General features: G+C 31.1%; 2 protein-coding genes across 2 annotated transcripts; one reads left to right on the forward strand and one right to left on the reverse strand.

Annotated features, from left to right (window-relative positions):
• Nucleotides 1–12,801: 12,801 nt before the first annotated feature.
• Nucleotides 12,802–76,459, reverse strand: LOC141910510 (transmembrane and coiled-coil domain-containing protein 3-like). The gene is made up of 11 exons (XM_074801201.1): nt 76,238–76,459; nt 73,091–73,355; nt 72,816–72,910; nt 72,539–72,727; nt 72,279–72,407; nt 61,357–61,449; nt 61,026–61,206; nt 60,748–60,932; nt 46,248–46,275; nt 39,645–39,781; nt 12,802–12,990 (listed from the first exon to the last, which is right to left on the reverse strand). Exons 1-11 carry the CDS (start codon nt 76,457–76,459, stop codon nt 12,802–12,804), a joined length of 1,713 nt encoding a protein of 570 aa, XP_074657302.1.
• Nucleotides 76,460–114,120: 37,661 nt separating this feature from the next.
• Nucleotides 114,121–114,757, forward strand: LOC141910511 (uncharacterized). Its single transcript, XM_074801202.1, has 2 exons — nt 114,121–114,415; nt 114,477–114,757. The coding sequence occupies exons 1-2, from the start codon at nt 114,121–114,123 to the stop codon at nt 114,755–114,757; spliced, it is 576 nt and encodes a 191-aa protein (XP_074657303.1).
• The last annotated feature ends 29,422 nt before the right edge of the window (nt 114,758–144,179 follow it).

The following is a 144,179-nucleotide window of genomic DNA, read 5'->3' on the forward strand; positions in this document are numbered from 1 at the left end:
ATTATTAGAACCTGCACTACGGCTATTCAACTCTCTATAAATCATTCGTCGCAGACCCTCAAATACCGTGTACATTATCACTCAAATTGCCTAAATATGTCTGGTGTCGTCGCTATATTATACTACTTATTAAAACAATTATTACACCAATATAATTAATATATATATATATATATATATATATATATATATATATATATATATATATATATATATATATATATATATATATATATATATATATATATATATATATATATATATATATACCTATCATTCTAAAAGCTCACGTTTTTAGCGTTTAGTGGTTTGGAAGAACATTCATCACAAAGTCTATATTTCGAATAACAGACCAGGTTCAGTTTCCTTCGTTTGACATTCGGAGGAATATTCCTCCCAAGGTCAATTTTCACAATAGCGGTCCTCTTAATTGGTGACACTCAAAGAACGCGCGGCTCAGATTTCTATTGTGCGCCTATCGCGCGCTGCGCGTGAATCACTTAGGTAATCTTTTCTGTAAATGTGAAGACCTCGGGGGCATTATGTTTTCTAAAGCCCAATGTTATCCCAAATTCCGGACTGTTAATAGGTTGATTTTACGGCAGAGTCGACATGTTTCAACAATTTTTAACTGTTCACTTATGAATAGTTGAGGACTTATGAACTAAAAATTAGTAAAATTTTTGATACATTTTGAGAAAGTCACAAAACATTTGAGACTGCGTTTATTTTCTTTTGTTAAACATAAATCTTTATAACGCATGAATAAATCATAATCATCTAATGAAAAAACTGTTTCTGGTCCAATCGTTATAGTTGATTTTTTAATCAAATATCTTCCAACATTATCGACAACATAATTGTTATTATTACCAGTTACTTTTATATCAGCTGATAAATGAATACTATTTGGAACATAAAAAGTATTTTGTGTTAATCGAGGAATTCTAACATATAAAGTTTATATAAGAAGGATTATGAGTAATGATATGATGAGATCTTTCTGCTTTAATTGCATTAGATATTCTAGAATTCTTAGAAGGATTTATATAATTCCCACTCATTTATTAAGAAATAAAATTACTTATTTATTTTTTATCATATTCACTAATCCAAAAGTAATAGCACTAACAACTGTAATTAAAAATAAAATAATATGTTCAGCAGCAAAGTTAATAATGCTTCCTGCAGATTTCAATATAAAACCAACAATTAATGCTATTATTCCGGGTAATGCTGCAGGAGATTTTTTAGATAATTCCTTTAGATATTTTGCTAATTTTTTTAAACCATCTTTAACTTAATCTTGTATAGAATTATTGACTTGGTGGTTTAGGATTTGGTGTAGATTTTAATGAGTTTGAAATAGCTAAACCTATTGTTGTAAATAACATAGTTACAGCTGTTAGAATTGAAAGAATTGTGATACTTTCTAACTTAAATAATAACTTTATTCTATCTTTTAATGATATATCAGAATTTGGTTTTATTAACAAATCTTTAAAAATAACTTTTAATCTATTAATATTATAATCATATGATTTTGATAATAATTTCATTTCTTCTTTCTGAAATTCTATGTTATATTCTAAATCATCAATTTCTTTTTCTAAATATGCATTTCTTTTTTTAAATTCAATTTCTTCAATAACTTCATTATATCTTTCTAATTTCAATTGTTCTATTTCTTTAATTTTATCAGTTTTTTCTTTTTTCAAAGTTCTAATTTTAAAATCTCTTTTACTTTTTTCATGCGCAAATTTATCAGCTTCATTTCTTATACTAATAATTTCTCCAATTGCTTTATCAGAAAATATATTTAAATCTTTTAATTGTTGTTCTGTTGTATCTATTAATCCATTCGGTAAAAGTTTTCAGTTTGAACTTCGGTTAATTTAAGTTCACTGGTTTTTGAATTAATAAATTCTTTAGGAATTGTTTCTGGTTCTAAATTTTCATTAATTATCTTCAAAAAATCATCATTTCTTCGAATAAATTCTTTTCTATTTAGAGTTATCGCTTGTTCTGTAACATCAGTTATAACATCATTATTGATTTTATTAATTCTAGATTGTTCAAGTTTAATTAAAGTTGGTTTTGTTATTATTTTATCAAGACTTTTATTAGAAGATATCTTAAAATAATAGTCATCTTTCAAATGCCAATTGTAATCACCATTTAAATATTTCAAATCTTTTACTAAATAATTCACACCTTTATTTATTAGTTATATTGAATCCAGATTTTTTAATATTGGTTTAAATTTTTCAGTTATTTCTTCATATTCTAATTCTTTTTTTTATCAAATCTGGATTTTCATTTTCACTGTCCAATCTTGAACGTGCTTTATTAACATATTCATTAGTATCAGGTCTTGCTAAATTAGAATTATATGCTGTTTCATTATCGTTACAAAAACTTGTTTCACTAAAATCAGGTTGTGGTTCATCAGTTATACCGGGTTCATCAAAAGTATCCATTCCAATATCTTCTCCACCTTCTACTTCCATTTATACAATAAAAAATTAAAATTTAAAGTATAATATTCCTCCTATTACAATTCCTAAGTTATAGCTAATTTAGTATTTTCATGTGATTTATTATCATTATTACTTTTAATTATTTCATGTTGATTAATATCAGTTTTTATATTTTCTGTAGTATCATAATCAGGTTTAGAATCATTATTTAATTTAATATTCTTTGTTTTAGTTTCCGTTGATAGAATATGCTTTTTAATTTTTTCACCTTCCATTAGTTTTGGAGCAGTGATAATCTTTTTATTTATATCATTTAATCCAAACTTATTATTTATTGTAGCAGTTTTAATTAGATTATCGTAACCAATTATATTTTCCATTTTTAATATTAGATCATCAGAAATAATTAATAAATTAGGACCTATTCAATAATTTAATCTAATATGTGATTTATGTAAATAATATTGATATTTTACTATATTTTCTGGAATCGATCTATTTTTATCATTATGAATAGAATCTTCAAATAATACCTGAATTGTTTTTGTGTATCAAATGCCTTTTCCTTTTACCATTACTAACTAACTCAATATCATTTCTATTTCTAATATATTTACAAGTCTTACCATAGAATGCATTATTCATTAGTTTGAAGAAATCTTTCTCAAAATCAGTTTTAGCTTCAGTTCTCTGTTTGGTGTTAAAAATCTATATATTTTTCTAACCACTTAGATTGACTGAATGAAATATATCTATGTACTTTTTTTAGAACCATTCCTTGTTTTAGATAAAACTTTAACATTCTATAATGTACTACATAATTATATCTATCTTCTTGAGTTACCATTAACTTTTCTGTATGAATATGATTTTCGGGTTTAATTCTTTTTTGATAATTTGATAATTCTTCATGAGTTACAGTTTTATGTTCTGGACAGTATGCTAGATTTCTAGATTTAAATTTAATATGTTCAGGATATTCCAAGTCTACAACAAAAAAGTAACCAGTATCTGTATCATCTGCAATATCTAGGATTCTTTTCTTCCAATCAAATTTATCATTATTTTCACGTTGTAAAACTTCAGTTAATTCAAATACTCCATAAGGTTGTGGTTCCATCATTGCCCAACCATACAAATTATTTGCATCTATATATAATAACTTATATCTAGGGTTATCATTTACATTGAAATATCTATCACCTAATACACCTGAAACTCCTCCTCTTATAGATTTTTCAAATAATATTAATTGATCTATATTTGTTAACAAATCCATTTTTATACATGTAAATTTTAATCCACAATCCCATGTTAAACCTGGACTTGAATAACAATGACATGGATCTATATTAAAATATTTTAGGTTTACATCTCTAAACCTTTCGAATATATCGGTTAATAATAATACATCTGATTTTAAATATAAATCTACTAATTGCCCATGATTTTTCATTCCAAAATGATTCCAAATATTCAATGTTCTATTATATACTTCATCTTTAACATATTCTTATCTTAATTCATCATAGAATTGTTCTTTTAATAATTCAGTTATATTAAAATCATTATGTGATTTATAAAATGAATATGGAATTGCGCCTTTATATCTCATTAATTGAAAATCATCATTATTTGGGTAGTGTTGCTTTAATATTTTTAATTCATCATCAACTAATGATTTTGATAAGTTATCTAATGAACTATTTAAAAATCTATATGAATCTATAAATCTTAGGCAACCAAATTGGAATGATACATAATTCTCAGATGTTTTAGCTAACATTCTAAATTTATAAGTTGGTATTTTATCTTTTGATCTATTTGAATCTAATCTTTCTATTTCATTATTGATTTCTTCTATTTTATGGCATAACTGTTTGATGAATAAATGTGCACCATATCCTGATAGATTATGAAATATAACTGGTACAAAGTTAATTTTCTTAGCTTGTGAGTTACAATTCTCATGTGCAGCGCCTCTAAACTTTCCATTCAAATGATCATGGTCTCTTACTTTTTTATCTCTAAAATTAAATATCTTTTCACAATAATAACATTTATCTGCAAACTCAAATGCTTCGTTATCTTCTTCTGTCATTATAATTTCTATATTTGTATTCAATAATTTACTAAATCTTATTTCATATTCAATAAATAAGTCACAAAAATGATTGATAACATTTTCATTTCTATAATCATAATATTCACTTTCAATTAGTTCTGGATAATCAGATTTAATATATAACCCGAAAGCAGCAGCTGATTGATGAAATTTTTTAATTGTATTTGTTTTTGGTGGTTCATCTGAAAAATCATTTTCATTAGAATTTAATTTCTTTCTTTTATAATATATTTCTTTTCTATCTTTATCAGTTAATTCTTTATTTAATGATTCAAAATCTCCATATATAACAAATGGAACTTTATTTTTGTAATCATATTTTTTGAATTCTAATATTTTATCCTTTTCATTTGGTAAAACTAATTCACAATAATCATGATTTTCACATAATTGTTTATGATTTAATAATGCACCTTCAGTTCTGAATTTATGTAAACATTTTCTACATAGATATATTTTATTATCAAAATCATTTTCTGATTTAAAAAATAAATCAATTCTTTTAATCCACATGTAATGATTCTCATAATATAATATATCTATAACATCGTTTGAATCATAATCTTTTGATAGATATAAAGGTTCTAATGTATAATGTTTTATATTGTTACCTTTTGTATTTGGTAATTTTATTAAATCAAATACATTTATCTTTATATTATTATCTCTTTCTATTTTTGGGATGTTTTTAATTATAACAGGATACTTATCTATCTTATAATTATTTTCAAATGGTTTATAATGAGTTAATCTAAAACTATGTGTAATATCTTCTGTTGGATGTAAGCAACTTATAATTGTAACTTATAATTGTCCATAGAAAACATTTATCATCTTCATTTTGTACATTTATTACAACATTAGTTTTAAATGGTAGTTTAATATAACTCGATGCTTCAATATCTGGTTCTTTATAATATGATACATTATTTTCATCAATTGGTTTTGATTTATTTAACTTATTATATTTTGTGTTATACACATGTAAAGTCATAAATATTATTTCATCGAATATTAAACCTGATCCTTCAAAATATTTATCTTCTATTTTAGTTTTTACTTCATTATAACATTTATCTTATTTATCATCTATATGTTGTTTATATATAATATGTTGTGAATGAGAATTTATTTTATATATTGGTTTATCTTCAGATTTTATAAACTTTACTTTAACTGATATACTAATTTTAGGGTATTCAACATCTATTATTATTTTTATTATTTCTTTCATATTTTCTAAATGTTTTTTATTTTCTTCTAATGTTTTTCCTTTATGAAACTCGATAGCTGCTGGGCTTTCCTTTATGAAACTCGATAGCTGCTGCTATCACTTTCAAATGCTTCGGTTATCTCTATATCTATTTTATTATCTAATGAATTAATATAATTTCTTACATCTTCCATGTATGGTCTTTTATTGTTTAATTTATTTTTTATGCTTTAATATAATTTCTTACATCTTCCATGTATGGTCTTTTATTGTTTAATTTATTTTTTATGCTTTTAATTGTCTTCTGTTTCTTATCATTATCTTTATCAAAATAATCTTCACCTAAAATATCATTATTCATATTTCTAATATGACTTTTAGATTTTAAATGTTCTTTATAATATCTTTTATCACTGAATGATTGATTACATGTATCACATTTGTATGTTTCTATTTCATTCTTTAATTCATCTAATTTAGTTTCTAATATATCATCTTTATATTCTAGTTTCAATTTATTCTCTGAATGTGTTTTAGTTTTATTGTGTCTTGATTTTTGGGATTTATCTATATTGATATTACATGTTGGGCAGTAGTACTTATTTGTTTCCATTTTAATACTAATTTTTTTTTTTGAATTGATTTTAGAAGTTCAATGATTTATATGTGTATTATTTCAATCACACTTTACTAACACTTTTAATGTTTAAAAATCTAACTCATACAAATATAAATATTGAAATAATGTTTAAAATATATATATATATATATATATCTATTCTATAAGAGCTTACACTTTTATATTGAATAATCTGTAAATTTAAATGTTATTCATGTATATGATTATTTTAAGAGTAATAGGGGTTTAGTTGTTCTAGGTTAAAGGTTGAATGGTTGTTATCTTAATTCTACTTGAATTAGTCGCGCACACTCCTAATTCAAGTAGAAATTATTATTATTTCACATTTGGAAAATTTCTCGACCGTTCGACCTTTGATCTAGAACAACTAAACCCCTATTACTAACGATAACATGACCTTCAAGTGAATATGAAGTTGACTCAATTTCTAAAGAAAGCAACGTATCTTCTCGTGAGTTTCTTACATCGTTGTCACCGGGTGAGATATACGCTGCGCATATGAATAAGTCTTTATCTAATTTAAACTTGCGGTGATCGAGTTTAATCCATATAAAATCACGGTTTGTTGCTGGGATAATATTAATGCCGCATGCTTGCTCAGTCCAATACAATATAAGGATGCCTCCAGAATTTCTTTTCGCTCGAGGGGCTTTTTTTCTTGTATGGTGTATATGCTTAAACTCTGACGGTATCGGTAATACGCTATTGCGATTACCCCAAGTTTCCGTTAATATAATAATGTCATTATTTTTAACGATTTTATCCACAATCGGTAGTTCTAGTTTGCATATACGTGTTTTATTTGAGCGTATATGAAGCCCATTTATATTCAAATGGGTTATTCGTAGTTTTTTACTGACGCGACTAGTTTCCTAATGAGCACCGGAGGTGCCTGTGCGCGGGTTAAGATTAATGGTCGTCTCCTTAACATTGGTCGTATCCTTATCAGTCGTCTCGATTATCTGTGTGTCACTGCTATTCGATAAGTTCTTTTCTGGATTAGTATATTTATTTCCGTCGCCATCGTATGGTTTGCCATCGATAAATAGTCAACCTTCCCAGTTAAAGAAGGCTTTGTGACCGTTCTTAATTGCTTGCCGTTTTATTGGTATTTTCTCTCGAATCTTTGAGGCCGTTTCCGGGCAATAGTCTTCACTTATTGATATGGTCGAGTTCTTAAGTTTATATGCGTTTCGTCGCACACGCTCTCTATCGGGGATATGCGTGAATCTAGCAATTATTCCACGCGGGCCGAGTTTGCCTGTTTTGCGATTAATTCTATGTACACGCTCGAATTTAATTTCATCCGGTTTTTCTACCTCCAAAGTTTCTTTAAATTGTTTTACGGATTGTTTCCTCACAATTTTCTCGCTAGTCAGTGTTATGCTCCGGAACCCCGTAGAAAATAAAATTATCACGTCTGTCATAATTTTCTAGCTTGTTAAGTCTTTCAAATCTTTTTTTAGATTGGTCGTGGATGTCCGAGATTATCTGTTTTGATTGAAGCATGTTTCTCCTTATCTCATCATTCTCTAAGCGAGTGTTCGTGATAGTGTTTTTTGTTGCTGTGAGGTCGCTCTCTACACGGGTTACACGAGTCGTTAGTTCGTTCAGTGAAGCTGATATGTTTGTTCTCTATCCAGACATTCTACTTTACGGTCTACGCTAGGGAGAATATTCACTTTATCAAGCACATCTTTAAGCATAGATTCCAATTTGCCACATCCTTCACACACCGATATTGCTGGTTGAGCCCGGGAAATACGACCGGATTCGATATCTAGGTATTCTAGAGTTTTCCGGTTCATGGTGCTGTGTGTACAGAAACTAAAAGTGGTTGGGTTAGGTCTACGCTTAGTTTAGCGGGGATGGAGACGTCGATTTTTAAGGCGCATTCAACGAGATCAGCATTCACGAGTGCAATGTATAAAAGTGGAGTGCCAGTGGATGACATATTTAAGAAAGTAGGTTGGAGGAATGCTGGAACTTTTGGAAAGTTTAATAATAAAGATCTTGTGTCAACAGATTAAGGGGAAAAATATATAAATTTGTAATATCTTTGAATTTGAAAATAATGAAGTGGTTTACATTATTTCTTTTAGTTGGGCTTTGAATACTATCATGCTTTAAGGTCTCATGTTATCCGAAGTGACCTAGTTTGACGATTCGATAGAATTATTAAATTAAACGAGACTTACCTGTAAGTCGAAGTTTGATTGAGATTCTATCGAATCGTCATTCGGGAACGGAGAGATAACTTACAGGTAAGTCTTGTTTAATTTAATAATTAAACTTTGATCTTCAGTAACATCTACAAACTCTAATTTCGTTCTAACTCTATAAATCTTTTTATTTGTTTTATGTCTAATAATATTTTTTAATTTTTTCCATCCATTTCTTGTCCAAACATCCATTAATCCATTTATTTGGATTAACTCTTTTTTTACCATATAAAATTTAAGATTTATTTTGTTTTGGAATTATTTCTGAAATAATTCTTCTTATTAATATTTGATTATTATATTTTAGTAATATTGGAGGATCAGCTGTTGAAGAATCTAAATATAATATTTCAATATGTTTTTCCCCAAAAAGTGGTTCTAAAACATTATAATAAAAATCATACATTAATAATCTTGATACTTCTTAAACAGTTGAACCAATGAATATAGGTTTATTCAATTTCATTGACGTTCTTTTTAATTTTAATGCTGTTAAATAATCTTAAAATCTTTTATTCCCTTAGTGTCTAGGACTTGATTGTAAATGTCTCAATCGTTCAGAATTATTTACTTATTCAATATCATTTCTATTTCTAATATTTTCACATGTTTTTCCATAAAAACTATTATTCATTAATTTGAAGAAATCTTTTTCAAAATCTGTTTTAGATATTGTTCTCTGTTGAGTATTAAAATCTATATATTTTTCTGACCACTTCGATTGATTAAATTCAATATAACGATGTACTTACTTTAATTTCATTCCTTGTTTTAGATAAAATTTCTACATTCTATAATGAACAATGTAATTGTATTTATTATTTTGAGTAAGTACTAATTTTTTTGTAAAAACATGCTCTTTCGGTTTTATTTTTTTCTGGTAATCACTGAAATAACTATCATCTACGGCTAAATGTTCTGGGCAATAAGGTAAGTTTCTTGTTTTAAACTTTATATTTTCAGGATGTTCTAAATCAACAACAAAGAAATAACCAATTGGTGCGTCATCTTTTAAACTCATAATTGCGCTTTCCCAATTAGTTTTATCATCATTTTCAACTTCTGTTAATATAAAATTTTTATATGGTTGGAGTTGCATCATTGCCCATCCATTAGCGTCACCATATAATAATTAATATTCATCATTTGCTTTAAAATACCTATCTTCCATAACACCTCTAATTCCACCTCTAATTGATTTTTTAAATAAGAAAACCATGTCTGGTTCTTTTAACATTTTTTATGACCTGCACTGACCAATGTTGCCAATTGGCTTCATCCCCAAATTTGGGAAATAATTATCCAAATTTGAAAAATTTCACATAATCATGATATTTGAACCTATATAAACTCCCAGTGAAAGTGGAATAATTTTAGCAGCATATTTTCATCTGGTGACACAAAAAAGGTTAAAATGATTCCAAATATGTAATGTTCTGTTAAAAACTTCATCTTTCGCATACTCCTCATACACTCATAGCCTGATGAATAATGAAATAATATTGGTACGAAATTAACTTTTTTAGCTTGTAAATTACAATCTTCATGAGCAGCTCCACGATATTTTGAATTTAAATGATCATGATCTCTAAGTTATTTATCAAATGAATTAAAACGTTTTTCACAATAACAACAATGAGTTGCATAATTGAAATCAATTTCATCTTCTTTTGTCATAGCTATTCTTTTATTTTTGTTTAATAATTGTGCAAAATCACTTTCAATTCCATAAGCAGCAGCTCTTTGATGAACTTTTAAATTGTATTTATGATTGGTGGGTCTTGAATTGTGTCTTCATTTAATTCATTTCCTTTGTCCATTGATTTCAAAAATTGCTTTTTGTTATATATTTCCTTTCCATCTCGATCAGTTAATTCTTTATTCAACGATTCAAAATCCCCATAAATTACAAATGGAACAATATTTTTTAAATTTATGATTAGTAAATTTCAACTTACAATCTTTTTTTGTTGGCATTATTAATTTGCAAAAATCTTTATTATCAAATAATTCTTTATGTTTAAGAAACGCATTTTCTGTTATTAATTTAGATGAACATTTTCTACATACATAAATTTTATTATGATGATCACTTTCTGTTCTAAAGAATGAATCAATTTGTTTTAACCACATATAATGTTCATTTTCATCATTTTTATAATACAATAAATCTATAACATTTTCATCGTCATAATATTCTGTTAAATATGAAGCTTCTAATGTATAATCTTAAATATTTTCACCTTTTGTCTCTGGTAATTGCATTAATTCGAATACATTTATTTTTTTAAATTATTAACTTTTTCTATTTAGGAATCATCTTTATAGTTACTGGATATTGATCAATTTTATATAATGTTTCGTATTTCCGATAATCAGTTATTCTATAAACATGTTCTTCTGTGGGGTGTAAGCAACTAATAATTGCCCACAGAAAACATTTGTTGTCTTCATTTTGAACATTTATAATTGCTTTTGATAAAAATGGTAACTTAATATAACTTGATGCTTTCATATCCTTTTCTGTTGTAAAGTTTGAATCATTCTTAAACATTTTATTACTTTTTGATGTTTTATTTCTTTTTGTGTTATAAACATTTAAACCTAAAAATATAATTTCACTCACTGTTAAACCAGAACCCTCAAAATAAATTTCTTCGATATGACGTTTAAATTCATTAAATATTTTTCTAATTTCTCTTTTATTTGTGTTTTTGAAATTATTTCATCAGAGTGTGTTTGAATATTATACCCCATTTTTACTTCTGATTTTACAAAACTTACTTTCCCAGAGATACTAATTTTTTGATATTCTACATCTGTTACCAAATCTAGTATTCTTTCCATGATTTCAATAAATTCACTATAATCTTCTATTGTTGCTCCTTTAAAAAATCTAAATATGCTGCAGGACCAATTTTACTATGGAATGTTTCTAAAATTTCAATTGTATCTTTTATTTCTAGTGAATCAATATAATTTCTAACATTTTCCATATAAGGTTTATCTAAAATAGATTTAGTTTTTGAAGCTGGTTTTTTACTTGTTGAGGTTTATCATCAAAATATTCTGTTCCTAAAATATTTGTATTTAAATTTTGTTTGTGTTTTTGTGATTCGAGATGTCTTTTATAATTCCTTTTTACTATAAATTCATTACAAACTCCACATTTTATGAAGGTGATGTGGTCCTCTAGCCTGAACCCCTGATATTTCAATTACTGCAGTACACACTTCGGTCGGTACAAGAGAAGTACTCATTAAGATATGTGAAGGATACAGGAGTTCTTTATGTTCTTTATGTTCTTTAGGCTTATCTATGTTATTATTACATATTAAGACAAGGAGTATTATGATAATAAAATACATTCATTTTCTATATGGAAAATATAGTTTATTATTTTTTGTTCAAAAGTTCAGGGTCTGGACATTTTTAGTATTTGGTTTGGTAGGGCTAATCTATAAGGTTCACGTAAGCGTGGTTGTGAACCGTTTTGGAGGATAATTTGAGAGAGCCTATTTTATCAGTCTTTGTGTGCGTTATACTCACGAGCGTAGGTTGTACCATATTTATGCATTCCGGTTTCAAAATTCAAGAAAGCCGCTTTATAAGCAGCGTTTGTGTTCACGTTATGTAATTAATTGCTTGCACGGCGGACATTCTATCATCATCCTATTTTTAGAGTAGTAGTCTCGTTTCGTGAAGCGTAAAGCACATGTATTTTCAAACTCTTCCGTTGATGATTATAATAAAGTTGGATTGTGAGTCTCAGTAGATAGTACAGTAACGAAATTAGGTCATTTTCTGGGAATGAGGCGTTTTCCGATTCGGTGTTTTTCATTAGGCGTTTTCCGAGTACCGCGGACTGAGCATACTAGCTTGGAATTTTGGGAATGTTGGGAAATGAAAGTCTGAGGTTTTGGCTTAGAAAGTGAGATACTGAGCTAGAATATGGTTGAGAAAGGAAAGAGTTTAGGGACCAGGAACAATAAAGCGAGATCACGAAAGATAGAAACTTTCGTGTGTCAGATGTAGTGTGGAAGATTGGATGAATCCAGAAGAAGTGGTCCAAATACAGAAACAGCTAGATATCCTATCACAAGCTGGATGGAATGGAATTTTCATTCCAAAACAAAATCATCAGATCGTTTTAACTCACCTATCGAACAGAAGAATATACACCCAAGGAAATCCCGTATCGGTTCAATCTGGTGTTCGATTTGTTTTGTGATTGCACTTCCCTGGGCGCTAATGACTACACCAGCCAGAAAACAACCGAGTTCCATAGATATTCCTAACCAATCAGTCAACTAAATGAGAAAAGTAATGGACAAGCTAGACGGTTTCAAAGATTACACTAAACGCTCGACCTTATATCAATTTTAATACAAAATGCACCGATGGATGATCACGGTACCCGATCACGAGAACTGTCATGAGAATCCAGTACTACATTAAATACTTTATATTTAGTACTTGCATTATGTCATATCGCGGAACGACGGAATCGCGGAATTTTCTAATGCTTGAAATAACAGATATATTCCAATCAATATGTGTTAGGATATATACTTATTAAGTGTAAATTGTAAAAATAATTTATTGCTCGGGATGCGAGAAGCAATAGCGTCGTTTTTGTTAGCAAAAGGTTTCAACATTGATGATGTGGTATTTGAACCGTGACTGCGCAGCATACACTTTATGCGACTAATATCTATTTCATCTCGACTTGCAAGCGCATCAGAGTCCTAGCTCAGTCAGTTCTACATAGAACCTGATAAAAGACTTATCATTTTGACTAGAAAGGACTGGCAGTTGACCCAATACATCGTTTTCAATCAATTTTACAATATGCAGAAGGATTGCACAAAGTCTAGGTTGAAAGGGGTTGAATCCAAGGAAGTGACTCCGTGATTTAAAAGTTTAACAGTATGTGTCCATGCCTCATACCAAACTTCAGTTGGTAGACATGAAGAAATATTGTTACATTTTCAGATAACGGAGTCTCTTTTCTCTCATGAGCAACTTTCAATGCACAATTATTTCGCAATTTTTGCACTCCTTCATTACAGTGAATAATGCATCGATAAACGATACCAGAGGTCGAGAGGTCGAGCTCACTCTCCCTCTCAACCTCTGATATGAAACAATATATAATATTACTGAACTAAACTAAACTGAATTAAAGATGAGTCATCACATTGTGCATGTTATAATGTGAGTAATTAAAAAATGGCATTTTCAGATCAGAGGTCGACCCATCCCCACTCATCACAACTTTTATATCTTTTTTTCCTTATAAATGGGAGAGAGAAAAGTATTCTTAGTGTCAATTAATAACAAAATAAAACCAGCAAAAAACAACATGAAATACAAAAATTAGCCGATGTTACAAAAGAAATGGAGCATAGAATATATAAATTACATGGTGAAAAAATATACGCAAATTTGAGTTATTGTAATGTTAGTATAACACGAGAATTTAAAGTATTTTTACCTGATAAATGGGTTTCATTAAATAAAGTTGAATTAAAAGATTTAGAAGGTTACAAAATAATTTATCAAGAAAAAAATGAAGATAGTCATCATGATTTAGAAATTGTTGAATAAATATTTAAAAAAAAACAAAACATAAAAAAGTAAAAATAACAAAAACAATAAGATAATTAAAATTTATTTTTTACTTTTAAAATAAAAATCAAGAATCCGAAATGACTTATCTGGACAATTGAATTGCTCCGCATAGATAGGCAAAAGTAGTGAGATATTTAATTAGTTATAAATAGAAATATCATAAAATAAGATTATTTTTTTGCTTTTTTTCTAGAATATTAATCTATTTTCTTTATAGTGAATTTTTGCATTTCTGTAGCTTTTTCATTTTTAACAGGAGTAATTTCAGAGTTATCAACAACATAAATTTTATTCGATTTTCATACCAATTATAACCAATAAAAATGAGTACAATTACAAATCAAGTTGAATAATATAGATATTTATTAAACAATTTAGAAGGAGTAGAAAAAAGATTATTTTCATCTTTATTAACATTTTCATTATCTATTTTTTCTTTTATAGCTTTTCGAAATTCTTTTGATTTAATTCCTAATTGCAAAGACCATTCAATTTGTTTCTGAGTTCTCGTTTTTTTCTTCACAGTTAATACTTTCACTTCTTCCACTTCGCTCATTTATTATAGAAAATTTTCTATTATCATTGTTTGAAAATGTTCTAACTCCAGTTGATAATAATAAATCATAAATCATAAATCGGCCTAATTGAAATGATACATATCAGATCCATTTATTTAATTCAGTCATAACTAAACAATAATTGAAATCAAATCGGACTATAATTAATTTTCATCTACAATTGGTAGCATGTTATTACATAATTTAGAATAACCTTTTACTACATTTTCTGATATCGCGTCATCAATTCTAGCTATTCTTGCAGTTTCATCAATTCTAAAAATAATTTAATAATTTTACCTGATTTCATTATATCTAATTCATTATAAGTTAAATTTTACCAATAAAATGTTTACATTTCCCAGATGCAATTAATATTTCTGATTGATGTTTGCAATGAAGATAATATTCAAAATTATTAGTTGTTGTAATATCGCTTAGAGCACCATTATCTGGAGTTAATTTTGTTTCTGTTATTCCTAAATCATCCAAAGTTTTTCAATTGGAACATCACTATTTTTAGTGTTTTCTGTTTCTTCACAGAAAATCCTATTGAGATTCGCGTGATTATTAGGGTTTCTGCTGCTTTCGCAGAATCCCTATTATAATTGTACTGATTATTAATAATAGTATAATTATTATTATCATTATTATTATTATTATTATGGTCTCTGCTGCTTTTGCAGAAATCCTATCGTAATAGCAGTGATTATTATCATTATTATTATTATTATTATTTTTATTATTGTTATTATATTCCTTTTTACTTTGGATCGTATTGAAAGGATATAAGTAATCGATATATGTTGTTTTATACCAGCGGTCGAAAGGTCGAGCAATGACCTCGCAATGACCTCGATTGGGGGGCGTCGTCTCTACGAGCAAATGTGATTGGCTGTTTTTGGGATATACGGGGAATTCCGGTGCTACTAAAATAATTATGGGAAAGCCATTAATGGCGAACGTTTCATTGGACTTGGTGCCATATATGTGCGAATTTCAAATGCTCATTGGTGAGAATATAATTCTTTCACATATCGCCATAGGTATTGTTTCATTTTAATACCCGGTGATTGTGTTGATTGAGATTGAAGTGAAGCGAACGTTCACTACAGTTAGTGCGTGGGATCGCTAACATTAGACTGTTGCACACCCAAACACATGCAATACAAACTACTATATTGTACTATACTATACTACTATATATTTGATCGGTATGTACTGTAGGAAATATAGAGTATTGATAAATGGTTGAAGCCCGCGACCAAATGAAATGATATATTTAGGGTTTTCTATTTCTTCACAGAAAACCCTATTGAGATTCGCGTGATTAATATTACGGTTTCTGCTGCCTCAGAACCCTATTGGATTCCTGTTAATTATTATTTTAACATATTTTCCACTGAGTTTCGTCACATAAAAATCATCTTCTATTAGATTTGACTACTAACAACTTTGAAACGAAATGTTAAACTCTGATAATAATATAACAGTCTCTTTCTGCGCGTGGTTTCTATGGGTGTACTGTGCTTCCTATTTTAAACTTGAAGTTACTTAAAGATTGCACCGGTGAAATAGCAATCATTAATCATGGCGCGCATACTGGCACGAATCTGAAAGTTTGTGACGTCATTTCATAAATAAATAAAGAAGGAAGGCTCCAAGAATATCTAAATCACAGGTTACTGTAAATAACTGGGGTTCGACCATTTACAAGTTAAAAATGTACTTCCTTGTTTGTGAAGTAAGTTTATTCATACTGTTATTAAAAGCAGTTCCTTATAAACATTCTATAATATAGTTTTGTTCGTGGATATCAATACTTCGAAAAATCAACAGCGGTTTATTAATTCATTGTACCGGTACGCGTTTTCTTAATTGAATTGAATTTGTCCGCTCCAAAAGGCGGGTCATACTAATTAGCATCAGAAAATGTCAGCGTCGGTGATACCTTGTTATCGTCGATATTAAACGGTCTAAAGTCAGTTTATATATCACATACATTACAAAATGGAGGACCCTTGTACATACACATCGCATCGTGATGCAGCGGCGATGGTAACGTCATAGAAGAACAAAGTCAGTTGAAAATACCTACCCACTGCACCGATAAAAATGATTGCTAGCCAGAGACCAGTGACAGTCAGTAATGAGGAGTGATGGTACCGTTCGTGATTATGTTTTTATAATGGTTATTGGACGTCAATTTCATATGTGAATTGTAGTCCCCATCTGATCGCTTGACTTGTCAGACTGACTTTTCACTCATCTACTAATAGTAACACTATAAGGCCTTCCCTCCTGCATAGTTTACCCCATAGGCCAAATTTGTGCTTTGGGCCAAATTCGGTTTTCTTATCTAGTCGACTTTTCTTCGGAACAAATAATAACCGAATATGCGCTTAAACTGTCACTAGGGAATGGTAAAAACACCATAGCTTCGTTCTTCTCGATGTTATTTCCCCCAAACCCGGCACATTAGTACTTTGCGCGTAGTAGCACATGCGCGTAGTAGCACATGTGGGTCAACATATCCATGTTGTGAGTTGACCCCTAGGTGGCACTCTTCAAAAAAATGGAATGTAACGAACTGATTTCGGGTGAAATTTTTGCTCGCATCCCTGAACGACATTCTATCCAGAAAGGCAGAAACCCGTTATCGCTGCTTGCAGCTATATTTATTTTTCTTTTTCCCTTTTCAACACAGTTTTTGTTAAAAGTTAAGGGCTTCCTTACCTTACCGCTGTTGCCGAAACAATCCGTATGATATCCTTCAGCTCACTTCAATCTCCAGATACTGCATGGGTATTTTGCTAAATCCACGTTATTAAGGCACTGTCGAGCCGTAAACATCGGAAATTTGGCCCCGTTCAATTAGTAGCCATGTTGTGTTTTCTTCCAACATTTCTCTCTTCTTTTTGAGGAAGAGCTATCGAATTATTCCCTCTCTTCTCCACAATCAATTTCAAAGTCAATTCTTTGAATTTATTGCTCGATCAGCGGGTCCGAGTCAAAGAGTTCACTAGCCCAGCGTTCGCGAGTCCGACAGGTTTACGGGCATTCGTTTGTTACCTCTTTTATATTATTGATTTCTTGTTATTCCGGTTATTTCATTTAAGTATATTGCTGATCAGTTCATGTATGTAACCAAAAGCGTCAATAAATAAATTTTGAATTGATCAAGTTCAAATCAAGGTCGTTGAGTCGCGGGGTGGCTACTAGAATTACGGCAAAAGGCATCAGACCACAATTAGGTTAGTAGCTCGAAGATGCGTAGGGCCGGACCCCAAAAATAGTACCTAGAGTGAAGAAGAGGTCCCCTATAAATGTTGCCATAATTTCTGCAAATGGGATAGGTAACGAATTTCGGTTATATGTATGAAATCCATTGATCCTGAGAGACAGCTTGATGATGAAATAAGGGATTCCCTGGACTTTTTTTGCTTGGAGTAAGGGTACCAAACACGGTGGGGGATTCCCTTAGATATTTGGCTCGGATGTACTGGCATACCTGTACTGGGATACCCCTCCTTTCTAAAGGTTTGATTATTTCAAAAGTTAGGTTGGGTATGTGGGGGCGAAAACCACTTCAATGCGTAGCTAAGATGCTGGCCTATGAGCCATAAGCAGGATTTCCCCTGAATTTACGCGCTTATATATGAACTAAACTCTCGAATTTCTTGTTTTTACTATAGGATATAGAAGATTTTGGAATAGTGGTCTGAGCTCTGACAGCCAATACAGCCAAAATAACAAATTTTGAAGTTTTGATGAAATTTCACAAATAATTTTTATCTTATACATCTTTTGCACATATAAGTCGTCTTGAGGCATTCATTGAGACCTAATTCGCTGATTTTAATCAGTTTCATGGTAGGATTTGGTAATATTTTTGCTTGTAGAAGGCTAGAATCGCAGATTTCGGTCAATTTTTAGGCATGAACCGTAAGATATTTTCTTGTAGGAGGCTTGGTCTAGGCTCATAAATTTATTTCATAAAGGCCATCCTTGCCCATGCAGAATAATCACATTAATTCAGCTTTCTTTGATTAAGTTATCTAGTTTGGCTGACTTTTTGGTGCCAGATACTGTCAGGAATTTAAGGGGTAGGGGAAATGCATATTTTCGTTGAAACCATGGCAACCGAAAGGACATTGTCAGAGGCCAGTTGTGATATTTTTCCTAACTAGTACTGGTGACAACTACGCTTGGTATATAAAATTCGTCCCGGCCGAAGGCCTGTGGACGCAGTAGGGTGCATTCGAATTAGGCCTTCAGCGCAAGAAAACGCCAAATCTAAAGGTTTCAGCCAATTCGATGATGAAAATGGCATTTTTTTTCAAAAAATGCTTAAAGATTGTGTTTCTGATTTTTATCCATAGCCATATATTTATATCCATCAGTGAAAAAAATCTATCAAGTATTCAGAAAATGTTGTATAATTGTTTTATTCATATTTTGAAATGAATGTTTGACTTAGATGTTATTGATAGAAAACTTGGATTTTGTCGCATACGCGCGATTTGTGCATTAGCATGTATTTCCATGTGTAATTGGCCGAGGGCTATTGTATTGCGTTGTATAACTAGGGTGTCTCCACTCTTTCTAAAACTGTACAAAAACTAATGCTATTCTTAAGTTTGGGTACTAGTCAGGCATCAGACCACAATTAGGATAGTAGCTCGAAGATGCGTAGGGCCGGACCCCAAAAATAGTACCTAGAGTGAAGAAGAGGTCCCCTATAAATGTTGCCATAATTTCTGCAAATGGGATAGGTAACGAATTTCGGTTATATGTATGAAATCCATTGATCCTGAGAGACAGCTTGATGATGAAATAAGGGATTCCCTGGACTTTTTTTGCTTGGAGTAAGGGTACCAAACACGGTGGGGGATTCCCTTAGATATTTTGCTCGGATGTACTGGCATACCTGTACTGGGATACCTCTCCTTTCTAAAGGTTTGATTATTTCAAAAGTTAGGTTGGGTATGTGGGGCGAAAACCACTTCAATGCGTAGCTAAGATGCTGGCTTATGAGCCATAAGCAGGATTTCCCCTGAATTTACGCGCTTATATATGAACTAAACTCTCGAATTTCTTGTTTTTACTATAGGATATAGAAGATTTTGGAATAGTGGTCTGAGCTCAAAAACCGTAATGTTTCCAATGTCTCCGTTTTTAACGCATGCGCATTAGTGAGTGTTGGCGAAATTCTCTAATTCCAGAAATCGGTTGAGTGTGCAGGCGTCACTACATATCAGAACTTTCAAAACTGGGTCATGTCAGGACGCATAATGAATGTGTGTTTTGATGACTCCAATGTTTCCGTTTCTATTAGATTCGAATCCCACAATAAATAATTAAGGCCTGTGGACGCAGTAGGGTGCATTCGAATTAGGCCTTCAGCGCAAGAAAACGCCAAATCTAAAGGTTTCAGCCAATTCGATGATGAAAATGGCATTTTTTTCAAAAAATGCTTAAAGATTGTGTTTCTGATTTTTATCCATAGCCATATATTTATATCCATCAGTGAAAAAAATCTATCAAGTATTCAGAAAATGTTGTATAATTGTTTTATTCATATTTTGAAATGAATGTTTGACTTAGATGTTATTGATAGAAAACTTGGATTTTGTCGCATACGCGCGATTTGTGCATTAGCATGTATTTCCATGTGTAATTGGCCGAGGGCTATTGTATTGCGTTGTATAACTAGGGTGTCTCCACTCTTTCTAAAACTGTACAAAAACTAATGCTATTCTTAAGTTTGGGTACTAGTCAGGCATCAGACCACAATTAGGATAGTAGCTCGAAGATGCGTAGGGCCGGACCCCAAAAATAGTACCTAGAGTGAAGAAGAGGTCCCCTATAAATGTTGCCATAATTTCTGCAAATGGGATAGGTAACGAATTTCGGTTATATGTATGAAATCCATTGATCCAGAGAGACAGCTTGATGATGAAATAAGGGATTCCCTGGACTTTTTTTGCTTGGAGTAAGGGTACCAAACACGGTGGGGGATTCCCTTAGATATTTGGCTCGGATGTACTGGCATACCTGTACTGGGATACCTCTCCTTTCTAAAGGTTTGATTATTTCAAAAGTTAGGTTGGGTATGTGGGGCGAAAACCACTTCAATGCGTAGCTAAGATGCTGGCCTATGAGCCATAAGCAGGATTTCCCCTGAATTTACGCGCTTATATATGAACTAAACTCTCGAATTTCTTGTTTTTACTATAGGATATAGAAGATTTTGGAATAGTGGTCTGAGCTCAAAAACCGTAATGTTTCCAATGTCTCCGTTTTTAACGCATGCGCATTAGTGAGTGTTGGCGAAATTCTCTAATTCCAGAAATCGGTTGAGTGCGCAGGCGTCACTACATATCAGAACTTTCAAAACTGGGTCATGTCAGGACGCATAATGAATGTGTGTTTTGATGACTCCAATGTTTCCGTTTCTATTAGATTCGAATCCCACAATAAATAATTATCTTATTTCATCTTATTTCAATTCGATTTGAACATTGATGACCCGAGTGTCACTCGTTTATTTTTGCGGCGCTACCAGATTCGAGCCCCGAAAAATACTGAACTTATTTCATTTCAATTTGAACTTTGATGACTCCAGTGTCGCTGATTTATTTTATACGACGCTATCACGTTCATATCCCGAAAATGCTGATCTCGAAATGGTAACCATTATGAACTTTGGTGCACTTTCTATGGTGATCCCAATGTCACTGTTTATCTATTTGGACAATGCTTTTAATTGTATTAACATATAATACGCAAGCATATGATACGAGATTATTTAGACATCACGATCCCGCTGCTAAGTTCGCGCTGGTTCATTTCAAGCGACTACCGTACTGTGACATGACCCAGTTTTGAAACATGTAAACACTGTCATGACGCCTGCGCACTGTACTGATTTCTCGACTTAGACTTTTTCAACACTTACTAAGCCTAATGCGCATGCGTTAAAAAACGGAGACATTGGAAACATTACGGTTTTTGCAGAATTACGTTCGTCTCAGAGAGAAAACAAACGACAGAAAAGTATCAGGTGATTACCGATAGCCTACTACGGAACACACAGTTGACAAACAGTGTTAGGCCTGTGCCGGTTGGTGCGTACTGGGACTAAAATATACTGTTTGGTCAGTTGGTTCGGTTGTGAAGTGTGGAAGCTAAGAAAGCCTACCGGTATTTATTTGTCTATAGGCATGTTACTGTTAGGCCCTATATAGTAGCCAACACTATTTTAAGTACGAAGTTGCTACCCTTACGTGACTGTACGGTGATCTCCACAGGTTAACCTTACGTGAATCCCTACTAACGCCGTACGTCAGTTCCTAGTAGCCAATACCATTTTAAGTACGAAATTGTTACCCGTACGTGACTGTACGGTGATTTCCACAGGTTAACCGTACGTGAGTTCCCTACAAACGCCGTACGTGAGTTCCTATAATCTGCAAACGCGCGTGCGTAAATGAATAGAGTTTGGGTTAGGTGAGGCTAGGCTATTTGTAAATCAAATTTCATCTAACCTGCAGTTACGTTCTGTGTGGCACAGTGGGTAAATCACTGGACTACTACTGGATTTTTTTTTTCGTTTGGTTTCGAATCCCAATATTGCATGTCTGAGTGTCAACCTACTCACATATGGCTAACCTGTAGTAATCGCCGTACAGTCACGTAACAACAGCGTTTTAAGTATTAAGTGAGTGCGACAAGCCTACCATGCCTATGTGCTACAAACACAACTTTTTCCCCTCTCGTCAGCCCTACAGTGATGTTACTAATAACTGGTGCCATTATAACATGGATAGGATTTGGTCAGGACTAGCCTAAAGTCTAATTCAGTCTATGTACTAATTCACTCGATAGGCCTATTTTAAGCCCACTTGGGACTTTAGGCCCAGCGGGCTATTGCGTTCACTTTTCGTCCGTCGTCCGTCCGTCCGTAGACGGCATCCAGTTATTTTGGGAAGTTTTGAAGACGCTTCAATGTAATGTCCTGATATTTGGGTTACACATGTATCTACTCTAGACACATCTTCAGCCCAAAAACTGGCCCTGTCAGAATCAAGATGGTCAACTGGCAGCCATTGTTGTTCACCAAAATCAACACTTTTTACACATTTTTGAACTTTTTGAGGGAAATTTTGAAGACGCTTTGATCAATTACCTTGATCTTTTGGATGTATGTGAATCCCCCCAGGGCCCATGAGCATAACAAAAATTGGGTCGATCGGAAATAAGATGACCGTCCTTTGACCTTTTTAGTGCCCAAAACGTCAATTTTGGCCCGAATTCTGAGTGCTGTAGCTCCCTACTGGTTTGCCATTTCTCATTGCAATTTGTGATGGGTATTCTTTGAAAAGGGATGTTTTATACCTGAGACAGGTATTTTTGATCAGCCAATTATGACGCAATTGGCGGCCATCTTGGTGTCATAAGCACTCATTCGTAGGTTGGAAAAAGTTTTTCCACATTATATTGTTGATATTTAAGCGTATTTTCTTACCACAATCAATTGGAAAGTTGTAGCTCATGACATGGTTTGTGATTGTGGTTAGTTTGAAGGTCATTGTTTTTGTATATGGCCACCAGGGGGCGTTGAATAATACAATATCTTAGTATTTCTATATTATATTCATATCAATGCATATTTTGTAACCACAATCAATTGCAAAGTTGTTGCTCATGACATCATCTATGATTGTGGCAAGTTCTAAGGCCAATAGTTATTATATATGGTCACCAGGGGACGTTGAATAGTAGAATAACTTAGTATTTCCTTATTACATTGGTACCTAGGCATATTTTGTTACCATGATCAATTACAAAGTTATAGTTCGTGACGTGTTCTATGATTATGGTGAATTTCAAGGTCAGGGGGTTTTGAATATGGTCACCAGGGGGCGTTGAATATTGAAATTGTTAGATTGTTGAGCATTCGGAACCACTTCCCAAGTGGGCATGGTGTCCCTGGACCCCTAGTTAAAACAATACAGTGAAGTATTCACACGCAGAAAGGCCAATTGATTTGAGCCATGTGATTAAATTTGGCCAGGCCTTCTCTGACCTGCTGACATTAATAGCCAAACCTAGATCCAAAACGTTCATATGGTCACGGCTTGTATACCAGAAATCATTGTAGGCCTGTACATTCTTCTGTCCGTAGGTTTGGTATACCGATTTCTCCATTCTTGACTGATAAGTGTACGGTACAGCTGTACGCTTTAGGCCTATACAATTGTTCCAATGGGATTAGGGCCTATTGATTGGGCTTATTATTTCCTGCTTTAGAATACTGAAATAAGCCTAAAGTTCATTCAAATATCCAACATCGGTGAAATTTTGATTACTGTATACATGTACTGTAGGTTTTCGTGTTGTATGAATATTTTGCAGTTCAAATGGGTATGATGCTGATTTCATTGTCAAACGCATGAAGTTAGATGGACAGTCAACGCCAAGATATCTATCTTCGACCGAAGTTGCACCATAGAAGATCTGATTCTTTCAACTCAAGCAAAGTGATTTAACACGATCGACATAACACTGGAATAGGTTTGCAGTTACTAAACGGTTCATTTCATTTAGTCCTATGTACTTTTTTTAGCCAATTTGAATTTGATTGTAATTGAAACTCTGGAACTGTTAACAAAAGACAAGTTCAAAAAACACAAGTTATGCCTGATTCTCATGTTCAAATTTAATTCAAATTCAAATTTATTTTATTACATCATATTTACAAAGCATATCATTGGTTCATACAGTAATAAAAATTAGGAAAGAACAAATATTATTACAGAATTTTCAAAAAGGCAATGAATTTCTATAACTAAATGAACATTATTTTTCTAATAACTCAGATCAAGAGTGACTCTCCCGTTTATTAGGAAATACGCGCAACTAGTGGAATAGGTTTGATTTACACACATGTTGTAGGTATCAATTGTTTATCACTATAGAATTTGTAATCCATAAAAGCCAAAATCAACATCAGCCGGAAACACAGACAAAATCAATTCGTAATTTATTGATTGAATGTACACTACAATAAATGTATTTATTCAAATATTTCAATAAAAACATTAACTTCTTAAATCTATTCTAAATCATAATACGTTCTTATCTGTAAATTCATTCAATCTATCGACTCAGCAGGTGCTTAAGATGAGTTCTTAATAGGACAGATCCATTTTTAAGCATGGTGATAATACAGTATCGTGATGTTTGAATGCCAAAATAAATGCGTGGTCAAATAAATTCATATTTGTTGATTGTACGTACGCATATGTTCGGTTTCAAAGCTGAATCATATTTGACGTTAACGCAGTGTTTGCATATTAGGTTCGAATCTGTCAATGCATTTTATTTTATGTATCGGTATTTCAATTTACTACAATTCCCATCATTTTGAAATGGCTTTGCAGAAAACCCGTCATCGCTGCTTAGCAGCTATATTTCTATATTAGTTTTACTAATGAATATCATAGTGGCTTGTGCCTAATGTCAATAAGCAGCGAATGGTTGCCGCTTCTCTGAGTTAATCTCGCACGAAAGATTTAAACTCGATTAGAGCCGCTGAAAACGTATTTCTTTGCAGCCAATAGTTTACGCATACATGTTCTAAATGCTCTATATCAGAGCCTATTCTGAAGCATGGACTCTGAATTCGTTCAAAAGGCCGAGACTTAATTATGAGAGTTTTTTATACAATGAGTAATTAAGTGGTGGGATTACAATGGGAGAGATCATTTCATCAGCCACATCGTTGCCCCAGGGAGTTAGTTATATTCGTTATAGCCAAAATACCTTGACCATGGACTCTAAAACGTTTTAATGTCTAAATCATTTTAGAGTCCATGACTTGACAGAATATAGAAGTTTGCCCAGAAAATGTTATGCATGTTCCAACAAAAAGCAACCAATAAAGACTTATATTATTAGCATTTAAATGAAGAGCCGAGTAGTACTTTTAAAGGTTAACTATTTATTTCGACGCACGACTCACGAGCTTTCGCTACTAAAGTATAGACGCTTCATCAGGTGAATGAGTGAATTATTAGAATTGTCGTTGAAAGTACTAAATTAGCTATAACTTGTATAAGAAGTGTAATAGGAGGAATATTATATTTTAAATTTTAATTTTCATATGATATAAATGGATGTAGAAGGTGGAGAAGCTTGTGAAATGGGAGAAATGGGAAATAATAATGAAGGATTTATACCTGATGAACCACAACCTGATTTTAATGAAACTAATATTGATAATGATAATGCATCATCATATAATTCTAATTTAGCAAGACCTGATACTAATGATTTCGTTATCAATGCACGTTCAAAAATAAATACTGAAAATGAAGTACCAGAAATAACAGGAAAAGAATATGAATATGATGAATTAATTGAAAAATTTAAATCAATATTTAGAAAATCTGGAATTGATTTTAATGATGAAGGCGCCAACCTTTTAGCGCAAGATCTAAAACATTTAGATGGTGAATTTTATTATCGTTTGAAAAATGATTATTATATTAAGATTACTTATAGAAAAAGAGAATCAACTTTGCTTAGGGCAGAACCATCTAGAACTAAAAGAATAAGTAAAAGCAATGAAATAGAAAATGTTACACAAGAAGAAAGAAATGAAAATATTGTAGTATTCAAATATAGTATTTTTAAATTATTTGAAACACTTACTAAATATTCAGAACTAAACCCAAACCCAGAAACAACCCCTGAACAGAACATAACTTCCAAAACTAGTAAACTTAAATCAAATAAAGTTCCAATTGAAAATCTTTCACCAAATGGATTACTTGACGCAACAGATCAAGAATTAGAAGATTTAAATATATTTTCTGATAAAGCAATTAGAGAAATTATTAGTATAAGACTTGCATCTGATAAAATTGCGCATGATAAAAGTATAAGAGAATTTAAAATTAGAACTTTAGAAAAAGATAGAACTGATACAATTAAAAAAATAGAACAATTAATATTAGATAGAGATAATAAAGTTATTAAAAATTAAAAAATGAAAAAAAGAATGCATATTTAGAAAAAGAAAAAGATGATTTAGAATATAACATAGAATTACAGAAAGAAGATATTAAATTATTATTAAAATCATATGACTATAATATTAATAGATTAAAAGTTATTTTTAAAGATTTGTTGATAAAACCAAATTCTGAAATATCATTCAAAGATAGAATAAAATTATTATTCAAGTTAGAAGGTAAAAGAATTCTTTCAATTCTAACAGCTGTAACTATGTTATTTACAACAATTGGTTTAGCTATTTCAAATTTATTAAGATCTACGCCTACACCCAATAAACCGGATAAACGTTCAAATAATAATAATTCTATACAAGATAAAGTTAAGGATGGTTTGAAAAAATGAGCAAAATATATATGGGAACTATCTAAAAATCTGCTGCATTCATTAAATTTATCATCATACCCTTTATATTTCAAGAATACTTTTTCCTTTAAGAGTTTTTGTTTTCAATTTTGTATTCTATATCATCTGGATTTGGTACAAGTGGTGATTCTTGTTCATAAAAATAACCTAATATTTCTTCATCTTTTAAATCTTCTAATTTATAAACAAAAGGTTTTGTTAATATCATTTTTTTAATCTTAAAAATTTCTTCAGTAAAATTTGGAGTATAACCTTTATAAAATGTTTTTCTACATTTAGATATTCTTACATGTTGTCCTATTTTATATTTAGGTTCTCCGAAATTATGTGCAACAAACGCACCATAGAAATTATTCCAAACTAGTTCTGAATCATCTTCTTTTCTAGCTTGTATAGGTTTCATACCGATACTTGAATGTTTAGAATTGTTATAACCTTTCACTAAATCATCTAATACATCGATATATTTATATGTTTCATTAGCAGTAAAATATTTCCCCTTTCTAGTTTTCAATGTTTTATTAAATCTTTCTATAATAGATGCTTTTTATCTGAGTGTGTTGAAAAATATACTACATCGTTATCAGATAATAATTTTTTAAAATGTTTAATATAGAATTCTTTACATTCAACAAATTGTATCTTACCTGGAATAGCTTCTTTAAATATTAACTTAAACGCATTAAGAACTTCTATACCTGTTTTATTTTTGATTGGTATAATCCATGCGTATCAGCTGAATATATCTATAACATTCAATATCCAGAAATCTCCTTTGTTGTGTTCTTCTAAGTTGTTCATGTTAATTAAATCTGCTTGCCATTGTTGATCAATATATGAAACCATAACTTTTCTTTTTAAATGATTTTTATCCATTTTCTTATGGAATTGATATGTAGGTTGGTTTTGTAACCATAATCTTACTTCACTATATTTTATATTTTCTTAATCAGATTTAATTTTATCCCATAATTCTGAAACGCTAGAATATGATACTTCACTCTCTGGGTTATAATATAAATCTCTTAGATATTGTTCTTTTTTTCATCTTATTCTAATCCATCAATAATAATCTTGGTTTATTTTCAATGACTTTATCATTTGACTTTCTGGTATAATAGGTTTATCATTATCATCATCTTTATTATTATTATTAAATTTAGATTTATACTTAGACTTATATATTACACCAGAGAATATAATTACTGTGATTAACCCAATTGTAATATATAAGTAATTATTTTTCCAGTATTAGAAGAATTAGATGGATAATCATTCGAATTAATAACAGATAATTTTTGTGATTCATTTATATTCAGTTAATTTCTTTTTCTTAGCTCTTTTTAACTCAGAAGATCTTTTTCCCAACTACCGTGTCTATTTAATTTCTTTTCAGATCTAGGCTTCTTCTGAATATCATCACTCATTTATTTTAGTTAACTTTGGTTCTGATTTAAGATCTGTTTCGATATCTGTTTCGATATTATCACATTTTTTATCTTTATATACTATAGGTTTAATGTTAGAAAATGTTATTACACCAGTAGAAATTAATGTCATTATTCCGCCTAATTGGAATGAAGCGTATCCAACCCATTTTTGTAATTCTGTCATAACTAAGTAATCATTTTTTAAATCACTATATAGTTTATTTTCATCATCAATTGGTATTACTCGCTTACATAACTTAGAGTAACATTTAACTTTTCCATCACTTATAGAATCGTTTATTCGAGCTAATCTAGCTTCTTCATATATTTTGAAATATCTTATTACTTTATCTGGTTTCATATCTAATTCTTGAAAAGCGATAATTCTATTTAGGAATTCGTTACATTTTCCACTGGCAATTAATAATTCTAGATGATGCTTACATGTTAAATAGTATTTATAATCAAGGTTATTATTTTGAATACAATTAGTAACAACTTTATCATTATTATCTGTAATACCTAAATCTTCAATTGTCTTTTCAATATCAATACTATTTTTACTCGATTTCTTTGACATTTATTTTCGCGAAAAAAGCGAAAAAAATATTATAAAATGGTACTAGTAACTCTTTAGTTAATACTAGCTTAGTTAAGTTTAAGAATTTCTATTCGAAGTTAAAGAATTTTTTTTCAAATCTTGTCAAAATCTATTTAATCTCTTTTTGAAAAGAAATAATAGATTTTGAATAAAAATATAATAGAAATAATGGCTAGTTAAAGATATGTAATTTTTAATATATTTTATTTGAATTAGGATTTAATACCCCACTACTTTTGTCTATCTATAGGAGCAGTTACAATAACTGTCCAGATAAGTCATTTCGGATCCTCGATAACAAATCCACAAAATATTCTTTAACCACTCAATAAAGATTCAACATATTTTTCATTATTTGGATCAAAATTCAATAATTCAATTAATGTCTTTGCTTTATCTAACAGTTCCAAATATAACTGTAAATCTAGTTCATCTCCTTTCCTAATATTTTCCTTCTTGTGGAAATATTTACCACAATTATTTATATTCATTTTTTCATTGAACTGATATATAATCCAGGATTTGAGAAATTCATCTGAGCAATCCAATAAATTAGATAGTGTAACTGAATGTTTATCTTTACTGAATAAATGTGATAATCTAGACCGTAAACATTGTTTCAATTTAAAATTAAAATCTGTTCGGCGCCATTCTTTTTGATAATTTTTATTCAGTTCTTTATAATATTCTCTTTTATTTGCTTGATATTGCTTAATCTTATCTTTGCGTGTTTCAGTATTATTTCTATAATTTTGTTTGTCACTTAGTTTACTACATGTTTTACAATAACTTTGCTTACCATCTTTCTGAGATTTTTGACGCCTTATAAAACGTTACCATCATGAAACCTAAACAATGCTAACCATTCAGCGTCATTTTACAAACGACAACCGTAAATCGATGTGCAAAACGTCACAGGTTTATGTGTACTCATACAAGCTATTTGGCAAAATATTATTGATAAAGATGTAGAATGGCTCCCTGTGATTATATAATGACCTCTATTTGAACGTCGGAATGTTATATTGCATTGAATATCATGAGAAGACGTATTGTAATAGTAAAGGATGTATGATTATATCAGGAGCGGCAGGCATAAATAGAAATGATAAGTAAATCGGATTATTCGGTTAAATGGCGGATGTATACACGATTTGGAAGTCTGATATAAAAGTCAGACAGACCCTGTCATGGGGATGCTAGTGGAATGACGAAGCTATTTACGATCTGAGTAGGGCCGGCGTGAATTTCATCGGCGGCTACAAGCGGTCTATATAAAAACGTGTAAACATATAATTTCAATATTCAAATGTTTTAGAAAATATGTTCGATATTAGGGGTATGCAGGTTTCATGAGATTAGCAATTTATAATAGCATAGCTGTCATATACGGCTCCGCGTCCACTGATGGCATGTGTATAAGGTGACAATTCAATTCAATACTTTATTGATCCTTATTACATTGAAATTCCGGGATAAAATTCCCAAATTCAATAAAGTTACAAATTTTAAACTAAGAAAATACAAAATACGAGACACACGGGTAATTCATACAGAATAACATGAATAAGTTATTTAAATGACAATGTCTACTTCAACCCAGACTCAAGTCTAGGATATCGAGTGACAGCCAAACCGGGCCCCGGGACCGGGCCGGCTGGCTACACGATATGCTCGAAGTCATGATGAAGCAGACATCAGAAGAGCTCTTTCTTCAACCATGAAGGCAATGAAGTTGCCGACCAGCTTAGAGGCAAAAGTGAATCGAAGTCGGTCACAAGTTGACAACTTTTTTTTTAATTGAACAGTCGAAGACTGTATCATCTACCGAATCGCCAAATCTCATAATTCCCCAAATTTCTTAAAACTTCGATTTCACATTAGCTTATCCCAGAAATTCTACAGTTTTTTCGCAGGCGTCAAATAATTTATTAAAGTTAATTTTCTTGTTTGATTATAATATTCTGAAAATGATTTATCTAACTCACATTTTGAACATTTCATATGGTGAATATCTATAGTTTTTGACCGTTTATTCTCCATTTATAATATATATTTTTACTAAAATTTGATTAACATGTTAGAATCCTGTTCATAATCTCCTTCTCTTTTGACTCTTCTCTTTTAAATCTTAAGTATTCATCTAAATTACAACCATAAGCGACTGTGTGTGTACCATCATCCAGAATATATCTTTTATCATCAAATGGGTTCAAACTTATCTTCTCTATCTCTTCAATAAACATTTCACGATCTTCTGATCTTAGACATTTCATCTTATGTTTTCTAACATCTTCATTGAATATACAATTGATGTTATCTTTGAAATGAATATTCTTTTCTACTACACTTTTGGTAATTCCTTTCAATTTCTTTGATTCATGAGTTTTAGTTTTATAACTATACATTTTAGATCTAATACCTATAAATTCAATCATTTCTTCACCTCCTAATTCATCCTCAAATTTACCAGGAACTTTTTTATTTTCAGTATTATATAATTCATGATCTTTAGGATAATTACTAAAATCAAAATGATGTTTTAATGTTTTTAAATCATCTGTTATGTTATTAGTTTTTATCTTTAATATGTAACTGTCAGTATCAAAATATAAGATTTCTATATGCTTTTCTCCAAAATGAGGTTGTAATACGTTATCGTAAAATTCATACATAATAATTTTGATATTTCTAAAACTGTTGCTCCAACATAAATTGGTTTATTAAATTTCATAGAAGTTCTTCTCATTTTAACTGCAGCTAAATTTTCATCAAATATTCTGTTACCAATAATATTAGGATATGTTTGTAAATGCCTAATTCTTTTACCATTGCTAACTAACTCAATATCATTTTATTTCTTATATTTTCACAAGTCTTACCATAGAATGCATTATTCATTAACTTGAAGAAATCTTTTTCGAAATTCGTTTTAGCTTTAGTTCTCTGTTTGGTGTTAAAATCTATATATTTTTCTAACCATTTAGATTGACTAAATGAAATATATCTATGTACTTTTTTAAGAATCATTCCTTGATTCAAATAGAATTTTAAAATTCTATAATGTACTACATGATTATATTTATCTTCCTGAGTTACCATTAACTTTTCTGTATGAATATGATTTTCAGGTTTAATTCTTTTTTGATAATTTGATAATTCTTCATGTGTTGCAGTTTTATGTTCGGGACAGTATGCTAGATTTCTAGATTTAAATTTTTTATCTTCAGGATATTCCAAGTCTACAACAAAGAAGTAACCAGTCTCTGAATCATCTGCAATATCTAGAATTATTTTCTTCCAATCAAATTTATCAACATTTTCGTGCTGTAAAATTTTAGTTATTTCAAATACGCAATAAGGTTGAGGTTCCATCATTGCCCAACCATATAGATTATTTGCATCTATATATAATAACTTATATCCAGGGTTATCATTTACACTGAAATATATATCACCTAATACACCTGAAACTCCTCCTCTTATAGATTTTTCAAATAATAATAAATAATCTATATTTGTTAACAAATCCATTTTTATATCCGTAAATTTAATCCACAATCCCAAGTTTAAACCTTGACTAGAATAACAATGGCATGGATCAATATTGAAATATTTTAGATTTACATCTCTAAACCTTTCAAATATATCAGTCAATAATAATACATCTGATTTTAGATATATTTCTACCAATTGTCCATGATTTTTCATTCCAAAATGATTCCAAATATTCAGTGTTCTATTATAGACTTCATCTTTAACATATTCATTTTTAAATTCATCATAGAATTGTTCTTTTAATAATTCAGTTATATTGAAATCGTTATGCGATTTATAAAATGAATATGGAATTGCTCCCATATATCTCATTAATTGAAAATCATCATTATTTGGATAGTGTTGCTTTAATATTTTAAATTCATCATCAACTAATGATTTTGATAAATTATCTAATGAACTGCTTAAAAATCTATATGAATCTATAAATCTTAGACACCAAAATTGGAAAGATATATAATTCTCAGATGTTTTAGCTAACATCTTAAATTTATGAGTTGGAATTTTATCTTTTGATCTATTTGAATTTAATCTTTCTATTTCATTATTGATTTCTTCTATTTCATGACATAACTGTTTGATGAATAAATGAGCATCATACCCTGATAAATTATGAAATATAACTGCAACAAAATTGATTTTCTTAGCTTGTAAGTTACAATTCTCATGCGCTGCGCCTCTAAACTTTCCATTCAAATGATCATGGACTCTAACTTTTTTATCTTTATAATTAAAAAGTTTTTCGCAATAATAACATTTATCAGCAAACTCAAATTCTTCTTTATCTTCTTCTGTCATAATTATTTCTTTATTTTCATTTAACTTTTCATTAAATTTTATTTCATACTCAATTAATAAGTCACAAAAATGATTGATAACATTTTCATTTCTATAATTATAATATTCACTTTCAATTAGTTTTGGATAATCAGATTTTATATATAATCCAAAAGCTGCAGCACTTTGATGAATCTTTTTAATAGTATTTGTTATTAGAGGATCTGAATAATCAATTATATCATTTTCAGAATTTAATTTCTCTCCTTTATAATATATTTCCTTTCTATCTTGGTCAGTTAATTCTTTATTTAATGATTCAAAATCTCCATATATTACAAATGGTACTTTATTCTTGTAATCATATTTTTGAATTCTAATATTTTATCCTTTTCATTTGGTAAAATCATTTTACAATAATCATGATTATCGCATAATTGTTTATGATTTAATAATGCACTTTCAGTTCTGAATTTAGTTTTCATTTTCTACAAAGATATATTTTACTATCAAAATCATTTTCTGATTTAAAAAATAAATCGATTTGTTTAATCCACATATAATGATTCTCCTAATATAATATATCTATAACATCATTTGAATCATACACTTTTGATAAATACAAAGGTTCTAATGTAAAATGTTAAATATTATTACCTTTTGTTTTTGGTAATTTGACTAAATCGAATACATTTATCTTTATATTATTATCTTTTTCTATTTTTGGAATTTGTTTAATTTTAACGGGAAAATTATCTATTTTATAATAATTTTCAAATGGTTTTATAATGTGTTAATCTAGAACTATGTTTTTTTATAATCTTCAACTGGATGTAAACAACTTATAATTGTCCATAGAAAACATTTATCATCTTCATTTTGTAAATTTATAACAGCATTAGTTTGAAATGGTAGTTTAATATAACTTGATCCATCAATATTATCATCTTTATGATATGTCATAAATATTATTTCATCAAATGTTAAAACCGATTCTTCAAAATATTTCTCTTCTATTTTACTTTTTATTTCATTATAACATTTATTTAATTTATCATCTATATCCTGTTTAGATATGATATGTTTTGAATGGGAATTTATATCATATATTGGTTTATCTTCAGATTTTAAAAATTTAAGTTTAGAAGATATACTAATTTTAGGGTATTCAACATTCCTTTCAATTCGGTTGGTTTTCTATAGTGGCTGTTTCGAAGAGTCTACTATTGAAAAGTGACCATTTTGAAACATCTGGTTTCGATAGTGCACACTGCAGTAGAGGTGACTGTAAAACCACCCGCCTGTTAACAGTGACTTTGTAACTCCTACCATAGCAGCTACTCTCAAAACACATCGTTTCTGATAGTCAGCTATTGAAAAGTGACCATTTTGAGATCGCTTGCCAGATTCCCTGTTATAAATACACTGTAGCAACATATGCTTCAGGTTTGCAGTGATACGTGACAATATAAACATACGGAAAACTCTACTCACGCTATAGTTTGGGGTATAGTTCTATTTAGAGTGACTCAGTTAAGATCTGAAGATATTGTAGATACTCTTTGAATGTGAAATGTAATGAGCGATTCCCAACTCTAACCAATAAAAGTCGAGATTGGAGTTAAATTTGTTTACAAATTGTCAATAGTTTTGTAATTTTAAGATAAATCAAAATTTCCTTCTTTTCATTGCGATATAATTGAATAAAGAATTCAACTTGAACAAATGCAGCTATTTTCAAGCATAGGTCTGCATTTATTTTTGATTTAAATTCTTAGATTAAAAGCGTAATCATAGATTGAGGCTAACCTCTCATTATTGAAATGGTGGTTTATTTTCAACGGGGGCCTTTGCATCTTAAATTAAGATGTGCATTTCGGAGTGTTCGAATTTCCCTGAATTCTAATTTCGCGAAATCATTGATTTTTTAAAAACAAAATATGCTATATCCATGTGGATTTTTAACATTCTAAAGAAATCATCTAAATTATGCCCATATTTGATCGAATTTAATAGAAGAAACTTTTTATGGTATTCAAGATTTCATTTGGATTACGGTAACGGCCTTTGGTGATCGTCCCTGGGGTAATGAATGAAGAAATCCCGTAATAGATTTTTAAATAAGATAAAATTTGTTAAAGGTGAAACCGCAACGTTTCGACTGTTGACTAACAGCCATCATCAGGTGGAATGGAGACATTCCTAGTGATAAGGGCTTTTAGTCAGATGGCTGTCAGTCAACAGCCGAAACATTGTGGTTTAATTATAATAAATTTCATGATACAAAATTCTATTGTGGAATTTCTTCATTTATCTACAGTTAACACGCTTTAGAGTATTTTCGACTTCTTTGGGTCCTGTAGTCCTTTAGATCAGAAAGTATTTACTAATCGGCAAAGAAGGCATATACAACCGTGTTGGTCGCAATGAGAGGGATTCCCTGTATATCTGCACCTTGAACCGGTACCTTTGTTGATTCTAGCCCGCATTCACTTCCAAATTCAAGTATTGGTAACGTTGGTTTACGATAATTTGAGAAAAAGAGTTTAGTTGGAGAAAACTGATAATTATCTTATAATTCAGCGATTCATTGGTTCATCGATTCAGTGAAGTTCAAACACCGTACATTTTGGCATGTTATTATATTGGCACCTTGAAATAAAGTTTCATATAGATATTGCGGTGCTAAGTTTATTAATATTAAGAGGTAATTACTTTTGGTTCGGGGTATATTGGTGGCCAAAGCAGTTTGTTCACTCGTTCATCAATCACTGTCTAGTTAGCCAGTGTAATTGACCTGCTGACAGATAGCTGCTGCTGGGTTTTTGATAACGTATATAAACAATTTACTTTTAACAAAGTAGGAAAGTATGTGAAACTAGAATTAGAGCCTATTGCATTTCTGTCACATCTTAAGCCAAAAGAAGTTTTCTCTATCAAATGAAATTGCTGACTTCAAAATTACACGAACATCTCAACACTGCACTTTTATACGCTAATCGTTTGATCTTTTATAATAAGTTGGTAATTTCATTTCAACCAAACTGTATAACTACGAAATAAGATTTTGATTATGGTATCACTTCTAGCGAGCGATAAAACGATTCAATGTTCATTAACGAAGAAGCAGAGAACAGCGTGACAAAGTGAACATCACATGGATTACTTAATAATCGTTTGTATCGAAATAAACAATAAATTCAAGGTTAATTCTAAGTATTTTAGATACATTTTTTTCGTAATTCATTTTTTGAAAATATGATTTTATTTGTATATTCCTCTCTCATATACCCTTAAAAACAAATTAAGCCTAAAAGACAAATTTATTTTTTGTCTTTCTTTTCTACAAAATCAAAGATTTATGAACGCACCAGAATGTTTTATAATCGCAAATGTAAAACAAAAATCTTAAAATTCTAAGAATTCTAGGACTGGCACTATATTTTAGTATTAATGGATTTAACCCATGATGATGTTACATGAATCAATAGTTTTCCATTTTGTTGAGCGTAATATGATTTAGGGGATTCTTAGCATCTCAAAAACTTTGATTTTCTATTCACAGAACTGTATTCAAAGCATACAGAGTTCTGTATACAAAGCATATAGGGTTTAACAGTACCTTTGAACCTGTCACGTATCACTGCAAATCTTTAACAGATGCTGCTATTTTGAACAGGAAATAACCATGCCTTCTCAAAATGGTCACTTTTCAATAGTTGACTTTTAGAAACGATGTGTTTTGAGAGTAGCTGCTATGGTAGGAGTTACTATCATAAAGTCACTGTTAACAGGCGGGTGGTTTTACAGTCACCTCTACTGCAGTGTGCACTATCGAAACCAGATGTTTCAAAATGGTCACTTTTCAATAGTAGACTCTTCGAAACAGCCACTATAGAAAACCAACCGAATTGAAAGGAATACTATTTCAGAGTGACTGTTTTGATATGTATACTACTGGAAAAGTAGCCGATATCGTTAATTGCTTATTGTTCTCAAGTGGCTACTAAGTAAAAGTAGACGTTTGGGCTCAAAAGTGCGATAGACATGTTCTTGGATTCAGCCTTTCATTTATCAGGACAGTAAAGAGAAAACGACTAAGGATACTACCATGCGGGACTCCACTAGTTAGACCGACTTATTCCAAAATGAGGCGTTCCGTTGATATCGGCCACCTGTTTTCGTTCAGATATAACTGCTGAGCCATTTGAGCGACCTATTATTGATAATGTTTCCTAGTGGCTTGTTTAGCAATGGCTGATATTGTACCTTATCAAAGGCTTTGTCAAAATCCATATAGACTAATTATGACCTACAGTCTACAGCATACAGAGTCAAGTAAGGCCATCTGGTCCAGTTGTCCATGGTTTCAAGTAGGTCTAATTGACTGTTTGTCGACCTTCCGTTTATGAAACCATGTTGACCGTTGAACAGGATTCTAAAACTGTGCAGAAAACCCGTTATCGCTGCTATATTTTCCTTTTATTACTGTTTTTGTTGCTGTTATTATTTTTTCCAGACATTGCAATTGATCTATGATATTTGGTTTCGTAATTTCTAGCAATGACTTGAACGATCTATATGCTACGATCTATGCTATACGATTATGCACATGCAAACTATTGTTGACGGCATTATCATGACACGAGCAATGAGATCATGACGATACGACTGATATCAATGAAATTTTCGTAAAAATCACCTCGCTCAATCCATCAAGACGTTCACTAAAATAATCACACGACGACAAAGAGGAGACAAAACTCAATTAATCCACTAGGTTCAAAAATTAGTATTACAGTCGCATGTCCACATAAAATTATCCTAAGAAGGAGCGAAAACAAACCGGTCCGTCCTACTCGTTCAGAGCCGCCATATTAAAATCATATATATCTATCAAATATTGAAATATCCTTCAACTCACTTCGATCGACAAATACTCCGTGCGTATTTTGATAAATCAAAGTTACAAAAGCACTGTCGGGCCATAAACATCGAAAATTGGGCCCCATTCAATGAGGCGACATGTTTTTCTGAGTCGTCATCTCGAAATCCACCAGAGGCTGCTCGTCACTTCGATTATCAATTCAAGTGTAAGTAAACAAATTTATTGCCACAAGCCTACACATTCAGCCGCGGTTTTCAAACAGCTTTTTTAACAATTAACCATTTTCCTCATCAAATCATATTACCGATATACAGGAAATTTACTGCTCTAGATTTAAAAAGCACTGTGCTGAAACATCGACGAATCGACATGGGTCTCTACATCGTCGTCCCATCGTCGGGATCAGCTGTGAGTTTCTCCTCATCATGAGAATCAAATCAAGTACAAATAAATTTATTACCAGTGATTTGGCCGCGGCTTTTAAGCAGTTAGTTTAACAATACCTATTTTCTTCACCTAAATTGCCGTGTATTTACTAGGATAAATCATTAGAGTACCGGTGAGTCGTAGGCCTAAACAAAACATGCCGAAGAGATGTAACGGAGAAGGCTGTTGTGTCGACGAGGTATCGAGAAAAGAACATATTACTTCATTTGGCCGCGGGGTTCAATCATTTATCAATACTCTATATTTCCTAAAGTACATACCGATCATTGTCAAATCCACAAGGTATTTACTAAATACAAGTATATAACATACTCTTATCCGTAAGCTGGGCTCACGCTTGATATTCGGAGTAAGCGTTCGCTGTGTCGCTTGAAATGTTTATCGAGTTGTATGCGACCTTTAGGCCTACCGGTACTGAGCTTTACTGTCTCAAACAAACACAGTATAATTCTTGCGTTTATTAACAGACTCATTGGGAGAGGGGAGAGAGGGGGGGAGAGGGAGAGGGAGAGAGACAGAAAAAATCTTGAGAACTGATTTGGCGGGAGGTAAGGAGGTTTCATAGGAGGCCAGGTTATGGTGAAAATACTTGCCAAATGAAGCCGTTTGAAAATTAACTTACAGTGAGCATTGAAAATGCTAAGACAATCACAGCAAGAACAGTTGTCTCGTTTTTTCCTCGAATCATTAGATGCATTAAAAGTGGGCCGACAACATACTCTGCTAATAGGAACGTGATAATCAGAATTACCAAAAACGCTGAAAAAAATGAACGTGAACGGTATCATCAATAAGGATAAATTAGCTCTCGGTATCTGTGAATAAATTGGCCTAAGCCCGGATATCGAGTAGATTGAGTGTTTGTGAAATAATGATAACATGCATCGAGTTAACGAGTGATGCCAATGAATGTGCGATCTACTAGTTATCAAAATTTTAGATTGTGTAATAATCTATTACCATTGAATGGAAGCATTGGGACTAATACTGGAAATATTTTAGTTTTCACTATTTTTTTACACATTGCTCCGAGTTAGTAACTCAGTGAAAAAATAGTTATGACTAATTTTTCTATCCGTTGGGATTTTAGTCACTTCAAAGTTGATACCTGGTTTCTCATCAAATCGCTCCACGTCACTTCCGACAGCTAAAGTAAAAAGACGATGATTAAGTCCGAAACCCGTATCAAATTGCTAAAAGTTGGCCGTTTGTTTCTAAAATAAAAACACCTCACGCACGCGTGATGACGCGTTTTCCAATTATCTTTTTGATGCATTTCACTTTTATCGATGATTAGTTAGTGTATTAGTATAAATTCACTTATTGAACATTTTGATTTTCCTATGATGAACTGGGGCTAATCAAAATGATCGAGTAGAAGAGACCTTCAGTTAGCTGTACTCTTGTCTCCTAATAAACAATCGATCAAGAGAAACGATTAGCACCGCGTCTTTGGTTTAGTCATATTTAAAGATGATAATGAGGATGACATTCCCAATCATTCACCAAATGATCGTCCATGTGACCCTGGAGATCATGGGAATTATATACATTTTATATATATATATATATATATATATATATATATATATATATATATATATATATATATATATATATATATATATATATATATATATATATATATATAAAATGTATATAATTTCCATGATCTCCCGGGTCACATGGACGATCATTTGGTATATATATATATATATATATATATATATATATATATATATATATATATATATATATATATATATATATACGGCTACGTGTACAAGCGCACACACGTCCTTGTGTTGATTGTCATAGTTTACATCATAAATAGCGCCACCCGCAGGTTGAATATGAACCATACGCACGGAGCGAAGGATAAATAGATGACTATTTCGCTAACTATTACAACGGCTAATTCGTTCTCCTTTTTTCAATAAGTCACATCTCAGGTCGTTATATGTATACTAAAGTTTCTTCTGGTTAAGAAATCGCGGAAAGTACAATTTTGATGGCATTTGCCCTTTTAACCTTTTATGGATCAATACTCCGAAAAGCTCCCACCCACCTCTCATATATGTATTATACTGGGTTTGAAAAGAAAAAACCTCCCGATCTCTCGTCTTACAAAATCTGAAAATACGAGTTTATTTTCCTAATTCTTTAATTTATTTTAAAGACGTTTTCATACCAGAGGGCGAGTGAGCGACTCGTCCGCACTCCTAATGTTTTCCTTATATAAATGGGAGACAGAAAAACATTCTCAGCATCAATAAATAACCGAATAGTCATAAAAACAATATGATTGAAATAAAAGAATTGTTTGATGTTTGACAAGAAATGGAACATCAAAATTACTATTTCGATTACAACACCCATTTAAATATAAATTTATTTAAACTCAACTAGCTTGTTAATCTAGTATATTTTAGTCACATTCTAGTTGAATTCTAGTTGTTCCTGGTTGAAACAAAAATCAAATAAAATTCAACAAGAAATAAATAAAAACAATAATATTTCAACTAGCTTGTTAATCTAGTATATTTTTAGTTACATTCAAGTTGAATTCTAGTTGAATTCTAGTTACAACAACACTACTAATTTTTTTGTTATATAAATGGGAGGTGAAAAGAAAAGAAAATCTAAAAATAATGATGTTCCAATTGAAAAAACTTTGGATGATTTAGGTATAACAGAAACAAAATTAACACCAGATAATGGTGCTTTAAATTATATTACTACAAATAATTTTGAATATTATCTTTATTGCAAACAACAATTAGAAATATTAATTGCATCTGGAAAATGTAAAAATTTTACTGGTAAAGATATTAACTTATATATTAAAATATAACTTATAATGAATTAGATATAATGAAACCAGACCAAATCATTAAATTATTTCAGATTTATGAAAGTGCGAGAATAGCTAGAATTAATGATGCAATATCAGAAAATGTAGTAAAAGGTTATAGTAAATTATTTAATTATATGCTACTTCTTCAAGATGAAAATAGATTATATTCCGATTTGAAAAATGATTATTTAGTTATGACTGAATTAGATAAATGGATTGGATATTTATCATTTCAATTAGGTGGATTTATGACGCTATTATCAACTGGAGTTATAACATTTTCAAATATTGAAAGTAAAAGTTTTTCTACAATAAATGAGCAAGGTGAAAGAATTGAAGGAATTAACTGTGAAGAAAAAACCGAGAACTCAAAAACAAATTGAATGGTCTCGGCAATTAGGAATTAAATCGAGAGAATTTAAAAAAAGCTGTAAAAGAAAAAATAAATAATGAAAATGTTAATAATAATGGTGAAATATTGTAATTTCTACTCCTTCTGATTGTAATTGTATTCATTTTGATTGGATATAGTTGGTATAAAAAATCAAATTAAATTTATGATATTTTATATATAATTTCAGATATAATTCTGAAACTACAACTGTTGAAATTCCAAAGTTCACTATAAAAAATTGATTAATATTTTAGAAAAAAAGCCAAAAAAAAAATTTAATTCATTAATCAATATTTCTATTTTGTATTAATTAAATATCTCACTACTTTTGTCTATCTATGAGGAGCAATCAAATTGTCCAGATAAGTCATTTCGGATTCTTAATATTTGATTAATTTTATTATCAATTTATTTTTTAAATCAACAACTTCTAAATCATGATGCCCGTCTTCATTTTTCCCATGGTAAATTATTTTAAATCCTTCTAAATCTTTTAATTCCTCTGTACTCAATGAAACCCATTTATTAGGTAAAAATACTTTAAATTCACGCCTTGTACTAACATTACAGTAACTTAAATTTGCTGATACTTTCTCTCTATATTTAGTTTTAATCTTTTCCAATTTTAATATTTTGTGTTCAATTTCTTTTGTAACATCGACTAACTACTTTATTTCAAATTGTTTTTTGCTGGTTTTATTCTGTTATTTATTGTTGCTAAGAATGCTTTTCTATCTCCCATTTATTAGAAAAAAAAAATTACTTGTGGTGATGAGTGGTGTGTTGACCTCTCGACCTCAGGTATGAAAACGTCATTTACCAATTACTGTCATTCATATAACTATATAGCTTATAAAACATCTGTCACACAATTGCACACATAGAATGCAAATTGATCGATCAAACAGATGTTACCATTCAACGTTTCATTGAAGCAGCTAGGTATAAGGACGCAATGCATACGCACAGGATTTCTCGTAATACAATTCGGAGTTTTCGGTTCCAGCTATAAATGTAAGTACCGTTTTTGTTGTTGTTATTAAGAGGTCGGGAAAGGGGATACTTAATAAGAAACCTTTAGATATGTTTAAGTGTATTAATCTATATTTGGCAACTACAACTTCAAGTTAATTCTATTCTACGCTCTAGATAGATTTCTCTTTTAGGTAACAAGAAGTTTATCACAAGAAAGTGAAGATGCAGAATCAGAAATTATGAATGTTACATCTAATGAGACTGTAGCTGTTTTGTCATACTGTATAGATTTTCGATGTATGATATTTTGCCCGAATTGCAGTTTCTATTACTTTCGATGTTCGGTCGTTGTTAATGGTAACAGCAACAGCTGTTTTATTATACTGTATTGACTTCAACATTCCACGCATAACTTGCCGGGCTTCGGAAGCCCGGTGAGGAATGTTTGATCGATACAGTTTGTAGAATAAATACATGTGTTTTTTATATCAACTGGTGTTTTTTGTTAAATTAATTTTCAGTTTGAGGATTTAATATCAAGGATCCGAAATGACTAATCTGGACAATTAAACATTGCTCCTAATAGATAAACGAAAGTAGTGAGATATCAGATTCCTAATCTAATAGAAAGTATTAAAAATTACATATCTTTAACTAGCTATTGAATTCTATTATGTTTTTAATATATTCCCATTCAATTCTAATTAACACTAGTTTAAATAGATTTTGATAAGAATTGAATAGAAATTACATAACTTCAAATAGATATTCAAATCTAGTAAACACTAGAATTCTTTAACCTTAACTAAATAGTATTGACCCAAAGAGTTACTAGTATCATTTGAAGAATAATTATAATATTTTTTTTCACTTTTTTCTAAAATAAATGTCTAAGAAATCTAATAAGAGATAACGGGTTTTCTGCACAGTCTTAGAATCCTGTTCAATGCTAGATTTCGACAAAGCATTTGATAAGCCACAACATCAGCCATTACTAAACAGGCTATTAGCAAACAGTATCAATGATAGGTCACCCAAATGGCTCAGCAGTTATCTCTGAACGAAAACTTGTAGCCGAAATCAACGGAACACCTCATCTTGGAATAAGTCGGTCTAACTAGTGGAGTCACGCAATGTAGTATCCTAAGTCGTCTTCTGTTTAATGTCCTGACAAATGACATACACAGTAATCCAAAATCTACCAGACCGAGTAAATTTCCAAAAACGACATTCACATGCTGTTCGACCAAAAAACTTAATGTTCCAACAAGAAAATCTTGTTCGAATGAAAACAATTCTGTTCGATCAATTAATTTGCTTTTTGTTAGAACCAAAACTTTTCTTCATTCTGATAAAAAAATGTGTTCAAAAAAAAACTATGTAATTGTTGAAATGAAAAACGGCAAACAAATTTGGTTGAGCGAAAACAATTTTTTGAAACGAATGTTTGAATGAAAACAATTCCGTTCGATTGAACGAAATACTTAATACTTTTGGTTTCTGAGAAAAAACTTTTTACAATATACTTGTTCGAACGAAAAACTTAATGTTCTGACGAGAAAATTCTGTTCAAATTAAAACGATTCTGTTCGATCGAAGGATTGTTCGAAACGAAAAACCTTTCGTTTGGAAAAAAAAGTTTGTTCAACTTTGTTCTAACGATTTTTCAAATTGGTTCAATCGAAAAGAATATTGTTGGTTGGAACGAAATAAATTTTGTTCTGACGAAAGAATTTTCAAGCGAAAGGTCTTTTGAACGAAAAAAAAGATATTTCTGGGGCTCTGCGGTAACTTAAAGCCGGACGTAGGTCGGCCTTGTGACGCGATGCGATCCTCGCGTTGCATCGCAAGTTTCGGTGCAAGTCGGTGGCGATACGATTGTGTGCAACTAGTTTCAGCCAGTCGCAAGAGCGCGTAGGTCGGTTGTGACAGTCGTGTCGCGTCGCAGAAAGTAGAACACGTGTGACTCCTTGTGACTGGCGTTGCGGAAATTCGCAACCCGTCGCAAGGGAGCATAGGTCGATGAGTCGTTGTGACACAATCGTCGCTGACGGTCGCAGTGAATGGCGTCGCAGTGAGTCACAAGCCGTCGCAAAGCCGACCTACGCCCGCCTTAACTCATTAGGAATTAATGAAATACCAGTTTCATTTATGATGAAAAAACTCAAAATGGAAAGTCTGGCTTATAAAGCTGTCTGCTCAGACGAATTAAAAAAAAAAAATCTTCATTTTGCCAAAAAAGAGATAATTATGATTGATCGTTGCAAGTCAGAACCAGTTAATCACTAATTAACATGCATTTTACTAAATCTGGTTCCTCCTATACAGTGAACTTAGCTTTAATCTAGTAGAGGCTACTAGCCTATGTAGGCCTATATATATGCGTAGGCGTAACATCCGGTCTGATTTGTTGTAGGCCTATTGAATAACAACCCTCATAAATATCGTAAATTATGTTTTGAAGTTCAATCCAATGAGTCCGTTAATAACGCAACATTTATACTGCGTTTGTTTGAGACAGTAAATGTCAGTACCGGTAGGCCTAAAGCCTTAAGGTCGCGTAAAACTCGATAAACACTTCAAGCGACACAGCGAACGATCTCCTTTCCCCCACAGCGAACGCTTACTCCGAATGTCAAGTGTGAGTCCAACATACGGATGGGAGTGTGTTATATACTTGTATTTAGTAAATACCTTGTGCATTTGACAATGATCGGTATGTACTGTAGGAAATATAGAGTATTGATGATACTGATATAGAGGTTGAAGCCCGCGGCCGAATAAAGTAATATATTCTTTTATTTTGATACCTCGTTGACATAACAGCTTTTCTCCGCTATATCTCTTCGGCGTGTTTCATTTAGGCCTACGACTCCCCGGTACACTTATGATTTATCTTAGTAAATACACGGTTAATTTGATAAAGGAAAATAGGTATTGCTAAACTAACTGCATGACGCCCGCAGCCAAATCACTGGTAGTAATAAATTAATTTGTACTCGATTTGATTCTCATGATGAGGTGAAACTCGCAACTGATCCCCGGAACGACGATGTAGTGACACACGTCGATTCGTCGATGTTTACGGCTCGACAGTGCTTTTAAAACCTAAAGTAGTAAATTTGCTGTATATCGGTAATACGATTTGATGAGGGAAATGGGCTATTGTTAAAATTAGTTTTTAAAAACCGCGACATAATGTGCAATCTTTGGGTAATAAATTTGTTAATTTATGCTTGAATTGATAATCGATGTGACAAGAAACGTGCGGTAGATTTCGGAAAGAGGACTTAGAAAAACATGTCGGCTCTTTGAATGGGGCTCAATTTTCGATGTTTACGGCCCGACAGTGCTTTTGTAACGATGATTCTTCAAAATACGCACGGGGTATTTGAAGATCGAAGTGAGCTAAATGATATTAGACGGATTGTATCGACAACAGCGGCAAGGTAACAAAGCCTTTGTTCTTTTAGTAAAAATAGTGTGGAAGAAAATAATAATAATAAATATAGCTGAAAAGCAGCGATAACGGGTTTTCTGCACAGTCTTAGAATCCTGTTCAACGGTGGATTTCAACAAAGCATTTGATAAGGCTCAACATCAGCCATTACTAAACAGGCTATTAGGAAACAGTATCAATGATAGGTCGCCCAAATGGCTCAGCAGTTATCTCTGAACGGAAACTTGTAACCGAAATCAACGGAACGCCTCATCTTGGAATGAGACGGTCTAACTAGTGGAGTCACGCAAGGTAGTATCCTAAGTCGTCTTCTGTTTAATGTCCTGACAAATGACATACACAGTAATCCAAAATATACCAGACCGAGTAAATTTCCAAACGACCTTAACACACTGTTCGACCAAAAAACTTAATGTTCCGACAAAACCACGGGCGACAAAACCAAAATTATGAATTGTCGCGGGTGACAAAACCAAAATATTGAATTGTCACGGGTGACAAAACAAAAATAATGAATTTTCGCGGGTGACAAAACAAAAATAATGAATTGTCGCGGGCGATAAAACCAAAATAATGAATTGTCGCGGGCGATAAAACCACAATAATGAATTGTCGCGGGCGTTAAAACCAAAATATTGAATCGTCGCGGGCGATAAAACCAAAATAATGAATTGTCGCGGACGGCAAAAACAAAATATTGAATTGGTGCGTGCGACAAAACCAAAATAATGAATTGTCGCGGGCGACAAAACCAAACTAGGGGTCCAGGGACACCATGCTCACTTGGGAAGTGGTTTCAAATGCTCAACAATCTAACAATTTCAATACATAACGCCCTCTAGTGACCACATACAAAAACCAATGACCTTGAAACCCACCACAATCATAGAACATGTGAGCAGCTATGATTTTGTAATTGATTGTGATAACGAAATATGCCTCGTTACCAATTTAATATGGAAATACTAAGTTATTGTACTATTCAACGCCCCCTGGTGACCATATGCAAAACTCAATGACCTTAAAACTCACCACAATCGTAGTACATGTCATGAAATACAACTTTGCAATTGATCATAGTAACAAAATATGCCTAGGTACCAATCTAATAAGGAAATACTAAGCCATTCTACTATTCAGCGCCCCCTGGTGACTATATGGAATAACTAATGTCCTTAAAAACTCACCACAATCATAGACGATGTCATGAACTACAACTTTGCAATTGATCATGGTAACAAAATATGCCTTGGTACAAATATAATATAGCGATACTAAGTTATTGTATTATTCAACGCCCCCTGATGGCCACATACAAAAACCAATGACCTTGAAACTCACCAAAATCATAGAACACGTCATGGGCTACAACTTTCCAATAGAATATAGTAACACAATATGCTTAGGTATCAATTTAATGTGGAAAAACTTCTTCCCACCTACGAATGAGTACTGATGACACCAAGATGGCCGCCAATTGCGTCATAATTGGCTGATCAAAATACCTGTCCCAGGTATAAAATATCCCTCTCTAAAGAATACCCATCAGCAATTGCAATGAGAAATGGCAAACCAGTAGGAAGCTACAGGACCTAGAATTCTGGCCAAAATTGACATTTTTGGGCACTCAAAAGTTCATAGGACAGCCATCTTGAGTCAGATCGACCCAATTTTCTTAGCTGATGGGCCTTTGGTAGATTCAAATATAAACGAAAGAAGATCAAGGTAATTGATCAAAGCGTCTTCAAAATTTCCCACGAAAACTTCGAAAATGTTTAAAAAGTGCTGATTATGGCAAACAACAATGGCTGCCAGTCGACCATCTTGAATCTGACAGGGCCAGTTTTTGGGCTGACGATGTGTCTAGGGTAGATACATGTATAAACCAAATATCAAGACATTACCTTGAAGCGTCTTCAAAACTTCCCGAAATAACTGGATTCCGTCTATGGACGGACGGACGGACGAAAAGTGAACGCAATAGCCCGCTGGGACTAAAGTCCCAAGTGGACTGAAAAAGAATTGTCGCGGGCGACAAAACCAAACTAATGAATTGTCGCGGGTGATAAAACCAAAATATTGAATTGTCACGGGCGACAAAACCAAACTAATGAATTGTCGCTGGAGATAAAACCAAACTATGAATTGTCGCGGGCGATAAAACAAAAATATTGAATTGTCGCGGGTGATAAAACCAAAATATTGAATTGTCGCGGGCAACAAAACAAAACTAATGAATTGTCGCGGGCGATAAAACCAAACTATGAATTGTCGCGGGCGATAAAACCAAAATAATGAATTGTCTCGGGCGACAAAAAAAAAAATATTGAATTGTCACGTGCGACAAAACCAAAATAATGAATTGTCGCGGGCAACAAAACCAAAATAATGAATTGTTGCGGGCGATAAAACCAAAATTATGAATTGTCTCATGGGACAAAATTATCGCGGGCGATAAAACCAAAATATTGAATTATCGCGGGCGATAAAACCAAAATAATGATTTGTCGCGCGCGACAAAAAAAAATATAAAACCAAAATAATGAATTGTCGCGGGCGACAAAAACAAAATATAAAACCAAAATAATGAATTGTCGCGGGCGACAAAACCAAAATAAGAATTGTCGCGGGCGACAAAACCAAAATAATGAATTGTCGCTGGAGATAAAACCAAAGTAATGAGTTGTCGCGGGCGATAAAACCAAAATATTGAATTGTCGCGGGAGACAAAACCAAACTAATGAATTGTCGCGGGCGACAAAACCAAAAAAAGATTTGTCGGGGCGACAAAACCAAAATAATGAATTGTCGCGGGCGACAAAACCAAAATGGTGAATTGTCCAGGAGACAAAACCAAAATGGTGAATTGTCGTGGGCGACAAAACCAAAATAATGAATTGTCGCGGGCGATAAAACCAAAATATTGAATTGTCGCGGGCGACAAAACCAAAAAAAAAAACAAAATATAAAACCAAAATAATGAATTGTCGCGGGCGACAAAACCAAACTAGGGGTCCAGGGACACCATGCTCACTTGGGAAGTGGTTTCAAATGCTCAACAATCTAACAATTTCAATACATAACGCCCTCTAGTGACCACATACAAAAACCAATGACCTTGAAACCCACCACAATCATAGAACATGTGAGCAGCTATGATTTTGTAATTGATTGTGATAACGAAATATGCCTCGTTACCAATTTAATATGGAAATACTAAGTTATTGTACTATTCAACGCCCCCTGGTGACCATATGCAAAACTCAATGACCTTAAAACTCACCACAATCGTAGTACATGTCATGAAATACAACTTTGCAATTGATCATAGTAACAAAATATGCCTAGGTACCAATCTAATAAGGAAATACTAAGCCATTCTACTATTCAGCGCCCCCTGGTGACTATATGGAATAACTAATGTCCTTAAAAACTCACCACAATCATAGACGATGTCATGAACTACAACTTTGCAATTGATCATGGTAACAAAATATGCCTTGGTACAAATATAATATAGCGATACTAAGTTATTGTATTATTCAACGCCCCCTGATGGCCACATACAAAAACCAATGACCTTGAAACTCACCAAAATCATAGAACACGTCATGGGCTACAACTTTCCAATAGAATATAGTAACACAATATGCTTAGGTATCAATTTAATGTGGAAAAACTTTTTCCCACCTACGAATGAGTACTGATGACACCAAGATGGCCGCCAATTGCGTCATAATTGGCTGATCAAAATACCTGTCCCAGGTATAAAATATCCCTCTCTAAAGAATACCCATCAGCAATTGCAATGAGAAATGGCAAACCAGTAGGAAGCTACAGGACCTAGAATTCTGGCCAAAATTGACATTTTTGGGCACTCAAAAGTTCATAGGACAGCCATCTTGAGTCAGATCGACCCAATTTTCTTAGCTGATGGGCCTTTGGTAGATTCAAATATAAACGAAAGAAGATCAAGGTAATTGATCAAAGCGTCTTCAAAATTTCCCACGAAAACTTCGAAAATGTTTAAAAAGTGCTGATTATGGCAAACAACAATGGCTGCCAGTCGACCATCTTGAATCTGACAGGGCCAGTTTTTGGGCTGACGATGTGTCTAGGGTAGATACATGTATAAACCAAATATCAAGACATTACCTTGAAGCGTCTTCAAAACTTCCCGAAATAACTGGATTCCGTCTATGGACGGACGGACGGACGAAAAGTGAACGCAATAGCCCGCTGGGACTAAAGTCCCAAGTGGACTGAAAAAGAATTGTCGCGGGCGACAAAACCAAACTAATGAATTGTCGCGGGTGATAAAACCAAAATATTGAATTGTCACGGGCGACAAAACCAAACTAATGAATTGTCGCTGGAGATAAAACCAAACTATGAATTGTCGCGGGCGATAAAACAAAAATATTGAATTGTCGCGGGTGATAAAACCAAAATATTGAATTGTCGCGGGCAACAAAACAAAACTAATGAATTGTCGCGGGCGATAAAACCAAACTATGAATTGTCGCGGGCGATAAAACCAAAATAATGAATTGTCTCGGGCGACAAAAAAAAAAATATTGAATTGTCACGTGCGACAAAACCAAAATAATGAATTGTCGCGGGCAACAAAACCAAAATAATGAATTGTTGCGGGCGATAAAACCAAAATTATGAATTGTCTCATGGGACAAAATTATCGCGGGCGATAAAACCAAAATATTGAATTATCGCGGGCGATAAAACCAAAATAATGATTTGTCGCGCGCGACAAAAAAAAATATAAAACCAAAATAATGAATTGTCGCGGGCGACAAAAACAAAATATAAAACCAAAATAATGAATTGTCGCGGGCGACAAAACCAAAATAAGAATTGTCGCGGGCGACAAAACCAAAATAATGAATTGTCGCTGGAGATAAAACCAAAGTAATGAGTTGTCGCGGGCGATAAAACCAAAATATTGAATTGTCGCGGGAGACAAAACCAAACTAATGAATTGTCGCGGGCGACAAAACCAAAAAAAGATTTGTCGGGGCGACAAAACCAAAATAATGAATTGTCGCGGGCGACAAAACCAAAATGGTGAATTGTCCAGGAGACAAAACCAAAATGGTGAATTGTCGTGGGCGACAAAACCAAAATAATGAATTGTCGCAGGCGATAAAACCAAAATATTGAATTGTCGCGGGCGACAAAACCAAAAAAAAAAACAAAATATAAAACCAAAATAATGAATTGTCGCGGGCGATAAAACCAAAATAATGAATTGTCTCGGGCGACAAAACCTAAATAATGAATTATCGCGGGCGATAAAACCAAAATATTGAATTTTCGCGGGCGACAAAACCAAAAAAAAAATTGTCGAGGGCGACAAAAACAAAAGATAAAACCAAAATAATGAATTGTCCCTGGCGATAAAACCAAAGTAATGAATTGTCGTGGGCGACAAAACCAAAATAATGAATTATCCCGGGCGACAAAACCAAAATATTGAATTGTCGCGGGCAACAAAACCAAAAAAAAATTGTCGCGGACGACAAAAACAAAATATTTAAAAAAAATAATGAATTGTCTCGGGCGACAAAACCAAAAAGAAGAATTGTCGCGGGCGTCAAAACCAAAATAATGAATTGTCGTTGGAGATAAAACCAAAGTAACGAATTGTCGCGGGCGATTAAACCAAAATATTGAATTGTCGCGGGCGACAAAACCAAAATAATGACTTGTCGCTGGCGATAAAACCAAACTATGAATTGTCGCGGGCAATAAAACAAAAATATTGAATTGTCGCGGGTGATAAAACCAAAATATTGAATTGTCGCGGGCAACAAAACCAAACTATGAATTGTCCCGGGCGATAAAACCAAAATAATGAATTGTCTCGGGCGACAAAAAAATATTGAATTGTCACGTGCGACAAAACCAAAATAATGAATTGTCGCGGGCGACAAAACCAAAATAATGAATTGTTGCGGGCGATAAAACCAAAATAATGAATTGTCGCGGGCGACAAAACCAAAATATTGAATTGTCGCGGGCGACAAAAAAAAAATATAAAACCAAAATAATGAATTGTCGCGGGCGACAAAAACAAAATATTAAACCAAAATAATGAATTGACGCGGGCGTCAAAACTAAAAGAAGAATTGTCGCGGGCGACAAAACCAAAATAATGAATTGTCGTTGGAGATAAAACCAAAGTAATGAGTTGTCGCGGGCGATAAAACCAAAATATTGAATTGTCGCGGGAGACAAAATCAAACTAATGAATTGTCGCGGGCGACAAAACCAAAAAATGATTTGTCGGGGCGACAAAACCAAAATAATGAATTGTCTCGGGCGACAAAACCAAAATAATGAATTATCGCTGGCGATAAAACCGAAATATTGAATTGTCGCGGGCGACAAAACCACAAAAAAATTGTCGAGGGCGACAAAAACAAAATATAAAACCATAATAATGAATTGTCGCTGGCGATAAAACCAAAGTAATGAATTGTCGTGGGCGACAAAACCAAAATAATGAATTATCGCGGGTGACAAAACCAAAATATTGAATTGTCGCGGGCAACAAAACCAAAAAAAATTGTCACGGACGACAAAAACAAAATATTAAAAAAAAATAATGAATTGTCTCGGGCGACAAAACCAAAGAGAAGAATTGTCGCGGGCGTCAAAACCAAAATAATGAATTGTGGCTGGAGATAAAACCAAAGTAACGAATTGTTGCGGGCGATTAAACCAAAATATTGAATTGTCGCGGGCGACAAAACCACAAAAAAAATTGTCGCGGGCGACAAAAACAAAATATAAAACCAAAATAATGAATTGTCGCGGGCGACAAAAATAGAAAGAAGGATTGTCGCGGGCGACGAAACCAAAATAATGAATTTTCGCTGGCGATAAAACCAAAGTAATGAATTGTCGTGGGCGATAAAACCAAAATATTGAATTTTTTGCTGGCGACAAAACCAAAATAATGAATTGTCGCGGGCGACAAAATCAAAATCATTGTTTTCTCGCGTTATTTTAGTTTTGTCGTTTTGTCGTAATGTCGCCCTCATTTGCATATTCGTGTTTTTTTATCGTATCAGCCACCATACTTAAGCCTTAAGGTCGCGTAAAACTCGATAAACACTTCAAGCGACACAGCGAACGATCTGCTTTCCTCCAAAGCGAACGCTTACTCCGAATGTCAAGTGTGAGTCCAGCCTACGGATAGGAGTGTGTTGTATACTTGTATTTAGTAAATACCTTGTGGATTTGACAATGATCGGTATGTACTGTAGGAAATATAGAGTATTGATGGTATTGATAAAGAGGTTGAAGCCCGCGGCCGAATAAAGTAATATATTCTTTTATTTTGATACCTCGTCGACATAACAGCTTTTCTCCTCTATATCTATTCGGCGTGTTTAGTTTAGGCCTACGATTCCCCGGTACACTAAAGATTTATCTTAGTAAATACACGGTTAATTCGGTAAAGAAAAATAGGTATTGTTAAACTAACTCCCTGAAACCCGCAGCCAAATCACTGGTAGTAATAAATTAATTTGTACTCGATTTGATTCTCATGATGAGAAGAAACTCGCAGCTGATCACCGGAACGACGATGTAGTGACACACGTCGATTCGTCGACAGTACTTTTAAAATCTAAAGTAGTAAATTTCCTCTATATCGGTAATATGATTTGATGAGGAAAATGGGCTATTGTTAAAATTAGTTTTTAAAAACCGCGACAGAATGTGCAATCTTTGGGTAATAAATTTGTTAATTTATGCTTGAATTGATAATCGACGTGCGATAGATTTCGGAAAGACGACTTAGAAAAACATGTCGGCTCTTTGAATGGGCTCAATTTTCGATGTTTACGGCCCGACAGTGCTTTTGTAACGTTGATTCTTCAATATTCGCACGGAATATTTTTAGATCGAAGTGAGCTGAATGATATCAGATGGATTGTATCGGCAACAGCGGTAATGTAAAAAAGCCCATGTACTTTTGACAAAAAAAGTGTGGAAAAAAAATAATAATGAATATAGCTGCAAAGCAGCGATAACGGGTTTCTGCACAGTCTTAGAATCCTGTTCAACGGTGGATTTCAACAAAGCATTTGATAAGGCTCAACATCAGCCATTACTAAAAAGGCTATTAGGAAACAGTATCAATGATAGGTCGTTAAAATGGCTCAGTCTCTGAACGGAAACTTGTAACCGAAATCAACGGAACGCCTCATCTTAGAATGAGACGGTCTAACTAGTGGAGTCACGCAAGGTAGTATCCTAAGTCGTCTTCTGTTTAATGTCCTGACAAATGACATACACAGTAATCCAAAATATATCAGACCGAGTAAATTTCCAAAACGACCTTAACACACTGTTCGACCAAAAAACTTAATGTTCCGACAAAACCACGGGGACAAAACCAAAATTATGAATTGTCGCGGGTGACAAAACCAAAATATTGAATTGTCACGGGCGACAAAATAAAAATAATGAATTGTCGCGGGTGATAAAACCAAAATAATGAATTGTCGCGGGCGATAAAACCACAATAATGAATTGTCGCGGGCGTTAAAACCAAAATATTGAATTGTCGCGGCGATAAAACCAAAATAATGAATTGTCGCGGATGACAAAAACAAAATATTGAATTGTTGCGTGCGACAAAACCAGAATAATGAATTGTCGCGGGAGACAAAACCAAACTAGGGGTCCAGGGACACCATGCTCACATGGGAAGTGGTTTCAAATGCTCAACAATCTAACAATTTCAATACATAACGCCCTCTAGTGACCATATACAAAAACCAATGACCTTGAAACCCACCACAATCATAGAACATGTTAGCAGCTATGATTTTGTAATTGATTGTGATAACAAAATATGCCTCGTTACCAATTTAATATGGAAATACTAAGTTATTCTACTATTCAACGCCCCTGGTGACCATATGCAAAACCAATGACCTTAAAACTCACCACAATCAGTTAGTTGTCGAATAAACACTATAATCCGTGTAAACTGAGCCATCATCAGGTGGAATGATGATGATGATGGCTGTTAGTCAACAGCCGAAACGTTGTGGTTTCGTAATAATAAATTTGATAGTATAATTTCAAATTCGAAGTGTGGGATTTCTTCATTTATCTCACCACAATCGTAGTACATGTCATGAAATACAACTTTGCAATTGATCATAGTAACAAAATATGCCTAGGTACCAATCTAATAAGGAAATACTAAGCCATTTCACAATTCAACGCCCCCTGGTGACTATATGGAATAACTAATGTCCTTAAAAACTCACCACAATCATAGACGATGTCATGCTCTACAACTTTGCAATGGATCATGGTAACAAACTATGCCTAGGTACCAATCTAATAAGGAAAAACTAAGCTTTTCTACAATTCAACGCCCCCTGGTGACTATATGGAATAACTAATGTCCTTAAAAACTCACCACAATCATAGACGATGTCATGAACTACAACTTTGCAATTGATCATGGTAACAAAATATGCCTTGGTACAAATATAATATAGCAATACTAAGTTATTGTATTATTCAACGCCCCCTGATGGCCACATACTAAAACCAATGACCTTGAAGCGTCTTCAAAACTTCCCAAAATAACTGGATTCCGTCTATGGACGGACGGACGGACGAAAAGTGAACACAATAGCCTGCTGGGACTAAAGTCCAAAGTGGACTGAAAAAGAATTGTCGCGGGCAACAAAACCAAACTAATGAATTGTCGCGGGTGATAAAACCAAAATATTGAATTGTCGCGGGCGACAAAACCAAACTAATGAATTGTCGCGGGCGATAAAACCAAAATAATGAATTGTCTCGAGCGACAAAACCAAAATAATGAATTGTCGCGGACGATAAAACCAAAATAATGAATTGTCTCGAGCGACAAAACCAAAATAATGAATTGTCGCGGACGATAAAAACAAAATATTGAATTGTCGCGGGCGATAAAACCAAAATAATGAATTATCGCGGGCGATAAAACTAAAATATTGAATTGTCGCGGGCGATAAAACCAAAATAATGAATTGTCGCGGGCGACAAAACCAAAATAATGAATTGTTGCGGGCGACAAAACCAAAATGGTGAATTGTCGCGGGCGACAAAACCAAAATAATGAATTGTTGCGGGCGATAAAACCGTAATAATGAATTGTCGCGGGCGATAAAACCAAAATATTGAATTGTCATGGGCGATAAAACCAAAATAATGCATTGTCGCTGGCGACAAAATCAAAATCATTGTTTTCTCGCGTTATTTTAGTTTTGTCGTTTTGTCGTAATGTCGCCCTCATTTGCATATTCGTGTTTTGTTATCTTATCAGCCACCATACTAAAGCCTTAAGGTCGCGTAAAACTCGATAAACACTTCAAGCGACACAGCGAACGCTTACTCCGAATGTCAAGTGTGAGTCCAGCATACGGATAGGAGTGTGTTTTATACTTGTATTAAGTAAATACCTTGTGGATTTGACAATGATCGGTATGTACTGTAGGAAATAAAGAGTATTGATGGTATTGATATGGAGGCCCGCGGCCGAATAAAGTAATATATTCTTTTATTTTGATACCTCGTCGACATAACAGCTTTTCTCCGCTATAATCTCTTCGGCGTGTTTAGTTTAGGCCTACGACTCCCCAGTTCACTTATGATTTATCTTAGTAAAAACACGGTAAATTTGGTAAAGAAAAATAGGTATTGCTAAATTAACTGCTTGACGCCCGCAGCCAAATCACTGGTAGTAATAAATTAATTTGTACTCGGTTTGATTCTCAGAATGAGGAGAAACTCGCAGCTGATTCCCGGAACGACGATGTAGTGACACACGTCGATTTGTCGATGTTTACGGCTCGACAGTGCTTTTAAAATCTAAAGTAGTAAATTTCCTGTGTATTGGTATTATAATTTGATGAGGAAAATGGGTTATTGTTAAAATTAGTTTTTAAAAACCGCGACAGAATGTGCAATCTTTGGGTAATAAATTTGTTAATTTATGCTTGAATTGATAATCGATGTGACAAGAAACGTGCGGTAGATTTCGGAAAGACGACTTAGAAAAACCTGTCGGCTCTTTGAATGGGGCTCAATTTTCGATGTTTACGGCCCGACAGTGCTTTTGTAACGTTGATTCTTCAAAATTCGCACGGAGTATTTGTAGATCGAACTGAGCTGAATGATATCAGACGGATTGTATCGGCAACAGCGGTAATGTAAAAAAGCCTATGTACTTTTGACAAAAAATGTGTGGAAAAAAAAAAAAATGATAATAATAATAATAAGAAACACGCGAATCTCATTAGGGTTTTCTGTGATGTAACAGAAAACCCTAATAATGATAATAAGAAACACGCGAATCTCAATAGGGTTTTCTGTGATGTAACAGAAAACCCTAATAAGAAACACGCGCATCTCAATAGGGTTTTCTGTGATGAAACAGAAAACCCTAATAATAATAATAAGAAACACGCGAATCTCAATAGGGTTTTCTGTGATGTAACAGAAAACCCTAATAATAAGAAACACGCGAATCTCAATAGGGTTTTCTGTGATGTAACAGAAAACCCTAATAATCACGCGAATCTCAATAGGGTTTTCTGTGAAGAATCAGAAAACCCTAATAATATTGATATTGATTAGATGACTTAGGTATTACTCATAATAATGATAATGTATCAACTAAAAGTGTTAATAATATTTTCATTAATTAATAATATTGATATTGATTAGATGATTTAGGTATTACTCATAATAATGATAATGTATCAACTAAAAGTGTTAATAATATTTTCATTGAATACTACTTATATTGTAAACTCGAGTTACTAATTGCTAGTGGTAAATGCAAAGAATTCCTAAGTAGAATTATAACATATCAAGAATAAGACTCTATGGACAAAGATAAAGTAATAGAATATTTCAAAATATATGAAGAAGGTAGATTAGCTCGAATAAATGGTTATATTAGTGATGGAATAGTAAAATGTTTTTCTATGTTTTTCTATGTTATGTATCCGAGTAATTCTAATTAATTATGGAAATAAATTATAAACCGATTTAAATATGATTACTTAGTTATGACAGAACTGCCAAAATGGGTTGGATATGCTTCATTTCAATTAGGGTCGATAATGACATTAATTTCTACTGGTGTAATAACATTTTCTAATATCAAACCTATAGTTTATAAATCAGATAATATCGAAACACATGATAAATCAGATAATATTGAACAAAAATTAAGTAAAATAAATGAGTGATGATATTATGAAAAAGCCTAGATCTGAAATACAAATTAAATGGGCAAGGGAATTGGGTAAATGATCTTCTGAGTTAAAAAAAGAAATTTACTGTTATAAATGAGTCACAGAAATTATCTGTTATTTATTCGAATGATAATTTATCTAATTCTTCTAATAATGGAAGAAATAATATCTTGTATATTACAATTGGATTAATTATAGTATTTATATTCTCTGGTGTAATATATAAATTCAAATTTAATAATAATGATGATGATGATGATAAACCTATTATGCCAGAAAATACATCAAATGATAAAATCATTGAAAATAAATCTAAATTATTATTAGAGGATTAAAATAAGATGAAAAAAGAATGAGATTTATATTATAAAATATAATTCGACTGTTAAAGATTTTAGAGAAAACATTAGATTTTTAGTGTTATTCTATAACAAAGATAGAAAATCTATGCAACAATCATTGGAAGAAAATCAAATTATACCTACTGAATTACATGATGAATATTTGAATAGATTAAAAAGTAATAAAGGTTCAAAATTATTACTGAGACTATATGTATCAAATTTATATTTTGTTATATTTGTTAAGGATTCTCTTCTGCGTAAGTTAAAAATTTATCAAATAATAACTTATAGAATATATAATATTGCCTAGTTTTACGATTAGAATATTTGATATATTTCTTTGGGTTATTTAACATTAGTATCATACCCGCCTTTTTATCAACATCAATTAGATGTAATGTTTTTATTACAATATTGACACGTTTTATTACTATCTATTTCTGCTAATTTTTTTAAATGTTCTTCTAATTTCTTTTCAATTTCTATATGCGCGTGAGATTTTTATGTTTAGAAAATTACTTTTAGAAATATCTAAATTACAAATATTACAATGTTTTTTAGAAATATCAATTGTTTCGAGATCTGTTATATTATTATCATTTATTTCAATTGTATTAACATAATCTGTTATGTTATTATCATAAGTTTTGATTGCATTATCATTATTATTCTTTTCTTTTTCTTAATGTTTCTTTGATTTCTTATGTGATGCCCAATTTTAATATGATATATATTTCTTACATATATCACAATATTTTGGATTGCAATAATCTTTTTTTGAATCAATATCATATGTAGAAGGTATATCATTATTAGATGTAGAAGGTATATCATTATCATCTATTTTAGATTCAATAGTATCTTCTATTTTAGATTCAATATCATCTTCTATTTTAGATTCAATATTCTTATCTGTTTTACTTATTCTGTATTGAATTGATTATAGAATTCTACCCATTGATCTATCATTCTCATTCCTAGACATAATATGTTTTTGCTATACCTTCGAATACATATCCGAATTTTAATTTTTCAATCAGGAGTGTGGACGAGTCGCCCTCACGCCCTCTGGTATGAAAAAGGCATTTTTCAGTTACTAACGAGGTATCAACTTCGAATGGCCTTACTCTGAGTATGTTTTTCAGAGACAATGATTTTGATTAATTTTTCATATTGGAGCAAAATGATTCATTTCCATTAGCTAGGCTGTGACCGTAGGCCAGCAGTGTTGAACTTTCTCCGTCCACTGGTTTTAGGATTTGGCCGATGGACAATGCCAGGGTTTATTTGAAAATCTAAAACATAACTTACTAAGTTACTAAATGCAAAAATAATAAAACATAAATGATGTTCCTAGATACTAACCTATTAATAATTTTCCAGTTATCATCACATATTGTATATATTTATCTTGAGCCCCAACTTCACTTTCGAAACCTGCAATTATCGGCAGCAGCGCTATCAAAACACCAAGCAACACATCTTGCATGACCAATATTCCAAGTAATATTGAGCTGTATTCATTTGCGAAATCGGTTCTGTGTGAGGTTGCACTATGGTGTCGTTCGTTGTCATTGTCTAATGAGGAAATGAGTAAAGTAATTCTTTAATACATTTGTAGAATTACGCGAATATTGCAAATGTTGTTTTATTTAGCTCGTGAAAGCTTACTTTTTTCGTCATCATTCATGGCAAGAAATTTAACAATCAGTGGAGTGCTTGATAAGGATAAACAAGCCGCTAGAAAAGTACTTTCATTTGCTGTTGATTTGATACTAGTTCCTATAAGGAGACCAAATCCTATCATCACTGCCATCATTGAAACACTACCGAAGACTGCAATTTTCCATACCTACAAGAATATGCTCATTTTCAGAAATACAAGTGACCAGGAAATGATATAATATTGACTTATTTCGACATTTCACATCAATCTGGAGAATTTAGTGAATGTATGTGAAAGTATTAACGTAATCCATAAAATCAAAATTTGTGATTTTACCCGTTTCAATCGTTCCGGTGAGAACTCAAGGCCGACTGTAAAAAGTATGAAAAACACGCCAAACTCGCCGATTGTTTCAACTTGTACTGTAGACTATTAAAGAATATATAAAAATTCGTTACATGTACATAAAACATAAGTTGTGTAAACAGCCGGAGAACAGATTCTGAAACCGATAATCTCGAAAACCAACACAATCATAAAACATATCACGACCTACAAGTTTGCAATCGAATGTGGTGAAAATGGATTTGTTATGATGTAAATGGAAATAACGCTGCGAAGCAGCGATAATGGATTTTCTGCAAAGCTTTACCATGCTATTTAGGTGGACGGGAAACATAGAAAATCTAAATACATACATCGCATTGACAGATTCGAACCTAATATGCAACCTCAGTGTAAAGGTGCTGTAGAAGCAATAGTTATAGGATTTTATGTGTATGGGAAAAGATAGTGTGTGTGCAGTGTGCACGATAGCACACACTAGATGTATGGTTGGTGCGCACACTAAATGCAAATGGCTCGGATCACAAGGAGGGAGTATGTTGAAACGATAGAAAGATAGAACGTTATTTAGTAACTATATTTAAAATGTAAGGACCAATAAGGCTTGTAGTACTTACAAAATCAGGGTTTCAGGCCAGAGGGCGAGAGAGCGACTCATCACCACTTTTATTTTTATTTTATTATAAACGGGAAACAGAAAAGTATTCTTAGCGTCCATAAATAACAAAATACAATACGAAAAACAATAAACAAAAAAACAATACGAAATAAAACAAGAGCCCCAAGGGGCACTATGGTCAACCTGTCAGATTCTCATAAAATGGAAAATTATGCATTCTGTGGGTTAAATTTGTCCAAATACACGGCACAACTCATAGACTAGTCAATCCCAGGCTAATAATTTACACAATTCAATCGTGTTTTCAAAAGTAGCACAGATAGCGACTGGAGCTGGCAGGAACAAATACCTCAGATAGATCTATTCCCTAGGTCTTATTGATTTGAATGCGGAATATAATTGAATTTTCTGGAATTTGCTCAACAAAACAAAATTGAATTGGATTTGCTGTTTTATCTTGTTCAATAAAGTAAAATTGAATTGGATTTGATATTTTTTGCAGAATAAAATTTGATTGAATTTGCAGTTTGACCACTTGGCTAATTAGCATATCAAGGTCATCCATCTGATTTGAGAAAAAGCTTTTTTTCCCGGACTTTGCACAATTGTCAATGATATTTTCTGTAGTGCAAATAGAAATATTCCTCCCAAAAACCAAATTAACTAAAGATTTCGCAGAAATTAATATTGAAATACAATTTTAGATCTTAAAATAAAACCCGGAAGTAAAATGGTAGACGATACCGCGGGTTCACGTAAACACCTGCTGATCTCTGCGGCTAAGCCAATCATAGAGGAGTCTTTGCTTTCTGATTTGCTTTTTAAAACCGATATTTTTGCGATCAGATTTTCGCAAAAAAGCTCATATAAATTTTAACGAAGCCCTCTTTCAAAAATTCAGGTTCATAGGGGTTGGAGAACCAATCAAAATCAGTACAATTACAAATCCAGTTGAATAATAAAAATATTTGTCTCATGATTTAGAAGGAGTAGAAATAACATTTTCATCTTAATTAACAACATTTTCATAATTTTTTTTTCCTTTTTTAGCTTTTTATATTATTTTGATTTAATTCCTAATTGCCGAGACCATTCAATTTGATTCTGTGTTCTCGATTTTTTCTTCACAGTTAATTCTTGCACCTCTTCCACTTTGCTCATTTATTTTAGAGAAATTGTTATTATCAATGTTTGAAAATGTTATAACTCCAGTTGATACTAATTTCATAAATCCACCTAATTGAAATGATAAATATCCAATCCATTTATTTGATTCAGTCAAAACTAAATAAATTTTTTTTTAAATCGGAATATAATTTATTTTCATCTTCAATTGGTAGCATGGAATTAAATATTTTAGAATAACCTTTTACCACATTTTCTGATATATCGTCACTAATTCTAGCAATTCTCGCAATTTCATGAATCTTTTAAATAATTTGATAATTTGATCAGATTTCATTATATCTAATTCATTATAAGTTAAATTTTTGCATTTTCCAGGTGCAATTAATATTTCTAATTGATGTTTACTATAAAGATTAAATAGAAATTATTATTTGTTGTAATATCATTTAAAGCACCATTATCTTAAGTTAATTTTGTTTCCGTTATTCCTAAATCATCCAAAGTTTTTCAATTGGAACATCGCTATTTTAAGATTTCATATTCTTTTCACCTCCCTTTTATATAGCAAAAGATTAGTTGTAATAACTAAAATTTAACTAGGATGTGACAAAAATTGTACTAGATAAACAAGCTAGTTGAATTATTATTGTTTTTATTCATTACTTGTTATTATAAGTATTACTTGTATTTATTCAATGAGAATGTGGCTAAAAATGTACTAGATTAACAAGCGAGTTGAGTTTAAATAAATTCATATTTAAATGGGTGTTGTAATCGACATACCAATTTTGATCTTTTGTTGTTTTTTAATTCATCCATATATTCATTTGGTAAATCATGTGGAATAATATCATTTTCCTTAAGTGCATTTGTCATTGATTTTCTATCTTTAATATAGAATTTTACTAAAAATTTATGTTGTCTCTATAATCTTTAACAATTGAATTATACTCTTGATTCAAAACCAATCTTGTTATCCAAAAATGTCTATCAGAAAAAGCTAAATAACATAATTCCGTACCTCTAATTTTTGAATCATGTAAATTTGCACAATCATCGATAATAAATAATGTATTTGTTCCTTAATAAATATCAATTGCTATTATAATGCAATTATCTAAATTATCTAACTTTAACTGTTTTAGGATCTAATACAATAAATTTATTATTTCTAGTAATATTTTTTATTATCAGTTAGATTAAATATATATGTTAGACAAAATGATACTATATTATCAAAATAGTTTTTTATAAATTGTTTCTAAAAAATTCAAAATAAGATGTTTTTCCACAATTTGTTACATCAGAAATTAACATATTATGAGGTTCAAATATAAACAATTCCATATTCATTTATTTATTTTTAATTCTAATTGATAATATCCATTCATTAAATTCATCTGGCCATCCAACCCATTTTACTAAAGAATTTTTTTTCTTTTAACAGTATTTGTTTTAATTACTTTTTCAATTTCATATTCTTGTTCTAGTTTTTCAGTAGTTAAACTTAATTGTTCATCATAAAATACCCATCAACTTTGTCACCATCTACATCCTCTTAATTAGTAGACATATGCTTTTGTTGTTAATCCTTTTTTATTTTATATATTCTCTAGTAAAATTACGATCATATCATTTATAAAATATCTTTTTATACTTTGATATTCTAACATTTTGACCAACTTTATATTTAGTTTCACCAAAAACATCTACAAGAAATGCACCACATAAATTATTCCAAACAATTTCAGCATTTTCAGGTTTTCTAGCAACAATAGGTTTCTATCCAATAGATGAATGATTAATTATTATATCTTTCTATTAATTTTGGTAAAATATCAATCCATTTAAAAGTATCATTTGCTAAAAATATTTCCACATTCTTGTTCTTAATGTTCTAATAAATCGTTCAACAACTGCTGCTTTTTTATCCGATTTTGAGTCCATGAACTAATGAATGATGAAATTCTTTCACGTCATCAAATTTTTTTCTGGTTTCACTTTACCTGAAAGAATATTTCTTTAAAATGTTGATGTTTGTACAGCATCATTTCTGGGTAGTGGGAAACTCCATACATAACGACTAAAAATTTTTAATCATATTCGATATCCACCAATAAGCATTATTATCTTTTTAAAGATTTTTCATATCAATCAAATCTCCCTGCCATTGTTGATCTACATAACTTACCATAGTCATAGATTTTGATATTATCTTACAATTCCTTTATGTGTTGTGTATGTTGGTTTTTCTAACATAAATTCATTTATATCTTTATATTGAACTGAATTTTGCGGGATTATCTTATTTCATTTATCTTGTTTTACTTCACGCCATATAATTTTTACAGAAAGATAGGCAACTAAATAAATTAAAACACCTTTAATAGATCTTCTAGGAAAGGTAATATTTTCATTTATCATTTCATCACTTGCATTGATAGTTTCAGTTTTAAATTTATCTATATCGTCATATGATAATGAAAATCCCTGATTATATCGAGTTTGAATTGTGTTAGCAATATTTTCATTAGTTATTGTATTTCATTCTAAACACGTATTTGATTATTATTTATAACCCACATCTTTAATTACACTAAATAATAAAATTTCATTCACAGGGGCAAAAGTTATTTCAAATATAATATCTTCTTGAATTGCATATTTATATAAAGGTGCATTATTAGTCATTAATTCAAAATCTAATGGAATTTTATATTTACTACCATAGAGCGTTTTAATCAAATTATCCACGGTATTAGTTACTATTGCGTTATTAGCTTTTGATCTCAAATTATTTTGGTTTTCTCTTTGAATTCCTTGAAATATCATACTTTTTTCTATTTTCTTTACTTAACCATCAATCTTTATAATGTGCAAATAAATTATAATCAGCTAATGTCAAAAAACAGTTTCTGGGCCAATTTTAATAGTTGATTTTTGTATCAAATATCTACCAACATTATCTACAACATAATTATTATTATTACCAGTTAATTCTATATCAGCTGATATATAAATACTATCTGAAACATAAAAATTATTTTGATTTAATCTCGGAATTCTAACTTATAGAGTCTCATTTGGATTGATATTTGAAGGATTATGAGTAATTATATGATGATTACGTTCTGCTTTAATTGCCTTAGATATTCTAGAATTAATTGAAGGATCAAAACATATTCCATTCACCATTCATTAAGAAAAAAGATTTCTTTAATTATGTTTTATCCTATTCACGCATCCAAAAATAATTGCACTTACAACTGTTCTTAAAAATAATGTTATATGTTCTGCAGCAAAACTAATAATACTTCCAACAGATTTTAATACAAAACTAACGATCGATACTATAACTCCAGGTAAAGCTGCAGCAGATTTTTAGATAGTTCCCATAAATATTTTGCTAATTTTTTCTAACCATCTAAAACTTCATCTTGTATTGAATTATTATTATTCAGTTTTTTATCTGGTTTATGAGGACTTTTTAGGCTAAACAAAAATGATACCTTGTTTCTCCGCAGCGGCCGGGTCATTTTTGTAAAATATGATAAAATTTGTAAACAGTTCATTTCTATAGCGGCCGGTTCTGTTATGGTAAAATTGATCACGATTTTAAAAAAAAGTAATGTATAAGGTAGATAGGCGGCCGGCCGGGTCAACATTTAAGCTCAGCAGAGCGGAGAAACAAGGTATCAATTTTTTTTAGCCTTAGATCTAGATTTTAATGAATTTGATATAGATAAACCATTGTTGTAAATACCATAGTTATTGCTGTTAAAATTGAAAGAATTGTTATACCTTCTAATTCAAATAATGATTTCATTCTATCTTTCAATGTTAATTCGGAATTTGCTTTAAATCTAAATCTTTTAATTTGATTAGCACCTGATAATAAATCATTTTTAAAACAATTTTCTTTAATATAATCAATTTCTTCTTCTGAACGTTATTCTTTTTCTTTATATTCTATTTCATCAATTACTTGACGATCCAAATCAGATCTTAATTAATCTAATTCTTTATTTAATTTAAAAAATTTATCTTGTAAAGTCATAATTTTTTCATCTCTTTCAAATTTCATCTCAGAAACTTTAAGAGCTTAACTTCTAATACTTATCATTTCTCTAATTGCTTCACCAGAAAGTGATTTATTTAGATCAAGATCTAAAATATGACGGTGAGAAAGGTTCATCCATTTGGAAGAAATCACGACCAGAAAGAAACTGTCCATGATGGGTTTCTGTGTAATTGTTTCTGTTTCATTCACCGAACTCGCTGTCAACAAGGTATATTTCTAAAAGGAAATATACTGCGACAGGTGGTTTTGCAAAGTCATTAAAAATCAAGATCCTATTGTATCTAAGGATACAATTATTCCGATTTTGGAGAGAGAGAAGTCATAAAGAATGAATAAATTAATGAAGATTACAAAATCGGAAGTAACAAACGAACAGTTTAAAAGCGGAAGCACCCGTCGCGATAAAATGAAGATTTAAATATTACAAAATCATTATGAAAAACGAAATGAAAAGAAACAAATGCTACCGTTGATAGTATTCACGTACAAATTGTAGAATGAGAATAGAAAATTTAATTGAATACAAGTTCCGAGAAGAGCAAAGAGATTTAGACAATCAATTCGGCGGCTTGAAATAAAGAAACTGCTTAAAAAATGAATAAACTCGAATGCAAGATCCTTGCTTCCGAATAATTTGTTAATTACAAGGGTAGACCTAAGGTTCATATAAATCTATATTTTTGAATTTAGAAATCAGGGGATCTAAAAATAGTATTCATCATTACGGGACGTCGATTCAGAAATTAATTTTTCAGGGAAGAGCCGATCAGCCTTCCAGAAAGGGAATGCGCATCATCCGTGAGTGTCGCAAAAAATTATCTCATTGCTAATTAAAGTTGAAAAATAACATGTACGTTGTTTTCTGAATACTAAAAGATTCTTGATTTTATTTGTGTTCTGTCTACTTAATTGCGGAAATCCGATGTATTTGCAGTACTGGGAACAATAAAGTATTGAATAAAGTAACAATTAAGTATATTTGATGAGTATCAATAAAGTATATTTGAACTTGAATTTGAGCCCACTAGGTGGTGGTATTGGAAGACACCAGGTGGTTCGATCAACTTAATATGCTCCAGCGCCGTGGCGCTGTCGCAAAAAGGCGATTCTCGATATAAATAGTAATGGGTTTTCCCCGCGGGATACCCGCTTTGGGAAAGGCACCTGAATCGATGCTACGAGTTCGAATCCCAATATTTAGACGTAATTTATTATTCTTTGAAATAAATTCTTAGAATTTCTATTTATGATAGGATGTGCAGGTTTTGATTTGGTAATGATGTTAATAAAAGTTAACCTCTTAAGGTATTGTTTTCTATCTATTATTTGTGACGGATTAGTTTCGATGCTCCTCACAACCCGCCCCATCACGTGTCACTTATTCACGGACACGCGGATTGTATCATTTGTAATAGGCCTACCACATGAAAGAGTCCATGGCCTACCGTAGAATAGTAGGGCCTACCGATCACGCTATGTGCGATGAAAGTAGTGTTTGAATAAAACAAATTTTTAATGAAATAAACATTATTTATCATAATTAATCAATAGATCAGGTGCCGCCTAAATAATTGTTTGTTTCGTGAAATTTGTACAAAACTTTGCGACTTCGTCATGTCTTGTGACCCTGAAAATACTAGAAGAATCATCGGTAAGCTTATAAAACGGCGAGGTCAACATAGTAACAACAACTTCGGGGACTGAAAAAAAAAACTCGAAAGAATTATTTCTTATACTGATGAGTTATACTGATGGGGAGTAGCGACCGTCATTGACACCGGTTATTTATCCATTCACTATCAAATGTGACGAGCCCAATAAATGATTGCGCATATATTCGGCCTCTCAGCATTTAGCACAGCAGTTCCGAGAAGTGTTAAGACCGATCAGCGCGCTTGCTATCTAAAACCGGTGCTAGTACGATCAATATCTACAGGTATATACGTGTTCAGTATTACACAGCGAGTACCAGTATGTTGATCGAGCGTCGTCGTAGCAACGCGCTATACAGCGGCTTGAACTAGCGAGTAACGTTAATTATCTTTTAACCAAATTAGAGCACTTATAACCATCGGAATCAAATATAAACCAAGCTGCACCATCTACATCAAGTAGAGATTACCTGTGTGAAATTACAGAATTGTCGGTCCACACAAACAGCTTAAATCGTGTCATAAAGAAACATCCACAGACGGACAGACAGACAGACAGACAGACAGACAGACAGACAGACAGATATGACGACGATGCCATAGATGGGTTCGTCTGACGACGAAACCCATCAAAATGAAATGAAACAATATCATATCTCGTTACTATGGACATGTGTTTCCATGGAAGTCTATGTAACTGTAACTGTAGCTGTTTGTTGTACCGAAGAAGGCTAAATGGCCGAAATATCTACAACTTAAGATAATATAACAAGATATCTCAATTGGTCAGTTTCTGACCATCATGGTGTCACCATTGTGGTCTATAGCTCAAATGAAACATGTGGAACCGACGAAGGGGCCCAAAAGCGTAAGTCATTTCCTGAGTTATATGTGATCCAAAAAAAGCTGGAAACGGCAGTCTCTGGAAAAGGCAGTCTCTCAATTGGGTGAAACCAAATCGGACAGGACAATTAAAATTTGGGAAGGCCACGTACAGGCATTGGTCTTTCTACGAAGCCAACGCGGTGCGCGTATTATTATGAAATTTTTTTTCACCATGTACCACATGAAGTAGGTCTACCGTAATAAGCATTGTTGTAAGCACTTGAAACACCCATTAACGACTTGAAACTGTCAGATCAAACATCATACCGCATCCCCGCAAAGAGGGGTAGTTCAGCAAACCGGGGTTTGCATTGGCCTCTCTACACACAGGCACTTGAATATGGGCTTTGATAATGGATAAATATTTGATAATTTACCAGCGATACGTTGTTCCTACTGCGATAGATCCGCCATGTATTATAGTAAATTTACCCATTATGCAACGCGCGCCGGTCGTTTAGCTATACTATACAGAAAGGCTGGAAACGCTCCTATCTCCGTAATGCTTAAATCTACCCGCAGTTATCGGGACAGCGGTGACGCCACAGCAATCCCGAAGAGGCATCGCGAATTTTCAAAAATCAATTTTGTTGCCATTTAAAATCTTTAATGGAGCTAAAACAGTGTCAATGTTTCCAAAAAAATCATCTACAATTGAAATTATGGGCGCTCCTTATATTTCAGGATTAAAATTGACACTAAGGACGTACTTCGCCAATCATCGGCAGTGTTCGGCTGTCCCGATAACTGCGGGGAGATTTAAGCATCACGGAGATAGGAGCGTTTCCAGCCTTTCTGTATAGTATAGCTAAACGACCGGCGCGCGTTGCATCATGGGTAAATTTATTATAAAACATGGCGGATCTATCGCATTAGGAACAACGTATCGCTGGTAAATTATCAAATATTTATCCATTATCAAAGCCCATATTCAAGTGCCTGTGCTCTACACTACCCCGCCAGTACGGGTAGCCGAGCAAACCTTCTTTATCGGTGCAGTGGGTAGATATTTTCAACTGACTTTCTTCTTCTAAGACATCACCAACACCGCTGCGTCACGATGTGATGTACAAGGGACTCCCAATTTGTAATGTATATGATGTACAAACTGACTTTAGACCGTTTAATATCGGCGACAACAAGATAACACCGACGCTGACATTTTCTGACGCTAAGTAGAATAACCGCTAATGCGGCCTAATGGAATGGACCAATTCAATTCAATATAAAAAACGCGTACCGGTACAATAGATAAATAAACCCTGTTGAATTTTCGTAGTATCGATATCCGCAAACAAAACAAATATTATTAGGCCTATAGAATGTTTAAAAGGAATTCTTTTTATAACTGAGTATGAATAAACTTATTTCACAAACAAGGAAGTACAGTTTGAACTTGCGAATGGTCGAACCCCAATTATTCACAGTAACCGGTGATTTGGAAATTCTCGGAGCCTTCCTTTTTCATTTATCTATGAAATGGCGTTACGAACTTCCAGATTGCACAAGTCTGCGCCATGATTGGCGATTTCTATTTCCACCGGTGCTATCTTTAAGTAATTTTAAGGTGAAAATAGGATGCACAGTGCATCCATAGAATCTACGCGGATAAAGAGACTGTTATATTTCTATCAGAGTTTAACATTTCGTTTAAAAATTGTTAGTGGTCGAATCTGATAGATGATTTTTATTTGACGATACTAAGTGGAAAATATGTTAAAATAATAATCAGCAGGAATACAATAGCGTTTCTGCGAAGGCAGCCAGAAACCCTTACAAATGGCACCTGCATTTATTAGTGTTGTAGGACCGGCAATTGTAAATACAGTAGCATTTCTGTGGAAGTTATTTATTAAAAAATGAAAAAAATATCGTTCATCAATCTTTCTATGATTCTTAAACCTCAACAATAGAACAACATATATTGAAATCCTAAAACTAAAAATTACTACAGTTCGTGTGCAGTGGAGAAATAAAGTACACAACATCTTGGCGCAGCGGCGCGCCGTGCTGATGTAACTGATGATGATGGTTCATCAATCACAACCAAAGCGACAAAATTTAACAATAGAAAAACTATAGTGGAGCCAGTGAAGAAAATGGAGAAGACGAAATTATATTGATTACATAAAAAACAAATGTCATGAAGTGAATACAGTATGCCTCGACAACGAGTTGTTTAAAAAAATCATTGAATATAGTTTTCAAATTTTAACCATGCGGTGATTTGGCATTATGTATATCCTTATAGTTGAATCTGATTCATACGATGGTATTGTGCACCAGGTTTTCATTTCCTATTCTATCACCGGCAAACTGTACTCAGTTTACGTAGATTTTCCTCGTACAATTGTCCCTGGTTTAAAAGCCGTATGCGCTGATTGTAAGCAGCAAAACGTTTTGTGAAAAACGTGTTTTCTAATTTGATGAAACAAAACACATGTGGTGTGCGTTGGTGTTTAAACTCGTTAAACGGCAATAATTCCAAATCTTAAGTCTGTTTTGAATTCAAAATTATGAGGTTAAAAGCTAACGTGATTGTAATTACCTTAAGAAAATTTGCACCCGATGGCCCGAGAATTACGCCTCCAATCACGTAGCCGAACATACATGGTAAATATATGATATTGCATATGGCGCTAACCAGAAACGACACGAATACCATTGCAATAATGTCCTGTAAAATGACGAACCATACCGTTCTCGTTAATACATATTTCAGAACTGTTGATTTAGCGAATGATTGATTCAGAAAGTAACACAGCTATCGTATGTGCGGCAGGGTTGTTATACCACGGTGACTTATACCTGAATGAGTTGATGATCTTCATGAGGAACAGTAGAATCTTTGGCCTTACTCATTACGTATTGATTATCGTGTGAATCAACTAATTTCATACTTATTTCATTTGGCCTCTGTCTTGTAAGATTTGAACCTTCTTCCCCATGACGATTAGCGGGTAGGCGAATAACTGCTTCAACTTCTCTTCCATTGCCCTATTGAAAGATGATTTTTGATACAAAGATAGACGGACAGATTAAACAACTACATTTGAAACTGCTTGTTTTAATAAAATTATAACACAACCTCATCGCCAGCAATCGCTTTGTCAAATATATGATCATCTAAATCGTTTTCGAGTACGTCCGCTGCTCTGGCAACATCATGCAGGAGCCCATCTACAACTCGTTCTATTTTAGAATCCGCGGTGGTATTTTCGTGATCCAGTAAAAATATAACAAATTGTTATCGAAATAATTGCAAATATTAGTATCGTTTTCGTCTTTGAGTCAACTTCAATGAAGTATAACGAAGTTAGACTTCAAAGTACAATATACATAGTATTATACATATAATACACATATCGATAGACCGATTTCCAATGGTCTGTAAAAATAGCGAATGGCTTACTTGCACATCCTTTAAGCGATCACCTTCGGCCTTTATAATGTCGTTGTATTCTTGTTGTTCTTTCAGCACTGCATCGTTCAAAGCATCGAGCCTCATTTTACTATTCTTTTTTATATTTAGAAACTCTTTGAAATTTCCGGAAAGTGCTTCTTCCAGCCAGTTCAAGGCTTCGTATATCAAATTTTCACCGTCATTCAGTTCTTCTTCAAATATCTAAATTCAGAGGAAAGTTACGTTTACGACAGGAAAGCATTTGGTAGCTTTGGGTCCGATCAGTAGAGTGATCTGTGTGCATTTGCTGGCCAGCACACAGATCACAACGATCATTGCCAGTCAATTCGGCTGGTGATTTTTTGTCAATGTGTGAAAGCGGTTACTGATGAATGCGAGTTAGGAAATCCAAGGAAAATGTTAGAAAAATAGGGCGGTGAGGGCAGTATTCAAACCCGGGCTAGCAATTTACAATTGTAGCAAGTTTCCAGGCTTTTGGGATCCATTCTAATGCACTCCCTGACCCTGCTTGACGCAGCCATCGTAATGTCACGTGAGTGCTTCGTTGAATGATGCGTAGTTTGCAATAGACGTAGACTGGCGCGGTTCCTGAACTTCGCTGAAAAAGCTGAAACGCTGAAAATGAAACGCTGAAATTTCAGAGAATTCCAGAAAAACGCTGAAATTTCAGGGAATTTCCGAAAAACGCTGAAATCGTGCTAGGAACCGACGATACACGTTTTGAAAATTTTTCCAAGCCCGGTGTCTGCTGCCGGGTCCTAAACCGTGCTTTTGTCTTTACCGAATTTTTTCGGGTTACAGAGATACGCCTACAAGGTCGTTGTCTTCGGCTCCCTTCAACATTTCATTTTCAACTGGCATCAGACCACAATTAATAGGTTAGTAGCTTGAAGATGCGTATGGCCGGACCATAGTAGCTAGAGTGAAGAAGAGGTAGAAGAGGATGAGATAGTGGTCTGAGCTCAACTTTTGATCGATTGATGGAGGACCTCATTTCCTTGACAAGAAGAGCCGGAATCTTCAGTTGAATCAGGAGGAACAATAATTGTTCAGGACAAACTGTATAACATGATACCTACTAGCCAAAAATTAGTTCAAACTGCAGTTCCAAAAACTACCATCATGCTTCCCCAAAATGGAAAATAAATAAATAATATTTTACTTTCATTTGTCTGTGCATCATGATATAAATTGTTGTTATGAGCTAACAATGAAGTTTTCACTACATTTGAATAAATTCTTAACTACAGTAATTCTAATTCTCAATTGTTTTTATTATTGTTTGGTTATTCCTTGCAACTTCTCATTTCCACGTTTCATACAAGAAGTAGTTGAATGAAAGTACAGTTATGCTGAACCTGACAACCAATGATAAGTGCTAGCATCGAGATTTGATTATTTCGATTTTATTTTCGGTGTCATTGAAATTCGTAAATAAAGGTTCAATTGTCATTGTACTTAGCTTAGCTTAGATTGGGTTTCATGTTTCTACATTTTCTACAAGGAGGCCTTAAAGGGTAGTCCCCGGGTAGAAGTCAAAACTTGGTTTCCATTCTCAATTTGCTGGAGACTACCATCTGCATTCATACCTCGATTTGTCTGGCCTATGAGAGTCGAACAACATTTTCCCATGCACAGGCTTGGCTTTAGAGTAGATAAAGGCTAGGCACTGCACATTGTGGATTAACTGAAACTCTAAACTTTCAAAATGAAACGAGTCAACAAGAAAGATCCAATAATTGAACGTTTATCTAACTATATTAATTAACAGCTTAAGAGATATACATTATACATTATACACAAAAGAAATCAGTTCTACATTTTATCCGAATCAAGCGTTAAAGCCACAGATTCGCTTAGCTTGGGCTTGAATTCTGGTTCCATTGCATCGTATTCTATTGAATATCGCTTAGCTTTTAAAGACTACAAATTTGGTCCCAGGAAAACCAAGTAAAGCGGGGTACTACTGTACATCAGCTGTTGACTTATTTTTCTCTGGTCGAATCAAGTTATTACTGAATGAAATATAATCACTGCTGCTACAAGAAGTCTTTTCTCAGTATCTGTATGTCCATCTTAGCAAATCAACTTGGTCCATGATTCCTTCTTTTAAAAATAAGAATTGTTACATTTTTCTAACAGATGCTATGGCATTTCTTTAAAAAACCTGATGATTTTCTCACCACAGCAAATAAATTATTCGCTATTGTTAAATCCATTCCATGCGCAAAATGAATTAAAAAGAAATTAAGTAAAATCCCTTTTGTCCAAAAGCCGCATCATCATTATAACTAGCTATCAAATTTAACTTACCTCAAGTCTCCAACAGAGAATACCACAGTCGCCCATAGTCATGCGTGACGTGTTGAAAAGAAAAGTGGTTCTCATAATCATATTTATATACATTGAAATGTTCAAATAAGATTATTTCGTCTTGTAGACGTAAACCACATTCTTGGAATATTCAGCATAGTGTTTAAAGTTGGCTTGTGCGGTTGTGATAGGGTTTTGATACTCCATACATACTGTTTATGCATGTCTCTATAACCAAAAATTAGGTAGAGACTAAAGCAAAGGTTCAGGACTCGGCAGCGGTCCCGGCCCGGAAAAAATGAAAAAATGTATTGTCGGTTCCAAGCACGATTTCAGCGTTTTTCGTGAATTCCCTGAAATTTCAGCGTTTTTCGGAAATTCCCTGAAATTTCAGCGTTTTCTTTTCGGCATTTCAGCGTTTCAGCGTTTCAGCTTTTTCAGAGAAGTTCAGGAACCGAGACTGGCGCAGACATTACAGTAGTGTTGTTTTGTTTTTTAATGTCCTATCCTTGGAATTGATGAAGATTGATTGAATTTGATTAATAACCTACAACCCCTCATTATTTTCACGAAATTAACTTCTTACTGACTACAGATAAGAAACATTGAACGTCTCTTTTTAAGAAATTACCAGGGGTCAATGCGTCGAGCAAAAATTTATGAGCTATGGTTCCTAGCACTATTTTTACAAATTGTTCGATACAATATGTAGATGAAAAATTTGCAATTCGAGTAGTACGCATTTCGTAGATTTATCAATGTAGATTTACCGTAAACAATTTAGTTTGCCAATTTCGCTCATTTTCTGATAATTGAGAATTCCTCGATGACCGTTGTATAGCAGAGTGTAGACGAAGAATAACATTTTCTTTTTTTTTAAGAATTAATCTTATTTGTGGACACAATAGTCGTTTCGTTATCCTTCGACGGCTCAGTGATATTTGAGAATGTAAATTCCTTATTGGTTTGGCAGCTTCCGTAACATAGCACATCATGGCCCACGCCAACACCAGGTTGAACATGATATATCGCATTTCGTGGATTCAATGTGCCTGCAACAAAATTCATAAAATGGTAAACATATTCTGGTCAGGACAATCTTCGAAGAATGAGACGGATTATCACGAGTTCGTAATTAGGGTTTTCTGCTCTTTTGCAGAGAGCCAAATATTTTAAATGAGGATTTTATAGTTAAATTCAAATGTGAAAATGTATCCCTTACAAAAAATTCACACATGTTATATGTGTGAATAACACACATTACATGTGTGAAAGGTGTGAAAGACACAGAAAACACATGTGATTCCAGCTATCACATGTGTGATCTGTGTTGTGGAGCATATCACATGTGTGAATAACACATGCTCACATGTGTGATTCTGAAATACATGTGTGATTGAGAAATACATGTGTGATTCACACATGTGATTGGATCAACAACACAGATCACATGTGTAACCGCTAGGATCACACGTGTCATTAGAATAACACATGTGATTAACATCAGTTATTCCAATCTACAACACAGTGTGAATTTCGGATATGAACCATTCCCATGTTGGTTCCAAATTCTGAACATCTGCATTTTAGTCATAGAATCCATGTTGGAATAAGAATATTTCCATAACTGTACTCTTTATTTCAACATTTTCAACACATGGTTAGATTTTATCTAACACTGACACCCCTACTGTGCAAAAACCAAGAACCAATGTCCACGGACTAGTGAGTTTGTATTTTCATTCGGCTAAATAAATAAAATAAGGTTATGATATGTTTTTACATTCGCTGTTGAGTTCTAAAAATATATTAATATTCAAAAACGACTTCGAAAAATTAGCAGGTATTTACGGGATTCGAACCGTTGACGACGGCTAGCAAAGGACTTGGAATGAGCATGCAGGCACGCACGGCGCCATTTGCAATTATTTCGAGGATTGTCGTTGCTGTTTTTAATCAATTTTGATGGTTAATTTCTTAGTTCGAAAAGTCTGGTGTTTGAATCCAAGCTCAAAAGCAAGTATTATTGTGTTTCGTCAAATATTCATAGTCGATAATGTTAATTGAATGTACTGTAATCGGTAAAATCAGTGGCGTGTACCAATCAATCAATTAAATCAAATTCATCCAAACTTTATTTCATGGACATGATTGATGCATTACAAATATTTCATGATTGATGCATGCAAAGTACAACATGTCCATGCCTAACAAGTAGGCCTAGATTACACCATGAACTATTTTTTAATCACGATATGTCCAGGAATAAGACACTCGTTTGCATACTAGGCCTAATACTATATTGTATAATTCCTAAACTGAACGCTCAGCCGGTATTGAACAGTATTTGCCAATTCTTTCTACATAGGAATGAATCATTTACAAATTAAAATGGAATTTTCCGTTATTAATCTAGGGAGTCAGTACATTTCCTCGAGTAGTAATTTATCTACACGGAGAATGAAACGTATACTTTCAGCCGGAACAAATTACTGAAAAAGAGGTTTTGAGTCCTGTTATGGTAAGTGTTGATTGAACAAATTTATAAGCTAGTGTTACAATAGCGCCGTTTTTCGTCTGGTTTCACTTATCGTAATAATGTAACTTTGGCTTTTTTCATCAGATGATTGATATTAGGGATATTGATTTATTGATTTATTGTTTGGAATTGTGTGTAGTATTTAAATGTTTTATAATTTTGTCTCATTCCAGATCATGTTCTGAATTGTAGATTGGGGGTTACCGCGGTCCAAATTAGAAAGAAGATTGGACAAATGCTGAAACAGTATAAATTTACGAAGTAAATCTGTAAATATTTGAAAATAAAATTCCCATTAACATGTAAGCTTACACAAGTGAGTTATTACATTTGGTTGGTAATTTTGAAACTTGAGTTGGCAATGAGTTTTTAGGAAATTGTGAAGTATGGATGAAACATCATGTCCAATGAAGGAAGTGGTCAAATTTTGACCATTATGAATGTGTACTTATACTTCTTCTTGAATACAGTCGTGTGGAGCTGGAACAATGAGGATGACTGCAGATCACATGCGTTATAAATCACACATAACTGTGTTATATGACATGTGTGATTTACATTCAGGGCTGTATCACACGTGTGATTCACATGTGTAAAAATGGGACAAAATCACATGTGTGATTTAGAAAATCACACATGTGATACAGCTTGAATGTGAATCACATGTGTGATTCACATGTGTAAAAATGGGACAAAATCACACGTGTGATTCACATACAGAATCACATGTGTGATAATATCCCATTTTTACACATGTGAATCACACGTGTTTTTTAAAAAATCACATGTGTGATTTTTTTGTAAGGGATATCTTATGATTAATAGTAAAATAACATTTGCAAAAGACACTCTATTGATTTAGTAATTACCAACTATGGAGAGAGATAATTAGTATCATCGTATATTCGGAATAGTAAGTTTGGCACTCTCTAACATGTCAGTTTAACACACACGTCATTGTCACATTGTCACATCCATTATAAATATCTAATAAACATTTTTGAGAGGAGAATAGAACAGAACGGGATTAGAGTGGGAGTTAGAGACACGCCGAATAAGTTATGAAACCAACGAGGGCTGACCTGCGAGTCGTGAGCTTTGATATACTTAGATAAATAATATTCAGATCATCGAAAATATCATCCTCCCGGTGGGGATTCGAACCTGATGCCATCGAGATTGCCACGGTGCGAAACCCTGCCACACTAGACCGAATGCGCAGCTACACGCGCAGCTTAGATGATGTCATTATTAGCCAAACAGATATCCCGTTTTACTTTAGCCCGGGTTTTCCCATTAAAAGTAAATTTACCTAAGCGATTATACAACGAACAATCTGATTGATGCCGCAAGTTTTCGTGTGGCAAAGCTGCGCATGTACCTGCGCATGTACCTGTATGTTCGAATCCCTGCCAAGGGAGGATGTGAAAATATACTAGTTAATCACCATTCTGCATCAAAAGACCCTTCAAGTTCGTCTGGCTCGACATGTTACAGGCTTTGAGAATATCTAAGTGTCAGAATATGCAGAGAAATATTCACAAATATTCACCACAGTTTACACTAAAAACGGTGCACTGATCGAATACAGACTTTTGGGAATGACACTTGAATTTGAAAAATGTTCACTATATACTTTTCACCATAACTTATCACAATTTACTGCTAAATCCACATAATCTGATTAAAAGTTTTATCCATACCACTGAAACAATCCCTGAATCTTTATCTTTTTGATATGACTCGCATTACTGGAGGGATAAGCTCTGCATATATATATTGTAGCAAATACATTTAAGTTCTTTATTGACAAGTTATGATAATTCCGTCTAATTTTGCAGAAATTGCAATGGCTTTTCCCGAGGGACAGCCAGTAAAAGGTCATTCAGAATTTTGCCAATATTAATTTTCGAGAGGGGAATTGCCTAGACTTGGTATATTGGTAGTTATATTGACAATAGCAGAGACTTTCAAAAAATCGAAAATCGCATCCACTTTTGCCCATTTAGAGTAGAATGACCCTGAACTAGTTTGCCCATGCCATATTCAAAGAAATGAGATGATTAAACAAGAGCCCCACGGGGCACTACGACCAGCCTGTCACATTCGTTTTTCATAAATGATGCAATCTGTGGACACAACTTGTCAAAAATACACTCCCAGCTAAATACAATCACGTTATACTTAGTAGCACAGATGACACTTAGCTCAATCTATTCCGTTCGTCTTATTGATATGAATGCAGATAAAATTGAATTGGATTTGAAGTTATTTGGTCAAAGAAAATAAAATTGAATTAAATTTGATGTTTTTCATTCGATTAAATAAATTGAATTGTATGCGATATTCATTACCAAATGAAATTTGATTGGCTAATTAGCATATTAAGGTCATCAATTCTATTTGAGTAAAAGCTACTTTTCCCATACCATGCACGATTAAAAACCGAATCAACATTTCGATATATACCGATATGAATATTTCGATGTATATTTGAATGTATAAACTCTGTCAAACAATGGCTTTAGTGACACGGATATGGCTTACGTCACGAGGGTACGTGGAGTCTAACGAACGTACATAGTATTGAAGACGAGCTGGTGTCGCTGTTGACTTTTACACAACGTAATTTACAGTGGTAATAAAAAGGTGCAATCGACGTCGGCACTATGAATTTTATTGAGAATTCTATCAAGCTATGACCCAACATTGCCACACTTTTGTACTAAGTTTGTATGCTAAATTGGATAATTCGAAAAGAAGAAATTATAAGGATTACATAAAAAAAACAAATGTCATGAAGTGAATACAGTATGCCCCCACAACGAGTTGTATAAGAAAACATTGAATATAGTTTTCAAATGTTAACCATGCGGTATTTGGCATTACCATGTATATCATTATAGTTGAACCTGATTCATACGATGGTATTGTGCACCAGGTTTTCATTTCCTATTTTATCACCGGTAAACTGTACTCAGTTTACGTAGATTTTACTCGTACAATTGTCCCTGATTTAAAAGCCGTATGCGCTGATTGTAAGCAGCAAAACGTTTTGTGAAAAACGTGTTTTCTGTTTTGATGAAACAAAACACATGTACCGTGAGTTGTTGTTTAAACTCGTTAAACGGCAACAATTCAAATTCTGTAACCTGTCTTGAATTCAAAATTATGAGGTTAAAAACCTACGTGATTGTAATTACCATGAGAAAATTTGCACCCAATGGCCAGAGAATTACGCCGCCAATCACGTAGCCGAAGCATGGTAAATATGTGATATGGCGCTAACCAGAAACGACACGCATACCATTGCAATAATGTCGATGTATATTTAAATGTAACTCTGTCAAAAAATGGCTTTAGTGACACGGATATGGCCTACGTCTCGAGGGTACGTGTCACCCTGATATAAGTTGCATATTCTATAATCATATATATCTACAATTTCATATCGAATGGTTCATAATATTTCATATCTTTTACTTCATGAAATCCTTAATGATAATAATTATAGTATTAATAATGTAATATAACTTATGAATATAAGTAATTGGTATATGTGGGTTTCAGATCAGAGGACGAGAGGACGACACACCACTCAACACCACAAGTAATTTTTTCCCATAATGAATGGGAGATAGAAAAGCATGTTTAGCAACAATAAATAACGGAATAAAACCAGCAAAAAAACAATTTTAAATAAAAAAGTTAGTCGATGTTACAAAAGAAATTTAACACAAAATATTAAAATTAGACAAGATAAAAACTAAATATGGAGAGAAAGTATCAGCAAATTTAAGTTACTGTAATGTAAGTACAACGCGAGAATTTGAAGTATTTTTACCGGATAAATGGGTTTTATTGAGTACAGAGGAATTAAAAGATTTAGAAGGATTTAAAATAATTCACCATGGGAAAAATGAAAACGGGCATCATGATTTAGAAGTTGTTGATTAAAAAAAAATAAATTGATAATAAAATTAATTAAATATTAAGAATCCGAAATGACTTATCTGGACAATTTGATTGCTCCGCATAGATAGACAAAAGTAGTGAGATATATAATTAATTAAAAACAAAATATTTTTTTTTGCTTTTTTTCTAAAATATTAATCCATTTCTTTTATTGCGAATTTTGGAATTTCAGAAGTATTTTCATTTTTGATAGTAGTAGTTTCAGAACTATTAATAACATTTTTTAAACCAACTACACCCAATCAAAATGAATACAATTACAAATCCAGTTGTAAAATATAAATATTTATCAAGTATTCAATTATCAGAAATAAAAATATTTTCACCATTATTATTAACATTTTCATTATTTATTTTTTCTTTTATAGCTTTTTTAAATTCTCTCGATTTAATTCCTAATTGCCGAGACCATTCAATTTGTTTCTATGATCTCGGTTTTTTCTTCACAGTTAATTCCTTCACTTCTTCCACCAGTCATAACTAAATAATCATTTTCTAAATCGGAATATAATCTATTTTCATCTTGAATTGGTAGCATATATTTACACAATTTACTATAACGTTTTACTACACTTTCTTATATCGCATCATTAATTCTAGCTATTCTCGCAAGTAATAGGGGTAATAGGCTTTCAGTCGAGCGGTCGAGCTCATAAAAAATGAAAAATATGAAAATAATAACAATTTCTGCTTGAATTAGTCGCGAAACTCATAAAAAATGAAAACTAATTCTCACACACTCGAATTTATTTTTCATTTTTACTCGCTAGAAAAAAGTGTGAGTAAAGTGTGCCTCAATCCCCCTTTTTTATTAACTTTTATTTTCATACATTTCAACTAATATATTTTATATTTTCAGCTAATTTAACAGTCGATTTCTTATTTTGATTCATATAATTTTTCATCAAGTTCATGAATATACATGTGATTTCTCAAACTCTTTTTATTTTTATATCTTTTATTGCATATTTCAAAGCATTTAATATTATTCAATCTATCTGAAATATAATTCATATTTTCTATTAATTCAGTGTATCTAATTTTACAGCAATCATAGAATTCTAACAACTGTTTTATAGTATAAACTGAGAATGAAAATAAACCTGAAATCATAATAATTGATTTAATATTCTGTTGATTTTTATATATTAGATGTAATATTTCTAATACCTTATTTTCACTCATTTTTATAGTTAAAATATATAGAATAAATTAAATTAAAAGATGCTGTTTTAATCCTCCAAATCATTTAAATCATTAACTTTTTTATTGTTATTCTTTCTGTGATTGTTTCCATTTAACTTCTTTAATTTCTTGCTCAATTTTATATTTTCATTAATCAAATCCTTACTGATATTTTCATAATAAAAGAAAAGCGCAGCCAATATTAATCCGCCTGCTACTAAATAATGTTTCAAATCACTTTTCCCAGTCGGGATGAAACCATCCATTTATTTAAGAGAAAAATTAAACAGTTTATATAATATTTGCTAGTTTTTAATTAAATATTTTATAATCATTTTAAAAATATTAAACTTTTAAATGATTAAACCAAATAACAATTAAATTTACAGCCAAACAATTTAACATTTCAACAGTCTAACAATTTAACATTTCAACAGTCAAACAATTTAACATTTCAACTGTCAAACAATTTAACATTTCAACTGTCAAACAATTTATCATTTCAACTGTCAAACAATTTACCATTTCAACTGTCAAACAATTTATCATTTCAACTGTCAAACAATTTATCATTTCAACTGTCAAACAATTTATCATTTCAACTGTCAAACAATTTATGATTTCAACTGTCAAACAATTTATCATTTCAACTGTCGAACAATTTATCATTTCAACTGTCAAACAATTTATGATTTCAACTGTCAAACAATTTATCATTTCAACTGTCGAACAATTTATCATTTCAACAGTCGAACAATTTATCATTTCAACTGTCAAACAATTTATCATTTCAACTGTCAAACAATTTATCATTTCAACTGTCAAACAATTTATCATTTCAACTGTCAAACAATTTATCATTTAAACAGTCTATTAGATATTTCAATCATTTAACTCAATTCAATAATTATAATGTAGAATTGTTACTCTTTACGCCAGTTTTTATGTTTAATTGTTTCATAATGCTTTGATTTATGTGATTTTAAATATTTAAATCCGCAATAACAATGCACTTTTTCATTAGGATTGAATTTTCTAAATTCATCATCTAAATTACATTGAACTGCAATATCTTTAAATGATTTTTCATTATCTAATTCACATTGAATTCCAATATTTGATGAATTTTCATTATAGATAATTTGTTTATTATCAAAATTGAAATAATATAATTGTCTTTTTTCAATTCTTAAGTTAATCAAATCAATGTAATCTTTTGAAAGTATTATATCATCATTTCTTTCATTGAAAGGAGTTTTAAGAATATTAATTATGTTTTCATCTAAAGTTCCTTTAAAATTTAAAACTGTATTGAACAATTTAGGATTTTTAACACCATTATCAAAAGTATCAATTAGTTTAGTAATTAAATATGTTTCATTTGATAATATTTGATTAATTACAGTAATATTTTCAATTTTATAATGTCTTGCGGACACTAAATTTGTTGCTGAAATATAATTTTTAATGTTAAACTGTGAAAATGATTTATTGGTTTCATTGATTTCGATTTTAAACTTGGGTTCTTCTTCTTCTTTCTTCATTTTTATAACAAAATTTTTATTAAAACTCATTCAAATATAAATATTCAATGTTTTAAATATGAATTATTTCACTCACACTTTTATATTGCATAATCTATCAATTTATATGTTATTCATATATATTTTATTCATGTATATGAATATTTTAAGAGTAATAGGGGTAATAGGCTTTCAGGTTAAAGGTTGAATGGTCGAGTTCATAAAAAAATGAAAAATATGAAAATAATAACAATTTCTACTTGAATTAGGAGTGAAACTCATAAAAAATGAAAAATAATTCTCACACGCTCGAATTTATTTCAGTCACACTTTACTCACACTTTTTTCTAGCGAGTAAAAATGAAAAATAAATTCGAGTGTGTGAGAATTATTTTTCCTTTTTTATGAGTTTCGCGACTAATTCAAGTAGAAATTGTTATTATTTTCATATTTTTCATTTTTTATGAGCTCGACCGCTCGACCTTTGATTTGAAAGCCTATTACCCCTATTACTCTCGCAGTTTCATAAATCTTAAAAAATTTAATAATTTCATCTGATTTCATTGTATCTAATTCATTATAAGTTAAATTTTTACTAATAAAACATTTACATTTCCCAGATGCTATTAATATTTCTACTTGATTCTAGATTAACAGTTTTTGTTTTTAATACTTTTTCAATTTTATATTCTTGTTCTAGATTTTCAGTAGTTAAACTTAATTCGTCGTCATAAAAGTACCCATCAACTTCTTCACCATCTAAATCTCCTAATTAATGTACATATGGTTTTGTTGTTATTACCTTTTTTATTTTATAGATTTTTCTAGTAAAATTACGATCGTATCCTTTGTCAAATATCTTTTTATACTTAGAATTTCTAACATTTTGACCAACTTTAAATTTCCAAAAATCACCAAAATCATCTACAAGAAATGCTCCATATAAATTAGTCCAAACAATTTCAGCATTTTCAGGTTCTCTAGCATCGATAGGTTTCATTGCAATAGAAGAATGATAAGAATTATTATAACCTTCTATCAATTTTGGTAAAACCTCAATCCATTTAAAAGTATCATTTGCTGTAAAATATTTTCACATTCTTGTTCTTAATGTTCTATTAAATCGTTCAACAACTGCCGCTTTTTATCCGATTTTGTTGAAAAATATTCAATATTATGATTATCGAAGAGTTCATGAACTACTGAATTATCAAATTCTTTTCCATCATCAAATTGTATTTTTTCTGGCTTTATTTTACCACCTGAAAACAATTTTTTAGAAACTAATGATGTTTGTGCAGCATCTTTTCTATAAAGTTTGAAGCTCCATGCATAACGACTAAAAATATCAATTATGTTTAAGATCCACCAATAATCATCATTATCTTTCTTAACATTTTTCATGTCAATTAAATCTCCTTGCCACTGTTGATCTACATAACTTACCATTGTTTTACGAGTTTAATATTTTCTAACAATTTTTTTATGTGTTGTATATGTTGGTTGTTCTAACATAAATTCATTCATATGTTCATATTTAACTAAATCTTGTGGGATTATCTTATCTAATTTATCTTGTTTTACTTGACGCCATATATTTTTGGTAGAAGAATAAGCAACCGAACTCTCAGGGTTATGATATAAATTTCTTAAATATTGTTCTTTAGTATTTCGAGTTTTTTTACCCCCCATTTATATATCGTAATGTTCAACTTTATATTTTTAATATTGAATATTATGTGATTGAGAATTTACGATATTTAATTGCGCATCAGATATGATATAAATGTGTATTTTGAAATTTCTTATTCCTTTTTTCTGTTTCATGAGTAATTGTATCCCATCTTTAGTGTTCTGTAATCTTTTCCCAGAACCAGGCAATAAGTTATCCTCTGTTGTTCTAAAAACTAACCATAGTGCATATTTATTACCAGTATAGTAATCAATTTGATCAATATTACAATTTTCAGATGATTTTACTTTTTCATTCATATAATGTTTTCTAATTTCTGGCCATTGATCTATCATTCTCATTCCTTGGCAAAATATTTTATTTGCTATACCTTCAATTGTTATTTCTTCTTTTAATATTTCTGGGTTATAATAATTATCAACATTTATTGCACCATTAGAATATGTAGCAATGGTAAAAAAATATTACTACACCTTTAATAGTTCTTCTTGGGAAGTTAATATTCTCATTAATTATTTCATCATTTGCATTAATAGTGACAATTTTAAATTTATCAATATAATCATATACTAAGGAAAATCCTTGATCATATTGTGTTTGAATTGTGCTAGCAATATTTTCATCAGTTACTGTATCATATTCTAAACATATATTCGATAATTTATAATCCATATCTTTAACAACGCTAGATAATACAATTTCATTAAAAGGAGCAAATGTTATTTCGAATATAATATCTTCTTGAATTGCGTATTCATATAAAGGTCCATTATTATTTATCAATTCAAAGTCTAATGGAATTTTATATTTGCTTCCATAAATATTCTTTATCAAATCATCTGCAGCATTAGTTACTATTGCGTCATTATTTCTATTTTCTTTTGTTAACCTTAAATCTTTATAATGCATAAATAAATTATAATCATCTAATGAAAAAACTGTTTCTGTTCCAATCTTTATAGCTAATTTTTTAATTAGATATCTCCCAACATTATCAAAACATAATTATCATCATGGCCAGTAACTTTTATATGGGCTGATAAATAAATACTATTTGGAACATAAAAAGTATGTTGATTTAATCTCGGGATTTTAACATATAAAGTTTCATCAGGATTAATATTAGAAGGATTATGAGTAATTATATGATGAGATCTCTCTGCTTTAATAGCATTAGATATTCTAGAATTCTTAGAAGGATTTATATAACTCCCGCTCATTTATTTAACAAAAAAATTAATTATTTATTTTTTATCATATTCACTAACCCAAAAATAATAGCACTAACAATTGTAATTAAAAATAAAATAATATGTTCAGCAGCAAAACTAAGAATATTTCCAGCAGATTTTAATACAAAACCAACAATTGATGCTATAACTCCGGGTAAAGCTGCAGCAGATTTTTTAGATAGTTCCCATAGATATTTTGCTAATTTTTTTAAACCATCTTTAACTTTATCTTGTATAGAATTATTATGACTTGGAGGTTTATCCGGTTTATTGGGTGTAGGCGTAGATTTTAATGAATTTGAAATAGCTAAACCAATTGTTGTAAATAACATAGTTACAGCTGTTAGAATTGAAAGAATTGTTATACCTTCTAGTTTGAATAATAATTTTATTCTATCTTTTAATGATATTTCAGAATTTGGTTTTATCAACAAATCTTTAAAAATAACTTTTAACGTATTAATATTATAATCATATGATTTTAATGATAATTTAATTTCTTCTTTCTGTAATTCTATGTTATATTCTAAATCATCTTTTCCTTTTTCTAAATATGCATTTCTTTTTTTAAATTTAATTTCTTCAATAACTTTATTATCTCCATCTAATTTTAATTGTTCTATTTCTTTAATTTTATCAGTTCTATCTTTTTCTAAAGTTCTAATTTTAAAATCTCTTATACTTTTATCATGCGCAATTTCATCAGATGCAAGTCTTATTACTTATAATTTCTCTAATTGCTTTATCAGAAAATATATCTAATTCTTCTAATTCTTGATCTGTTGCGTCAAGTAACCCATTTGGTAAAAGTTTTTCGATTGGAACTTTATTTGATTTAAGTTTACTAGTTTTGGAAGTTATATCCTGTTCAGAAGTTGTGTCTGTTTCTAAATTATTTTTGATTATTTCAAATAATTCATTAATTCTTTGTTTAAATACTCTTTTTTATTTATTTCTGTGTCGGTAACATTTTCTATTTCATTGCTATTACTTATTCTTTTTATTCTAGATGATTCTAAATTATTCAAAGTTGATTCTGCTAATATTTTGTTTTGATTCTTATAAGTGATATTAATATAATAATCATCTTTAAAATGATAGTTATATTCACCATCTAAAGATTTTGATTCTTGTACTAAATATCTGGCACCTCTATCATTTATATCATATCCAGATTTTTCAAATATAGGTTTAAAATTATTTATATATTCATTATATTCTAAATGCTGTCTTACTAAATCTGGATTTTCATTTTCAATATTTATTCTCCGTCCAGCTCTTCTATCAAAATCGCCTGTTGTTATTATATTATCATTAAAACCACTATCCGCTAAATTATTATTATATTCTGGCATATTACCGTCATTAAAACTTGTTTCATTAAAATCAGGTGGTTGTTCTTCAGTTATGCCGGGTTCATCAAAAGTATCCATTCCAATATCTTCTCCACCTTCTACATCCATTTATATAATAAAAAAATTAACATTAAAAATAAAATATTCCTCCTATTACAATTCCTTTACAAGTAATAGCTAATTTAGTATTTTTCATGTGATTTATTATCATTATTACTTTTAATTATTTCATGTTGAATATTATCCGTTTTTATATTTTCTGTAGTATTGTTATCTTTTATTTAATTATCATTATCCAATTTAATATTTTTAGTTTTAGTTTCAGTTGATTGAATATGCTTTTTAATTTTTTCACCTTCCATTTGTTTTGTAGCAGTAATAATCTTTTTATTAATATCATTTAATCCAAACTTATTATTTTTTGTTGCCGTTTTAATCAGATTATTATGACCAATTATATTTCCGATTTTTAATATCAAATCATTTGAAATAATTAACAAATTAGGGCCTATACAATAATTTAATTTTACATGCGATTTATCTAAATAATTTTGGTACCTAACTATGTTTTCTGGAATCGATCTATTTTTATCATTATGAATTTAATCTTCAAATAATACTTTGAATTGTTTTTGTGTATCAAATGATGTATTTAAATTTCCAATTATCGGGGATCTTGTTTCAACTTGTGATCCGAGAATACATATCAAATAAGCTCTAATTGATTGATTCATTCTTTGTATACCAGCTTTAGTAAAACCTTCACTATTTTCTAAAATAAAATAAACCCAACCATTATTGTTTTCTTGTTTTAAATTATCATAGAATTTCGGTAATTTATTAAAATTTAATGTTTCTAAATCCTTAGTTTCTATTTAACCATAACCTAATTTATTATTATAGATATTATAAAAACTATTAGATGGTATGGGAAGTGTGCAATATTCTGCAATTTTTTTAGGGCAAGGAAGTGACCTTATCGTTCCAAGTTTTGTTTTAAAATCAGAATGATTTATATCTATATTAAATTCATTACAAATTTTATAAAAATTTGATGAATTAATATTATTATTTAATTCTAAAATACCTAGATCCTGGTAAAGGGGTCTCTAATTCATTTGATGTCAATCTTATTTGAAAACAAGTATGGAATCTAAATAAACTTTGAATTAATTTATATTTTGAATTATTTAAATGACCATTCCAACGAATTCCACATCCTGTCGTTGCACAATACACTGCACAATTTAATTGGTTCTGCCAATACTTCATATTAGATTTCAATAACCATTGTTTTTCATATTTCATTTTTCAAAAATTAATTAGATATACATGAAATATATTTTCCAACTTTGCATTAAAATTATTAGTTTCAGTAACATAATATCTAAATTAATTAATGAAATTTAAACTTCATCCCTATATGAAATATCTTTATTAAAATCTTTTGCTGGAATATTATATTTAATTGATTTATTATAATGAAAAGCTTTTGATAAACTATCTACCATTTATATAAAAAAATTAATAATTTATTAATTCTTTTAATAATTTATCCTGTTCTTCAACTGTTATATTACCATTTAAACTCATTATATAATCTAATGTATTTTTTAATTTATTAATTTCATTTATATTAGATTTTATTTTTTCTTTATAACTTTTTATATTTAATTTTGACCTTATGCCGGTTAATATACTTGAACTTAAACCTAAAGCTCCAATTGAGATAGCTAAAGGTGTTAATGATGAGAATATTGCTAGAAATGTTATTACAGAATTAATTGTAACTGAACTACTAATAATAAAATAATATATAATTTTACTTTTGAAATATTTTTTCTTTTTAATTTTTAAATCATTTTCAAATTCTAATAGTTGTTTTTCCAAATATAATCTTAATAAAGTTTTATTTATATCATGAGGAATAATATCAACATTATCAACTTTATCATCCATTTATTTAGAAAAGAAATTACTAATTAGTTAATTTATAAGCAACAAATAATACAATAACTGTTCACCCTAAAAATCCAAATTATTTCATATTTCTGTTGTTCTTTTTTGGGGTATAATAATCTGATAATTTAGGTTTGTATAGATGTAATTTTTCTTTATTGGTTACTGCGTTATATAAACTCATAGCTTCATCAACTGATTGAAAATCTCTATGTGTAATTTTCTGATCATATAATTCTTTGTTAATATAATCCATATAATTTTGTCTCTTTTCTCCATATTCTTCTGCAGCTTTATTGTATTTCTCTAATGCTAAGTTATGTCTTCTTTGTTCTCCTAATGAACTATTTTTATCAATGTGCTTAAATAAATAACCACCACCAGTAAATGCTTAAGCGTTAACAATTGCTGACCCTATTATAGTTATAATATCAGATGCCATTTATTTAGTAAAAAGATTATTTATCGATATAGGAGGAATATATTTTGTTTTTTAAAATAATCAATTGTTAAATTAGATAAAGTTACTGCTAATGTGAATTTTAATTTATCATTGATATCAAATTTATCAACATAAATACTTCCCATTCTAAATACTTTTTTTAATACCATTGTATAACCAAAGTTCCCGCAGATAATAATGCTCCATTATATAAACCAGTTATTATCCACTTCTGATCCGCCATTTATTTTAGAAAAAAATTACTCTCTTCAAAATATTTAGTTAACTTACTTATAATTATTTCATCATTTATAATATTATTAGTTTCATTTTCATATATATCAGTTATTATTTTTTTAATATCATTAATAATAAAATCTTCATCTAATTCATAAAATCTTAAAGACTCTCTAATTAAATCAGTAATCTTTTCTACATAAAAAGTTTCTTTATCTAATGTTGTTTCATATTCAAATGACGTTTCATTAAAAAAATGTAATATTTTTAATATGTGTTATTACATCGTTAATGTTGAATTTCATTTCTTTCTCACGTCTAAAATCAAATCCAAAACATATACTCGGTCCTACTGTTATATTCATTGTGGAAAAATTACTTTACATCTTATAACTAATTCATAAATTACTGGAAAGTTATTCAAATCAATTAAGTATCCATTATGACTTCTAATTTCTAATTTAAAATTGTTGAATTGAGGAATACAAGGTTTAAAATCACATTCAGCTAAATAATAATTTATTTGAGTTCCAAATTGTTTAACATTTTTTAATGTTAAAATATTTAATATACTAGAATTACAAATTGTATCTTTAGTTGCTTCGAAAGTTTTTACAGGGTCAATTAAATTGCAATAAATATAAAAGTGTGTAAAAGGCATTAAGATTGGTGTAGCTTCGGCATTACGTTTCCTTACATCTGGGTTAATTCCTAACAGTTTTGCTATAGGTTTTTTAACCATAAATTGATGTTCTGATATCATTAGCTAACTTTATTTTTACTTTATTATTGATATCACTTTTAAAAAATTCAATTCCAAATCAAAAACCCTCCCATTGTTAAAAGAGCTCTTTTATTAATTTCTTGCGCTAATGTTTCTAGATTATATAATCCAGGTTTTAAAAATAGATGATACCATTTATTCAAATTTCTAGCATGAACTAAAAAAGCTAAATGATCAGGACTTTTATTTGATATTTTGTAAAAAGAGTTACATACACTTACATTTACTTATCTTAAATCTACACAATTTTTAAATTCTCTATCTTATTGTACTAGTAAATTATGTGATTTATAATATGTAAGTTTTCTAGAATCAACAAATATTCTATATTCTTTTAATTCAACCATTATTTATAACACAAAAAAATTACCTCGAACCATTAGATATTAATTTTAATAAAATTTTTCCTAAATAAATGGATGAGAAGATAGAATGTGAAATTTGTGGCGACCTTCAAAGAAAAAGTAATATGGCTTGAAATATGAAAAAACATGATAAAAATTATAAACCCCCTAAATAAACTGCCCAAATTGTAATATATTGTTCTCAAGAAATCATGTTAAAAAAATTCAGAGAAGTGTAAAATTAATGATCCAACGGTTAATGTTGATAGTAACGAAAGTAATAATATTTCCGTTGAAACTGAACCTTAAATTTTTTGGAAAAAACCTTTCTCATTCTATGATAAGAATAATATAAAAGATCATTTCTGTGAGCCTTGTCGAATAAAATATAGCCCTGAAAATATGGAAGATTTGGAAAATCATCAATTTCGTAAAGCACATATAGATAAAATTTCTAATAAATTTGAAGCAGAATTCAATGAAAGAAAAAATAATATATTAGAAAACATAAACTATGAGAAAACGTTGCCAGATAATGGAAAAACAATATGATGAATTAGTAAGAAAAAAATATTATTGCAAATATTGTAAATTGATTATTACAACAATTAATTCAAATCTACATAATAAAACAATAAAACATAAAGAAAACGTAAGAAAATACCAAGAACTTAATGAAGATCTATCACCAAGATATGATAGAAAAAAATGCCCACAATGTATCTATGTGTACTTAAGACAAGAAGATTCTGTGATATTTTGTAATGAATGTGGATGGCAAAGAAATTTATGGGGTGATGAAAAAACTAGAGATATTCTTATAGAACCAAAATTAAAATATCCAGGAAGAAAGACACTAAATATTTGGATGGATATATGAAAGCTGTGGGTACTGGAGTGTGTAATGAATAGTGTAGTGCGATCTGTGTGCATTTGTGGCCAGCACACAGATCACATGGTTCATTGGGGTTTGGTCCAGGACTCGCGAGATTTTCAACAACACGGAAGTAACGTGTAATAAATGATGACTCGAATTGCATGACTACCTACCACCCCTCATTATTTTTGGAAAACTAAACGTTACGCACTGACTCAAAATTAGTAATAGCATTTTAGAAATTGCCAGAATTTTAACTTAGGTTCTATCTCATTTTTATTTAACAATTGCCATTGGTATAATCTTTTTTTAAACGGCCGTTAAGGCTTCATGTTTCGTCTGCAATTCACTGCAAATAGTTGGGCAACTACGCACATTTCAGTGTTTTTGGCAGCTGTACACTCAATCGGCACCGTTCGTGACTAGCTTCACTGCGGAATTATCATTAATTAACATCGCCATATCACATCATCAACTTATATTGTGCCTTAAAACCCTAACAGCCGAAATAATTGAAATGCACACACAATTTCTATCATTGAAAATTGAGAGAGTGGCCATGTTTGTGTTCTACTGCTTCGCGTAAATACCGCGCGGAGTGAGTGGGGCCGTTACGTCTAGATGAAATTTTTAAGATATTTTCTATGGAAGATCATACACCAGAATATAAGCAATGGCTTGAAAAAATGAAAATGATAGAAAATAAAAACGGTGAAATAACTAAGAAAGATATAATAAAAACAATTATTCCATCAACATATAACACAAAAGAAGAGAAAATTTATCTATATTTATTATTTAACGATTATTATAAAAAACCTAAATGAACAAAAGAAGATATGGAAAATATAAAAGAAACATTCACAAACATATTAAAATATTATGTGGATAATAAAATAACAGATTCAATTAACTATGAATTCTGTTTAAATAAGATCGTAAATTTTTTAAACATCGATATTTTAATTCCATTTGATGAATTAACGAACAAAGAGAAACAAAGAGAGCGAGATGAAATGTGGAATAATATAGAATTTTATTTAAAAGAGAAAAATGAAATGGAAGAACCTAAACAATTAAATAAATATGATGAAACCAGTAGTGATTTCGAGTATGATGATATTGATTTTCTTTTGTAATGGCCATAAGGTAATGTTCTTTATTATTATTATTATTTCTTTATTCTTTCTAATGATTTCAAATCTTGATTGCATAAATACAATATTGAGTGCGACTAACATAATTATACACACCTGCTGAACCATCGCCCATAAAAAATCCTTTGATAAAATATTCTTTTTCTTCTAATGTTTCAGGTTCTATGTTATAAATATTATCAATTATTTCATCAAATGACATATGATTCATTGTTGGGTAAAATCTCTTATGTAATAATTCCTCTCCAATTTTTATATCAGTTGGTTTTATTTCATCACCATTATTTCTAATTAAACTATGATCTTCTGTAACATCAACAAACCCAAATTTAGTTCTAACTCTATAAATTCTTTTATTTGTTAAATAAAATTGTATTTTTATATGTCTAATTATATTCGTTAATTTTTTCCATCCATTTATCCATTTATTTGTATTAATTTATTAGTTCATTTTGTTTTGAAATTATTTCTGAAATTCTTCTAATTAATATTTGATTTTTGTATTTTAATGATATTGGGGTATCAGCTGTTACAGAATCAAAATATAATATTTCAATATGTTTTTCCCCAAAAAGTGGTTGTAAAACATTATAATAAAAATCGTACATTAATAATTTTGGTATTTCTAAAACAGTTGAACCAATGAATATAGGTTTATTAAATTTCATTGACGTTCTTTTTAATTTTACCGCAGTTAAATAATCTTCAAATCTTTTATTTCCTAAATGTCTAGGACTTGATTGTAAATGTCTTAATCGTTCGGAATTATTTACTAATTCAATATCATTTCTACTTCTAATATTTTTACATGATTTTCCATAACAACTATTATTCATTAATTTGAAGAAATCATTTTCAAAATCTGTTTTTGATATGGTTCTCTGTTGAGTATTAAAATCTATATATTTTTCTAACCACTTCGATTGATTAAATTCAATATATCTTTGTACTTTCTTTAATTTCATTTCTTGTTTTAGATAAAATTTTAACATTCTATAATGAACAATATAATTGTATTTATTATTTTGAGTAAGTATTAATTTTTCTGTAAAAACATGATCTTTCGGTTTTATTTTCTTCTGGTATTCACTTAGATAACTATCATCTACGGCTAAATGTTCTGGGCAATATGGTAAGTTTCTTATTTTAAACTTTATGTTATCAGGATATTCTAAATCAACTACAAAGAAATAACCAATTGGTGCTTCATCTTTTAAACCCATAATTGCACTTTCCCAATCAGTTTTATCATCATTTTCAACTACTGTTAATATAACATTTTTGTATGGTTGGGGTTGCATCATTGCTCAACCATATAGATTATTTGCATCAAAATACAATAATTTATATTCATCATTTGTTTTAAAATGTCTATCTCCCATAACACCACTAATTCCACCTCTAATTGATTTTTCAAATAATAAAACCATGTCTGGTTCTTTTAATAAATCCAATTCTACATTTGTATATTTTAAACCACATTGCCAGGTTAAACCAGACTTGAATAACAATAACAAGGATCAACATTAAAATGATTTAAATTAACTTCTCTAATTTTTTTCAAATATATCAGCCAATATCATAACATCTGATTTTAAGTATAAATCTACTAATTCACCATGATTTTTTATCTTAAAATGATTCCAAATATTTTATGATTAGTAAATTTCAATTTATAATCTTTTTCTGTTGGCATTATTAATTTACAAAAATCTTTATTATCACATAATTCTTTATGTTTTAATAATGTATTCTCAGTCATAAATTAAGATAAACATTTTCTTCATAATAAATTTTATTATGGTGATCACTTTCTGTTCTAAAGAATAAATCAATTTGTTTTAACCACATATAATGTTCATTTTCATCTTTTTTTGTAATATAACAAATCTATAGCATTTTCATCATCATAATATTCTGTTAAATATAAAGCTTCCAATGTATAATCTTTAATATTTTCACCTTTTGTTTTTGGTAATTGCATTAATTCAAAGACATTTATTTTTAAATTATTAACTTTTTCTATTTTAGAAATCATTTTTATAGTTACTGGATATTGATCAATTTTATATAATGTTTCATATTTCCGGTAATATGTTATTCTACAAACATTTTCCTGTGTTGGATGTAAACAACTAATAATTGACCATAGAAAACATTTATTATCTTCATTTTGAATATTTATTACTGCTTTTGTTGTAAATGGTAATTTAATATAAGATGATGCTTTAATATCCTTTTCTGTTGTAAAGTTTGAATCATTTTTAAACATTTTATTACTTTTTGATGTTTTATTTCTTTTTGTATTGTAAACATTTAAATCTAAATATATAATTTCATTCAATGTTAAGCCAGAACCCTCAAAATATCTTTCTTCAATATGACGTTTAAATTCATTAAATATTTTTTCTAACTTCTCTTTTATTTGTGTTTTTGAAATTATTTCTTCAGAGTGTGTTTGAATATTATAATCCATTTTTTCTTCTGACTTTATAAAACTGACTTTCCCAGAGATACTAATTTTTGGATATTCAACATCTGTTATCAAATCTAGTATTTTTTCTATTATTTCATTAAATTTACTATAATCTTCTATTGTTGTACCTTTAAAAAATCTAAATATAATAGCTGCAGGGCCAATTTTACTATGTAATGTTTCTAAAATTTCAATTGTATCTTTTATTTCTAGTGAATCAATATAATTTCTAACATTTTCCATGTAAGGTTTATTTGAAATGGATTTAGTTTTTGAATTTGGTTTTTTTACTTTTTGAGGTTTATCATCAAAATAATCTTTTCCTAAAACATTATTACTCAAATTTTGATGGTGTTTTTGTGATTCGAGATGTCTATTATAATTCCTTTTTACTATAAATTCATTACAAACTTCACATTTTATTTCAACCACATTCATATTTTCTAATCTTTCTTTTCTTTCAAAATCTATTACATTTTTTATATGATTTGCAGTTTTTTCATGTCGTGTTTTATTAGATGTATCGACGTATTTTTTACAATATGTGCAATAATATTGATTTTTATTAACATTATTGTTTTCTGTCTGGTGTTCATTCTCCCCCATTTATTAGGAAAAAAAATTACTTGTGGTGATGAGTGGTGTCTCGTCCTCTCGTCCTCTGATCTGAAAGCCAACTTTTCCAATTACTTTCTCAAACTGGAGATTAGTGATAATGTAATAAGTGAAACAATGTTTGGTTATCAATCAATAAATCTAGAATCATATGTAGCTAGTGCCAATATTCTGATTTAAGGGTCCAAAGTATATGCAGCTTAGGGCATGTGTTAGGCACAATGGTGTAGACACGTTGTCTGGGCATTATGTGGTACATGCGCTTGATAGAAGAAATATGTGGTGTTTATTTGGTGATCACATTGTAAGTTTTTGCTATCCCAAAATATATTGTTTAATGTCCTTAGGGTAACAACAATGTGTAATATGTCCCTTATTTATTTTCAGGTAGATGAAGTTGACTTTCCTTTATATTCAAACAATGATTATATTTTATTTTATCAAGATATTTCTGAGGTACTCGTGTTGTGATCGAAAGTTAATCATTTTAATTTTTCAAATGATTACATAACCCATAGCCACTACATTTTTGTTCGATTTAGACTGAATACATTGCTCAGATGTCTGAAGACTCATCAAGGTAATTATAAATGGGTAAATAATCATGCTTTGAATGTTTGATCAAAGAGATAATTCAGTCCACTGTGTGGCTAGATTTGTTTTTCATGATAAAGAGATAAAATGTGTTCATCTATGTTTGTTTACTTACAGTTCAAATATTAATCCGAATGAGAGTACAAATTCCATAGTGATTTCATCCGATGATGAATCGGACATTGTTGATTGGTAAGTTATGCTTATTTGGTGAATTTCATGACTTTATGCTATCATATATATTCCTTGGCTATTCGTGTATTGATTACCTCATTTCTCAGTAACTTGTCGGTACATGTATAATCAACTGCATCCCTAGACATTCCAAACAGGGCACAAGTTACCTAGACCCCTATTTTACTATTTATTTCTCATGTCTATTTCGTAAAATGTAGACGTAGCTTTAGACTCCATAAGAATCAGGCATGAAATTTAGGCTAAAACTATAAATATGTTGATTTTCTGTATTACATGTGTTCATTGGGTTGTGTTGTTTTTTTTCTTTCAGTGAAACCAGGGAAATAGGAGAGACCTTAATTGTGCTTTCATCTGATACTCAATCAGACAGTTCCACTGAGTATGTATTCATATATAATTTTGGAAATAATATTGATTTCTTAAGATATTATTTAATGATATCTTAATACTAATAGTATTTGAAATGGAAATTTCTATTCAGGACATCCTAAGAAAAGCTCATTTTGCAAGTATTGATATGGTGTGGCCTAGATGGGAATATCACCACTCTTCATGATTTTGACTGTATTTCAGTATATTTGATGACCATTCCATCAAGAGGTATAAGAGGAAAAGGCGTCAAACCACCGAAAGAAATGCTGAATGCTTTAAGACAAGGTTTGTATGTACAATTAATCCTTATCGTCAATTTGTATTAAACTTATTTTTGTGGCAACTTAGATACTTTGAAAAACACCAAATTGAAAAACATCTATCTGATTTTATTACTGCAATTGATTCAAAAGTGTGAGTTGACTTATTTAACTTATATGATAAGTGCTTAACATGTTTTGCCATAATCCTGATATAAGAATCACAACAAATGTAAAATATGACAATGAAGGGTTTAAATGAAATGAAATAACAAAAGGATAATATTCATCTTAACAAAAGAACAGCATGGGTGGTATTTTAACGTAGTTTCATTCATTCTTTCATCAGTCGAAGATTTAAACTCATATGTTTTCAGACCTTCAAGAAACTCGAAAAGATCGTCGGAAAAGAATTCTGTAACCAAAAATTGTACAACAGTTAATAGGTAAATTTTGCTTAGGGAATTAGGATAACTATATGACCATGTATTGCGTCTTGGCACGGTAAAAACCCTTACGATAATGATTATATACATTGACATGCTATTTACGGGGTTATGTGTGAGTCTTATATTATTCATTGTCGACAATATTAAGCAGTATATGTGTTATTTATCGAGGCGTCAATATACTTTCAAGTTAGTTTTCTTGTTTCTACTACCTTCCCGCTTCTTACTGATTCATGAAATGACATAACTGCTTCCAAAAAAACCCTAGTGTCAGTGCTTCATCTAGCATTGAAAAGGGCAGGGTGCTGATTTCAAATAAGGGCATTTTTACGCGTGATTCCATTGGAGCAAGGGCACATAATAACGCACTCACGTCCGTTTTAGGGGCAACCTGCAATGTTCCCTATTGCATAGAATCGAGGTACCCCCTACTACAATTGAGGACTAGAAACTATGTTTCACTCTTCCCACGAGTGACACACTTGACCACAGTACATCCTTACACCTATGCCTGTCAATGAACAAAAATAATCAGATAGGGCTTTCAAAATTATTTGGAAAACCAGTTGCAGACAAAAAATGGCAGAAAAAAGCAATCTCAAAAAGCAAATGATACAGCAAAAAAAAAGCCAGCAATAGTGTATAGGCCTACATGAAGCTGCATATTTTTAATCTTAGAAATATCAAATTAATTGATTTAAATTGATAGTGTTAGTGATTGGCGAGTGACTGTTGATAATTGGTAGGCAGCCAGCTTAAGAACACATTTTTGCTATTAGGCCACTCAAACTAATTGTCTCTCCGAGTCTCTCTGTGAGTTCACCGAAAAAAGTTGTTCACCTTGTGTATATAGAATTTGTCTAATAGTCTAGATAAAAAGATCCAGAACATCACGATCTGTTCAAAACGAAACAATCCATCGAATATACACTACCAGCTTTATAACGTTAGTCGCTAGAATAATTGTGCGCTTTTTCGATCGTAATAGGCGGGATTTTATCATTCGGAAACGTGCGACATTAAAGGATTCAGGGATTATAATACGCGAAGATCTTTGCCCTGAAATTGCAAAACTAGTTAATCGCGCGGTTAACTCGAGACTATATAACAAAGTGTGGACAATCAATGGAGAAGTATTCGGTTGCACTGAGAATGGTGAGAAAAAAGAATTAACATTTTCAAACCACTGCCGAAGTAATAGCAGTACCGGTAATTAGCTAATTGTGAATAACTAACTTTTTTCCTTTCTTCATTCGTTTATGCGTTACACATTGTTAGCAATACAGGTAGCTATAACTTAATAGAAAAACACAGAATTAACTCAATGAAAGGTGGGGTGGCGATTTATGCAAGCAAGCGACTTTCCTATAAGATCAGAAATAACATAAGCGTATTTAAAGAGGGTAAATTCGAATCCTGTTTTATAGAAATAATTTCTAAAACCGGGAAAAACGCTAGAAATATTATTGTTGGAGAACTATTTAGAATACCGGGAACTAGCGAATCTGATTTTTTGTTAGATTATCAAGGCATACTAGAAAAAATAAATCATGAAAGAAAAGATATAATCATTGGGATGGACCAAAACTTGGACCTCATCAAATCTGAAACCCACAGAAACACTGCTAGATTTCTTGATTTGAATCTCTCCTATAAAGTAATACCAACAATACTACGTCCAACTAGAATCACACATAATACAGCCACCCTCATTGATAATATATATATAAGCTCAAAACTAACTGACCATTATAGATCATGCATCATCACAACTGACCTATCAGACCATCTGCCCTGTTATATATCAATCAAAGATAGGAACTACAAAATGAAAACAAAGGAAACTAAATTATTTCGAAGATTCAATCGAAGCAACTTAACCAATATTAATAATGAACTCTCTGAAATTGATTGGGCTGTAATTGAAAACATGAACAGCGATGATGGGTATAGCTTTTTAATTGAAAAGCTCACTCAATCTTTAGATAGATATGCACCCCCGACTGAAAGGAAAATTGGGCATATAAAGATAGACGAACCATGGATGACACATGGTCTACTAACATCGTCAAAAAAGTGTGATCGTTTGTATCGTAAGGTACTTGGTGCTCCGAAAAGTGATCCAAAATACGTAAGATATCTTAATTATCGAAATCAGTTGAATTATTTAAGAAGAAGAGCAAAGCATAGTTATTATGCGAATAAGATACTTAGTTTTAGAAATAACAGTAGAAAGTTATGGGATTTACTTTAAGACCACCATAGGCAAACATAATGACAAATCATCTACTATTGAAAATCTAAAAATTGATGGAAAAATTGAAAAAGACCACAAAAAAATTAGTGACTCACTGTCTTTGTTTTTTTTAGTAATATAGGAAAAGAGAATGCCACTAAAGTCCCAACTTCTAAGCATTCATTTCAAGAATACCTCAATATCCATAACAATATTAACATTTTCTTTAGACCCACTGACACTAATGAGATCATTTCTTTAGTGAAATCATTACCAAATAAAAGTAGTACTGGTTTCGATAACATTAGCAATAATCTGCTAAAACAAGTAATTTATACTATATGTGATCCGTTATGTACAATATTTAACAATTCATTAAGAGATGGCGTAGTACCCAAATTAATGAAAATTGCAGAAGTTATTCCTATCCACAAAGGTGATGATAAATCCCAAGCAACTAACTACAGGCCTATCTCACTTTTACCCGTAATATCTAAAATACTAGAAAAAAATAGTTCACAACAGGCTATATAACTTTTTTATTACAAACAACTTACTCTACAGCAGCCAATATGGGTACAGAGAAAATCATTCAACTGCTCAAGCAATACTTGAATTAACCGGAAATATAATTAGTAGCTTCGACAATGGTAATAACACAATTGGAGTCTTCCTTGATCTGTCTAAAGCGTTTGACTCGCTCGATATCCCAACGTTGATATACAAATTAGATGGAATAAGAGGAATTCCATTGCAATGGTTGAAAAGTTACCTCAGTGAAAGGAGAATGTATGTAAAGGTCGACGGAATCAAATCAAATCTAACTAAAGTCGAATACGGAATTCCTCAAGGCTCTATACTCGGACCACTGCTTTTTCTTATATATGTTAACGATGCCCATCAAGTTTTAAAATCCTGTAAAAGTATATTATTCGCAGACGACACTAGCATATATATTACCGGAAAGAATCTTAACACTATTTTAGATCTTCTGAAAGATGACCAACCTACACTGATCGATTGGTTCCATGCTAACAAATTAACAGTCAATTTCAAGAAAACTAATTGCATGATTTTTAGGCCCAGAAGTAAAAGTTTCCAAACAGATATAGATCTCATATTTGGCACTGAGAAAATAAGATCAGTAAAACAGTGTAAATTTTTAGGAGTACTTATTGATGAAAATCTATCTTGTGAACAACAATTCAAACAAATCTGTTCAAAAATCAATAGAAACTTGTATTTATTAAGAAGAATAAAAAAATTTATACCTGCTTGGAGTAAGAAACTGCTGTATTATGGCTATATAAATACACATTTATCTTATGCAGTGACATCGTGTGGCACTCTTCTCTCAAAAAAGCTAATAGACACCATTTTCAAATTGCAGAAAAGGGCAATCAGATATATCGATAACAGCCGCTATAATGCCCCCACATCACACTTATTTAGAAAATATGATATCCTAAAATTTGAAGACATAATAAATTTAGACCTCGCAAAAATTAGCTACAAATACTTCGAAGGAAAATTGCCCACCCCGATAAGAGCATTGTTCCAACATAACCAAGTAAACCACACACATAACACAAGATCAAGAAATTATCCACAATCTGCCCGTCACAAAACGAATATGTTCAATAAATCGTTTCTTAACAAAGTTCCAGTCATTTGGCAAACAATCGATAACACAATCAGAAAATCTCCATCAATTCATTCATTCACCAGGCTCTACAAAAAACAGCTCATCAATAGATATTGAATATTCATCCCGTCCCCCTAAAATATTCTATCATGGTATGTTTATGTTATATAATAGTTATTGTAGTATAATTACCATTGTATGTTGTATGTGGTTTTGAAAATAGCTTACCATAGATAAACCTTATAATATTGACCTTTGTATCTTTGTCATTATCATCCATTTCATAGTCACCGGGGCTCGTCCACTCTGTTCAGAGCTACGGCCTTCAGGCTCTGGACGAGTCCTTCATAGTTCATAGTTCATTGTGGTATTTTGTAAGATAAATTATTATACTAAACTATGTTCTACGAAAATAAAATCAATCAATCAAAATTGGCAGTAGTTTGGAAGGCAGCCAATTTCTTGGAAGCTAAAACTAGGCCACGCGTCTGAGGCACGTTTTCACACGATGCACACTGACTGCAGTACATTTAAATATAACCACTGATCACATGGGCTACTATCGTTGATATCATACGAGATATTTCATAGCCGTCGCACGATTCTTACTTACAGTCAGGTGCGAAAGCTTATTTTGAAAGCCCTGACTCATTACTCGTGACTCGAGGGCGGACCTACGGCAAGTGATGAGGGCACAAGGGCGAACATTGGACACATCTGAAGAGCACAAGGGCGGCTATTTTCGGGGGCGGGGCGGACCGCCCCTCCATTTTTGGCTAGATGAAGCACTGAGTGTACATAAATTCCCTGATTTCCTAGTAGGATATTTATATTTCTATACTGTCATTTCACCCAGGAACAAGAGCAAAGATGATGATCATGATCATGAACTTGAAATGGTCATGGAAGATGATATTCATCCAAGGTATGTTGATAACCTGTATAGCTACAATTGCCTTGCAAACATTTTAGCTAATGAATTATGTTGTATTAAGAATCTTTATCGTTTTCAGATTTTTGCATGGTGATCCAGATCAACCAATATTTTCAACAGAGAACCTCACCCTTCATGGTATTTGCGCGGCATTAAATTCTTCTGATAAATTATGTAAAAACGTACCGTATCGTGTGCAAGAGAATATTTCATTTTTGATTGACCTGAATGAGGTTGATGTCGATGATTTAAAATGAGATGGTAATGGTGTTTATTTGAACAAAGGTATTTCTCGAAAACCAGTGGAAAAAATTGGTGATAGATATCAAATTCAGAAAGGATCCAAGGTTTTTCTGAACAAAAACATATTATGTTCATAAAATTTACCATGATTTTCACAGACATATATCTACTCTCTGTGACACATCTGGTAATGTAATTAATAATTTGGCATTCATCCATTATTATTTTGAACATGAGCCTCATGAGATTATAGTTCAAGCGCATGGAAATTCGAAAAAAATACAAAACCTTATTCTAAAGTCAAACCTAGTATTGTCAAGGTTGTCAAAGATAATATGCTTGGACATCTGAAGCAGTATCTACAGCCATTTCATCTCAAGGAGGTATGCTAAGTGAAATCTTTAGCCGATTTACCATCTCGGGCATCTTCGTATAAAATTTCACAATCTAGGTGATCAGTAACGCATGCTAGCAAAGATGATGAAGTATCCGCTGTCTTAGATATGGCCAAAGGCCAATATTCCAATTTTATTAAGGATGTAAGGGTACATCCTAAACTTTCTGTAGTTATTTTTCTCGATGAGAGTGTGTGTGATATAGCTCGTTTCAGTTCCGATCCAACAGATATGTATCCAATTGCCTTTGATCCCACTTTTAAGTTCGGCCAATTTGACGTTACCCCAATTACATACAAACATCTACATTTAAAGAGCAAACGGACAGGGAATTGTCCAATATTTACCGGACCTGTCCTTTTACATTATAATAAAACTGTGGATGATTACAGCCAAAATTTTTTCTGCAATGTCAAAGTGCTGTTCGAATATTAGTGATATTTTATCTTTAGGTACTGATGGAGAAAGTGCATTAAGTGATGCTGCCAATCAGTTTTTCACAGATGCCGTTCATTTGAGATGTACACGCCATTTCGAAACGAATTTAAAAAATCATCTCAAGGGTCTTGATCTTTTACCTAATGTTCCATTATCAATAATTAAGCAAATAGTTGGTGACAAATTTGAGCCTGGATTAATTGACAAAGATTTAAAAGATTTTGATGCATATCTTAATGAATTAATTATTTCATGGTCATCCAAATATCCAGGAAAGTTAGAAAAATTCATGAGATATTTGAAATAACAGGCAAGTATGATGAAATCATCTATGACATCTAATGTTAGAATTTCCTCGGGTTTAGGATTCCCACCTGATAGATTTTACACCAATTCTGCTGAAAGTACAAATGCCAAATTGAGACGTTGGGTGCAAAATCGAGAAATGGGATTATCATCTTTCATCGAATCTACATATAAATTAATTCAAGCCGAACGCAATGAATTATCAATGGCATATGCGAACCTATCCGATTTGAATGATGTGCGGGATGAATTTAAGTGTTTTGCTGGACAAGGAGCTACTGGAAAAGTCTATTCCGCAGAGGCAAACATTTTTTAAACATGCTAACTGCATTACAATGCACGAATTGCACTCGCGTTCAAATTCACTTTTAGATTCATCCACTGTCAATGGTGAACCAAACCTTTCTGTATCTGTTTCAACAGCTAGGAGTAAATATTCGGTAAAAATTGGTGAATTTGTTTTGAAAGGTATATGGAAAAAGGCTGGCAAATTATTGGATTCTCATAGTTCTATTTGTGATGCCCCTAATAATGATATATCATGTTTGAAATTTAGTGTTCTAAGTGAGTCATCGTCAATTAATAATCAAGTTACTTTCCATTAAGTCAACAACAAATGTGCATGCACATGTAAGCAGTACCGTTTTCATTTTTTGTGTTCGCACAATGTAGCTGTTGCTGAAAAGATTGGTTTCTTGGAGAAATACATTATTTGGCACAAATGGTCTTCCAAGACATCAAATTTGACAAATATGGCTATATTCTGTTATCTTCTGTTGGTATGAAGGGTAGTCAGCAAGGAAGGAAGCGCTCCCTTGAAACACCTAAATCGAATAATTCCAATGTACTTGATATGTATCTAACCTTTGCTCAAGGAAGGTTTTCAGTTTGTTACGGCTGTCGTAAAAAATTCAATGAGACCGATTTGCAGTCCCCTAAATACCTAGTCATTAGAAAGTTGGATTGTAGATCCTACGTTGATAAGAAAACCGGTGAACCAAAGGTTACCCCACACTACTAATACCCCACAGCATGCATATTACCATTTGAATAAGCGATGTGTCAAAACTAAGTATCCATTTTTCGAGGTCAATCACTTAACCATCAATCCGGACATAGAAATAGTATGAGCCCATGCCATTTAAGTAAATTACAGGAGTTTTTACAGCGGGGTGTTTATCGTAGAGGATTCTAGGACAATTGCCCCAGACAATTGCCACCACTTATAAATCTTTTTGATCGTAAAGTAAAAACATAGATTAGACAAAGCTAACTTACTTTCCTGCAGCTATTTACTCTAGGACTGATTTAAAGTTTTTATTGGCTAAAGCAACACTCAAACTTATTCCAATAAATGAGTCGACGTTAACTAATGCACTAATAAGTGGACTAACTAAGTTTCCTTTGATTTGGTAAGTTAACTGTATACATGTAGTTACTTAAAGATTAAAAAGACTATAAAGGATTTAATTCGTGGGCCATTATCGGGGGGGGGGGGGGCAATTGTCCTGATAGGATCGTAGAGAGTTGCAATAAGATAATCCAGGCTTCTTAGAGAAATAAAAACCGGTGTTTTTAGTCAACGTAGGACCTTAGTCCCGCTTTTGCGTTCACTTTTCGTTCGTCGTCCGTCCATCGGCTGAATTATAGATTCACCCACTGTCATTGGTTAACCAAACCTTTCTGTATCTGTTTCAACATTGGTGAATTTGTTTAGAAAGTACAGTATATGCTTGTGGAACACAATTTTTTCTTTATCTTAAAATAGCGATTGTCCCTGTTATTTATTTGGTTGGTAAATTTCGTTTAATTATTTTGATTGTGTGTCTCTTACAAACCCACCACAGGTTTGAAATCGGAAATCGAAGTACAGGTGAGGGATCGGCGGTCTAGTTTTCAGATTTTTTTTTTGTTTAAATCGAAGTACATAATTGGTAAATTCGGTTCCGGTTCATTCAACGATGGAACAATATATTTTAAACAGGATACCGTGGAACCTCGATAATTAGATTTTATTGTTAATATTTTTGTACTACATATTCTATGAGTAAAAATGTTAGTGCTTCGTATGTTTTGATTTTGTATATTTTTCTAACAAATCTGCAATGCTGGAACGTACGTCAAATGAAATTTTATGTAACTAAATAAAGTACCTGTATTCATAGGTTTTTTAGTATTTCTGTCTTTTTTGCTGGAAGATTTGGGAAATTTGGTTCGGTCTTGGTACTATCTACACGTATATACGGTAGTTAATATTTATGCGTGGTAATATTCTCGAATAGGTGATTAAGCTGAATGAGGGGTCCACAGAGCAAATCCCTTCAAAGCTGTAAGGTTAAAACTCGCACAGAATCATATGTGATTTTCGTTTAAACAGCAGTTGTTGTTTTAAAGGGAATTCCTCTGTTGAATTTATCACATGTAACACTACCGATCGGCGATACAACTATTGCTTAAGTATTGCCCTTTCTTCACAGAGAAATGGCTCTCACCACTCGAACGCCACGGTTGTACATGTACCTGTATCAGTTTCTATTCTATGGTATAAATAGTACCGGTGATCATCGCCGAAGGCCGTTACCGCAGTCCGCAAAATACTACGTCCGTTACCGTAGTCCGTGTAACTGGATTTTTTTTCGAATATGTAACGAAATTTCTCATTAAATCGATCAAATAATTAATTTTCTTTAGAATATGTAAGATTTGCATAGATTCAGCGTATTTAAGAATAAATTCAATGATTCAGCGAAATTAATATAATAATCAGTGATTCAGCGAAGTTCGAACACCCTGAATTAAGATCTAATTTACTAAATATCATAGTAATGTATTCGGCACAGAGCTAAATTCACCTACTAGATTCGCGTACATCAAAATGCCTTCTTCTTCCTTGTTAAGCTACAACTGTAGCAAAACCACCGCAGCAAACTTGACACAAAGAACGCAAAAATAGTCCCATGCTCACTGTTGTTACTACAGGCCACGAAATGTGACCCATTGGAAAAAATGTCTGATCAAAGAAATAAAGTTGTCTCGAACTAATTTCGTGGCTTAAAGAACACAAATAAAGGTATTTAATTCAACAGACGTAAGTATAGGATTGCACCTTTTTATTGATTTGAGGGTGAACCGATTTTCGAGTCATATTAGTAACTAAAGCTAAAAAGAACAACAAGAAGACATCCCAACATCCGTCTGAACGGTTGTAAACAAAGATCTCCTTTTCAGCCACACGGTAAGTTTTTGTTTTATTGTATTTCGAAGCCTAGGATTTTCGCATCTGTCCGGAAATGAGAAACAAGGTATCTTTTTTCAGAGATGTGGAGGTTTGTTGTTATACCAATCTTAACATACTGCCCTAGAAACAAGACCTTTTCTTCGCGAACATTTCCCAGATCGGGTAATCTGTGTGTGGCCTCTTATTGAACAGGAATGGGTTACCCGTCCAAGACCGTGACCAGTTAATTAATCAATGATAAGTAAGTTCACTTAAAATGAGTAATCTTCATACATTGAATTATTAGCCTAGCACAGAAAAAGCAAATCCTGTAATCTCATTACGATACTAATAATACCTGTCTTCCACGTCTGAGTGTGGCTATTCTACCATTACTCTAGTGGGTATGTTAACACATTTTTCTTGAAAAAAAAATTGTAAGCAGCAATGGTATGAAAATCACGTGAATAATTTGCTCACCTTTCTTCTAATCTTGTTAACGTGTATACTTCACAGTGGAAATGTAATGCTTCGAATATGTCGATATACGAGGAACATATGATTTAGGCCGCCGGCTGATCAGATGTGCAAATGTGTCGCGTTGCCCATAATCAATATTGCTTCTGCCGGCTCATGCGCCATATGTTCAACCAGAGAATTAAATCACACGTATGTTCAATTGAAAACAACATAATACTTACTATGCGCGTTCAAATTAAAATGACGGATTGAGTAATTTCAATACTTTACGTACTATCTAGAATAATCTATGCCGATATTTCTGATTTGTAATACGACTCTACGTTATTTGTAGCAATCGAGGATTCCGCTTGTGACTTTCATTTAATCCCGGAGACAAGTACCAAACATCACAAAGCACTACATTATTGATTTCATTAGAGTTAATCAATCAGACTTATTCGCATTATCATAATGGTTATGTGGTGGGACTTAACGATCTGTACCACTTGTAATCCCACTAGATTCTCCACCACTTGTTTTGTCACTTTGTTCTTCTCACTAATGCTGTGCCGCTGGATCACCTATGTAACTGATCCTCGCTGACCTGCCTCTTCCTTATGTAGATATTAACTACTTACACCAATTCTTATCACCTTAAATACATGGAAATATTGAATCATGACGTCACCTTCATCATTGCAAATTACAATCTATCCTCACTCCAAATTATTACCTAAAATATTCACGTCTTGTTAAAATAGTTTCATTCTTTCCCACAATTTCTTCACCCTTCCTTGACAATGCGTATCCGGTCTATCCCCATTTTCTCAGTTAATCCCCGTTTATCCGTAATCTAGGGATAGATAATACTAGTCCATCACTCACGGGATGGCAATAAATGCGGGTAAGTTCTCAAATCATCATCCTGTTAAATAAACTGGCAGAATCATTGAATTTCCACGAACCCAACCGTAGCCCAATACATCTTCATGAATTATATATCACAAATAGAATGGGTATCACAATCACCCACTCAATAGTTTCAAAACTATACTTTTTAATAATTCCTCCCAAGATATCACGAAAATAACCTATCGCGACATAGTTATTCAAATATTTTAGTGCAGAAATACCTCTTTGTTTCCGTTCCCTAACCCCATGCCGCGCGCCTTACCGGAATATCCAACTACTACATCCATAAAACATGGTTCTGGCCGACAAATTACAATACACTACTGGTATATTCTTAAAAACATTTGACCCTATCGAGTACCACTTTTTTATAGAAATTCAACCCAAATGCTAGCCCTATACATATCAATATGTACTTTCAAAGAGGATTAAACCATTCCTCGAGCTCTAGACCTCTGCCTATTTCAGGAGCACCCCATGAGCATCCCTCGCTGTTTATATCTGGGGCTCCCAAATCCACTGAAATTATTTCGACAAGAACTATAAATTCATAATCGCACTCTCATCTAAACCCCTCCGCTAAGCTCCACCCTTGAGTGCTCAACCCCAAAGAATTCCTTTGGCACAAGCTCGTTGTAAACTTAAAATCGTTTCATTGATTTGTTTTGGTTCTCTGGTTTCGTGGGCGACAGCAAAGCATTACATGCTTCGTTGATTTTGTATGTTTATACGGGGAAGTTATAGTTAGTTGAAATATAGCTGTGGACATGGAAGCATACAGTTCTTGAGTTAGTTACTTCACGACATTTTTGGTCCCTCGAAAGCCGTTTTAGCAGTATAGATAGTATAGCGACTCACGATTGATAAGGACCGACGAAGTAGGAACGCTCATGGAGGACTTTTAAAGGTATCTTTTACCGCAATTGATGAACAGTTAGCTAAAGATCAGTATGGAAGTTTGTTCTCGCATCAAGACAATTGAAGACCTGAATGAAATAATTTACGGAAAGCTCGACGATACTGAGCATGAAAAGTTTTTTGAAGAAGCCGAAACAGAGATTTCATGCCAGAGAATTCTTGCACGTAGACACGAGAAGACTACATTAAAACATTTAGATAAGCCAACCCCACCAACTGAACCTGTGAAACCTGCACCTAGCGACAGCTTAAAAGTACATTTGCCGAAAATAACTTTGTCGAAGTTTTCGGCTGCAGTATTAGAATGGCATTCGTTTTGGGACTCTTTTGTTGCGGCTATTGGTTCCCAGAAAAATCTAGCATGTGTCTGCAAATTCAACTACCTGAAATGCCAATTGAGTGGTGAGGCGTTGGAGAGTATTGCGGTATCCCTTTAACGGACAGAGGTTATAGTGAGGCTGTCGAAATTCTCCAGGGTCGTTATGGCATGGAACATAAGGTCGTTAAAGCCTACAGAAAAGCGATAATAGACCTCCCTAGGCCGTCGTATTCTCTCGCTAGCTTGCGACAATTCATGACAAACTCTGCAACTACATTCGTTTACTTTCCACGTTGGGAAAAGATGACTCTCATTTTGGTGGTTTACTTGTCTAGTGGTAGCGATAAAAGTTCAGATAAAAGTTCTCAGTCGACGAGTCCTGTCGAAATGTCGGACGAAAGCCGTCAGTCGTCTCAAACGGCTGAAACCGTGCAAATGCATACACGGGCAGCTCATTCTAGCGTGTTATTGAAAACAGCCGTTTCAGAAATACGCAATCATAAAACCAATTCACAAACTCAGTGCGGTATTATGTTCGACGATGGGTCGCAGAAAACTTTTATCAAACAATTTCTGGTTGATATTTTAGGATTAGTGCCCGTTGCAAGTGAGCCGGTCAAACTTTCAGTTTTCGGTTCGCTTACGCCAGAGCTCCGTATTTTAGACATAGTACGTTTCAATCTGATATGCTTGGATAAAACTGGCCTCTTAATGCAAGCTTATGTAGTTCCAGATTTTAGTGTTCCACCTATTCGTACAAATGTCAATTTAGATTCGTATAGCTACCTTTTAAAGGTTTAAATCTGGCTACAGCGGTTGGTCCAGAACCATTGCACATCGGTTTACTTATGGGTTCTGATTACTACAATAGTATAGTTATAGGTCGTTTTATTCGTAGTCCAACTGGTCGATGTTACCTCTCATTTTGAGCGATTCATCTAAAGTTTTCGATCCGCTTGGTTGGATTGCTCCGGTTGTACTAAATGCAAAGTTGTTATTGCAGAAACTCGGAAACTTGCAGATTTGGAATGGGATACACCAATTCCCGACACTCTTCGTGAACAGTGGTCTAGGATCGCCAGCGATATTTCTAATGCAACGTCGATCGCTTATCCTCAGATATTTTGATAAAACGTCATCTTTGGATGGCTGCGAGATCGATATTTTTGCCGATGCTAGTGCTACGTCTTATGGCGCTTGTGCATACATTGTTTCGCCTGCTCGCGAATGTAGCTTGTCAATTTCGAAGTCGAGAGTTGCACCAGTAAGACCATTGACTATTCCTCAGCTCGAGTTAATGGCCGCGTTAATAGCTGCACGTTTGGCGAAACTGTTGAAGGAAAGTTTTCCTACTTGTAAATATTATCTCTGGTCTGATAATCATTCCGTGTTATATCGATTGTCAAACGCGAATAATCTTAAACCCTTCGAACAGAAAAGAATCGATGAGATTAAACTGTTGACAGAATCCGATTCATGGGGTAACTGTCCAACGGATTCGAACCTGGCTGATATTTCTTCGCGCGGTAGTAACTATACTGATCTTGTGATAAATAATTTGTGGAGGAAAGGTCCAGATTGGTTAGTTACAGGTGATTTCCCAGTTTGGGATGTTAATGATGTTTCCTCTGTACGTAGCGTTGACTCTGTAAATGTTGATTTACCTGTATGTTCTGTTGTTGAGGATGAAACTTCATCTGAGTCTAGTAGTTATCGTAAAATTGATTCGCTCATAGATATCACCAGGATTTCTAGTTTGAGAAAGCAATTGCGTGTCACCGCGTACGTTTTGCGGTTTATTGGTATTTGTCAAAAACGTCGGAGTCGTGGTGATATACTAGAGCCATCTGAAATTGAAGAATCCAAGCTCGTATGGGTTATGTACGTGCAACATGCAGCTTACCACGATGTTTTTGATTATTTTGAAAGTGGTAAAGCAAAACGACCACATATTGTGTCTCAGTTTGGCTTGTATATAGACGAGTCAGGCGTAATTCGTTGTGCGGAAAGACTGGCTTTTTCTCAGTTGCCGCCATCATCTCGCAATCCATTATTGCTACCTAAACATTCTCGTGTCACGGACCTTGTAGTTTTAGCAGCTCATGCCAAGGTCAAACATCTCAAGGTTAAATCCTACGATGGCGTCAATTGGAGAGGAGTACTGGATTCCTCAAATCAGGCAATGTGTAAAGCGTGTTAATAAGACCACGTGTATTGTGCAGAACGTTAGAGGGTGCATCTTACGGGTCACGTACTCCACCTCCTTTGCCTTACCCCAGGGTTTCAAATGTACCAGCTTTCCAGTACACTGGTGTCGACTTGTGGTCATTTTAATGTAATTTTGTCAAGTAATGAATCAGAGATGGTGAAGTGTTACATTGCATTATTCACGTGTGCGGTCAGTCGGGCAATTAATCTCGAGGTTGTTAGAGATTTAGGCACTGGTAGTTTCATCGTGGCATTCATTAGATTCGCAGCTCGTAGTTCTCTTCCATACAAAATGATATCTGACAATGCAAGCACATTTTATGCAGCCAGAGACGAGTTGAAAGCTATATTCGATTCCCTGAGAGAATACTTGGCCATTCAGGGAGTCCAGTGGAAGTTTATCGTAAAACGTGCCTCTTGGCATGGGGGTTTTTACGAACGATTTATAGGTTTGACTAAAAGTGTTTTAGGTCGCGCCAGGGTAGCATTGGATGAATTCCGTACCCATAGTGACTGAAGCAGAGGCTACCATCAACGATCGACCTCTCACGTATCAGTCGTCAGATATTAGCGATTTGGAGCCGTTGACGCTTTCGCATCTTGTTTGCGGCCTGAAAATCACAACGCTGCCCTACCGTGTTAACGACGCTTCAGATCCGGAGTACGGGATTAATCAGGACATCGCTGTGGAACGGGCGAAGTTGTGCGCGTCTGTTATAAAGGAATTCAGAGAGCAATGGGCTAAGGAATATCTTGTGTCTTTGCAGGAAAGGTCTCTTCCCGGTCAATAGCCGTTTGCTAATGCTCAGAAAGGTGTTGTTATTATACATGGGAAAAGTGACAATGTTCCACGGTTAAAGTGGAAACTTGGGGTCATCACCGAGTTGCATGCTGGTCCGATAATATTGTGAGAAGTGCGACGGTTAAAACCGCAAATGGGATCACAAATCGCCCGCTTAGCAAATTACACCCCAGAAGTCATGGCGACTAAAGACCTCTTCTTCGGCAAACCTACGGCAAAATTTTAAACTGTGCGAGCAAGACCGCCGAAGCGTGAAGCTGCGTTGGCAGCGAGACTTGCGATCGCTGATAATATCGGTAGTGAAAGTGAAAGTGACTCTTAAAATGTGTCTTGTTGATAATTTGACATTTTTCGTTTTGTCGTCGCCCCCGAGAATGTCGTAAACTTGAATCGTTATAATTGATTTGTTTGGGTTCTCTGGTTTCGCGGGCGACAGCAAAGCATTACATGGTTCGTTGATTTTGTATGTTTGTACGGGGAAGTTATAGCTAGATGAAATATAGCTGTGGATCTGAAAGCATACAGTTCTTGAGTTAATTACTTCACGACAAATCTATCATCTTCCACAAATATACATAAAACTCACATACATTTTTTTTGTCTCAATGATGGAAGACAACTACGAAAATTCCTAGACTTCGATGTTCTTGTCTCAATGATGGAGCACAACTGCGAGAATTCCAAGACGTTCGATGTTCCAGTCTCAATGATGGAAGTCAACTCTGTCGTGTTGATAATTTGGCTTTTTTCGTTATGTCGTCGCCCCCGAGAATGTCGTAAACTTGAATCGTTATAATTGATTTGTTTGGGTTCTCTGGTTTCGCGGGCGACAGCAAAGCATTACATGGTTCGTTGATTTTGTATGTTTGTACGGGGAAGTTATAGCTGGATGAAATATAGCTGTGGATCTGAAAGCATACAGTTCTTGAGTTAATTACTTCACGACAAATCTATCATCTTCCACAAATATATATAAAACTCACATACATTTTTTGTCTCAATGATGGAAGACAACTACGAAAATTCCTAGACTTCGATGTTCTTGTCTCAATGATGGAGCACAACTGCGAGAATTGCAAGACGTTCGATGTTCCAGTCTCAATGATGGAAGTCAACTGTGAAAATTCCAGGCACTTCGGTAGAATGATTCATTTCGTTTGCAACGTTAAGGTTATGTTCGGCCCGTCGATTGTATCAAGTTCGACAGGAGTGGAAGTTTAAAGATCTGTGTATCAAGAAATCATACCAAAGTTAACTTATAAATTTTACAGTTATTTATAAATTTGTGACTATGCAGTTGAAAGGTCCATTGACTGTGGTAGAAACTTGAAAGTGAAAATTATTACCTTATAGATTATAAAGGGCAGATAAGAACATTTCATATTAATATGCTAATAGAATATTGAGAGCGGGAGCACATTATTTGTTGTCCATCATTATGTTAACCCTATTGAGTTACAGTTGTTCGCTAAAATTATAATGGCACAGCGGAATGCCAAGAAGGTGACTCATGTGACATTGAATTTCGTTCTTTGGAATCAACAGAAACTTGGAAAGATGTTGACATTAATCCTGATTTAAGTTCAGATCAAAAACAGGAGTTGTGGAATTTACCTGAAGAATACAAAGAAGTATTCTCTGATTTGCCAGGTTAAACCGATTTTTTAGAAATGCATATCGAATTGGATGACGATATACCTTTCGTATCAAAACCTATCCCATTCTATTCGCCTTTGAAGAAAAGATGGATAATGAAGTTACTAAGATGAATAGAATGGGAGTTATTAAGGACTCAGAGAGTTCGCAAGCCCTCCAATAGGAATAGGCAAACCCGATTTAGCGCTATGGTATTGTGTTGATTATCGTCGTCTAAATTCTCAAACCAAGTTCTTAGCAGAACAGTATAGAAATTTGGACCGGACCTGGTTCAAATTTAGACCGGTCTAAATAACGCCGTCTGAACGCGCCTTAAGTTCAGACAGTTATGTATCACTTGAATATACACGCTTTATTCGGTACACATCTACACGATCCAAAATGCCTTGTGGAAACTGTGTATTTCATGATAACTGGTTTCAGGTTCCAGACTCATTTATTGTTTTGTGTAAACAGTGAAAAGGTCAATATGAATTGGAACTAAGTTTAAAACCCACAATGTTCCAAATTTAAAAGATGAAATACAAATTTAGACCTGTGATCTCCAGTGAGAGGTCGAAATGTTGTGTCATTTGATTTCAATTCTTGATTATTAGAATTTTTGTTTAATCTTAATGCAGTATACATAGTGGGTTTAAAACATATTAGACTATTCAGAGTGGAACTACTAAAATAAGAACTAATTATATCCCTTAATTATGTCTGCCTACTGTCATTGTACTCACAAAGACTTGTTTATCAAGTTATGCGTTTTGATTTCTCCAGTAGGGGCAAATGTAATTACAAAGGCCTTAGTTAGTTTCCTAATTTACTCAATTGGCAAGTTGATGGAATAACTTTCAAATAGGCCTATAAGACGATGAACAGTTCTAACAGTTCTCTCAAGTCTATATGTAATCGTTATTAGGTAATAACTAAATTTTCCAGGCTAGTCTAGGAAGGTCTAGTAAGATATTATTTTCAGTAGGCCTATATTCTTCTGATAATTGTGTGTAGAGAGTGCTGTGGATGAAAATTAAGCGAAACTGGACCCCTCAAATTTTTAACAATACCCTTAAATACCCTAACATTGATTGTGTGGACAATAGTCTTTTTAGTATTGGTGCCTATGTATGCATATGCAAATAGTAGCTCCTGTCTTGAGTGAACATCAATATAAGTAAAAAGATTGCCAACCTCACATTCTTGTTGCTATGGCACCACACTGTTTTTGTAAAGATATGCCTAAAGCAGTCTATTTATTTGAAATGGTCGAAGTTTTGAGACCGGATGTCTCCAAAGTTCCATGTCCAATGTTTTATTTTATTAGAATTCCGTAATAACAAAGGTTATAATATCGAAGATTTTTTCCTGTCTTAACTCCTATCCTAATAGGAGTAAGGTTTATCTATCATGGCCCCTAAAATTCTGGAATTCGTTTTTTAGTGGTGATTTAAATATAATAATCTGGTATAGTTGTCTCTATCTATAGTTGTCTCGTCAACATCAAAACATCCAAACGGCTCCCTCAACGATGGCAAAAATTGCCCCAATCGACATATAAATGGGCATTAAGCAGAAAATTTTTCCCTTACTCAATTATTATAATAGATTGGGTCACTTACAAGAGCAAATTCTAATCATTATTCTATGAGACTATGTGGAAATTATTTTGTATCAATATTATTACCTTATAAGTTATAATGATATATATTGACGATGCGCAAGATAAAATGATGCGCAAGACAATTTACTTGTATATGACATTAAATTCTTTCACTACTCAAAGTTATGATGATATATATTGACGACGCACAAGATAAAATGATGCGCAAGACAATTTACTTGTATATGACATTAAGTTCTTTCACTAATAATAATAATAACAATAATAATAATAATAATAATAATAATAAAGGATCTTATATAGCGCTAAATCCGGCTAAGCTGCCCAAAGCGCTTTACAAATTATAAAATGCCTCCTTAAAAAGGAAGCATTTTAGCTGCTTCCTGAATCGATCTAATGATGTGATAGCACGAAGGCTAAGAGGAAGCTGGTTCCACAATTTTGAGGCGCTGTTGGAAAATGCCCGACTACCTGTAGATTGACTATGACACAAAGGGACAACTAGTAGAAACTGATTGGCTAATCGAAGTGACGAAGTGCACTACTGAAGTTATGATGATATATATTGACGACGCACAAGATCAAATGATGCACAAGACAATTTACTTGTATATGACATTAAGTTCTTTCACTACTGAAGTTGTGATGCTATATATTGACGGCGCACAAGATAAAATGATAACACAGGACAGTTTTCTCGTATTTATACGTATATTGTGTATCTTGTCTAACATTCAGTATATACGACTAACGCTGAATCCTATCTACATTATTTCTCTTTCACTTTTAGTATCAAACTTGGTTTAGCGCAAGGTTTATTCCTCCGCCCCCTGAGTATTTGCGACCCCTAGTTTCTTCTGATGAAATACATCATATTAACCAATCTCTATAAAACTTGCCCACCCTAATTTTATTTTGAAAAATCTATTTAAGCTAGCTCTTCCCATTCTAGGAGTAATAACTTAAGAAATTCTGCGCCAGCTGCTGAAATACAGCCTATCATGCACAAGACAATTCACTTGTATATGACATTAAGTTCTTATTATGTTGGTACCTAGGCATATTTTATAACCATGATAAATCAATTGCAAAGTTGTAGCTCATGACATGTTCTATGATTGTGGTGAGTTTCAAGGTCATTGGGTTTCGCATATGGTCACAAGGGGGCGATGAACCCCTCGTTTAGTGGAGATATAAATATAATAATCTGCTGAGATTTGTAGTTGTCTCGTCAACATCCAAACGGCTCCCTCAACAATGGCAACAATTGCCCCAATCGACATATAAATGGGCAAGTAGCAGAACAGTTTCCCTTACTAAATTATTATAATAGATTGGGTGACTTACGAGAGCAAATTCTAATCATTATTCTATGAGTTTATGTGAAAATGATTTTGTATCAATATTATTACCTAATTAGTAATAATGATATATAACGATGCACAAGATAAAATGATGCACAAGACAATTTACTTGTATATGACATTAAGTTATTTCACTACTGAAGTTATGATGATATATATTGACGACGCACAAGATAAAATGATGCACAAGACTCTTTACTTGTATATGACATTAAGTTCATTCACTACTGAAGTTATGATGATATAAATTGACGATGCGCAAGATAAAATGATGCACAGGACAATTTACTTGTATATGACATTAAGTTCCTTCACTACTGAAGTTAGGATGATATATATTGACGATGCGCAAGATAAAATGATGCAACAGGATAATTTACTTGTATATGACATTAAGTTCTTTCACTATCGAAGTTATGGCAGATTACACGGTTCACTGGCCCAATGTCTAACAATTGTTGGAAAAACTTTTGTTCAGTCATTTGCCATTTTCTTGTCCTCATGAATTTGATAACAATGTTAACTGAAGGCAAGATAACTGAAGGCAAGATGAATAAACATGCTTTTCCAGAAAAAATTTTTGTTTTGATGTCAGTAGTCGGTTCTAGTTATTGAAATATGTACCTGTTTGACATGATTAAACTATAATACCTCCTTGAACCATTGAAGTGATATTTTAGCTAAAGGCATGTTTGAATGTGAACTATTAGTGCTATGAATTAACATTTTTGATAGCCATTGCTGATTTTGTGCAATGGGCCAATGAAAATTGTCCTGTAAAAAGACTGAAATGTACTGCGATTTTTTATCGTCACATCTAGATATGAAGCCAATGTCAATAAATGATGCATTTTTAGACCATATGTCCTAGTCAGTCTCTCAAACAATAATAAAACCGTGCAATTCATAATCTAATGATTGAATAATAGCTTCCCAACTTAGCAACGCGAATGTATTTTTGACGGAAAGTGGAGCGAATGACTCAAGCATAAGCAACTTCAAAAGCAAATTAACAACGCAGAATTGTAGTTTTAAACGTATATTTGATATTCAATCAAGGACGCAGTCGATTGTTTTTACAGTCTTTGAAGTACTGGCCAATTGGATGTTACCATACAGTATTTTGAAGATGTGGTGACGGAGAGAATCTGTTTTTTATTTCGTCTTGAGAAGGTCCTACTGTTCACTAGTCTGTGTCAAAATATGAATTGAAATATAAAGGATGGAGTTAGTTTCCTTTCCCGATACTGTATTTATGCTTTTAATCATGAAGGATAATTGTGTTATAGCAATTATAGTAATAACCTACCACAGTTTCAAATTCACGTATTAGAAAACTGCAATTATCTTTAAATTCCAAATTTCATTTGAAAAGCGACGTCTATGCGCACTATCCCTAAAATGTCAGAATTCCGAAAACTAGGGTTCCACACGGTTAGAATCTTAAGTAAATAAGTTTCGTCCGAGCAAATGTATCCTTTAAGAAACTAACAGCGAAACTTCACGGGTTGCTAAGGTCTATTAATATTGATGGCCCTGTAGGAACCCTTTAGTCAATATATTCTCAGTTCCTAAATTATCTTTAACAGTAGAGATGTACCGTGTTCATGATGCTTTGGACAAAATGACTAACATTCACAGTAACATTTATGTTGTTAAACTAAGCCTACTTACTTATTCAAGAATAAAAGGCAGTATTAGGCAATCTGACTTCTGTTCAATTAACTATTCAATCTTTTTTTTTATAGAAATGGAGATAGAATATGGATATGGTCTATTTAATGGGTATTGGTACCCGGCATGTATGATTTTAAATTCCAACATTAAAAAACTCCAATTTAATGATGGTGTGGTGAAAAAGGTAATTACACATTCTTCGAAGTTGAATTTCATTCCATTACCACTGCCTTTACATGATATTAATGTTACTTGCCAAAATGTACTCTTGCGTATTTACATGCTACATTGTGTTACTAAATTTAATGGAGCCAATGGCAAGTACATGTATTTGCAAGTTAGAACATTTGCCCCTTCACGTGCAACCATGTTTTTCTTGGATTTTTAACAGATGAGAAAGAATAACTATGTCGCATGGCCAGTTTTGCCAGTTGGTTTGAGTGTCTGGAAAAATGACTATCCGTATGGAACCATAATAGATAACCGCCTTGAAAGGTTTGGTAATTTGGTAGAGACCAATACGTGAATGCGAGAATGGTATGTGTATATTTATTTTCATTGGCCTAGGTCTCTAGCTGCAATCACACAAGACTTTTTTGCCCGGAACAACTGTTCACATGAGTGCCAAATGGGAATGACGTGCCTGTTATGTTTGACCAAACATTTGATGATTCGTTTGATAATTTTCGGATTTGGCAGCCTAACAATCAAGTTGAAATGACATCGAAAATGAACTGGTATCGCTACGTTTCATGTTTACAGGTGTTATCGAGGAGATGGTAAAGACCTCTTCTTCAGCAACAGTGACAAGTACACATTGGTACGTTGAAAAAGAGTAAAATAGTATAATCTCTGAGAATATTTCATGAGGAAATTTAGATGTAAATCGTTTGAATAATAATAATGGTGTAATTATTTGTATTTTCATTTACAGGAAAAAAACAAACTCCCTTTGTCAAAAAGAGGTTTTTAGTTAATAATTTGATACGGTCTTTAATTTACTCTTGACCTCAAATTCTATTGATTTTAGATTATCTTTTGTATCCCATAAAAGTATATGACTGAATATGAATGTTTGATGATCTAAGGATCTGAGATCTCAAAAAAATATTATATAGAAGTGTGGTCAAGAGTTAAGTTATGCGTTTTTTGATTGCTTCTGTGTTTACGCCCTTTTTGAGATTTTGCAGATTTTCAGAGAAAAAATGTTGAAAGACATAAGGACGAGTTCTATCAAATTCTTTCAAATTTCATTTTCATAGTGTACTCTTCGGATATTCTTATATTTATATTCAATGCTATTAATCTTTTACTTTTTTTCAGTGAGTACCTGGACAAATACTTCACCGATAGTGAAAAGGAAAAAAGTTGAGTCGCTGGTACGAGGTGATGGGGGAATTACAGAACTTGAAAGTAATAGAAGCCGATAATTGTCAGGAACTACAAGGATCAGATGATCGAGAAAAAATGCATTGGTATGTTGAAAAAGAAAATGATAGTCGATTCAAGTATAATTATCTCTTTTTCCCTAAGAATATGTCACAAGTAAATTTTGATGTAAATCCTTTTTAGAATAATAATGGTGTGATTATTTTTTTTTTCATTTACAGGAAAGAAACAAACTCCCTTTGTCAAAAAGAGGTTTTTCAATTTTTTTTAGTCAATTATTTGATATGGTCTTTATTTTACTCTTGACCTCAAATGCTATTGATTTTAGATTATCTTTTGTATCTAATCAAAATATATGATTGAATATGAATTTTTGATGATCTAAAGATCTGAAATTTCAAAAAAATATTCTATAGAAACGTGGTCAAGAGTTAAGTTATGCGTTATTTTGATTGCTTCTGTGTTTATGCCCTTTTTGAAATTTTGCAGATTTTCAGAGAAAAAAATGTTGAAAGACGTAAGGACGAGTTCTATCAAATTCTTTCAAATCTTGATAATGTACTTTTCTTTTATTCAATGTAAATAATCTTTAATATTTATCTAGTGAGTACCACGACAACTGCGTCACCGATAGTGAAACGGAAAAAAAATTTAGATGCAGGTACGAGGTGATGGGGTTATGATAGAGGTCGAAAGTAATGTTGTCGATAACCAGGAATTGCACGAATCAGATGATGCAGATTATACCCCTGATACTGAAATGTTACAAGTACAATTATCTCTTTTTCCCTTAGAACATTCCATGGTAATTTAGTCTTTCGAATAATAATGGTATGATTATTTCAGTTTGAACAGGATGTCGCCGATGATAACCAGGAATTGCACTAATCAGATGATGCAGATTATACCCCTGATAGTGAAATGTTACAAGTATAATTATCTCTTTTTCCCTGAGAATATTCCATGGTAATTTTGTTTTTCGAATAATAATGGTATGCGTATTTCAGTTTGAACAGGAGGTCGCCGATTATAACCGGGAAGTGCACGAATCAGATGATGCAGATTATACCCCTGATAATGAAAGCGAATATGATTCAGATACTTCTGCAGAGATACCAAATTATGAATCCAATCAGTTGAAGCAAGATAAATTACAAACCGAACTAATCGCGATGTGGAAGGTCCTAGTGGAAATTTTGATATTGCATATAGATTACAGTTAAGATCGGGTGAGTAACATGATTGATGGTCGGTGATTTTAAAAATCAAGTTTTAGTTCATTTTTATACGTACAGTTTTTTTTTCTTTTAGTAACCATACCATACTAACCAATAATAATGGTAAGCGAAATTGTAGCAAGCATGATTACTGTCTTTTCTGCGGAAATTGTTACAAATCCCGTATCATCGAACACATCAAATCAGTCCACTACGATAACCCAAGAGTGCAAAAGATGATGTTACTTCTTTTGGACTCGCTCGAGAGAAAGAAAGCTCAGAAACTTATTCAGAATGTAGGAAATTATAAGCATAACATAGAGGTGAGGATTCAAATGAGCCTAATAATGAGGGTTTTGGTTAAAAATTCAATTCTCAATCTTAGGTAAATTCAATTTCTGTTTGAAATACAGTAGAATCCTTAATATTCCATGGTACAGGCCGCTCCTGGGTGAATGTCTGAAATCAAATGCTGTATATCGGTAAATTTGAATTGGTCAGTGGTGGTCGATTTATGACTTTGCAATGGTGAGTCCTTTTTAAGTCTGATACTAAATTCGGTATATCATTCCCATATTCGGGAAGTTTGAATTGGTCAGTGATGGTCAGTTTATTAATTTTTCCAAAAAATTTGTGCTTTCAATAGAACATCGATCAGTGATTGGTTGACTTGGCTTACTTATCACAACTGCACAATTTAAAATGAGTTGACATATTATGGCTGCTGACTAGCTTTATCTTCCGATGACTGTCATCATAAAGCAATTCTGTTGTTTTAGTAACAATAAAAACCGATAAAGATCTTAATAGATCCACAAAAAGTTGATGTTTTAGGATCGCAACTATAAGGGCATCTCAATGATTGAAGTTGTTATAATCGCACCCACCTAGTATCATTAGTGAACTTTGAATTGTCACGACCTTATATATGATTAAATTTCTAAACTTTTTAAAGTAAACAAGAGAAGAGTTAGTGAATTGGTTATTGCTCGCCGTCCGACTAACAGGAAATATGTTGCATCAGGTTATTTACCATGTGAATATTATCTTGCGTTTTTGATGAAGGATTCATTATGGCAACATCTCTATGATTGTTTATTTCGGCCTCAGAATGAAAAACCCCCGATTCGTAATGCTGTACGAAATGGCAGAACCCATCTCCCGCATCTAAAACGAGGGGATGAACGCGAACAAAGTTTGGAAGAATTCTTCGGCGGTATGAAAGAGACGGCGGCGAATCCAGGGCTTGTCGCTATCTGCAGAAGTGATGAAAAGCTTTTGCATCAGACTTAATCGACCGAATGGGTCCGAAGGAGTAATAGGGATAAAAGGCTTTCAAGCCAAAGGTCGAACGGTCGAGCTCAAAACAAAACATTAAAAGTAATTTAAAACTATAATATATTTTCATAACCGTGTGTATTTTATATTATAACTAAATATTTATTCTAAGATATCAATAATTTAAAAAGCATATTGTATTAAATCAATTGGTCGCTCCACTTCGCTACCGCTCCGCTCCGCGACCAATTGATTTATTTACAATACACAAATTCATGTAATCAAATATATTTTAATAATAATTATTATTCTATTATTTAACTGAAATACACACGGTTATGAAAATATATTATAGTTTTAAATTACTTTTAATGTTTTGTTTTTAATGAACTCGACCATTCAACCTTTAACCTGAAAGCCTATTATCCCTATTACTCTTAAAGTAATCATATACATGAATAACATTTAAATTGGCAGATTATTCAATATAAAAGTATATATTTACAACATTATTTCAATATTTATATTTGTATGAGTTAGATTTTTAAACATTAAAAGTGTTAGTAAAGTGTGATTGAAATAATACATAATATAAATCATTGAACTTCTAAAATCAATTTTAATAAAAATATTTTAGTATTAAAATGGAAGCAAATAAGTACTACTGTCCAACATGTAATATCAATATAGATAAATCCCAAAAAGCAAGACACAATAAAACTAAAACACATTTAGAGAATAAATTGAAACTAGAATATAAAGATGATATATTATAAACTAAATTAGATAGTTAAAGAATGAAAAAGAAACATACAAATGTGATACATGTAATCAATCATTCAGTGATAAAAGATATTATAATGAACATTTAAAATCTAAAAGTCATATTAGAAATAAGAATAATGATATTTTAGGTGAAGATTATTTTGATAAAGATAATGATAAGAAACAGAAGACAATTAAAAGCATGAAAAATAAATTAAACAATAAAAGACCATACATGGAAGATGTAAGAAAATATATTAATTCATTAGATAATAAAAAAGATATAGAGATAACCGAAGCATTTAAAAGTGATATTGGCCCAGCAGCTATCGAGTTTAAATTTCATAAAGGAAAAACTTTAGAAGAAAATAAAAAACATTTAGAAAATATGAAAAATATTATAAAAATAATAACTGATGTTGAATATCCTAAAATTAGTATATCTTCTAAAGTTAAATTCATAAAATCTGAAGATAAACCAATATATAATATAAATTCTCATTCACAACATATTATATCTAAACAACATATAGATAAAAAAAAGAATATAGAGAAATATTTTGAAGGATCTGGTTTAATATTCGATGAAATAATATTTATGACTTTACATGTTTATAACACAAAATATAATAAGTTAACTAAATCAAAACGAATAGATGAAAATAATGTATCATATTATAAAGAACCAGATATTGAAGCATCAAGTTATATTAAACTACCATTTAAAACTAATGCTGTAATAAATGTACAAAATGAAGATGATAAATGTTTTCTATGGGCTATAATAAGTTGTTTACACCCAGTTGAAGATTATAAACAACATAGTTTTAGATTAACTCATTATAAACAATTTGAAAATAATTATAAGATAGATAAGTATCCTGTTATAATTAAAAACATCCCAAAAATAGAAAGAGATAATAATTTAAGAATAAATGTATTTGATTTAATCAAATTACCAAATACAAAAGGTAACAACATAAAACATTATACATTAGAACCTTTTTACCTATCAAAAGATTATGATTCAAACGATGTTATAGATATACTATATTATGAGAATCATTATATGTGGATTAAACAAATAGATTTATTCTTTAGAACAGAAAGTGATCACCATAATAAAATATATCTTTGTAGAAAATGTTTACATAGATTCAGTAATGAAAGTACATTATTAAATCATAAACAATTATGTGAAAATCATGATTATTGTAAATTAGTTTTACCAAATGAAAAGGATAAAATATTAGAATTCAAAAAATATGATTACAAAAATAAAGTACCATTTGTAATATATGGAGATTTTGAATCATTAAATAAAGAATTAACTGATCAAGAAAGAAAAGAAATATATTATAAAAGAAAGAAATTAAATTCTCATGAAAATGATTTTTCAGATGAACCACCAATTACAAATACTATTAAAAAGATTCATCAATCAGCTGCAGCTTTCGGGTTATATATAAAATCTGATTATCCAGAACTAATTAAAAGTGAATATTATCATTATAGAAATGAAAATGTTATCAATCATTTGTGTGACTTATTAATTGAATATGAAATAAGATGTAGTAAATTATTGAATACAAATATAGAAATTATAATGACAGAAGAAGATAAAGAAGAATTTGCGTTTTCAGATAAATGTTATTATTGTGAAAAGATATTTAATTTTAGAGATAAAAAAGTAAGAGACCATGATCATTCGAATGGAAAGTTTAGAGGCGCTGCACATGAGAATTGTAACTTACAAGCTAAGAAAATTAACTTTGTGCCAGTTATATTTCATAATCTATCAGGATATGATGCGCATTTATTCATCAAACAGTTATGTCGTAAAATAGAAGAAATTAATAATGAAATAGAAAGATTAAATTCAAATAGATCAAAAGATAAAATACCAACTTATAAATTTAGAATGTTAGCTAAAACATCTGAGAATTATATATCATTCCAATTTGGTTGCCTAAGATTTATAGATTCATATAGATTTTTAAATAGTTCATTAGATAACTTATCAAAATCATTAGTTGATGATGAATTGAAAATATTAAAACAACACTATCCAAATAATGATGATTTTCAATTAATGAGATATAAAGGCGCAATTCCATATTCTTTCTATAAAAATCATAATGATTTCAATATAACTGAATTATTAAAAGAACAATTCTATGATGAATTAAAAAATGGATATGTTAAAGATGAAGTATATAATAGAACATTGAATATTTGGAATCATTTCAAAATAGAAAATCATGGGCAATTAGTAGATATATATTTAAAATCAGATGTATTATTATTAACCGATATATTCGAAAGGTTTAGAGATGTAAACCTAAAATATTTTAATATTGATCCTTGTCATTGTTATTCTAGTCCAGGTTTAACATGGGATTGTGGATTAAAATTTACAGATATAAAAATGGATTTGTTAACAAATATAGATCAATTACTATTATTTGAAAAATCTATAAGAGGAAGAGTTTCAGGTGTATTAGGTGATAGATATTTCAATGTAAATGATAACCCTGGATATAAGTTATTATATATAGATGCAAATAATTTATATGGTTGGGCAATGATGGAACCACAACCTTATGGAGTATTTGAAATAAGTGAAGTTTTACAGAATGAAAATAATGACAAATTTGATTGGAAGAAATGAATTCTGGATATTGCAGATGATTCAGATACTGGTTACTTTTTTGTTGTAGATTTAGAATATCCTGAACATATTAAATTAAAATCTAGAAATCTAGCATACTGTCCAGAACATAAAACTGTAACTCATGAAGAATTATCAAATTACCAAAAAAGAATTAAACCCGAAAATCATATTCATACGGAAAAGTTAATGGTAACTCAGGAAGACAAATATAATTATGTAGTACATTATAGAATGTTAAAGTTTTATTTGAATCAAGGAATGATTCTAAAAAAAGTACATAGATATATTTCATTCAGTCAATCTAAGTGGTTAGAAAAATATATAGATTTTAACACCAAACAGAGAACTGAAGCTAAAACTGATTTCGAGAAAGATTTCTTCAAGTTAATGAATAATGCATTCTATGGTAAGACTTGTGAAAATATTAGAAATAGAAATGATATTGAGTTAGTCAGTAATGGTAAAAGAATTAGACATTTACAAACATATCCTAAGTTCATTGGTAACAGAATATTTGATGAAAATTTAGCTGCAGTTAAGATGAGAAGAACATCAATGAAATTTAATAAACCAATCTATGTTGGCGCATCAGTTTTAGAATTATCAAAATTACTAAGGTATGAATTCTATTATAATGTATTACAACCACTTTTTGGAGAAAAACATATAGAAATATTATATTTTGATACCGACAGTTACATATTAAAGATAAAAACTGATAACATTACTGATGATTTAAAAACATTAAAACATCATTTTGATTTCAGTAATTATCCTAAAGATCATGAATTGTTTAGCAATGATAATAAAAAAGTTCCCGGTAAACTCAAAGATGAATTAGGCGGTGAAGAAATGATAGAGTTCATCGGTATTAGATCTAAAATGTATTCATATAAAACTAAAGAACATGAAGCTAAAAAGTTAAAAGGAATAACCAAAAGTGTAGTAGAAAAGAATATTCATTTAAAAAAATTCAATTTCAAAGATTACATCAATTGTATATTCAATGAAGAAGTTAGAAAACATAAGATGAGATGTTTAGGATCTGAAGATCACGAGATGTTTATTGAAGAAATTGAAAAGGTTAGTTTGAATCCATTTGATGATAAAAGATATATTTTAGATGATGGAATTCATACAGTCGCGTATGGTTGCAATTTTGATGAATATCTAAAATTTAAAAGAGCAGAAACAAGAGAGAATGAGATTATGAACAGGATTATAACGTGTTAATCAAATTTTAATAAAAATATGTATTATAAATGGAGAGTAAACAAGCACACAGTGAGAACAACAAATTATTTCTAGATAGAATAAAAGATACTTCAAATGTCAAATCAGTAGATTATAAGTTTAAGAAGTTAAAAGAATTAACAATCCATAAGAAATATCTAATTACAAATATTGATACAGTTACTAACAAATATGGAGATAAATTAGTTATACACTTAGAATATGAAGGATTAAAAGGAAATACATATAAAGTCGGAACATATTTACCAGATAGATTTCATAGATTATCAAGTGAAGATTTAGAAGAATTATGTTCTGGTGATTTCTATTTCGTATACAAAGGTAAGAATGAAAAAGGGCACCATGAAATAGATTTCGAATAAGAAAATATGTAAAATAAATGGTAGAATTAAAAGAATACAGAATATTTGTTGATTCTAGAAAACTTCAATTAGATAGAGAATTTAAGAATTGTGTTGATTTAAAATTAGTTAATATAAGTTTATGTAATTCTTTTCATAATATATCGAATAAAAGTCTCGATCATTTAGTTTTTAAAATTCATGTTAGAAATTTGAATAAATGGTTTCATCTTTATCGAAAACAAGGATTATATAATTTAGAAACATTAGCGCAAGAAAATAATAGAAGAGCTCGTTTAAAAATGGGCGCATCTGCTAGATTTGAAATTAAATTTATCAAAAGTGATAGTTCGAATAAAATAAGAATAAAGTTAACTAATGAACAACATAGATTTCTAGTAAGAAAACCTTTAGCTAAACTGTTTGGAATTCTCCCGGATAGAGATTATTCAAGTATCGAAACTTATACAAATTTAATGACTTTTACACATTTTTATATTTATTGCAATTTAATCAATCCTACAAAAACATTTGAAGCAACTAAAGATACAATTTGTAATTCTAGTATATCAAATATTTTACCATTAAAAAATGTCAAACAATTTGAAACTCAAATAAATTATAATTTAACTGAAAGTGATTTTAAACCTTGTATTCCACATTTCAATAATTTTAAATTAGAAATAAGAAATCATAATGGTTATTTAATTGATTTGAATAACTTTCCTGTGATATATGAATTAGTTATAAGATGTAAAGAGTAATTTTTTCACTATATAAATGAATATAACTGTTGCGCCGAGTATATGTTTTGGGTTTGATTTTAAACATGAGAAAGAAATGAAATTTAACGTTAATGATGTAATTACACATATCAAAAATATTGCATTTTCTAATGAAACAACATTTGAGTATGAAACAACAATAGATAAAGAAACTTTAAATGTCGAAAAGATTACTAATTTAATTAGAGAATCTTTAAGATTTTATGAATTAGATGAAGATTTTATCATCGATGATATTAAAAAAATGATAATTGAAATATATACAAATGAAACTAGTAATGACATAAATGTTGATTTAATCATCACTAAGATAACTAAATATTTTGATGATAGTAATTTTTTTGATAAATAAATGAGTGATAATAAGTGGATAATAACTGGATTATATAATGGCGAATTACTATCAGTTGGAACTGTTGGTTATTCAATGGTATTAAAAAAAGTATTTAAAATGGGAAGTGTTAATGTTGATAGATTTGATATAACTGATATTTTAAAACGTTTATTATTTATTTTAACGTTAGCAGTTACTTTATCTAATTTAACTATTGATTATTTGGAAAAACAAAAATATATTCCTCCCATATAAATGCGTAATTATTTTACTAAATAAATGGCTTCTGCAGTTATAACTATTATAGGATCAGCAATTGTTAACGCTTTAGCATTTACTGGTGGCGGTTATTTATTCAAGCATATTGATAAAAATGGTTCATTAACAGAACAAAAAAGACATAACTTAGCATTAGAGAAATATAATAAAGCAGCAGAAGAATATAGAGAAAAGAGGCAAAACTATATGGATTATATTAACAAGGAATTATATGATCAGAAGATTTCACATAGAGATTTTCAATCAGTTGATGATGCAATGAGTTTATATAACGCGGTAACCAATAAAGAAAAATTACATCTATACAAACCTAAATTATCAGATTATTATACCCCAAGTAAAGAACAACAGAAATATGAAATAATTTGGATTTTAGGTGGAACAGTTATTGTTATATTTGTTGCTTATAAGTTTACTAATTAGTAATTTTTTTTTGCTAAATAAATTGATGATAATATTGATATTATTCCTCATGATATAAATAAAACTAAATTAAAAACATATTTAGAAAAACAAATATTAGAATTTGAAAGTGACAAAGATAAAAAAGAAAAAATATTTAAAAAGTAAAATTATATATTATCTTATTATTAGTGGTTCGGTTACAATTAGTTCTGTAATAACATTTCTAGCAATATTCAGTCCATTAACACCTTTAGCTATATCAATTGGCGTACTAGGATTAAGTTCAAGTGTTTTAACCGGTATAAGTTCAAAATTGAATATAAAAAAGTAATAAAGAAAAAATTAAAACTAAAATAAAAGAAATGAATAAATTAAAGAACACACTAGATTATATAATAAGTTTAAATCGTCATATAACAGTTGAAGAACAAGATAAATTATTAAAAGAATTAATAAATTATTAATTTTTTAATTATATAAATGGCAGATTGTTTTCCAAAAGCTTTCCAATATAATAAATCAATTAAATATGATATTCCAGCAATAGATTTTAATAAAGATATTACATATAGAAATGAAGTTTTAAATTCATTAATTGATTTATATATTTATGTTACTGAAAGTAATAATTTTCTTGTAAAGATGGAAAATATATTTCATGTGTATACAATTAATTTCAAAAATTTAAATGAGGCAAAACAATGGTTATTAAAATCTAATATGAAGTATTGGCAAAACCAATTAAATTTTGCTGTTTATTGCGCAACAACAGGATGTGGTATAAGTTGGAATGATCATTTAAACAAACCAAGTTTACCATTGATGTTATCACTTTTTAGATTTCATACTTATTTTCAAATAAAATTAATATTAGATGAATTAGAATGTCCTTTACCAGGTTCAAAATATTTTAAAGAATTGAATAATAATATTAATTTTTCTAAGTTTTATAAAATATGTAATGAATTTAATATTAATTCAAATAAAGATTTTAGAGCATAAATTGGAACAATGGGTGGCTTAGGAATATTGTATACTAAAGAATTTGGAAAAATAATGACAAAGTCAGATATAAGAACACTAAATTGGAATGAATTACCAAAATATTATAATAATATAAAACAACAAAACAATAATGGTTGGGTTAATTTCATTTTAGAAAATAGTGAAGGTTTTACTAAAGCTGGTATACAAAGAATAAAACAATCTATTAGAACTTATTTGATATGTATTTTAGGTGCGCAAGTTGAAACAAGATCCCCAATAATTGGAAATGATAACACTTCATTCGATGCGCAGAAACAATTCAAAGTATTATTTGAAGATTTAATTCATAATGATAAAAATAGATCGATTCCAGAAAACATTGTAAGATATCAAAATTATTTAGATAAATCACATATTAGATTAAATTATTGTATAGGCCCTAATCTATTAATTATTTCTAATGATTTAGTATTAAAGATGGGAAACATAATTGGTTACAATAATCTAATTAAAACTGCAACAATAAATAATTCATTTGGATTAAATGATATAAATAAAAAGATTATTACTGCTCCAAAATTAATGGAAGGTGAAAAAAATAAAAAACATATTCAATCAACAGAAACTAAAACTAAGAATATTAAATTAAATAATGATTCTAAAATAAAAGATTACAATACATCAGAAAATATAAAAACTGATAATATTCAACATGATATAATTAAACTAAATGATGATAATAAATCCCATGAAAATGCTAAATTAGCTTTAACTTGTATAGGAATTGTAATCGGAGGAATATTATATTTTAAATTTTTTATTATATAAATGGATGAAGAAATTCCATTGGATCCTTTAGATGAACCCGGTATAAGTGATGAACAACAACCTGATTTTAGTGAAACAAGTTTTAGTAATGATAATAAAACAGAATATAATACTAATTTAGGTGAAGATGATGATTATGATGATGATTCCGAATTACGTGAAAAATTATATAAATATTTAAAAGCTCCTGAAATTGGTAGAATTTAAACTAGAAGAGAAAGAAAAGAATTTATGGAACTATTAGTAGAACAACAAGAAAAATATCCTGATAAACATATGGAATTATATAAAATGAAATCTAGAGTAACAGATACAATTGTTTACGAATTATTACCAAAAGTTGTAATACATGATATTGATACAGAAGGTGTTGTAGAACAAATTTTTAAAGATGACCCATATTTCACGAATAATTTAGAATTTAAAAATGATTCATGGTATTATAATGTTAATTTAAATAACAAAATTGTATCAATTCAATTATCTAAAATGGGTCAAGAAAATATTTTTGAACCTGAAATGTTAGCAAGATCTACAATTGAACGTTCAAAAGGTGGCAAAGAATTTCTCAGAATTATATGGAATGCACTCGATAGAATAAATAAAGAAGAACCAATTCCTAATATTGATATAAACAAATATTCACCATTTAAAAATCCATTTAAAAATCCAAATCCAAATCCTACTGATGTTGATCCAGAAACATCGAGAAGAGATATTCAACAAATTGATAATGATTCAATTACAATTAGTATTAGAAGAACAAATTGATAGATTGAGAGATTCAGAAGAAGAGGTGAATAGTACTGGAATAAATCGAATGCAATCTTTACTAGAAAAAGGATTACTTAATTTAACTGATGAAGAATTAGAAGCATTTCCTGAACAAATACGTAGAGAAATTAAAGGTATACAAGTATCAGCTGATGAAAATGCTAATATTAAGATGAGATTTTCTAAAATAACCATGTTAGAAAAAGAATTAGCTAATGCAGATGAAGAATTAAAACAATTAGAATTAAATAGAGATCTTATAGTAATTTATAAAGCTGATTATGAAAGCGGAAAGTTAGCTTTAGTAAAAGAAATAGATGATTTAAAATATAATATAGAATTACAGAAAGAAGAAAGAGATACATTATTAAAATCATATGATCTTAATCACATTAAAAAATTAAAAGTTATTTTTAAAGATTTGTTGATTAAACCAAATTCTAAAATATCATTAAAAGACAGAATAAGATTATTATTTAAGTTAGAAGGTATAACAATTCTTTCAATTCTAACATCTGTAACTATGGTATTAACAACAATTGGTTTAGCAATATCAAATGCTTTGAAATCTACTCCTACTCCCAATAAACCGGATAAACCCCCAAATAATAATTCTATACAAGATAAAGTTAAAGATGGTTTAAAGAAATTAGCCAAATATTTATGGGAACTATCTACAAAATCTGCTGCAGCATTGCCAGGAGTTATTGCATCAATTGTTGGTTTTATATTGAAATCTGCAGGAAACATTATTAACTTTGCTGCTGAACATATTATTTTATTTTTAATTACAGTTGTAAGTGCAATTATTTTTGGGTTAGTAAACATGATAAAAAATAAATAATTAATTTTTTTGTTAAATAAATGAGTGGGAGTTATATCAATCCTTCTAAGAATCATAGAATATCTAATGCTATTAAAGCAGAAAGATCACATCATATAATTACTCATAACCCTTCTAATATTAATCCCGGTGAAACTTTATATGTTAGAATTCCGAGATTAACACAAAATACTTTTTACGTTCCAAATAGTATTTATTTATCAGCCGATATAAAAGTAATTGGTCATGATAATAATTATGTTGTTGATAATGTTGGAAGATATTTGATTAAAAAATTAACAATAAAGTTTGGTCCAGAAACAGTTTTCTCATAAGATCATTATAATTTATTTATGCATTATAAAGATTTATGGTTAACTAAAGAAAACAGAAATAATATGATATTTCAAGGCATCCAATCAGAAAACCAAAATAAATTAAGATCAGGAGCTAATGACGCAATAGTAACTCGTACCGCAGATAATTTGATAAAAAAGATTTATGGAAGCAAATATAAAATTTCATTAGACTTTGAATTGATAAATAATAATGCGCCTTTATATAAATACGCAATTCAAGAAGACGTTATATTCGAAATAACATTTGCTCCTGTAAATGAAATTGTATTATCTAGCGTTAATAAAGATATGGGTTATAAATTATCGAATATATGTTTAGAATATGATACAGTTACTGATGAAAATATTTCAAGTATAATTCAAACTAAATACAATCAAGGATTTTCATTATTATATGATTATATTGATAGATTTAAAACCGTAACTATTAATGCAAATGATGAAATTATTAATGAGAATATTAACTTCCCAAGAAGATCTATTAAAGGTATATTAATATTTTTTACCATTGCAACATATACTAATGGCGCAATAAATGTTGATAATTATTATAATCCTGAAATAACAAAAATAGAAATAACTATCGAAGGAATAGCAAATAAAATATTTTGTCAAGGAATGAGAATGATTGATCATTGGCCAGAAATTAGAAAACATTTTATGAATGAAAAAGTGAAATCTGAAAATTGTAATATTAATCAAATTGATTATTATACCGGTAATAAATATGCATTATGGTTAGATTTTAGAACAACAGAGGATAATTCATTACATGGGTCTGGAAAAAAATTATAGAACACTAAAGATGGAATACAATTATTCATGACAAAGAATAAAGGAATCAAAAATTTCAAAATGCACATTTATATTATATCTGACGCGCAATTAAATATTGTAAATTCTCAATTAAATAGTGTTATGTATTAAAATTTTAACTTAAATAAAAATATATATAATAAATGGAAGGAGGTAAAGTATATAAACATATTCCATACATCGATACACATGAAAATAATGATGGTTTATATTATGTAATACCTTGTAATATAGCTTTGATATTTGATCCTATTTTCAAAATTTATAAAACTAAACTAATAGAAATCGATAATAATAAAAGTGGTGTTGTTGATAATTTAAGTAATGTAATTGATAATAATGTAATACCTTCTACATCTAATAATGTAATACCTACTACATCTAATAATGTAATACCTTCTACATCTAATAATGTAATACCTTCTACATCTAATAATGCAATAATATTAAATGTTAGTGAAAATAGAAATTATTGTGATTATTGTAAAGGTGAATTTTCAAACGCTCCATCAAATTGGAATAAACATATGAATACAAGGGTACATATAAATAATGTTATAGAACGTGTTGGTTTAAAAGAATCTATAGAACACCCATTTAGATATGTTACAAAGTTTGTTTCAAATCAAAAAGTAAATGGTAAAGAATTATATAAAGATTTATTATTAGCAACACCTAATAAAGATGAATTAGATTTAACCGATGCTAATAAAATATTAGAATCAAACACTGTAAATGAAATATTAGGAGCAAACACTAATAAAGATAATAATGAAAATGGTGCCGTATGGCACCCACATGGTGATATAGTTACAGGAAAGCGCATTGATAATAAAGATTCTATGATTCTATTCTATCAGAAAATAAAGATATAGTTGAGATGACTAATAAGTATATCAATAAACCAATTATTTATGAAGATACGGTAGAGCATTTGAATAAATTGTTAGGGTCTGATGATGAATTGGAGAGTGATGATGAAAGTGATTCAGAAAGTAATTATCTAACACTCAAAAAGTAATAAAGGTTGAAAATTGGATAAAATAATAGTAAATAAAAAAGGGGGTTTTAAGTATTAAGGTACCTAATACGTATTTAATACATATCTAATACATATCTAATACGTTTTATTTGAAAATACCTTAAATTGTATTTCTTTTTTAAATTTATATTGAAACCTCAGTAATAATAAATAACCTTTATTATTTTCAAACTTATTCATATATTAGTTGAAAAAATAAAAATAAATTGGTTGAAAATTGTATAAATAATATTTATTTTTAAAAAGGGGGTTTTAAGTAATTAAGGTATCTAATAGGGTATCAGGTATTAGGGTATCTAATATGGTATCTAATAGGGTATCTAATACATAGGTATATTTTAAACATATTTCAATATTTATATTTGTATTTTATTGAAATAATTCATATATATTCATGAATAACATATAAATGAATAACTTCTAAAATCAATTTAGTAAAAAAATATGTATAATAAATGGAACCAGAACAACCACAAACTATAAATATTACAAATAATACTGGTGTCATAAACATATACTACAAGAAGTGTTCTAAATGTGAATTAGATAAATTAGCTTTAACAGAATTTAGTAAGCGTAAGATTAGCAAAGATGGTTTTCAATATTGCTGTAAAACTTGTACTAAACTATATACCAAACAATATCGAGAGGATAATATAGAACATTATAATTATTATATGGCAGAATATATGAGAGAAAGATATAAAACAGATCTTAATTTTAGATTGAAACAATGCTTAAGATCTAGATTAACACAATTATTCAACAAAGAAACACATTCAGAAACACTATCTAATTTATTGGGTTGTGAATTTTGTGGTAATGAATTTTTCATATCATGGATAATATATCAATTCGATGATAAAATGAATATAGATAATTATGGTGAATACTTTCATATTGATCATGTGTTGCCGATTTCTAAATTTGACATGAATGATGAATACAATAAGAAGCTAATATGGAGCTGGAAAAATTTAAGACCTTTAGAAAAGAAGGAAAATATAATTAAATCTAATAAACTAGATATACAGTTATATTTAGATCAACTGGATAAAGCAAAGACATTTGTTGAATTATGGAACTCAACACATAATGAAAAATACGTTGAGGAATTTGATATCAAGGATCCGAAATGACTTATCTGGACAGTTATAATTACTGCTCCTAATAGATAAACAAAAGTAGTGAGATATCAAATAGAATTCAAATAAAATATATTAAAAAAACAATAACTTCAACTAGCCATTATTTCTATTTTAATTTTTGATATTTTCTTTTACAATTCTTTTCAAAAGAGAATACTTTATATCACAAATAAAAAATACTAAAAATACAATAACTAATACTAAAATTCTTTACCTTTAACTAAGCTAGTATTAATCTAAAGAGATACTGGTATCATTTGAAGAATACTTATAATATTTTTTTCGCTTTTTTCTCATATATAAATGTCAAAGAAATCGAGTAAGAATAGTATTGATATTGAAAAGACATTAGATGATTTGGGTATAAGTGATAATAAAGATACAGTTGTAACTAATTGTGCTCAAGTAAATTGTAATATTGATTATGAATACTATTTATATTGTAAGCATCATCTTCAATTATTAATTGCTGGCGGGAAATCTAAGGATTTCTTGGGAAAAATTTTAACTTATCATGAACTAGATGCTATGAAACCCGATAAAGTAATAAAACATTTTAAGATTTTATGAAGAGTCAAGATTAGCTAGAATAAATGATTCTATTTCAGATGGTATTGTCAAATGTTATTCTAAGTTATGTCACCAGTTAATACCAATTAATGATGAAAATAAATTATATAGTGATTTGAAAAATGACTACTTAGTTATGACTGAATTACAAAAATGGGTTGGATATGCTTCATTTCAATTAGGATCGGTTATGACATTAATTTCTACTGGTGTCATAACATTTTCGAACATCAAGCCTATGGAATATAAATCAGGTAAGAACGAAACAGATGTACTACAACCAAACGTCGAAACAGAAAATGAATCAGGACAAAAATTAACTAAAATAAATGAGTGATAGCGTTAAGAAGAAGCCTAGATCCGAGAAACAAATTAAATGGGCAAGAGAATTAGGTAAAAGATCTTCAGAATTAAAAAAAGCTAAGAAAAAGAAATTAACTGTTATAAATGAATCACAGAAATTATCTGATATTGATTCAAATAATAATCCATCTGATTCTTCTAATGCTGGAAGTAATTATAAATTATATATTACAATTGGATTAGTAACAGTTATTATATTATCCGGTGTAATATATAAATCAAAATTCAAATCTGATGATAAAGATGATTCCAATGATAATAAACCTATCATACCAGAAAATAAGTCAAATGATAAAGTCATTGAAAATAAACCAAGATTATTATTAATGGATTAAAATAAGATGAAAAAAGAACAATATTTTAGATATTTATATTATAACCCAGAAAGTGAAGTATCATATTCTAGCGTTTCAGAATTATGGGATAAAATTAAATCTGATAAAGAAAATGGTGCCGTACGGCACCCACACGGTGATATAAAATATAGTGAGTTAAAATCATGGTTACAAAATCAACCAACATATCAAATCCACAAGAAAATGGATGAAACTTATTTAACAAGAAAAGTTATGGTTTCATATATCGATCAACAATGGCAAGCAGATTTAATTGACATGAAGAACTTAGAAGAATACAACAAAGGATATTTCTGGATATTATATGTTATAGAAATATTCAGTCGATACACATGGTCAATTCCAATCAAAAATAAAACTGGTATAGAAGTAACAAATGCTTTTAAATCTATATTTAAAGAAGCAATTCCAGATAAGATACAATTTGATGAAGGTAAGGAATTTTATAACAAACATTTCAAAAAACTATTATCTGATAACGATGTAGATTATTTTTATAAAAAAGCATCTATTATAGAAAGATTTAATAAAACATTGAAAACTAGAATGTGGAAATATTTTACTGCTAATGAAACATATAAATATATCGATGTGTTAGATGATTTAGTGAAAGGTTATAATAATTCTAAACATAGTTATATAAACATGAAACCTATACAAAGTAAGAAAAGGAGATAATTCAGAAATAGTTTGGAATAATTTATATGGAGCGTTTGTTACACATGATTTCGGGGAACCTAAATTTAAAATTGGACAACACGTTAGAATATCTAAATATAGAAAAACATTTTATTAAGGTTATACCCCTAATTTTACAGAAGAAGTATTCAAGATTAAAAAGATAATATTAACTAAACCATTTGTTTATAAACTAGAAGATCTAAAAGATGAAGAAATATTAGGTTATTTCTATGAACAAGAATTATCACTTGTACCAAATCCAGATGAAATAGAATACAAAATAGAAAAAGTATTGAAAACAAAAACTCTTAAAGGAATAAAGATTTATTTATATTTGAACCGCATAATATGTTAGTTACTGGTGTAACCAATTGTGGAACACATTTCATATTAGATTTGTTAGAAACTATTTATAAGAATCATTTTGATAATATAATATTATTCTGTCCTACTTATGAAATGAATAAAACATATAATAGAGATATAGTTAAGATAAAAAAGTTTATTATATTAAATCCTAAAACAGTAAAAGAAAATTTAGATAATTGTATAAAAATAGCAATTGATACTTATAAAGGATCAAATACATTATTCATTATGGATGATTGCGCTAATTTACATGATTCAAAAGTGAGAGAAAGTGAGTTATGTTATCTAGCTTTCTCTGGAAGACATTTTGGGATAACAACATGGGTTTTAAATCAAAAATATAATTCAATTGTTAAAGACTTTAGGGAGAATATAAGATTTCTAGTTTTATTTTATAACAAAGATAGAAAATCTATGCAACAATCATTGGAAGAAAATCAAATTATACCTACTGAATTACATGATGAATATATGAATAAATTAAGGAATAATAAAGGTTCAAAATTATTACTGAGACTACAATTTCCCTATGAATATAAGTTTATAAAATAACTATTTATATATCTATTCTATAAGAGCTTACACTTTTATATTGAATAATCTGTCAATTTAAATGTTATTCATATACATGATTATTTTAAGAGTAATAGGGATAATAGGCTTTCAGGTTAAAGGTTGAATGGTCGAGTTCATTAAAAACAAAACATGAAAAGTAATTTAAAACTATAATATATTTTCATAACCGTGTGTATTTCAGTTGAATAATAGAATAATAATTATTATTAAAATATATTTGATTATATGAATTTGTGAGTAATTAGAAGATGGCGTTTTCAGATCAGAGGACGAGAGGACGAGACACCGCTCATCACCACAAGTAATTTTTTTTCCTAATAAATGGGGGAGAATGAACACCAACTAGAAAAACATAATGTCAATAAAAATCAATATTATTGTCAATATTGTAAAAAATACATCGATACATCTAATAAAACACGACATGAAAAAACTGCAAATCATATAAAAAATGTAATAGATTTTGAAACTCCAGAAAATTCCAATGAAAGAAAAGAACGATTAGAAAATATGAATGTGGATGAAATAAAATGTGAAGTTTGTAACGAATTTATAGTAAAAAGGAATTATAATAGACATCTCGAATCACAAAAACATTATAAAAATTTAAATAAAAATGTTTTAGGATTAGAATATTTTGATAATAAACCTCAACAAGTAAAAGAATCAACTTCAAAAACAAAATCCATTTCAAATAAACCTTACATGGAAAATGTTAGAAATTATATTGATTCACTAGAAATAAAAGATACAATTGAAATTTTAGAAACATTACATAGTAAAATTGGTCCTGCAGCTATTATATTTAGATTTTTTAAAGGTACAACAATAGAAGATTATAGTAAATTTAATGAAATAATAGAAAAAATACTAGATTTTATAACAGATGTTGAATATCCAAAAATTAGTATCTCTGGGAAAGTAAGTTTTATAAAGTCAGAAGAAAAAATGGATTATAATATTCAAACACACTCTGAAGAAATAATTTCAAAAACACAAATAAAAGAGAAGTTAGAAAAAATATTAAATGAATTTAAACGTCATATTGAAGAAAGATATTTTGAGGGTTCTGGCTTAACATTGAATGAAATTATATATTTAGATTTAAATGTTTATAATACAAAAAGAAATAAAACATCAAAAAGTAATAAAATGTTTAAAAATAATTCAAACTTTATAATAGAAAAAGATATGAAAGCATCAAGTTATATTAAATTACCATTTTTATCAAAAGCAATTATAAATGTTAAAAATGAAGACAACAAATGTTTTCTGTGGGCAATTATTAGTTGCTTACATCCATCACAGGAAAATGTTTGTAGAATAACAGATTATCGGAAATATGAAACATTATATAAAATTGATCAATATCCAGTAACTATAAAAATGATTCCTAAAATAGAAAAAGTTAATAATTTAAAAATAAATGTATTCGAATTAATGCAATTACCAAAGACAAAAGGTGAAAATATTAAAGATTATACATTGGAAGCTTTATATTTAACAGAATATTATGATGATGAAAATGCTTTAGATTTGTTATATTACAAAAAAGATGAAAATGAACATTATATGTGGTTAAAACAAATTGATTTATTCTTTAGAACAGAAAGTGATTTTAACAGCCATAAAATTTATCTATGTAGAAAATGTTTATCTAAATTTAGAACTGAGAATACATTATTAAAACATAAAGAATTATGTGATAATAAAGATTTTTGTAAATTAATAATGCCAACAGAAAAAGATTATAAATTGAAATTTACTAATCATAAATTTAAAAATATTGTTCCATTTGTAATTTATGGGGATTTTGAATCATTGAATAAAGAATTAACTGATCAAGATAGAAAAGAAATATATAACAAAAAGCAATTATTAAAATCAATGGATAAAGGAAGTGAATTAAATGAAGACATAATTCAAGACCCACCAATTATAAATACAATTAAAAAAGTTCATCAAAGAGCTGCTGCTTATGGAATTTATATAAAATCAAATTATCCTGAATTATATGAAAGTCAATATATTTCTTTTAGAGGTGAAAATGTAGTTAATGATTTTTGTGATAAAATTATTGAATTAGAAAGTGATTTTGCAAAATTATTAAACAAAAATAAAAGAATAGTTATGACAAAAGAAGATGAAATTGATTTTAATTATGCAACTCATTGTTGTTATTGTGAAAAACGTTTTTATTCATTTGATAAAAGAGTTAGAGATCATGATCATTTAAATTCAAAATATCGTGGAGCTGCTCATGAAGATTGTAATTTACAAGCTAAAAAAGTAAATTTCGTACCAATATTATTTCATAATTTATCAGGATATGATACCCATCTATTTATAAAACAATTATCGGGAAAATTGGGCGCAATTAATCAAGAAATAGAAGAATATAATGCTATGAATGAAGCAAATGTAAGAAAATATGATTTTAAACTATTAGCTAAAACATCTGAAAATTATATTTCATTTCAATTTGGTTGCATTAGATTTTTAGATTCTTATAGATTTCTAGCAAGTTCATTAGATAATTCATCAAAATCATTAGTTGATAATGATTTTGTTATAACTCGATATCATTATCCAAATGACCAAGATTTTAAATTATTAAGATATAAAGGCGCAATTCCTTATTCATTTTATAAAACACATGATGATTTTAATGTAACAGAATTATTAAAAGATCAAT

Source organism: Tubulanus polymorphus, chromosome 9 (genome assembly GCF_964204645.1).
Source record: "Tubulanus polymorphus chromosome 9, tnTubPoly1.2, whole genome shotgun sequence".
Classification (NCBI taxonomy): Eukaryota; Metazoa; Nemertea; class Palaeonemertea; order Tubulaniformes; family Tubulanidae; genus Tubulanus; species Tubulanus polymorphus.

Coding starts and splice junctions, on each gene's coding strand:
- LOC141910510 (XM_074801201.1), bottom strand. CDS start 76,459: ATGTGCTATGTTACGGAAGCTGCCAAACCAATAAGGAATTTACATTCT. Junction 72,728..72,815: donor CGATTGCTGGCGATGAGGTT/GTGTTATAATTT, acceptor ATCTTTCAATAG/GGCAATGGAAGAGAAGTTGA. Junction 12,991..39,644: donor TAGCATTTTCAATGCTCACT/GTAAGTTAATTT, acceptor TTTCTCATTTAG/TTGACTGATTGGTTAGGAAT.
- LOC141910511 (XM_074801202.1), top strand. CDS start 114,121: ATGGTGAAGTGTTACATTGCATTATTCACGTGTGCGGTCAGTCGGGCA. Junction 114,416..114,476: donor TTTTTACGAACGATTTATAG/GTTTGACTAAAA, acceptor CCGTACCCATAG/TGACTGAAGCAGAGGCTACC.